This window comes from Hippoglossus stenolepis, chromosome 3, assembly GCF_022539355.2.
Source record: "Hippoglossus stenolepis isolate QCI-W04-F060 chromosome 3, HSTE1.2, whole genome shotgun sequence".
Taxonomy (NCBI): Eukaryota; Metazoa; Chordata; class Actinopteri; order Pleuronectiformes; family Pleuronectidae; genus Hippoglossus; species Hippoglossus stenolepis.
Window position 1 is genome coordinate 8,064,259 of NC_061485.1, and position 144,179 is coordinate 8,208,437.

Sequence of the window (144,179 nt, forward strand, 5' to 3'; positions counted from 1 at the left end):
GAAAACAGCAACTAAGGCTCTGATTGTACAAAGAGGAAGAACAAGGCACTAAATAACACAAGCAGTTTAGTGATTAGCACAGACAGACCTATCACAGTGAGAATAGAGAATAATCTGTCTGTACACATTATCATTCTGCAATCAGTAGATATGTTTACATAGACACCAATATTTAAATATTAACTAGGGGGAAATGAAAGGAACAGTCTTTAATCAACTCATGTAAACATAATAATCAAAGTAATGTCGTTTTCAGAATAAGGTCAATAGTGTGTATGTAACAGTGAATTTAGTCATTGTCATTTAAATTGATAATTCTCTGCGATGAAAATACCACAACAAAGTGTGAAATATATATATATATATATGTGGATTGTGTGTGAAGATCCAAATCTTTGTCTAAACTTGTCATTTCCAGCGTGTAGGTTAGAAGCTCAGTTGTAGTTCTCCATTTGTGTCTCATGGCCAAAGGGATTTTGAAAAAGTTAAAACCCTAGAACCAGAAGGGGAGGAGAGTGGCACATGGGAAAGGCGTCCAATGGCAGGTTTACACCTCCAGTGTTCATCCAGTGAGTCAGATTATAAGCAATTTACAACAAGTACAGTTGATAAAGGGAAACATTCCAAATGAATAGCAGACATAATATCCATGGAAAAGCCTCGGTGGATGTGACAGCAAATTCCTCTGTCAAAATGGGTTCACCCTCCAGCACAAGACTGCTGTGCGGTGGCGCTGAATCGATGCCGCAGGGCATCAGCAGTGGGCAGCGAGCCAACCAGAGATGTAGCTCCTTGTAGACAATCACAAAACCCTTATTGTGGCAGAAAGCCACTTGAACTGACGTACTTCCTCTGGCATCACGATCACAAAGAAATAAACAACTATCTTCAAATTACAGTATCATGGAGGATGCAGGCGTAAACAGAATGCAAGTGTGTTCAATAAAATATAACTGGCAGAAGTTTAACTGTTCATTCTTGTGCTATCTTGAGGTTGATCACTTTTTAATTGAGCAGCTGAAATTGCATTCTCTAGTTAAGAAAATAAGAAGTTTTCAGCAAAATCATTTCAGAATCTCAGAATATATACGGTAACAAATAATAATGAGTGACAAACAGTCCATTGTGAAGGCTTCACTAGAGCATATCCAATTTACCGTTTGGCAACTTGATTTTTATTAGCCTTTTACAGACAAATCAGTTTTGGCATTTACGTTTGCTGATATATATGCAGCAACATGAAAGCTTTTATTTTACAGAACAAACAATGCAGAAAAAGATGTGTATTCATGTTTATGTTTTGCAACAAAAAAAATACTTTCTTAATTCAAGTTCTATGGATTTGTTTGTATGTGTGTTTTGTGTTGTTTTATTAATAATATTTATAATAAAGCTTATGGTTAATCCAAAAATATCAAGCCTCAATTACGTTTCTTTGTTATAAGGCTTCAATGACGAGATCGGAGGAATCATTGCAAAAATTGTAATTAATATAATGGCACTGAGACAAACATACTGGGATGCAAAGGTAATATATGCGAATAATATTGCATATAGCATTAAATGAGGGGGAAAACACAAGAAAAGTAAAAGAAAGAGGTATAAGAATTCAAAACTAATTTGAATTTAAGATGTTTAGCCGTCACAACTGACGAGTGTGAGATATAGTGGTCATTCGACCTTCAGAGAGAAGAAACCAGGAGAGAGAAGTGAAATACTGTCCTGGTGTGATTGTTGGAACCATCAGCACATCCTTCTGACAACTGTGATAAATGAGAGCTCATCTGTCAGCAGTCGGTCCTCAGAGAGCAACGCAACCTCCCACCAACCACACACACTGAAGCCTTTGTAAACAATCGCTAACTAGAGAGACTAGATCCCCCGATCACCATCACACAGCTGTAAACACAGATGTGCTGAGGATCAAGTCATGAAACAGAGACGGACAAGGCAGAACAGGAAGTACTGTAGGTTGTGAGCACGTTATATGTACACATGCAAGAGCTGGTCTAGCATATACAGTCTAAAAACATAAAAACATTATTATTTACTATTAAGAGGAATGGTGGAGAGCTTAGATTTAGTCGTAGATATGGATTTAAGAACCATTAACGTGCCAAGACAGTAGCAACTCAAACAGTCAGACGTGAAATTACATAGAGTGGTTGGGACATTTTTTGAATTCTTCTGTTCTATAAGAAATTTAATCCAATGCAGAAATGGTCTTTTCTGTCACATACAACAAGTCCATTGTCCTCCAGAGTTCGGGGGCCTTATCCTGAAAGGCTATCTGCCTGGTGGCCCCAGGCTAATCTGGGCGGGGTGGAGTGGAGGTCACAGGGCACATGCTTCGCCTGGTTTTGGCCGGTGGTCTGAGCACAGATTCCTTCAGATCACTGCTCAGGTCAGGTGCTCAATTTGCTTGAGACAATCTGACAAAAGAGCTCACATACCTCTGAAAGATTTTCTCTAATTTGGAACTTTTGTCTCAGGTCATAAAGACTATTTGTCGACCTGAGGCCACATGTCAAACTTAGAGTCTGCTCACATGCACCCTGATACTGGAGTAGAGTTGTATTTTATTCTTCAAAAATTGTGTTAAAATTAACTCCAACAAAGAAACATTTTAATCAATTCACATGCAACCTATGTAGCCCATTCTACAATACATTTCGGCTGCGTTAAAACTGTCTTCTTATTAATTTAATAAAACGACAATACATACAGTCCTGCTCACCATTATTGGCACCCAAGAAGTTTAAGTACATAATGTGGAATATCACCCTTTGCTGTAAATCAGTATGGAAACACATTATGACTCACCTGTGGTAAATCACAAATGAGAATCACCTGATAAATTGTCTGTGCCCATGTGACATTAATTAGCCAATGAATGATGACTTCCGTGTTTTAAAAAGCCACCTGTTATTCCCTGTTCCTTTGTCACAATGGTGAAGACAAAGGAGCTGTCTGAGGACATCAGAAGGGCTATTATTAGCATACATAAGACCTCCAAAGGGTATAAGGCCATCTCCAAAGACCTTGGTATCCCTGTTTCAACAGTGCGTAATGTTATTAAGAAGTTTGCCAAGCATGGAACTGTCAAGAACCTCCCTGGACGTGGGGGGAAGAGAAAAATTGATGAGAGAAGTCTTCGAAGGTTGGTGCGAATGGTGGAAAATACACCACGTCAAACATCCAAAGACCTGAAGGCCAACCTGGAACAGTCTGGGGTCATGGTTTCAACAAGTACCATACACCGCACACTAAACCAAACAGGGCTTTATGGGCGAAGGCCAAGGAAGACACCATTGCTGAGGAAAAGACATAAAAAGGAACGACTGATCTTTGCCAAAGAGTACCTTGACAAACCGCAGTCCTTCTGGGAAAATGTTCTGTGGACAGATGAAACAAAAATAGAGCTTTTTGGCAATGCACACCAACAGTTTGTTTACAGACGGCGCAATGAAGCCTACAAGGAAAAGAACACCCATCATGCTGTGGGTCTGCTTTGCTGCATCTGGTACTGGAGGCCTTGACCGTATCACAGGAATCATGAAATCAGAGAATTATCAAGAGATTTTAGAGCGAAATGTCCTACCCAGTGTAAGAAAACTTGGTTTGAGTTGAAGATCATGGGTCCTCCAGCAAGACAAAGACCCAAAGCACACATCCAAAAGCACGCAGGAATGGTTGAAAAGGAAAAAATGGACTGTTTTAAAATGGCCAGCAATCAGTCCTGATCTCAATCCGATTGAAAATCTTTGGGGTGAGCTGAAATCTGCTATTGGGGAAAAGAACCCTGCAAACGTTCAAGAGCTTGAACAAATTGCAAAGGAAGAGTGGGAGAAAATACCAGCTGAGAAGTGCAAGAAGCTTATAGATGGCTACAAGAAACGTTTGGAGGCTGTCATCACTGCCAAAGGGTGTGCAACCAAATATTAAAGAGGGGTGCCGTTATTGCTGCACATGATGTTTTTTCTGTTTCTTCTTTGAAATTACAATATGCAAGTTGAAAAAACAATTTTCTTTGTTAAATTACTTTGGACCTCCAATTAAAAGATCCTGATGATATAAATTTGGTACATTTCCATTTATTTCTGAAGATATTGTACAGGTTATGCAAAAAATTAAGGGGTGCCAATAATGGTGAGCAGGACTGTATATTTGTTGCCATTTACATCACAAAAAGTGCAATACTGATTGGTAGTGGAAGAAAAACAACAGTTTGGGAAATGGAAATGCACCTTCCAAAACTGGGGAGATAGCTTGGATCTGTCCTAATATTACTGTAGAGGAGATGTTTGGTAGAACTCTTACTTTAAATTGTGTGTTAAGCTGTTGTTAGCAGATCTAACAATTGCTGTCAGCTCCAAAAAGCTAGTGTGGAAGGGGTATCATATATAGCATTTAATACAGCAACTTGTATTTTACCAGCACAGCCAATACTGAATTTTGCCCCCTACATGGATACCGATAAGGGAGAAAAGAATTCTGCCGTAAATTTAGCAGACGATGTAACAACTTGAAGTCCTGAGAGCCAAATAGTGTGGGTGAAATGAACATAAAGTATTTTTCAGCCTATTACCATCCAGCCATTATTTGCCCTTATTCAGAGATGTGTTGTGGTGGCAGAAGGTAAATCATGGTAGTAAAGACGTCCTTGAGATAATGTCCCAGTAAAAACCTCCAATGGAAGGCAAATTGAAATGCAAATCAACAGGTAAATCAAAGATTTTGCCTTCTGGCTCAGTTCTCCACAACAGTACAGTATCTTGCCCACATTACTGCTGATGATGCACCAATTTGCCTGACGATCTCGCGTCCGATTTACTTTAACTCCTTCACTTGAGGCAGCAAGGCTTGAGGTGCATCTAACCAGCTTCTCACCCTAAATATCATCATCACTAAAGTAATCTATACATCACTATATAATAATATGATATATTTCAAGGCAATATTACCCAGACCAACCCAAACCAACCTTCTGTTATTCACTGGGTATTTGTTGCTGCACTTGAGTGACAAGATAACAATACAAAGCAGTAAAAGGTTAGCAAATAGACTGTGGATTTTAGGAACATCCCTCCACACTTACATAAATAGTTCAAGCTGATTATTACCAGTTGAACATTTAATCGACTCTTTGTTAAAACTCTTCTTTGAATAATAAAAGATGACATCCCTAACATTATCTAGAATGTTCTTTGATGTTCACACCCAGGACAACAAAGTAAATAGAAAAAGATGGCATGAATAATGTGCCAGTTGTCTGGAGTCGCAACTTTTCAGAATCCAACATTGAACATTTTACCAATGACAATTCGATGTTGATTCATAAGCAAAAGGACAAAGTTTCCATATAATTAGCATATTTGAATACGACCTCATATCAAGTGTGCATCTTAAAATAATGTGCAACATAACCACTGTTGACCAGGAATGCTACAGCCGGCAGAGAAACATGACCTGCGCTGCATCTTGCTCTGCTATGTCTTTGTGGTAATCAAATCTGAATGTTTCATAGAATTAAGATTGAGCCCTTGCTTCCTGCTTGGTTCCACGAAGTCAGCTGTCTCTTCAAACGCCGGGTCTGAGTTGATGTGGCTGATGAAGGCCAGATGTGGATCGCCACACAGCGCACACATTTTCTTTTCTTCAGAAAAATTGAGAGTTACAGTGTCGCTCTGCAAAGACACACACAAACTGATCTGTGGTCCCTCGCCAAATACCGTTCATGTCACTGGGCGATCACGCTGAGTTAAGTGACATCTTGGTTTTCGTTTTGGAAGGGATGTGTTAGTTTAATGTGGCATGCATGTATTATTATTTCATATCTTTTCTTTTTATTTCTTTGGCAAGAAGTTGACTTTAACAAAAACATCTTTGTCAGTTTGGTTTTGCAGCCAGGGGGAAAAATATAGAAAATATAGCTCAAGTTGTCAAAAGAATGTTTTCTCACTGTGATGTTAGACTACATTCAACTTTACAAAGCTTTAAATAAGAGAATGATCATTTCAAATGTAAAAATGTCCTCAATGGAACTACTGAAAAACATTTACTGGACCCTCTCAATAAGAGTGTACTTGTAGTATTTGCATGATCAACCTGCATCCCATTATATAGGAGCAGACCTGGATTCTCCAATTACCATGATTAAAAGATGAGTAATGTTCAGTACGTCCCATCCTGACCTTCAGACAACAGTGCAATTACTGAAATAAACTGTAAACACATAGTTTCCCATAGCCAAGGACTGGCAGCTGGCAAATGCCAAATCATTAAAAACCATTTTGTGCACACTTGAACGAGGAGACATTTCCCAAATTACATCTGTGACATGTCACATATTTTCTGGACTTTTAACCTTCATTCAACGGGGCACAATTAAGTGTGGAAGAGGAAGACATGCAGCAAAGAGGCAGACCTGAACCTGCGGCTGCTGCAGGAGGACTCGAGCCTCCATGCACGAGCACCCGCCCAGAACCACTTTTACTTTCGGCCATGCCTCCTTCTCTGTTACGTTTATTCCAGGCAATGTATAAAGATGTCCAAAGTCTGTGATAAACAGCAGAGGAGTCTGGTCTGGCCTTAGTGACTAAATGGGCTCTGGCAAATGGGTTTTACAGGATATCAGTGGGAGGCCAGCTTTTCAAATCCCCAAAGCCCCGAAGCAGGAAGAAACCACTGATGCAACTTGTCTTTCCCGGGTGTCTGGTTATTCAGATTGTAACTGTAACGTTCATCATCGAGAAATTGGATCTAATCAATTATGTAGGACAGAAAAGCGACGGAGAAATTCCCACTTAAAAATATAAAAAGAAACTAGAGACGGCAGCTTTTCAAAACACAACCATGACCAGTCTTAAAAATACCAGCTGTGCCATGAAGACTTCAGAGCAATAATCAAAGCCAGGGTGTAATACACATATAATACGATAAGCAGATTTTGCTTCCACATGTTCATATTAGGATCCAGATGTTGGAGGTTGGTAGTGACATAAATATGGACACAGTGAAGCCCTTATTCAAAAGAAAAAGAAAAAACCTCAACCATTAACTAATTTACGAGGAGAGGGCAAGAAAATAAAATAAAAACTAAAACACAGACTATCAAGTGACCTTGAGTTAAACTTGTTGTGAGGGTGAGAGCCACACGTGTAATTTCTCCACACCTGGATTAGTTTATGCTGTCGCACTTTTAAGCTGAAAATCTTTTCTTGAAACATTAGGACTATTCACTCCACCGCACTCGCTGTGTAACTCGATCCTGGTGTCGACAATTACATCGGGTTTGAAAAAAGTTAAAACTATTTCACACGTTTGGCATCTGGAAGAATTCTCACACCTGCAACACCTCTGAGGAGAAATGCAAATTGTTGAATGAATGAATGAATAAAATTCTGGATGCAAGATGTTTTGCATCTCTATAGGATCATAAATTGCAAAGTCGCAGAAAATAATCTGCCTTTTGGGGTTTTTCCATCCTCTGAGAATAGCTACATAAACTAACGCTTCCATAGATGGATAATGATGTAGATTTGAAATGTTTAACTCATTTCAATTCAAAGCGTGTTTGAACTAGACAGAAAATAAAGCTTTGGTTCGCAACAGCTGTATGAAGAAGAAAAAGATTTATACTTAAAAAATTACTTTGCAATCCCAAACTTTATTCATACGGAGAGAATTTTCTTCCAAAGAAGTTTAGAGTTAGTATGAATGGAAATAAATGTAGTGTATTAAGTGTATTAAGGATTTATTCACACTCCAAGCAGTAGAAAACGAGACTAGCGTATAACTAATACTATAGGCACTCCAGTGCTTTGAGCTAAATGCTAAAGCCAGCATGCTAACATGCTCACAATGATAATGCTAACAGGCTAATGACATTTTCCAATTAGCAGTAAATATAGCATTTATTTTGCAGATCTGTAGTTGTTTTATAATTATTCAGAAGAATGACCTGAAGATGCCGCTAGATGAAGCAGTGAATTACTACAATTCATCCTGAGGGGAACATGAATGTCTACAGGTATCAAATAACACTACAATCAGTCCAACAGCTACTGAGGCTTCTCATCCAAAACAACAAACATGAACCTCATGGTGGTGCTAGAGGACAAGTCGGGGATCACAGAAGTCAGTATAGGACTAATCTTCTGGGAGCAATGAATGTGTGAGCAAAACTCTGTAGATTTTTTAAATATGTCCCAGGTTTAGTGAAAGCACTCTGGGTACCAATGAAATCCAGATTTCATGGAAAATTCATCCGATGGTTCTTTCACGATCTTTCAGGAGAAACAGTCAACTTTGAGGAATCATCAATATCTGTAGAAAATCGCATGGAGCCACAACACAACTATGGCTTAATATAGTAGAAACAGAAGATAACTGCACTGGATTGAGTTTGACAGAAAATTTAAATTGAAACTCATTTTTTTCTGGTCTGTTTATTGTGACAGTTGTTATAACGGACTATTATAATAGCAGTAGTTCTTATTTCTGTGATAGAAGTTTCTCTGAACTAACGTATTCAATGATACAATCAGGTAAATGATCTACCCTCACTGGTGGAGAGACAGGCACTAGGACCTGCAGCGCTCCACAGTCAGTCAGAGCCTGCAGCCTGTTGGAGGCTCCTCACTTACTTTCAGAACAATTTTCAAACAAGTGTAAGACTCACAAAGGACTGTTTGAGGGTAATTTGCAAGGAAGTTTCTTCTTCCCCTCCCTGGCATCTTGTGGAGTTGGACACACACTGGAATATATTTCAGTAATCTTCACCAGGAGTCTCACATCAGTGGAGAGAAGAGAGAGCTTCTGCAGAGGTAGAATATTTAACCTTCACATGTACACTGCATGGATCACCACACTAAATTACACGGACTACTGAATAAAATGCAAAGCATCTTATTGGATCGGCATGATTTGAATTACAACTAAACAAATGCACAGACAAATTTGCATGTTTCTTTCCTTTTTGAATAATGAATAGTTTTACATGTGCAGTGATCCCAGTTAAATACTGTAAAATATCTTTAACAGTTTAAGAAAATCTTAACTTTCACGTGCAGCACTTTTTTACATTTCCTCTCTCGGTGTGTTGTGATATTTACCTGCCGAGTATCGTTTAATAAAAACTGTGATGTATTAAAGTGCTTGTGAGGGCTTAGGGTTGAAGCTCAGCCTCAACTGGGAGCTGATCATCTCCTCCATCCTCTCAGAAACTGCTGAAGCTTAGCCTCGGGCTCATCAGGTTACAATGGCACCGATCAGACCTGCACTCCTCGTCTCCCGAGGGCTAGGTACCGCTCTCACAATGTTCCAGCAGAGTAGTTTCTTGTATTTGTATGGTATGTTGGGTTGGAAACAAGAAGCTAGCTGCAGGGTAGATTTCTCAAATTATGTGCGCCACGGAGTTGAAACAAATTATTGCATTCTTGACATAATAGCAGGTGATTATACTGGAGAAGACTTGCTATGCTGTTTTGATAGAGGTACTAAGTAGACCTTGAAATATGCATAGGATTTATTTTGGATACTTTCTTGTTCGCTCTCTTGTTTGGTGACTTTAAACACTCTGGAAATTGGCTGGAGTACAGTGTTCCAAGTATTTACCGACAGAGTGGGTCTGCATTTCTACTACACGTCAAATACGAGAACAGAGCAGCTACTTTTCTCATAAAACCATATGGTTTTGTTCAGCTGTCGTGAGAGTAAACCACAAAATCAAGAGGTTTCTCTGAACCTAGACAGTAAAGTCAGTTGTCAGTTTTCAATGACAATGAAGTGATGAAGTCAGGGCGGTGAAGTCAGAGGGGGGTGGGCTGTAGGTAGGATGTTGGCCTCTGTGGTTAATTAAGGCACTTTTGATTCGTAAAGAACAGGAAATAACAAAAGCACAACTTTTCGAAAAAAATCTCTCTGATGGTATCTGCGGTTGGTCCAAAGTTGTTCTGTTCAGCTTCATGAATGGCAGCTTCGTTTAGCTCTCCGCAGCGAGGGGGTGGAGTCCGTCATCCAGTCTTTGAACCAGTGGCCGACACTAAGCGCCGCCCTCCAAGGGGAACTTGCGGCCCTGTTTTGTGACATGGGACATTGAGCACACAGTGTGTTTGGCAGCTGTGTGGTTAAACGCGACACTGGCTTGGCAAATAAACAGTGGACGCTACACGACTCCTACTGCATTCAAACCGAGGACAAGGAAAAATGCAGATGATGAAGCTTACCATCCTCTACAGGCTGCAAAAAAAAAAAATTCTGTCAATATCTTCATCTTAATGGACAAATGGTACAACAGTGGGTCGTCCACATAGTCTCTTGAGCACCGTAAACTCATTTGATGGTGATATAGTTTCAATCGCTCATTCTGAAACTATAAACTTCAACTTCAGGAAGCTAAGTTTTGTGAGACACCCCCGTGAGAAACATATCTTTAATATAAGATATACTACATAATTTTGTGTATGTGCCTCAAAGCATGTCTCCATATGTGCTTGACTACAGGTTGCTGATGACTTAAACATGGAGTAATTCAGTCTGAATGTCTGAACCTCCCTAGCTTAAGGTGCTAATTAAAGTGGGGGATCTACAGAAGGTGTTTTCCTGTGGCTTGTCCTGGTCTGGCCCATATTTCTGAATCGGAATCTTCTGCAATATATCATTATTTTCATTTTAAGTTTATTATTATTACAAGTCCTCAGACTGCTTGTTCAAAAGCAGTTCAAAGCTATTTATTTTACGACATCACCGCATTTAACAAGCTGACACCAAGGAATGTTTATGACAGAAAATTAATCTGCAAAAGATGCTAAAGTCTTTTCATTTGTGAGAAAACAATCATCTGATCGATCACCTAATTAATCAACTCAAATCTTTTAGCAATAACCCAAACATCGCTCTCCTTGATCCAGTCATAGTCGAACAGCTGCCTGGCAAAAATACATAATTTATAACAATTCTGAACTATTCCTAAAAATCAAAAACACTTTAGTCGGCCTGTATGTTGCCAAAACTCGTATAGATCTGAGAGAAAAGTTTAAAAAGCAACGGAGCAAGTGTCCAATGGAAATACTGCACGAATACCATTGGTCCTTCAACCTAAAACTAAACTACACTCCAATTTTGCAGATCTGTTATCATTTGAATATTTTTTCATTTTTGTGAGAAGGTGTGTTGCAGTGGCAGATGGTGAAAACGTGGACTTGAGCTTTCTTCTTGTGCTCTCTCAGTTTCCATCTCTTCTGGTATGCAGTCAGTAAAGCTTTTCTGCACACCAGCTGTAATTCCTCATTTCTGGACAATCTGTTCCACAGGTGGATGAGGACGGTCTGGCAGTCCAGGCTCAGACCCGTCATACAGGTTACAGATGCTCTTTGGTCCATCTGGGTCGAACCAGGGGTCAAAGCTTATGTATACCTAGAATCAAACATGTTCAGGCAAAAGAAACATCCATCTACAGTGGACAGTCACTGATGCTTTTATCCCAAAGTAGCTAAAAATTCAGATTCGAGGATGAAATGTCCATTGTATCAAGGCGTTGCGATAGACGTACACATGTATTATGAGGTCCAGTTCTACCGAGCAATGTTTCAAAGCAATCTATTCACAAAAAAAGTCAGCTCTAGAGTTTAATCAAGCAAAACATTTGCATTTGTTGTTGTTTTAATGGATAGTTAGTGACACCAGGACAGACTTTGACACCAGGACAGACTTTGTCAAGTGTCAGGTGGACATATTTCCATCATCGTCCCTGCTGCTTACACAGTCAACCAACCTCATCAAGACAGCAACAGATATTCAGTGTCCAACATTCAAAATTAGAGCCCCACCGATATATCGCTGAGCTCATCAACAATATTGGCCTGGCATATATGTTGTTTTATAGAGGATAATGCAGAAAAACATGTGGGGGGTAATTTAGAAAAGGTGTTATCACAGTTTTCCAGCAGAGCGCAGTCCGACTCCAGTGTTTACACTACACTTACTGCAGCACAGCAGGGTTTCTACGGCAAGAAACAAGTTCAATCCAAGACTTCAGAGACCTTTTGGATACCACCTGAAATGAATTTAAGATCAAACTTCTGATGGAAATACAAACCAAAAGTGAGAACTTGTTCCAAGTAAACACATTTATGATCGTTAGATTCCACCGCCTTGATCTCCACTGTCCTAAGTTTCAAAGACTTTCGATTGACAGCACAATGTAAAAATAAACCTGAAGTCACATCAGCAAACTACTGATCGATTGATCGTTTGGAAGCAAACAGGGTGTTTTATAACTTAAGGGAATTCAGGGACATAAGATCTACTTTTCCTCCTCTTGTCAATGCTGCACATTTTAAGGAATGTAGTTCGATTCGGTTTAAATTTTGACAGCAAAGCCTCGTGGAAATTCAGGTTAGTTCCAGTCCCTGTGGTTCTAGACCTGTGATGGTTCCTTTACATTTCATGACTTTTATTAGAACCCTCCCCCTGCTGGATTCCTGGTGCATCAAAACTATGGTAATTTATGGTTTCAGCTTCCTCTCAAAGGACAAAGACAGCAAATCAGAAAACATTAAGGCTTCCATGGGATGTGAGGTAAAGCTTGTGTTTAATAACAGTAATTCCTGGACTACAGAGGTGCCAATAAATAATGAAAAATACAAACAGTTTTTTTCCTGACAGCTTTATAGAGAGCAGATGAGGAGTGAAGAGTACATTGGGATACGTAGCTATGAGAGGAATGAGTGAAGGAATTCACAGACTACTGTCTGCCTTGTCTCACATCCAGAACTGCTGGTCAGTCGATATAAATCTGAAACTATATGCTAGTGGTGAAATGATTTATCAATCTAAATTGATCCATTAAATTCATAGATCAATGATCCAATACAATCATTGCAAGATAAAAACAACGATCCACATCAGCACCTGAATTTAATCAGTGAAACTGTTTTGTGACAGCAAATATGTTGTTGTCCAAAGGAGTCGACATATCGTGATGAAACATGTGCACAGACTTCTTACTGCCTCACTGCTTACAGATTTATTATGTACTCTTCTGATGTGATAACGCATATTTGGATAATTGCTTTTCTCCTGTCCCCCTAATAAGCAGGACTGTAATTACCAACAATTACTCCAGTTTGCGTTATTTCTTCCCTTTGCTGGCATTAAACCTGATTAAACCTTCATATATAATTGCATTAGCATCTATGCTTCCATGCAGACATGTTCCATCATCTCATGCAGCCTCAGGCACAGAGCGAGAAACATAGTACTCACTTACAAAACATGTAAAGAAAAACATACCACTGTTAAACCTACTGTTGTGCAACAGCGGACGATGTTATCCCTGACTTTGTTTCTGCTGTGTCACTTTTGACATGAATGCAGTTGAAGTTTCATATTTATAGTAAATAAGAGTATATCAAGGTGGCTAAAAGCAGTGTAACAGTGAAGATGTGTGGGGCCGAGCAGCAGAGATACAACAGGCCTGTGGCTGAGAGAGAGCTGCCTCACTCAAGTGAAGTGTCCCTGCAAGCAGGAGCACCTCACTGCTCTGGAAACGAGTTACAATACGGCCACACACATGCAGAGTGAGCGGTGTCTCACTCACCCAGCACGCCAGCTACACCTTTACCCTGTAGCCCCACAATCCCCAAGTACTGTCTGTTCTTTCACACATTCAGGTCAACAGGGACACCGTTTAAATGACTGATCTTTAAGCTACGTTCACTTTTTCATTCCAATAAGTTTTTCAATCTATTCTTGGTACTAATGATAATTGTTTTCCGACTAATTGTAGTAGGCAAACTGGTCAGTCAAAGGACAAAATTTAAAAATGATGGTAGAAAAACATCTCACTGCAAATAATATGGTGAGAAAGACAAAACGTCAAGTGAACATGAAATTATTCCTCTTCATATGAACACAAATACGAAAAGCCCATATTATCATTGGAAGTGGTCACTCAAATTGGCGGGAGAGAGCAAACGTCAAACACAGGACCACCGCTTGTGTGATGTCTCTTTATTTATCCTCCATAGCAGCAGGGGACCTTATTTGAACACAGCGTGAGCATAAAGTGGGAGACGAAAGCAATGGCTGCAGGAGAAGAGACACAAAGACGTGGAGGAGCTTTGATTGACCATAATGGATGCAGATATGACAAGACTAAAATAAACAATCAAGATGTCACAGCAAAGGTTGAAACAAAAGCCAGAAAGGAAAATTGAATCACGTTTACCCCAAGGTGTCAAAACCACACTGATACTTGAGACCAACGTCATACCGCCTCAAAATATGAGTATTTTCTTCTGTAAACATTCGCTATGAGCCATTGTGGCCCCTCCGCATCCTGGTTTTCATTTGGGGAAAATGAAAACAATTGTTTTCGAGACATTTCAGTGACACACAGAAGAAACGTCACCGCAAACAAAACAAGCCGCAATTCAATTTAATGCAAAAAAAACAAAAAACACATGGACTTCTAAAAAGGTTGAATACCAGGATATATTTTTGACAATATCTTCAGAATAGCTGCTAAACCAAGATGTAATCTGAGAGTGTGTGAACTCGTGCTCCACAGTAATACTGCTGATAGACACAAACAGCAATAACCACAGCCACAGGAGTAAATACACAGAACAGTTTGACTGTGTCTGGATGTTTTTCAGAAGAATTCCTCAAATGTGAACGATGTGTCTGCAGGACACATGTGATTGTTATTAGTAGGATTTAGGAGTAATAGACTTAACACCAGTCAAGTGTGGACCCTGGGGAATATGAACGTCTGGCCAAACAACTTCCTTCAGCGAATGGAGAAATCAAAGCAGCTCCTCCGTCCAAGTGTTGAAAACCATATCTGATCTGGAAATCTGTCCGTAATCCTGAAGACCAGGAAAAAAAATCTGATTACAATCGTTATCAGCCTGAGAACATGAAACAGCTCTGGGTCAATGAGGCTGATTTTTTAAAGCCATACTCATTACGCCTTGTGGTTTTAATATTTCCTTTAGGGAGTCCTACAGTTATTGCAAGTGTAAAAAGGTCGGCTAAGTCCACAGCGAAAAAATACTACACCTGAAGTACCTGAAAAACGTCATTTGCATTTCTGAGTTTTATCCTTAACAATTCTTTCTTAATAATAATATTACATAAGACATGTAAAAGAAGTGAAATGTCCTACTCCAGCCTTGTTAGCCAGAGTGTTTGGCCTCTATCGTTTGCTTCATACCAACCTTCAATATATCCAATTGTTACGCTAGGACCAATGCTACTGTTACCATGGCTACACTGGTGTTTACAGCTGATCAGGAAGCCTCTGGATAAAGCCGGGAATACACTGTGCAACTTTAGATAGGTTATTGAATATCAGCTCACACTGTTAAAGTAAATCGTCTGTGATGGGAAAGCCAAAGCTCCCGATTTATGTGCTCACCGCTCACACTCTGCAGTCGGGCGCTGACATTTCTTTCTGGTTTGCCAGTTGTGACGAGAGGAGAGAACGAACAAGTGGGTATAGTGTTGCCTCAGATCGACCAGTCATACGGTGTGCCACATGATACGCCGTGTCCTTGTTTCATGTGTCCAACTGTGTCTTGCCATTTCACGCAGGCTTGGTGAGACCATAATAATAATAATGCTGAGTAGTTCCATGGTTAGGCTTCAGCTATATAGGAGCCTGGAGATGGATGACTGATCGCTCCTTGCCATGCATACCTTACAACAAAGCTATAATTCATTCAAACGGAGAAATCGGGTCAAAATCAGGCTCAAATCACACAGTGTAGGCCCAACTTTAAGGCCATGACTTTTCAAACGGTCAGTTGTCTGGACAGGGAGCGTGTGTGGTATGAGACAAACAAGGAATCTTTTGAACCTTATCGCACATAAACCTCGTGGAATCCAAAGTTTAAATTGTGAACCTACAAATGGCCACTTTCAGGTCTGAACTGAGCCAAAGTTCGTTCTGAAGTAGACTTGATGATAAATGACTGTACAGTTCATCTCAGGCGATCAAGGTCTGTTAAGATTTGATCAAACAGCACAAACCAAACTTCCGCTGCATTGTTGAGCGTGTGCCACTGGGTGATGAAAACCAAGAACAACACACACACACACTCTCTCACCCCCTCGAGTCATTCTTGTGAGAGTTTATTTAACTAATTTTAAATACTGGAGCAGAGTCTGTTGTGTTTTGTTTCACTGTGTATAGAGACTGGGGTCAGCTGCGTTTCCTCAGCGCACTGAGACCTAACACAACCATCAGTGAGTAATGAAACTGTCCTTGTTAAATCTGCCATTTACCGTCCTCCTGTGGTCGTTTCTGTCCCAGTCTGTGATTATATTTCACGCTGTTGGGTTTTTTTGCAATGTAAAGAAAGATATTTTACACATTCTTTCTGAATCTGTTTTCACTTCTCTTTGACATCATGAGGTTTGTTGGATTTTGGTTTGTCTGCGAAGAACTGAGTTCTCTAAATACCTCTACCAATGGTTATATTCTCGCAGCTTATGGTGATTGTGTGTAAGTTGGTGTGGCTTGATTGAATTTCAGGGGACTGTTGGGCCTTGGCGGAGGTATTAGTGCTACTGAGTGTCCATCTAGGTCTAATCTTTAAAAGTCATTTGCTGGCTGGCCCTCTCTGATACACCCTTTGCTTTGACTCCATTCAGTCTGGGTTTGGACCTGATGTGGTCTCCAGGTCTGAGTGAGATGCAGACTCTCACACATCTGCCTTAAATCACAACCAACTGCCAGCAGAGGCCCTGTTTTTCTTAACCAAAGTCCATTTTGTGATTGAAACGATTTCCCACATAGTTGTCTGATAAAAAAAATAAAAATTGCCCCAACTAGATGCAACAGGACAACAATGTCGGGGAATGTGGGCAATTATGAGCTTCAATTGAACGTCATTATCCTTCTCAACCTGTATCCTCGTTGCCAAAGGACAAATTAAGACATTTCACTCTCCTGCAACTCAAGGACAAGCTGAGGCAGGAATCAAATTTGCGAGCTTTAAATGTAACTTTGAACGCGTTGCATATGTGTCACTGAACACTGTAATGTTCTGTGTTTGCATTTGTGTTGAAGCCAGCCATCCAAATAGCACGTGTAAGCATGTCTGTGGTTGTAACTGCAGTAGAAATGTGTATTGTGTTGCATGTAGAGTCTCTAATGTTCAGCAAATTCAATCCAGGCCTTTAAGACATTTTACATACAATACAAGTTATTGCCTTTTCACTATCATTGTGTTGAATGATAGACAGGACAGTACTCACAATTATTCACATGGCTTTTATATCTTTTTAACTTTTGGGTTTTCATTTTGTGGTCAGTTATTTTTACTGAAAAAAAAACATTAACACGCCGGAAAAGAAAATCCAAACTCATTGTCCAAAAACAACGACAAAAATCATCTTAATGTGAAGTGAGAGAATGTTTTTACAGGAAATTTCCAAAGAATTCATCAGAGAAAAATATTTTACTTTCTCTCAGGATTTCTTTGGTCAAGATGACGAACAAAGGCACGACTATCCATCATTCACATAAAACCCATTGTAGTATTTTACTGTCTTTAGCCCACTGCCAGCACTCACCTGCTGCTGTAGTTGCTGTGCTGTGTGTTGATGTGTGGGTGGGTTCAGGCCTTTTGTCCAACAGACTCCAATTTGAAGTGTCTGCATTCTGCCAGAACATAATTTGTGTCCAAGGGGAGGATCAATGAGAGGGCAAGAGCTGAACTATAATTCACCTTCTTCTGCTATAGACCACAGTCAGGAAGCAAATATATTAATCAGGAACAGGCCCCTTTGTGTGTTTTGGGACGTTCCTCGGTTTTGTAATAAATCGGAGAATAAAGCTGCATAAGCTGTGCAACTCTCTGGTTCCATTACGTGTCTCTTTTGCATGCCTCACAGTGCTTTCCCCCCATTTCACCTCCTTCCGTGTACTAATTTACGTCACTCGTAAAAAAGTAGCCTCAGGAGGAAATATAGTAGTTTCATAGCCACTTGATAGAAAATACTATTCAAGTCAGAAGATGTTGAGGCACCGTCCTTCCTGTGATTTCCTGCTTCTCTGTGTAACTCGTGTGAAAACACCACATCAGAGCTGCATGCAAATTCTAATCCGTTAATTATGATGTGAATGGCACAAGAGACAGGACACGCTGTACAATTGCAGCTGAGGCTGAAATCCTTTACCAGTAATTTTATAGTGACGGTCTTGCAATTTAATAATATTTATTAATTTTCATGTTGAAGGTTTTTGAAGACAAACAAATATACATTTAAATGTCTGATCAGTGATGGCTGCCATCATCAGTAAAAAAAAAAGCATTTCCACACTTTGGTCTGCAGCCTGAACCTTTCTGCAAAGGTGTACTTTTTCAAGCAGAATATTGCTATAACTTACTTTGTACTCCAACTATTTCAATACAACTTATTTTATGTAATAGGAATTAAGTAAAAGGCGGCATTTATAGACATGTTTGTGAGTTAGAGTCTTCTATTTTGATCAAATTCTGACACATAAAATCTAATATAATAGTTGACTCAAACTTATGGATCAGGTTTCTGTTCATTGCTGGTTGCTATTAGTATTTTTAAATGAACTTTCAAAGTTTGAATATTTGCTATAGCACCATCACCTGTAAGTAACAATCCATTAATTCATTGCATGTTTCTTAAAGTCCAGACTACAAGATTTTGTAAAAGTTTAATAAAGAAAAAGGAGAACTAGTTTCTATCATCGTAAAAGTAAAGATAATCATATTCATGAACTTTACACAGTAGATTCCCAGGTTTTTACTGTGACTACACTGTCATTCCAGGAACTTTTGAGTTCGAGGACTCAAACTCAGCACAAAGCTACACTTCAACCAGGCCGACAGGTTTGCATGAATGACCACGGCAACATAATGAGCAGCATGTCATTCAAAGCCCAGTGGTGGCTTTCAGATAAAGTCACCTGCACCTCCCTCGCTCTTTGAATGAGAGCCAGCCTCAGTGGATCAGGTTACCGGAGGGACTGTGTGACTTTTACCATATGAATGCAGCCCCTGCCAGAGGGAGGTGGATCGTTCCCTGGGCCGCAGACTGGATTGTGTGCCACACCGGGCTGCATGTCACTCTACCCAGACGGGTTCATTAAACGCCTCCATTAGGCCTAATGAGTTGTAGGTCAGTGGCTGTGGGTGGCCTCTCCTTTCAGAACCAGCAGACCACATAACTTACTGGTTTGCTGAGTCAGTAAATTCACCCAAACAGGAAAGGAACTGTTTTGTTTCTCTTCAGTGCATCTAAATCCGCTGCAGGGTCATAGTTCAGTCAGTCAGATCACATATTGACTGTGTAAATATATACACTGATTATGTAGACTTCATTAACCTCCACAAGCAAACAACAGAGATAAGACTGTGACAACAACACCTCCACACGGTTCCTCAGGGGGAACTCCGAGCCTAAAGGTGGATGCTGGGGTTGAAGTGAAGCCTCATTAAATTGTATATGAGCAACAGCAGTGGTGTTATAGCAGATTTAGATGTTTGTGTAATTTCCCATAGAATATCCCAGGGGGAGGACCTCTAACTGATCTTTCACACAAAAAGAGCGCAAAAACAGTGAGGTTGTGAGCTATATTCAGCTGATTAGTAATTGTGTTGTTGCTTTGCAGGTATTTTTACAGTACATAGACTAAGCTCTACTCATGTCTGTTGCTGTATTATTACACTAGCAGAAACAAGACATTGCCTGGTAGAGAATACAAGTATTTGAATGATAATAAATAACAAATTGTAACACTAACACACGTTAAAAGATATTTGTAACCCAACAAAACTGCAGCAGCGAGTTCAGGAGTAAATCCAAACTTCCAATCAGCATCTTCGGCTTTCTGCACTTTTCAGCATGTATGAGAAATGTCAAGGGCAGCAAGTCAGGTCGAGTATATGGTCATAATGTCTAACACCAAACCTGACGATTTTCAGAATAATGCCATAAAAGCCAAAGAAAACCAGTGAATCTTCCCATTTGAGATTATTTAAACTGAAAACTTGGAATTACTGCTAGTCAACTGGGAAATAAATGTTTTGCCAGTCAACTATAGATGAAATGATTGAACAATAATGTCAGCTCTGCGTTGTGTACGTATGTTGAAGCAAGTATAGTCACAAGTACAACACCAGCTATAGCACACAAGCTTTGCCACATTTCACACACAAAACAGATGTAGGTTCTGATCTCATTCGGGCCGACAAGCATAGACCAAGCTCAGCGAGGAACTTCAGCTCCCAAAACCTCATTACACACAAACATCAATTATTATGTGAAGTCTACGATGGGGAAATACGACCAGCGCTTATATATAGGATCCATTACCATACAGAACTCCTCATCAAAGCATTATGCAGCTACTGTAAAGGAATACAGTGCCTCAAAGACGGAAATCTGTAACAGACCATTTTGGGGTTAAATATGTCGCAGCCAGGGCAGCACATGTTCCTAATAACAATCAATGGCGGCATAATGCACATTTCACTGGACATTTACATGGAACATAAACACAATTAATGTTATTATAGTGTGCACTTGTGTGTTTGTGCTGCAGAGGAACAAACTGATGGAAAACAGCAGGCTGAGACACATGTTACTGCAATCACAGAAAATATAAAAAATATGAACTGTGCATTGTTCTCCCTTCGGACACAATGTAGCTGAAGATAAATGAACAACTTCTTGATATAAAATCTCCCCTTTGCATATTCTACCATTACTGACAATAACTCCTCAATTCATTTGTCATTGCTGCTCCCTTCATCTCTATCAGACATTTTCTTATGTACAAATACTTTAGGCATTGACACACTTTTCCATTATTTAACAAACTTCTAAATCAATGTTGTAAATATTGTTATTTTGCAGATGTGTTCAGTTACATGTGACATCTATATCACTTCCTGAGAGAGGGATCCTCACATGTGACTCTCTCTGAGGTCTCTACGTGTTTTCCCCCTGTTGATAGTGTTAATTTCGTAGTTTTTCTTCACTCTTGTTGTGGGTTAAGAACAGAGAAAGTCGCACCTTGTTAAACCCTATGAGACAAATTGTGATTTGTGAATATGAGCTGTACAAATTAAATGTGATTGATTGATTGAAATAAGCAACAATTTTAAGCTTCAGGCTTGACACTAAACACAAGAGCAGAAACATGAGGAGTTCATTAGAGTAATTATGATGAGGAGAAATATGCAGGTTACACCTAAAGTAGCTAAATATAAAGTGTGTTGAGATAATATGAAGGATTCCCCAGCAAGTAATCATATGTCTGACACACGGCCATTTCTTTTTACACCCATAGAACAACAACCAGCTGTGCACACCTGGTTTACAACAGCACAACAAGGAAGTCAACAACAGACAACAACACTGTAAATTCAGCTCAGCCACCAAAAGACAAGAATAACCAGCTGTCAAACACGTCAACAGACACACAATCTTTCTCATGAGCGTTAGCAAACATTAGCAGCTACTTAGCTTGAGGTGAGAAGTTGTCCTCAGTGATGGAGAAGGTCCCAAAGCTCAGCTCATACCAAACAACGACCCAACATGGCGTCAAACACACGCAGAGACAGTGGCTAACTCCAAACTTCAGGTGAACTAGCTTGAACATGTTAGCAGCTGTGTTTTCTGTTAGCTGAAGCAAAGTGAAGATTGAGGGTGACGGTTTAAATAACTCACCCCAGTGGAATAGGGTGCGTTTGATATGTTGGTCAGGTGTGTGTGGAGCTGCTGAACCTGTGTAAAATCAGATATGAACGTTTTTTTCCCTTCAAGTGAGAATCTTGAATGTTTTAGCGATGCTTTGCGTTTTTTTTTAAGTCCATTAGGTTTTTTAAATTTCCACTTAAACTCAAACTGTGGAAGTAAATCGATCTGTGGTTGTGATTTTTTTTTATGTTTACAATCGATTTAGTTGAGATCAATGAGGGAAAGTAACTAAGTACTCAAGTAATTTACTTTTTGGCACCTTGACTTGTGTATTTTAGATTTTATTTACTACTTAGAAACTCTTCATTACATCTAATAGGGAAATAATTTCCTGCAGATTTTTTTATTAAAAACAAATGGTATTTGTAATCGTATAAATTATACTGCTGAGAACTAATGATTCACAACCTTTTGGGCTTGTGACGTCTTACATAAAAAACAGCAGGGCGTCATTGTCCTGCTTCATATGTCGGGGGGGTCATATGTCATATATCGGGGACTTTTCCCCTGTAAACCTCCCAGATGGTTTCATTTAGATATAAGGCTCAGCACATTTCACAGCAGAAATCAGAAGAAGATCCCAAAACCTGAATATGGTCGTGTGTCACTAAGAAATGTGTTTTTCCTTCCTCCTTTGGTTTTTAATCCTCATCTTCCTATACAATGATGCCTCAGCATGAACAATGTAATGTTAATGATGTCAAACAGAATCAGAAATCAGTCATTTTACTGCGGAAAGTATATTTTTCCCTGAAAGTTTATATTATATTATATTATCTCTGCTATGAAGTATATAAATCTTTGTTGATCCCCCATTATTAACTGTCAAATCATTAAAAAGAAGCTTGAGCCAAATCAATCCATCAATCAATTAAACTTTATTTACATAGCACCCTTCAAACAAATAAAATGCAATTTAAAGCGCTTTACAAGTGACAAAACATTGGAGGTTAAAAATGAATTTAAGAAGAGTCAAACATTCAGATTAGAGACGGAAAGTTAAAAAGATATATAAAAAACAACCAGTAAAATAAAAAGGTACTGCATACAATAAATTACACTAAGATAGTAAAAGGTTGATGAAGTTAGATATAGTCAAATAAACAATAATAAACAGATCCACAGTATAAACAAGAAACCTAAAACAATTACAATAGGCTACATACCGTCATTCATGAATAATAATCAGTAAGTTACATTACCACACAATCACAAATATATCACTTTTTGCTTCTCATATTCTGTCCCGATGGGAGAACATGACCCCAGCACTGCTCGAGGGTCATGTGTTGTGTTTTTTTAACACAGTTTTGGGAGATGTTCCACAGGAATCTTGTTCATCCTGATTCAACAGCATCTCCTGAAGTGTTACCATTGGCACATTGAGCTGTAAACATCCTGCTCAACATCCTTCCAACCGTGTTTTATTGGGCAAGGCCTGAACTGTTAAGGTCTTCTTTTTCCAACGGAAGCTTAAGTTACATCTAAACTGACCTGGCACGGTGACAGCACATTATCCAGCTTGATAATTGCCCACACAGGGGCCGCTGGTGTGCCAAGAAATACCATCTCCTTCACTGGGGCACCACCGCCACCATCATCTGACCGAGCAGCACATATTTCCACTCTCCAGTCGCCAGGTGGACGTGTGCTGCTGCCGCCCATCTGCTTCAAGGCTCGATGAGTGGTGCGACGCGAGATGCCCCAGTGCACACTAATGTTGTACAGCGCGGTTGTGTGCATATTTGTGGCCCACCTAGCATGAATGAATGTTGCCATTCTCCTCTCACCGCAGGACGAGACTGCTGACTGCATGGTTCTTAACCACGGAGTAGCTGCTGCTGCTGCTGCCGCTTTCCAAAGATCTAATTTTCACAGTAACCGAGACATTTGTTTTCTATTAACGGGAATGTTTTTTTCGGGATATACAGGAATAACGTCCATGTTGTACAGCATCAAAATAATAGGACAGAGAAAATTTGTAGGTTTTTGATTTAAAGCGCAGATATTCAGTCATTGCTTGATGAGCATTAAAATTGCTCAGCTGCCAGTCGTCTAAAGTTACCGGATTTTGAATCATAAGGAAACTAATTGATTCAGACTAATATGATTTGGCTTTATTTTTCTATTTCTATTTTCTATTTGGCTCTTGGTCGTGATTTACTCGAAATCTCATGTATATCGTCAGCTCAGTACAACGGAAAGTCACATTAAGCATCACACTTCCAGTCAATGTTAACATTTAAATCAAACTCTAATAGAACCATACAATCTTTCCTTTTTTCGTACTCGACCAGCCTCATATGAAATGTGCAATAGTTGCACGTTACCAAACTAAGCTAAACAATCTCAACTCAAGGTTTACTTAAATCACAAATCCACGTGTGTTGTGAATTCTTTGAACTTTTGTTCCTGGCCTGTGGCGTTTAAACTAATATCAAGGCAGAGACTAGAGCATATTACTCAATGTTCACTTACATGCTTTTCTCCCAGAGCTTTCAACCATTTCAGCTTCAGCTTAGTGGCGCTTTCAACCTGACAAATGAAGTTTGCTCGGTTGATGTGTGATCAGGAGACGTTTTAAATGGAGGAATTCATTAAAATATGAGATGTTTTTTAATGAAATCAAACTATTGATAGGTCAATTGATCCAATGTCAAATAAACTTTCATTCTTAAAATAAACAGTATTCTATTTACATGCAAATAATTGTCGAAGTATACACAGATCTGTATACATAGAGATTATCCAACAGGAAAACACAGCTGCAGTGGATTTTCTGTTCGCACAAAACTGTTTTTTTAATCTAATCATCAGCCATTTGGTAAATATTCAGCCTCTATGTCCAGCGGCTGATTTATTTTCTGTCTGCAGAGAAGAAGAACATGTTACAGATATGGACTTCGTGACGGACACGTGCTGAGGTGGAGGACAGTGGAGCTCACAGACAAAAAGTAGAACAAAGTCAAGGTGACTTGTACATTATACAGTCCATTCTGCAGGTGAAAGGTCACAGGTTTGAATCCTCCGTTTGCCAGAGACCACCGCTGTTGAGAAGCTATAAATCAAGAACACCTCCTGTGCCAGCGTAGATTCTTTACAGGAGTACACTGGTGTCATTTAGATTTACAGCCCATTACCTCTGTTTATGTGGAGCTTACATTCCTGTTAGTTTGCTGTACATTCCTGTAAGTGTGTCGAGTCCGATTGACTGTTCCTAACGTTCTCTGCTTTACCTGAATATAACTGTAAAGATATCTGAATTTCATTTACATTTGGCAGACGAGGTGTTTGTAGGTTTTATTTGGGATCTTTTTCAGCGTTTGGACACTTTACTCATGTGGGTTTCCGGTGACTGACACTGAGTAAGATGTAACCCAACACGTCGGCCGCTGACATGAACACACTTGAGCACATGTGACACAACAGTCGGACAAAATGACAAAACAAAATTAGAGGCTCCTGCTTTGCGGTGAATGACTGTCCAGCTCGAATAGAGGCTCGTGTCACAAAAACAAACGGTGGTCCCGCGTGGAATAATTGTTGTGATGGAAAATATTGTGTTAGCGTTGACCTGGTTTCCATTGGTCTATAAAAGATTTCTAAACTTTGAATGTCTTACTATATATATATCTGTCTTTTAAAGGTATCAGTGTGTTTAACCCTCTGTCAAACCTCACATGTAAAGGAATGCTGACAGAATTTACAACGTTATCATTAAACTATCCTGTCTGTTTCTTTTGCTTCAACAAATTTAAGTTTGTAAGTTAATTTTTTCAGGATTAAAATGATAATTTACGCATTTATTGCTCAAAATTAGCTTTTTACACACACACACATACATACATTTTACCACAAAAGATAATCTACATGATGCAGGTCTGCTTTTTTTTATTTGGGTATGTTCAGTATGTGAGGATCCGGTGAGCGGGAATAACACATTAACTTTCTCTTCCTGTATCAGCCTCACAAAGAATGTGTTTACAGTGGGTTTATGAGCCGGCCGAGACACTTTTCTCTGCTCGCCTCTCAACAGCGCTGCTTCCCGGAGACAGACGAGGGCAGAGGGTGCGCTGGATGGGGGCCACAGCCGGGCCTGATGGCAGGAGCCCAGAACGCAGCGAGCTCTAACCACGTCCTCTAGGGGGCTCCGAGGTGCTACAGTTCACGTGGAGACACTGAGAAGGTAAGAAGATGGATGGATGATGGTCTCTAAGGGAATAAAATGATTTGATGCTGGGTCACACCACAGATGTGTGTATACAGATGGATGACATATCTCCACTTCCATCCAGAAATGAAGCCAAAATATCCTGGATGCGAACTCTGCCATCATGCCACACTTTTGGCTTCACTTTTTGGGATCTTTCATGTCGTCCATATTCAGTCACACAAACACAACATTTAACAAGCGGCTCTCTACATGACACAAGCACAATAATAATAATACGCCTTAATAATAAGCAGCTTTATTACTTGTCAAAACATCAAAGAGGATTTCACAAAATCTATAGTTTGGCTTAAAAGAAGGAAATCGCTGCTGTAGGAAATCAAAGCTGCCTCGTTTCCCCATCTTTAATAAATCAAGTAGAAAAAACGAAGCCCAAAATACTCGAATGAAATCCTCATTAGTCACATATCTACCGTGAAAAAGGACTAAGATGTTGTTGTTGCTGAACCAAACTGATCCATGTCCTGTAGATTATAAATAAAAATGCCTCGGGTGGTATTTTTTAAGCATTACTGCATTTAATTGTTGTAACTCGATAAAAGAGTCCATGGGAAAATGAAATCCATCCTTTGTGTCACATCAGTGGTGTTGTTGCGTCTTGGAATCCTGACCCTTTAACTTCCTCTTGCAATAGACACGTTGCCACTGGGGAGAGACTGTGCTAATTTAAAAGTTTTGATTTCCTTTTCTTCCGCCTTCGTTTTCCTCTCTCTCCTGCTTCCTGCTGTAAAACAACCTTCCTGTGTGTCCCATGGCCATCGCGCAAATTGGCACGCAGCGTAAAAATAATAAGAGAGGCCGTACCCTCCTCTTTCTGTTTAGCAATAAAAATTAATGCAGTAATGTGTTGTCCAAATGTTGTACCACACATGGTAAGACCGAGCTAAGTGGTGAGGTGTGCAAAAAAAAAAAACCACCAGCTGAATTGGACAGAACTAAAAAGTATTTATTGGTGCAATCATGGCCGGTGTTATGTACTTTTGCAGAGGCGGTGGTTTTCTTTTGATTTGTTGTGCCAACACTGTGGATCCAGGAGCGCTCACCCTCACACCTCAGGCAAACATAGCATATAATAAACCAGCCTGACAGAGCCTGCCAGCAGCGCCATCACAGGTGTTAACACGCCTGCGACTCCTCTTGTGCTGTGTTAAATACAGTTCACACACTGTCAATTTATGCAAGCCAATAAAGCACAGAGAGTGTGATGAAAGGAAAATCTCTTCAAACTGATGAGATGATTTATTCCCCGTGGGTAATGTTTCCAGGAATCTTCTCTTCTATAAAACAGAAAGAATTCTGCTCTTTCTGGGAGAATGATTCTCTTTTTTTTTTTTTTCTGCTCAACTAGAGACAAACTCATGGATTAATTTCCCATGTCCGTCAACATTATCATATCAAAGTGAGAGCTTGTAGAGCCAAGATTAAATCATGGAAGTTTTGGAATTACGAGGAAAATGTTTCTCAAACTTGGATTTTCAAGGTTTAGTTTATTTATTTATTTATCAAAAAGAACATGAGAAATAAGTATTGGCTATATACTAAAAGCAATATGATAAAAACTAAAAGTTAAAGTTTATGTTGCGTGTACAGATTTCTGATTGTACTGTCACATCCGTGTAAAACAGAGAAGACACCATTTAGTGTGTGTGACACGTTGTCCTATATGATCTCATACTGAAGATCCTTAATAACACAACATTGTAGACAGCAGCACATAATACACACAGAAATGAATGGAATTCAATTCTTGATAAACGACTTCCAGTTTAAATACACAAATTCAAGTCGTCTCCATTCATTTGTGGACTACTTGTTTTAAAAGAGCTCTAAAGCTTAAAAGTTAAAACCCAGATGATCGGACCTTTAACCATCTCAAGCCTGAATCTAAAAATACTAATTTGGTATTTGGACCCTGTGCCGTCAGGATGCAGCCTTGATGAGGTGCAGCAGACAAAGTCATGTTACACCACAGATGTGCAGTACTTGAGACATCTCTTAAAGCTCCGACTTTAGTGTTAGGAAAAGTGTGCTGTCCTACTTTAAAGAAGAGCTGCTTCACACATTCAGTCATTATCCACACACTGAATTAAAGCTCTCAAACTGTCAGAGGAATGATATTCAATTATTTTTTAGATATTTGAGGCTATAATACCAGTGTTCCGATACTCTCCACTAATCCTGTACAGTTTTTGTACCTTGAAACTGCACCAGATTTATAGAAAATTAAAATGACACTAAGTAGAGCGTATACTTCAGTCAAGTCAACAACAACAAACCAACAAATAACAGGAGCACAGTGAAAACCTGTCCCTGTGATGGAGGTAAAATTGAATGAACGGAATTGGCAACTTTACAAATATGTTTTATCGAATAATCTAAAAAGGTATCTCAGTGTTTCCACGGCCCTCAAGTACCAAATAAATCAGTGATTACAGGTTTAAGGCAACGTGTGAGAAATACAATGTAAATATTCTTTATATCTATAATAACACTGTGTTTTGTGTGTCTGTTGACCCCCTCAGGTCGTGTGCCCATGAGGTCGTCCATGCTGGTCCTGTTCCTCTTCTTCAGTGCCCGGGCTGTGGCCTCCATCGGAGGGGACTCGTGTCCCACCACGACGGCACAGCAGCAGCATCCAGGTGACAACTCCATCCCCACGGTGGACCCCAAACTCTTCACCAAGCGCCACTACCTCTCACCCAGGGTGCACTTCAGCTCCCAGCCCCCCGATGCAGAGCCGGCAGCGTCACAGGGTCGGCCCGGCAGTAGGCCCCGCAGGCGAGCGGGGCAGCCTCAGCACCGCGGGGTGTACTCGGTGTGTGAGAGCATCAGCATCTGGGTGGGCAACAAAACCAAGGCCACGGACATCTCAGGTAACGAGGTGACGGTGCTGCCGGACGTCAACATCAACAATGTCAACAAGAAGCAGTACTTCTTCGAGACCATGTGCCACAGCTCTCGCCCCGGCAGCTCGGGCTGTTTGGGAATCGACGCAAGACACTGGAACTCCTACTGCACCAACTCACACACTTTCGTACGAGCGCTGACCACCTTTAAAAACCTGGTGGCGTGGAGGCTCATACGCATCGACGTGGCCTGCGTGTGCGTGCTCAGCCGCAAGTCGTGGCGGCAGTGAAGACTTGACCTGCACCTCACACACACACGTATACACTCACACCCTCAGTCAGACACATATGTACTCATGCTAACATGCAGACATTTGTGACTCTCTCTTATCACGAAAGACTTCTCACTCGGCACAAAGTAAATTATTGGTCAAAGTATCAGGACTGCATGTACATACACAAGACCTGGGTCAAACCGTATCCACAGTGGTTTGTAGCCGGGGATCCTGGGTAAGATCTAGCCCTCAGTTGTATTTCAGTGGGTGGGACGACATAGTCAACACATTGATAGATTTAGTTTTTTTTCTCTACATGAAAACCACTTTATCGCTCAAACACGGAATCCAACAGAATTATTCACCATGTATGGCTGCAGAGGGCGCTGTTGCCCGGTCAAAGTTACACAGTGTTGCTTTAAGCCTTGGTTATGGGGCCCTCTAGTGGCTAATAGATGATTTGAACAAGACAACCTTATTTGCAGTGTGAGTTGCAGCTTCAGGGGACAGTGTGTGGGGGGAGGCTTTTTAAAGTTTTAACACAACAACACGGTAATTATGGGATTTTTCTGCCACTAATCATGTTTTCCTTTAACACAACCCACTCCCTCTAAGCAGCTTACGGCAACCCACAACTATTTGAGATACAATTTGACCCAGGTCTGATATAAGTGAAACCTTTTGTTCAAATGTTGCTGTTGACATTGTTATTTATTAAACACTCACATACCTGCACTGTGTGCTTGATGAAGTTTATTGTATGAACACTAAAGCCTGTTGTTTCCCCCCGCGAGTCTTGACGTGAGAAGACATTTTGGCCTGGATGAAGAAAAGAAGAGAAAACCCATATGGCTTCAGTTTGCCGCCAGTAATTTGGTGTGTTGGCTTTGCTTTGTGTTTTTCCTGCTGCTCTTCATTCGACAGTAGATATGAAAATGCATAAACACAAAAAGGCATTGACCATGATTCATCAGTCTGACTCTTTTGGCTGATAATATCAGGGCCCGTCCTTTTCTTTGAATTGGCAGTGACATTTCCGTGTGGTGAGTGCTCTGCAGAGAGTACTCAAGGCAGACAGTGGCTGTACAAGTTGTCGGTCTTCAGGCACGTAGCCCATTTCTTTAGCATCACAGCTGACATTTCAGATGTCTGATGTCAGCTCTGTGAGCTTAGAGTAAAAACTTGAAACAGAGACAAAGAGCAGCTGCGGACATGATGTGTCGGAGAAATATCCCCACAGAGCCGTCTTACCTGTCACCTGTAAATATGAACTCTATGAATATTAATAAACACTTTGTTAGTTTACTGCTGCCTGTGTTTACCTCACGTCGCTGCACTGCCTGGAAAACAACAAAACACTGACCTCTAGAGGATAAATGATGGCACATGTCTAATATGTCCTCAAATAAAACTGATACCGATTAAAAAGGCTGCTGCTAATCGTGGTGGAGGGAGAATTCGATATACTTCACTTATGTAAAAGTACTAATGCCACATTGTTGATATGTACAAACATGCTCTGTTACAAGTAATTAAATTTTACTTAGATGTAACAAAAGTATATTCAGGAAAATGTACTTTCTACTACACCGTGTAGAAAAAGTGTCAGACCATTATATATTGAAGTCAGAATCATCTTAAACAGCAACTGTAAATTATTTTTATTATTGAATTAGCTGTTAATCATTTTCTCGATCCATTGATGTGGTTTGTTGAAAAAAATCATAGACTGCACATGAGTTGTGTTGCTTTCGTTGTTTAGTCAATCTATGCTGACAAAAGACACCTTCTTTGTTTTTTATGTCTATTTTTAATAATATAGAATATAGCCTGGTGAATCTGTGGTGAATGCATGAAAAACCTCATCGTTACAAAACTGCCACAAAATATTATCTTACTGTTTTATCTGAAAACAGTTTATTTGTTTTAATAGATTTCTGATTACACAGCAAAAAGTCCAGTGTTGAATTAACACTTTTTAAGGGTTTATATAAAAATCTGACAGTCCTGCGATCAACAAACAAACAAGAAAAACACTTTAAGGGATAAACAACAAACAAACAAATCAGTTCAAATCGTTCTATTTCTCAGACTTTGAGCAGAGTGAACCCTCTTTCAAATACAAAACAATAGAGGATCTCAGCTCATGTTGCACTTATGTTCAGTTCAGCTTTTCCTCCACTAGTGAAGCATCTCATGCAACACATGTAAAGAAGAAGTAAAGTGAGGATCTGTGCTGGACTCACCTCATGTTTCTGCTGTGTGACACACTTCTCTCCGCAGGGGGGCGCCATCATGAAGTTTACTCTTCCGTATTCAAAAGTGGGATGGCGGGATCGGTCCAGAGCGGGACACAATCTGATTGGCTGAACAGAACCAGGTGGCGAGGCTTGGGGGCGGGGCTTACATTTGAATGTTATTGCTTTGCAAAAAACTCAGAGTAAGTAATAATAATATACTTCTGTGTAAGTAGTATAAGTGAAAAAACTGCAACAGTTAAATATTCATAAAAACACATATTTTGTTCATGTTAGATAAAAAAAAAACACAATTTGTGTACTTTAATCACGTCATATAGCAAATGCTACTAACAATAATAACAATAATGTATTTCTTTAAAGAAAAATGTAGTAAAGAACAAGAATGGAATTAGTAAAGAAACATAAAAGCATCCTTACAGCCAACAGACTGTGGATTTCTATATCTGTCCACTAGATGGAGACAGCCTCATGACGTGTATCTTATTCAGTTCTTTTCTTTCCAAAGGTCTTCACTCTGCTTTGGCCTCTTGGTGAATACACGCAAACATATGAATTTACTTTAGTTTGTCAGGATTCAAACAAAAAAATGTAAAAATGTTTTGCTGTCTTTCTCCAATGTCCCACAATGCTCTTTGACAATTTATAGTTAATTCACAAATAAACAGACGGGTACGACCTGACCTCATAAACATATCCAGGTCAATTATATTTTTTGGAGCCTTCTTCCCCTCTGGTATGTTTTTTATGGATCATGAGGATGAGTCACAGTTGCACCAGATGGAGATCAGGTTACGTTCTCGCACCAGATTTACATACGAAGCAGAGGAGAGGAGGGTGAGGAGAGGGTGAAGAAATTGGATTTTGACTCCATTATACTCAGAGGATATATAGTTTCAGCCTGGCTCTGCGATAATTACAGCCCTCAAAGGTCATGACAGGATTGAATGACCAATGAGATAAAGTTAAGATCTATCTATCTATCTATCTATCTATCTATCTATCTATCTATCTATCTATCTATCTATCTATCTATCTATCTATTGTATTTGTCTGACACTCTTTCAGCTGTTATCCTGGTAGAAAATAGCAGGAGTGGGCCGAGATGTGTCCCATGATCCTCTCTGGCTGATCCTCCTCACTGATAGTCTGGCAGACACACAGGGGGTCTCTGGCTGCTTCCTCCCACATCAGTGCAGCAAACAAAGGCGGCACAAACACGAGAAGCTTGAAAGTGAGAGCGTCTGAACCCAGACTGACCCTCTCGTGCCCACAGAGAAGACACAGAGGGGCTTTGGTGACGCTCCAGCGTGCACGAAGATGCATTCACAGGAACTTGGTGTGAATTCAGTGGGCAGAAGCAACATGTGCAGAAACACTACGACACTTGTTTATACATACTGTATACACGTTCACATCATGCAGATAATGGTGAATGCACAGTTGTTAAGGGAATGAACAGATATGAACGGCTTTGAATATGATAAGAACATGACAGCAGTGACGATTTATCTATAGTCTATTGACAGAAAATCCATCAGCTGCTGTTTCGATAATTATTACAATTTTAGTCAATCGAGACAATGTCTGTGGTTCCAGCTTCTCAAATATGAGACTTACTTTGAAAATGATCATGATTTGCCAAACATGAAACGAAGATAAAAGAAACATGATACTAAAGAATAGGCTACATTTCTGTGTCCTATTAAGGACACTAGTCACGTCCTTGGTTTTGGTTCCTGAGGGGAGTTTCCAGTCAGTGACAGAGCTTCGGTTACTGTGACTCAGGTGGAGACAAGATCCCATATTTTCATAATAAACATGGATATCAGTCGCACAATATACGGATGAAAGACAGATTTAAAAGCTCCTGTGTGAGAAACTAACAATGACTGAGATGATAAACTCTTGTTCTACAGTATATCCCCACAGACCCCTGGTATCTGAGTGTCCTCAGCGAATTGAACAAGTCTTAAAATTCACTATATTTACTCAAACATAGAAATATGTTCCGCTAACAGAGGACCGTTTAATCTCCCACATGCATAGATTATAATTTAGTTTTTATTCATATAAAGAAGACCACAGGTGACAGGGCCTTTGCTGTCAGGGCACAAAACCTATGTGATCATTTTCACTGTCTGTTTTTAAATCATCTCGGATTTTACTTGATTATTTTCAGCTACTTCCTATGTTTCTTTTATCTTTTTACTCTGCCACTACTTTTAAATGATTGTGTATTATTTTATTCGTTGTTGTTGATGGTAGATTTTGTATTATATCATCTGTTGTCTTAGATGTTAAATTATATTTTATAATTTTTGCTTATTGACTTTACAATGGCTATTTTTAAAGGTGCAATAAAAACAAAGTTGTTATTATTATTATTAATGTTGTTGTTGCTGTTGTTGTTGTTATTAGTATCATATCTTTAAGTTTCCTTCCTTCCAAGCAGTTTGAAGATCACACAGCAATCGACCACAGATACAGAAAATGTTACAGATGAGAAAAGTGTAAAAATAAAAAAATGAAATGATTAAAATAGATCACACTTATAAAAATGAGTTTTAAACAGAGAAGCCAAACAAACTGCTAAACCTCTTGTAGTGATATTACACCGATTATTAACCTGATCCTTATTTCGTCGAGGGACACCCCCACCTCCTCCTCTTCCTCCCTCGAGGGTCCCTCACGGTCCCTGATCACCCTCCTTGGATACCTCACCGTGCACACGCATGCACGCACGCGCACGCAAGGAGGGGCGGGGCCAAGCGGCGTGCAAACAACAGCCCATCATCCCGTGCGTGCAGCGGCGTGTGCGCATGTGTTTGTTTGTTGGGATGTTGTAGCTCCCTCGCATCAGTGCATGGGTTTTGATGTGCAGCTGCACGAAGAAGAAACAGAAGAAGAAGAAGAAGAAATAGAGGATTTTCATAATAAGAGCTGCAGATTGGAGAAATCCGACGACACCAGGTGACATCATGAGCAAAGTGCAGGGCGGGATGAAATGCGTGAAATATCTGCTCTTCGTTTTCAACTTCATCTTCTGGGTAAGTCCCCCCGCACGGACCGTTTGCATGGAAACAACGGTGATGTTATAAATAGATCCAAGTCATCCTCATGGTGAAATGTGCAGATCAGCAGTATTTGCTGTTTCCTTGGTCAGAGGAGCTGAATTTGGTTTTTGGTAAAAAGCTGTTTACATGTGTTTTCATGCTGATTGCTCCACCTCGTAGTGTTTCCTGCTCCACACACTCAGACTCACACAGTGTCCAGCCTACTGATGCTGCTATGTTTTTAATGTTAACTAACCTGGGTTCATTATTCACTGGAGCACTGGGGGGAGTGGTGCTGATGGTGTGTAGTCGTGCAGATTCCCTCCATCCACCTGCTCCACTCACATCACTCTCTCTCTCTCTGACACTGTGCTCAACCCTGAGTTCATCCATCAACCATCTATCATCTGCCATTTCATTTCAACTCCGTTAATACCTCAGCACAGCTCTGGAAACATCCTCCATCTATGAAATGCCCTTAATAATTAATGAGAACATCAGATAAGAGCCTGTCAGCCGCTGATGATGATGATCTGTGTGGTTTGTAATGTGGCACTGCAGCACATGCACGGCTGCAGACTGCTGCTACTTTTCCAACACACCCACTGTTCAGATCCTGTCTCGTGATTTTACGTCGTGCTGTGACTTTCCTGCTGCAGGTCTGGGAGTGTGATGCCTGTTCTTTGGCAGACTGGGCTGATCTTGTTTTGGGTACACCCTGGAAGCTTTTGTTTTGGTGCTGCATCAGATCTGCTCAGATAGGGTTACCTGTGGTTCCACCTGCAGCTCAGGACACTTCATTTTCCATGTAGCTGCTCAGTGACTCGTCTTAGTTGACTTGTGTTACTCGCTCGGTGAAGATGGGTGCACACATTTGGAGAAACATGGTTTAGAGCAGTGGTTTTGAAGCTTTTGGAAGGTTTGAAACCCATTTAAACAAAGCTACTGTTTGTCGAGTTGTGACCAACTCAGCACAGGATGTCGTTGAGGTTTGGATACACGCAAATGAGGGCCCAACAGTCACACGCTCAAAGATATCAACTGTCTTAACATTTCTTGATCAAGATCCTTCAATTATTCCCTGGGAAACAAACGAAATGTCAAAATCTGGTCCAGATCCACAGCAAATTTAAAGAGTTCTTTCCTGACCTATACCAAATCCTTCCACCAAGTTTAGTGGAAATCCATTCTGTTGTTATTGTGTAATCTTGTTCACAAACAAACACACAAACTGAAAAACACAACATCTTTGATGGGGGTAAAAAAAAAAGTCTGAAAATGTTCTTTCAGCAAATCTTGCAACTCCCACGTTGGGATCCACTGATTTAGATTCATCAGTGCAAAATTAATTTGTTTAAGCTCCACCTAATATTGTGAATTCTTTATAGGTTGACATGTTTTTTTTTTCAAAATGAAGTCAGAACCCAGAAATGTTTTTTAAATCTGTTCCTAAAACACACTTCTATCAGAAATCCTTCACTGATTTTATATCTTTATTTATTTTTGTCCATTTAATTGCTTATTGTAAAGTGCTTTGTAACTGTATTATTATTAGTAGTATTCATATTATTATTATTATTATTATTATTATTATTATTATTATTATTATTATTATATGACATGTTAATTCAGTATTAGTTTAGAGGTACATCTAATTTCACAGCATGTGATGGGTTAAAATTAATAGATTACACACATATTATACACCCAGTGAATTAAAGATGTTATGAGAGTTGCACCTATTTTATTTTCATCACAGATTATGACAATTATTGGTTGTTATTTCTGTGATTAATCTTTTAGGCCACAAAACACCAGAAACGATTTGAAGCCTAATTTTCCATAAAACAAAGAAAAGCAGCAAATCTTCCTAACTGACGAGCTGGAGCTAAATATTGTTTGGTTATATAAGGTTGACTTAAGTACGTGGTGTATTAAATTTGTGTGGATCACGTGGTGCTCTGAGGTCTCTCTGTCAGACGAACGCTTGTGTCACCCAAACAAACAGCGGCCTCTTTGTTGAGCAGTTTTGGGAGTGAGAGCGGAGCCGTTGTGGCCGGAGCCAATCGGGGGGTGTACAGTACACTACGCTGTCATTTTGGGGTTCGGAGCCAAACGAGCAGCCGATGCCAGTGTGAGTTACATCATCCAGGCTCTGTGAGGCTGGCACAGCCTGTGGCTGAAATGCACCATGGGAGATGGACCAGCGATGCTGACAGAGATGCTGGCGTTCAGATTTGATACTTTGATGAGCCATATGGGAAAAAGAAGAACTGCTGCTACAAAATGTTCTGTTCCTGTTTCAGACATCTTTTGTTCTTGTTGTCTCCTGACAGCAGATTATTTCTGTTCTTGGAGCTGAATGAGTGATTTGGTTATAGATGTGGTTTTATATTTTTCTTCCTGATCAGCAAAGCTCATTTCACTGGAACTAAAGACAAAGATAAAGAAATATGGATAGTTTTAGTTTTTAACTTTTACATTTTTTGAAAATGTTATAAAACAGAGCTTGTGTTTTTTTATTTATTAAAATCTTATTATCCTTAAGCATTACACACTAACACAACCTTACACATGCTGTTTCAAAGGGTATGTATTTGCATTGCTGTATCATCCCCCTCAACAAGATTCCACAATGTATATGTCAGTAAGACGGAAGTTTGTGGATAACGTAGTACTGTAGTGTTATTTTATGTCCGTGTCAAAAAACAAAAATAGAAAAATACAAATGTTCATCTTAAGTGACAGTGGTATTTGGAGCCAAACAGTGTTTTCTAGATGTGTCTAGAATCCAGAAGGACCACAATCTTCTCTGGGCGACACCTTGGTCTCAATTGAATGGTTTATTTCAAGATTTCCCAGGGACCAATGACGTCTCCTCTGTGCTGTGACAAACTCATCACACCTTACGTCATTTCTTTATCCTCATAAACATGCAACCATGACAAATTATATAATTACATGGGATATTAGTTTACACAGAGAAGGTGGTCAACTGTAACTCTGTAGAGATTCAAAAGAAACATTCAGCCGAGCAGTTTTCCAGCCTGTGATGTGTTTGTGAGTCTGAACAAGCCTCCAGCTGATATTTCAGTCCCTCAAGAGGTGAAACATTAGCATTTCTGGTTTGTTGAGAGCAAACGGAAGCAGTGATCATCAGAAGCCACTTCACTGACGAGACAATAACAAAGACACAACCTGTTGAATCTTAATCGACCGAGGATCCAAAGACAAAAAAACACGTCGGGCCTCAGTTTTGAAGTGATTTCTGGGCTTCGCACCAAACATGTCACTCAAAGACTAAAAAACAATAACCTCGTTTCGAGCTGTTTCTTGTTCAGTGAAAAGTCTCTTATCTCTCCTCAGCTGTCAGGGCTGTTGGTGCTGGCTGTGGGACTCTGGCTCAGGTTTGACCCAGAAACAGTGGAGCTCCTGACGGGCGATGAAGCCCCCGACACCTTCTTTATAGGTACGTGACAAGTTCTGCACCTCACCTCACATCTGCAGATCATAAAGTTAAATCTGTTTGGTTTATTTGTCTGTTTGTTTGTTGGTTTATTTGTTAGCAGGAGTACATGAAAACAGCTAAACTGATTTCCACCCAACTTGGTGGTGGGATGGGGGCGGGGTCAGGGAAGAGAATGTTTCATTTTTGGGTCAGACCCAAGATTTGTGTTTTCACTTTCTTTCTTCCTTCAGGTTATCAGACCACTTCCTGTTTTCTTTGTATGAACTAGACAATCGTGTGTAGGATTGTTCAGCCTGGGAGGTTCACGCTCTCCATTCTAGTTAATATCCGAGATAAGAACGCTGCCATCTTGCCCATTTGGATCCAGAGTCTGCACACAACTGATAAGGGGATGGAGCCGCACGATACAGGCTCCTAACCAATCAGAAGGCAGTCTCAGCTGTCAATCATGACATTTCACCCCACGTTAAATAAGTAATTAAAACCAAACTTGAACAAACTGGAACAAACATCATCGTGATAAAAAATATCTAAAATCACAGAAACCATCTTTGAGAAAAACGTAATTGTCGTCCACTTTTACTTTTTAGTTTGGCCCGTGTCCCATCCACCAACATGGAGGAGGTGCAATTTGTGACCTTTACTGCAGCGAGGTGTCGTCCATCCTTTATATACAGTCTATGGTGTCAACTGACAGTTTGACATCCAGATGTTTATATGAATCAATATCCGTCTTCTCCACGAGGTCACACCAGACCTGCTGACATCAGGTTGAATGGCGCGACCATTTTAACTGAAGAACGTTTCAACGATGAACGTTTAACAGCCACATTTCACTGTTCAGTGCGTTTTTTTTATTTTTTATCACACCCTCGGTTATTAAGCCAATTTAAGACGAAAGACTTTTCTATCTCAACTCCGCAGACGTGTTGCTTTGCCCTGTGGTTTGCCCTCATGTGGGGAAACGAACATGTCAAATGAGGGTTGGATCACATCAGTGTCAGCGCTCTGGTTTATGGGTTATGTAGAGAACCACTTGTCTTTACAAACACTGATTGGATTCTCCCTCTTCTGGAATAACACACACACACACACACATGGTGACAAATGGACTTTAGCTGATTAATGAACAGTTGTGTCTCTTCTGTGAAATATCTCTGAAGCTTCTGACTGAGCTCCCATTAAAACTCACAGTGGATGAGTAAAACATACAGTAGACCGGACAAACAGCCTCAGTAGTGTCCATACAATAGGCCCTCTCTCTCTCTCTCTCTCTCTCTCTCTCTCTCTCTCTCTCTCTCTCTCTCTCTCTCTCTCTCTCTCTCCCTCTCTCCCTCTCTCTCTCTCTGTGTGTGTAGGAGCTGATGATTAGAATGAAGCCTATTCTTGTTCCTTGTATTTACACCATGACCTAAAATGGTGACTTCACTTCATCAGCTCTCTGCCGGGCTTTCATGGAACCGTCTCCCTCAGGACATGAGCAGCAGGTGAAGACTCCTTTAGGAGCGGTCGTTACATCACGTAGAGCATCACCGTGATAAAAGGAAAAGAAGAGTTGACTGTGCCAGTTTTTTGTATCCAGCTAAAATGCACCCAAGTTATCACAGTTATCTATATATATGCAAAGTACAGTATGTGAGATAGCTTCTTTTTCAAATTGCTTTACATTTTCATGCAAATATCAACTTCTCCGTTTAACGTTCCAACTTGTCTCACATTTCTTTCCACGTGCACATTCACTCACGTTCTCACGTTGTTGAATATGACTTTAATTTTGCCATTTTCTTTTTAACTTGTTCTTCTCCTCTTCTATACCTCCGGGGGGAAATAGTGTTCTTTTGTCTCAGGTGTGACGTTACTCCCTGGAGAAGGTTCACCAGAAGTTGAGAAAGTTAGTTCACCCGGCCAGGAAATAGTTTGGAACATAAATTCCCTGTAAAAAAAACACAATTATTACAGTTTCTGTACTTATTGAACAAATTATTTTAATTGCGTTCACCTTCAGCGAGGAGACTAAACAGACCATAAGAAGGGAAAGTGGCAGAATTCCCTGTGGGGGGCTTCACCTTTGTGGCCCTGCATGCGTTTCAGCAAGTACACAACCAGTGTGTGACACAGTGTAAATAAAGAGACGTGTACACTCACTCATTTACTACCTACAAAGTGAAAGTACAGTTGTCTGTTATTTCAGAGGTCCCACTCAGAGGAAGTGGTAAAGAGGACATATTAAAGTGATGGAAAACACCCTCAGCAGCAGCAGACACTTTGTGGATTTGGTCTCATTATATTTTCTTCCGCTCACCCTCCCTCGCTCCCTTCTGCGTCTTTACCTCCTCTTTTGTTCAACAGCAGCAAAAACAACAGCTTGCATTCCCCCCCATGTGGATTAATTAAATTGCTGCAGTGGTTGCTGTCTATGTCACTGATTAGGCTCTTACCATGGACCTCGGGGACCGGGCCCCAGCATCTGGTTACAGTCGTGAGGGCTGGGAGCAAGGGGGGGAGCAGACCGGCGGAAGGTGACGACATCCAGGCTCACAGAGGATGGCGGAGGGGGGGTCTGGGAGTGTGTGCGTGGGGAGTAGTGTAATTCTGAAGCAATCAAACCCATGAAAATTTGATTTGCCTCTTTTTAACCAGACAGATGGCATCTGTGCTACTGCTCCGTCCTGCAGGACCACGACTGCACCAAGTCCTTGTAATTGGAAGAAACACTAATGTATGAAATGGTAAAGCGGAAGTCGACTCCCCAGCTCCATTGTCTTTAACTCAGATTGATCGTGGTGCTACTCAGACTCTGCCCCGGCCTCTGAGACGTGTATAGACGGTGGGTCGTGTGTCCACTCATTTGTAAGCTCGATGGTGCAGGGATCCATCTTGAAATTAGCATTTATCAGGGTTTGTGCTTATTTATCTCGTAAAAGAGGAAATAACTAAACGATACAACTTAAAAGTGACCAAAGTAGCAATAAGCCAAACATGTGGGTTGTGTGAAGAGGTTTTTTTTGAGTCTCAGTCTTCTTTCATCTCAGTTTAAGGATTTAAGAATCTTAAGTAGCTGCACTGGAGGAGTCGTGTGATAACCAGAGTAAAACTGTAGGAGGCGATTCGGAGGCTTTAGGCTCCTTAAGCAGTTTCTACCTACTCCTCTCCTCCAACAAGAGTCTTTTCATGAGCTGTGCTTCAGTAGAGACAGGAGAGGAGCTGGATCATGCTGCCATCCTCAGTTGAAACCCTGAACTGCAGTCATGTGACTGTACCAACCGGCATGGTGATTAGGTTCCTCTCGTCTGTTATGGCTGAGAATTCTCATATTAGTGACATTAAACATCTGGTAGTTTGATTTCCTGATTTATTTGTGTACTGTTGTCTCTTTCCAGCTGTGTACATCCTTCTCTGTGCCGGAGGGTTGATGATGGTCGTTGGGTTCTTTGGATGTTTTGGGGCCGTGCGTGAGTCTCAGTGTCTTCTGGCATCGGTGAGTTTAAGTCCTGCAAGGGTGGCACTACAGTGTTTTTGTTTCAGTGTTCCTTTTACTGGCATTTCAAAGATAAAGGAATTATAAATTCTGTGCATTCTTAGTGGGAACTCTTTATTTTGTCTGTGAGGTTTTAGTTCTTTATATTATATATTGTATAATTGGGTGCTTATTACAGGGGAAATAGAGTTTGACTGTTACATTAACGCTTATTCATAACCAAGAGTTTTTCATCAGGGCCCAGCAGGTGAAATAATGTGAAATCTTACTTAAATTACTTGAATGAGGACACCTGCATAAATAGAACCTGTTTTCAAGGACTTTCCTGTTTTATCTATGAGCAGGACCAAATTATTTTCTCTGCAGGAAACCAAATAGTTTGATAAACTTCTGTTTCCAAGACAAAGAATGAAAAATCAATGTCATTTACAACAATCCTCTGCTGTGTTGTGCAGTTCTTCGCTTGCCTCCTGATAATCTTTGGTGCCGAGATCGCCGCTGGTGTGTTTGGATTCATAAACAAGGAACAGGTACACACTTAAATGACTTGTTTTTATTCAACCAGATTGTGAAACATGTTCAGAAACATAATCAGCTGAGTGTGTTGTTATCTTTTCTCATGGACAGATTGTTGAGGAGGTGCAGAAGTTCTACAGCAGCTCCATTACTGACACCACCAACGTGAACGGCACGGCCATCGCACTGATCTACCACAACACTGTGAGTGAGACTTTGATTGTGTTCATCCACCTCCTTCGTGTCGTTGCCACTCGTGTGACACTTCTGTTCTGTTTTGATTTCCAGTTAAACTGCTGTGGAGGTTCCGTGTCAGACGTGTCTAATGACCTGTGTGCAGACGCTCCAAGTGACACCCAGGTAAAACTTTCATGTCTGCTATTACACCTTTTACCCAGAAGGTGGCAGTGCAATGCTGCTGTAGGATTTGCTGTAACATGCTGTTTGATGGTGCAGGTATCAGCAGGTTGTCTGTATCTGTGACGGTTTGTTTGTTGCTTTCAGGACTGTCTGACTGCAATCACAGACTTCTTCAATGACAAGCTGCACATCATCGGATACATCGGGATCGGTGTCGCGGGCGTAATGGTGAGGATTTACTAAATCTTCAACTTATTAAACAGAAATATACGTTTTCTGGAGTTTTGGATCATTGAACCTCAAGTTGCAAGAGTCAGGTTCTTTCTCTATAGAGCAGTGGTTTCAGAACTAGGGGTTGGGAATTACACAGTGTTTTTTTCTATTATTGAAATCTTGCTTTAATACTTTTTTCAAACATTTCATACTTTTAACATCTTTTCCGATCTTAATATTTTTTGTTTGTAAGCTTTTATTGTTTTGTTCTATGTAAAATACCTTGAGCTGCTTTTTAAGCGATAAAAAGTGCCATTTAAATTAACTTTATTGTTATTATTATTGTTATTCACAATTCAAATATCTTTATTGACATCATACTTCATCATAAAATAAAATTGTACGAGGCTTATCTCTCTTGTGTATATATATATATGTAATAAAGTGTAAATTTATAGAGAAATATAAGCATGATAAACAACAATACTAGCAACAAATAACTGTTTACAAAACAGGGTACAGGAATGTTTTTTACCAGTTGCAGTCTCTGAGGGTGGAGTGTGTGTTGTGCGTGTGTGTAAGTCACAGTCCTTGATGTGTGTGTCATGTGTATTCAACAGTCTCAAAAGTTTATTGTTATTATTATTATTACACTAGTTTGTGACACATTACTTTAAATCCCATAAATCCTTTAACAATATCCCCCCAAACTGTGTGTGGTTTCAGATCATAGGGATGATCTTCAGCATGGTTCTGTGTTGTGCCATCAGGAACAGCAGGGAGGTTATATAGATGGTGAGTTACCCCCCCCCCCCCCACCGGCCAGACTCACAGCGTGCTCCCTGAACCAACGATCAACACACGTGCATATAAGAGGGGAAAAAACACCAAAGTCACATTCAAATGTCATGTCTCATAGTCCATCCTGATCTGGTCGGGAGGGTTTTCCTGTATATTCACAAATTCAAGTCCAGCACATCCCAGCTGTCCCAGTTCCTACCGGGTCACGTTCAACACGACACACGCTGGATCGTCACCTTCACACCGTCCTTCTCTTCCTCAGCTTCACCGATTTTTTTTTCACTTCTCCGTTTTCTCTTCCGTAACACACGCTCTGCTTTCGGCACGACTCTGTGACATTCCCTGGTTACTACACTGCTGCTGCCCCACAGCCACAGCGCAGCACACAAAAGACACCGACTCTGACAGGAATGTTGTGTATTTGCTGTAAATATGGACACCGGTTTTGTGCACCTGCTGTTAACATGATATATTCTGTGCCCTTTGTATGTTTTTACGTCATTTAAAGGCCTCTAATGCCAGTCATACGTTTGTGTGCTTAAATGTTTGGAGGACGAGCCGCCCTTGATGATTCAATGTCCATCACGTGCCTATTGACTCACACACACACACACAAGCCTCCAGTGACTGTACTATTTACCTGTTCCATGTGATCTGTGAACATAACGACTTGTGCTTGCTCCCTGCCGCAGATCTGTTGCTATACTTAAAAAGCACAATAGTGGAAGTGTAGAGGTGATGTATCAACCCAAAGGGTTCGGAAAGGTCTGATGATAAACTGACTGTAAATGTCCAAATTCACGTGTAAGGTCATTGATTAACGCCTCATCCTGTGTGAACTGTAACAGTGAGCTAGTTTGCATTCTGTGTGTGAATTCTTGTGGATCTCCATCTTGTTGGTGTGCCAATAAGACGTGAACTGTAGAGTAATATAGTCGAAGTCGCACTGTTTAACTGAATAAAACAACACCTGGGTGCTTTTATTCTCGTGTCTTTCTGTTTCCTAGATTCAAAGTGTGTGACTCACATGCAGCAGGGCAGCCCCCCCCTGGTCCATCATGCAAATTGTGGTGGTTTCAGGTTCATGAACGTGTGTGTGCAGGTTCCCACGAAATGGCAGCCACATGTTTTACCGGAGACACGTAGGGCCAACGACGGCAGGAAGTTAAATGTATAATGTGACATTTGAACCATGAGGTCAGAAACAGCCCAGTAACTCTGGATTCTTTACAACAACGTTGCATTGGTTTAGTTGATGTTGAAAAGTCTGTTCAAGATCAAGTATGAACTTGTCCAATATTAGACTTCAGTATTGTTTTGTTATTCTCCAACTGTAACTCCAACATAATCAATCATTTCCATTACTTAACCTATTAAGTAAACTACTGGCTAGTGTTGGCACTTTGCTATTTGTTTTTGAGCCTGTTATGGAAAATACAGGGTCATTATCTCGCCTGTAGTTTCAATAATATATTTTAATTATAGCTTTCTTTTTAGCTTTTCTTTGCTTTACAATGAATGAGAATTAAACAAAGGAACATGAGCAGAGAAAATTGAATATAATAGAATTATATCAAATAGGAATTGTCAGTATTTTAAGGATTAAAACAAAGTGTCATATTTGTCCACATATGTAGAGAACATGTCATAAGTCACGTTTGTGTATTTTAAGTATGATTTCCTTTATAGTTGTTGAATCAAGAAAACATGCAGCTGTAGTTATTGAGTCAATGATTCATGAACACAGGACGAGTGGTTTGCAGGTTTTAATGAATTATATATATATATAAATATATACACGTTATGTACAAAAAGCCATCAATCAAAAAGTAAGGTAACAGTCATTTGTCACACGGTCACAATAACAATAATAATAATAATGCTGTTTTTTGGCCAAGAGCATTGTTTCTTCAGAGAGAAATGCCAACTTCCACTGTTAAGGCATAAAACACAGTAACCAGTGATTGAGATGGTAGGTCTGCATATGCAAGTCTCTAAACTGAGGGTATGTGAACAAACACAATAGAATGTGCATGAATGCATCAAGTTTTTGCAGATATTAAGATACAAACACTGTTTACAAACTACTAAACAACAGAAGCGCTAATGTCAAGTATCGAGCAGGACACTATTCATGGTTTCAAACCGTCTGGTCCCATGTCACTAGGAAGGTTCGCGATCAGTTCAATTTTACATGTATATCACAGAACTGCTGTATATTCAAGTAAAAAAAATTATTAAAAGATCCCTTTAAATGAAATGAATGTAAATAGGTTCCATTGTTTCCCCCATTTGAAGCCTCGTGTTCCAAAGTGAAACATGAGACAACAATGGAAAAGGAAGAAAGACTCACAAACAGAAAATACTGCAAGCTACTGCATTCAGCAACTCAATAAATCTCAAGCTCACACACACGTACAAAAACAACAATATGAAATGTGATAACTTTGATGGAGCGAGCTCCGCGCCCTCACAGAGGGGAACACAATAGGACAGTCTCGGGACAAAGAAAGAATAACACTGCGACTCCGAGTCCCTCAACTCAGTAAGGCTAACAGCTCGAGCTAACGGTGGCCACAGCCTCACTGAACACGTCTGAAAAGTGTTTGAAGTGCAACACAGCATACAAAAGATGAAATATACGTCTTCACAACTCGAAGCCTTTTTGACTTTGTCAAACAAGCTTTGTGTAGTTTTTTTCCCCCCTTCTGCTGTAAACTGGTGGTATGTAGCTGCCAGTTGTTACATCATTTGCGCCCAAAAGGTCGTATGCATAGACAGGAAACTGATGTGGTTTCACGCCGACAGGAGGCTCAGGGACGAGTTGTCCAGGATGTATTCTCCAACGCCAACAAAGTACATAACTTGGACAATTCCAAAGAGAGGAGCGATGACCAGAGCCCGACAGGCGGCTCCTTTTAGGAAACCGGACGGCCCCTCCTTCCTCATGATTTTACTGCAAAGACAGAGCGGTGGATTAATTCACGCGCGAGCACGAGAGAGAAAAATCAGTTAGTTGTGCAACGATTAGTGACTCCGCTGTCTTACCTCACACAGTCCACAACACCAGAGTATGTCTCCTCACTGGACCCTTTGTTCAGTGACTGCAACCTGGTCTTCACCACTGGGAGAGAGAAAATAAAACATTAGATAACATTCCAGGAACATTCCAGAGCTTTGACTATCGACAGGTTGACATTTTCTCTCAAATCTCACCATCACAGGGGTTGACAATCACTGCAGCAGTGGATCCTGCTGCGCAGCCTGAGAAGAAGGCCCAGTAGAACGGTGACGATCCCTCGGGGGAGGGCTTGCCGAGGCGATTCAGGTTTGCGAACAATGGGAAGTAGACAATAGAGAAGGGAACATCCCTGAAAGAAATATTACAAAACACAGTTTCAGTCTGAAACCCTAAAAAAAAGTAACTGGTCCAACAAGCTCCCATGTGCTTCCGTGTCTTTACCTCATTAGTGTTGCCCCCAGTCCCCTGTAGAGTCCCCGGATGCCCTGAGTCTGAAGCAGCTCCTTTGCAATCTGAGTGGCCGACACAGCTCGTGGTGCCGAGGCCACCGAGTTGTAGGAGCGGCTGAGCACCGTGTTAGTGGCCACGAGCTTTGCGGGAGACATCATGACTGGTTTTTGCTGCTGGGCCACTGAAAAAGAAAAAGACCAAAAGATAAATATATTCATTCAGTGACAATGGGGTTCAAATTTAAAATGGATAACATTAAATTTGAAACTTACCGAGTCTGCCTGCGTCCTGCAGCTGTATCTTGAGCATTTCCATGGGTGTGGTGACAACGACCTGACACATTCCTGCACCACAACCTGCCAGCATCTCTTTAAACACTGTCAGCCCCTTTCTGTTCACAGATAAGAGAAGTAATGAGTCACACAGTGATGGGACGTTTTTTTACTGAACGATCTTTTCAAGAGAATTTTACTTACCCATCCTTGGAAAGATGGTGGCGAAACAAGTCATTCGCAGCCAGCTTGATGGCCTTCTCCGGGGTGACCAGTGTCAAGTTTACTGCAGCGCCTGAGGAGAAAACACACAATTAGCACTGGAGCCACGATCGTGTTTTTAATTTAGCACCAAAACAAACACAAAAAAAATTCCCTGCCACTCATTTTAACATCACAGTGATTATTTCATTTCAGAGCTAATCTATAAAAAGACAAATGTACAATTTACAGTAGCTTCAGTAATAACTATAGAAGAGAAATCACAAAAAAGTTTCAGGAGGAAAATGAGAAACGAGCAAAACACAAGACAGGAGAAGAAATGAGGAGGTTGGTGAATATCAGAGGAAGAGGCAAACATCAAATTAATAAAGAAGAGTGAGTCGGTTTATTTACAGCACTCACTGTGTGTGGAGAGGAATATATATGTGTACAGAAAGACTACAAGTCAGTAAAGATGTTAATGAAAACAGAAATGCAGAGATGTTAGTGAAAGAACAGACTGAATTCCAGACTATGTAATGTGCATGTAAAGTAAAACTGATCTGTGGGACAATCTCAAAACAAACATGACATTAGTTTGTCATAGATACATTAGCAAGATCTACCAAAGTCTTTAAAAAGTGGACAGACTGGAGAATGAGGATTCATGACAAACTTGACAGGACAGTGAGGAGACAGCCAAGAGGTTATTGACAGAATTTGTCGAATCACAAAACAAATAGATGGCAAAACAAAAACTTGTGCCTATAGTTTTAAGTAGAGCAATATTGTAAGAACCATTTAATGATTTGCCTCCAGCGTGGCTGCGCCATAATCGGCTAGCCTTCAATAGCCCAGGGGACCCACGTCTGCAATATGAAAAACACAGATGCAGACAAACAGCATTCCTCACACAGGCTGAGACCCAGACTAAAAGGTCTCCATTTTCCTCACATGAGCTATGTCCACATTTTCTTGTTCTACATCAAAAGTCAGTGAACTGATCATTAATTAAACAGGACTGGTCTGATTTGCTACTGACGGCATGTAAACAAACACCGGAGTCTACAAAACCACTTAGCATGAGAACAGCTTTTTGCAACTTCTGTTTTTACAACTAATTCAAAAATCATAACTAGAGCCCGACTGACATCATTTGGTCGATATGAACCTTGCAGCGCTTAATTCAAATTGAATATGTTTAATTGTATTAGCATTACTTTTAGTTATATATAATAAAGTTTGTGGTTAAATTGTAAAAGATAAAATATATTTCTTTGTTATAAAAAGGTTTGATGACATCTTAGGAATCATTCTCTGAATATAAACATCGGATATTTATTTACCTACTAACATCGGCCCACAAAAATCCATCAGTCAGACTCTACTCACAACCACAGTATGTCATTTAAATGTAAAGTATCCCATGCACTGAACATCAACTGTATCTGAACCCGTAGTGTAAAGATTAAAAGTACCGAGTAGTACATGTGTCAATGCTAAACCTCTACTACAAATTATCTACGTGTACATGTTCTGACCTTCTGGTTCTTAATATTCAGATGTGCATTAATCTTACCTCTGTACATGCCAAAGTAGCCTTCTGATTTTACTGTTTTCACAAGGCAGTCCATCCTATAAAAACAAGAAAGCATGGGAAATACCATTAGCATGGACCGTTTATTATAGCAGCTGAGTCAGAGGAAAACATTTAATGATTATGACTGAATTCAAAGCAGATATATTTATCCAAATGTTTAACAAGCCTCAGGGTAAAGGATCAGTGGCTCTAAAGGAAACATAGATGCTGAGAGGTGGAGCTGTAAATTTCCACCCTCCAAAAGGGATATGGATGACATCATCAGAAAGGAATGAAAGGGATGAATAGTCACCATCCAGGGGGGATGTGGGTAATTATATACATTCAGTTCTATACATTCACTGTGTTGCGATGTGGGTTTAGGGATTAGTAGGAATAATACATGGATGAAGCAGGTACAACAAGAGCGTTGGCAAACAGCCATGTATGCTGGGTTAGTCATGTATGACCAATACGCCTAAAAATACTCACATGCTCTTGTAGACCTGCTGACCGTGTCTCTGATTCTGCAACCTGGTCTTTGCCAAGTCGATGGGGAAGACACACGTGACCCCGACGATGCCAGCAATGCCTCCATTAATGAGCTTGGCTGGAAGGCTGAAGGGAGACAACAGAGAAAGGTCGACAGGGAGTTAATGGAGAAATTAACGGTAAGATTGTGGACAATTTGATGAAGGTCAGGGACTGAAATCAAATTTAATCACCAACTATTAGCGCTGGATGACGTGGTCAAAAATAACCATGAAGGTCATATTATCATTTCTATTAAATTGTAATCCTGAGTGAAGGTTGTTGTTTGAAACTAAACAAATACTTTTTAAACTAAAAGAAAAACAAAATTGTAGATCACCAAGCACAAAATAAGACAAGAAAATTAGACCTTCTACTGATGAAATATATGTGCAATAATTATTTATTATATTATGGCCCAGTCTTAATTGTATTAAATAAAAGTAGCAATATCAATAAAGTATCAGTATAATCAAATGTGCGATATGAATATATATTAATTAAATCTACTTTACAATAACTACTTAAAAAGGTTTTATTACCCAGCCTTAGTAGTAACTCTGATCAATTGTCAAGTAGTTTTGCCAATTCTTCAGTGGGTTTCGTTGTTTTCTTTTTAAAAACCAACGTCAATTCAACGTACTTAGGCTTGGATCTTTATTATTCACTAAAAGTAATGATTATAAAGAAAATCTTACTTTTAATTAGTGAAAATAACTGTTAGTTGTCACCTTCACCTCTTAGTGTTATGTTAGTACAACAGTAAAACAAACCCTCACCTGATGTGCTGCTGAGACATGACGACCTTGAGATCGTTGACGACGAAGTGAAGATGTAGAAACCGAGAGATGTGGATTCACTTGTGAGTTTCAGTGGAACCGACGAGCAGAGTCCTGGGCAGAGAGATAAAGACACAAGTCTGTGAACTCAGGATGAATGAGCAGGTTTTCAGTTTAAATAAACTTAAGATCCCTCCCACTGAGAGGCCCCTCGCAGTCACGTGACCGCGACTCATCAGCTCAATGCAACATGAGTAGCAGAACCAGGCGTGGGCGTGTCCTGCTGCACATACCGGAACACCGTACATGGGCAGGACCGCCTCCCATACATTCTTGATACCGCTTAATTTCTCCTGTAGCTGCACGTTACGAAAGCGAATTTGTTACGAAAAACAATGAGAAAAGACGCATCGGTTCATTTAATCATTGAACTGTTTGATCCTCTGCAGACATTGCGCCTCGTTGCAGGAGAAGCTTTAATAACATTGAACTTCTGAATAGTCTCGATTCAGTCATTTTATCACGTTAACTGCGCTTTCACGTCAAAACTGCAAGATTTTCACTTTCTTAAAAGTCACGCGAGTTCACTTCATTGCGAACAACAGCGGGTTCGGAAAGAAACTTGCGCTTGTTGGAAATAAAAACGTTCTTCCGCGTCACGGTTTGTAAAAAAGTTTGAAGTTAGCGCACATACATCTAACGGCCGGCAGCGCGTAGCAGGCCGCTAGCACACAGACCCATTCAAACAACAGCGCTGCTAAAAAGGGGAGAACAAGCTAGCTGCCGTGGAAAACTTCGCGACGCTACGAAGAAACAGCGTCTTCGGTGTTAATTGCAAAGCCTGAACTCACCGAGAGGATTAGGTGATAGGTAGAGATTGTCCGGAGGCGTCGCGCTGACTGGAGTCGTGTGAATGACAGAGATGTGAGCGGAGGACGGAAATTTCCACTGAGCTTTATCAAAGAAAAGGGGGCGGGGTGGAAATCTCTCTCACGCGCACACACACACACACAGTCTACAATGGCCGGCGAGTCCTCGACCAATCAGCGTTCAGGCGGTGTGCATCTGGACTCACCTCCTCGTGCCACTGGAGGAGAGACGCGTCAGTCAAGCGGCTCCACCAATCACGTGTATCCAAACACGGCGAGGGGTGGACCACGGAAGATACCATTGTTCTCTCATTATTTTAAGTATTCAAATGAAAAGTATTTTTAAAGTTAGATATTTTGAAGTCAGGTTTTTTTTGTTTACTAGTGGAGGCGTCAGGACTGTTTACTACCGGGATCTAATGCGATCATCTCGGTGCCAGTGTAAGTCCATAAGAGCATCATGGCATTAAGACCCTGTGTAAGCTCTGTGGCTCCATGACATCATTCTGGTGTCTAGTGTTCTGGTGGCTTTTCTATTTGGCCCAGATGTCTCCAGGTTATGTCTCATTGGTGGAAAGTTACAGAAAACACACATGACTGTGAGTAATTTGTAGACTGACTCTGCACCGCAATGTTTATTAAGTTAGGGCAGCAACTCACATGTATTCTTAGTAAATGATCTCCTGACTTCCCTTTTCAATCGGTGCTATCAGAAAAATGTCGATAAATAATGAAAACATCCAAACTTGATATTTTAAGCCCAGAGACAAAAGAAAAAGGAAAAATAATGACACATGACCCAAATCCAGAAAATAGAAACTGAAGATTTGGCAAAAAAAAGTTTGTACAACTAAATGGTACGCAGGGCGGGGAATAAAACAGTTTAATGAATTATCGCAATATGAATTTATTTATTTCGTTCTGCAGCTTATCAAGTGTCATTCTCTGCTCATAAAGAAGAGTTTAAAACCACAATCTTCACCCAAGAACAAAAATCTAAAATGAAACTTAAAATAACAATAAGACATTGATTCTGTTATCTATTGTTTATTGAGTGATATGAAATCTCTTTATCTTGATATAATTCTTGGCCCTGTCGTCCAGCCCTAGAGAAAAGTATGTGTGATCTTCTTCCACCTTGGGAGAATAAACATGGGTGTGGAAGCCGAAAAGTTTCATTATGCATCGTTAAGGTCTCCTCAAAGCAAGTCCCTTCTATTTCTGAACTGCTGCAGTGTAACATGCATCTGCTGGAGGACTCGTCTCTCTTTGTCCCACTGTAATACAGCACAGAATCGTACTGAAAAGGAGACGGTCAGTCCACCTTAGACAAATAAAGGTAAACAACATATCTATTGACGTGGGAACACAGACAGTAGCACAGCCTATTGTATTCATGACTCTTGCAACTACAGGTGCTCACACAACCAAGCATCAGCCGAATGGAAAATTACCAGGTGGATGGCAAAAGGTAAGAGGGCACTTGTTGGCATAAAAACTGGTTTATCTCACAAATTTTAAAGGTGCATTCCAAGCGATAAGGATCTGGTGTTTTTATACCAACTCACAGTTGAAGCTGAAAAGTTGCATAACAGTGGTTGCAGGCACGCTGAGGAAAAAAAAGAAAAAGACGACAAGGTTTACTGAGGCAGAAGTAGGTTAAGTTTTGGACGTTTCATGCAACCAAGTGGTCCAATCATTGGCGTCATGTATTATATTAACTTTCTGAGGTTCTATATAGAGTCTGTAGATATGTCTTACAACAGCATCCATTCAAATAGTCTTTGGGTGTCTGAGGCCGTGCTTGCTGCCAGGATTTATAGTTGTCCTGCGAGCTAAATGCTAACACACCTTAGGTTATCAGGTTAGCGTCTTGGCAAGCTATCTATTGCTGATTTGGAGTGAATGTGAACTACGAGTGGACGATGGAAATATTATTAGTTTTGCAGATATTTGGTCATAAAACAAGGAACAGGATAAATTAAAATTTGGAGGACAGATAAAAGTATTTGTAAGTTATTACAGTTCAACCAAAGAGAAACATGATCATTTAAAACCACATTTTCATGGAAATTCATTCAACAGCTGTTGAGCCACCATGCACCTCAGGGTGCTGCTTTAGGAAAAGTCACCAAAGCCATAAGGATTCATTGTGTGGGGCCTATTGAGGTCAGCACTATTTAAAAAATTTGTTACATGTTGATATATTTTAAAATACATTGTCAGGGCACATTGTTCATGGCAATTCACCCAGTAGCCGTCACAGTAAAAAACATCTAGCTGCTGGAAAAGCCAGACGATCAGTCTAGAATGAGGGGGACCGACCGACCGACAGATCGACGCTGGCCTCCCGGCGGCTCTGCCAATAGCATAGCAAAATAATTCCCACATTTTTTCAAGTTGAATGAACACAACGCAAACAAAGCGGTGCGGTGCGTCTGAATGACTGAGAGATTGGTGTCCGCTCCACATGGCGGCTTCTGCCGGAGTGCTGATGGAGGCAAATTCCACTTCATCTGTGGGGGTATTATGGTTTTCAAAACACCTCTGCACGGGGAATTCAAACTATTGTGCCATAACAGTCTCATGATTTTAGTGTCACGCTGGGTCAACTGTTGATAGAAGAGTACAGCATATAAAACCCTCCAGTTATGTGGATTTACAGGTAAAGTCATACCAGACCAGACAGATCAGTTAGAATGAGAACAATATATTGAATAGTCCTGACCTGACATAAAATGATATCATATATTATATACATAAAAACACATTATGTCTCCTGGGCACCTTTAATGGGAAGTTTTCTGGGAACATCCAACTGGCAGAGGAGCCTGGGGTAGACCCAGAATACACGGGAGAGACCATGTATCTCATTTCATTTAGTAGTTTCTCTAACACAGGGACACGAGTATAAGGTTCATTTCCATCTGGAGCTCCCAGGATGAGGGAGGGAGGCAGACATCAGGATGGTTGGATAGATAGTTCTAAGAAACTGTTTAACTGCTGCCACAGACAACGTCTTTGTACGTCATTCTCCTAATTGTTGTATTGCTAGTCTTGTTCTTGTGATGTTAACATTTTCTCAAAGTTCATTTTAGAACATAACTTTTTAAATGAAAACACCAAACAAAATAACTTATTTGGAGCTGACGGCAATGTGGCTTTCTGTACTGCTGGTTGCAGACTGGACTTCAACTGGTGAAATGTACTTGAATGTAGAAGCAAAACAGCAAAGAGTCAGGAAGAAGGTATCCACAAGAATTTCAGCATAAACTGCAGGAATTAGACCACAGTTTGCCCGAAGCTTCCCCCCATTGTCAAACACTTGGAAAGCGAAAAGCGTGGCTCTGAAGAGGGACATCAGGACTATCTTGCTTAACCTGCTGCCACTGTAACCTGAGGGTAACTGGCACAAAATGGATGAAAAAATATACAATCTCTTGTGCATACAGGGGTGTTTTAATTATAATCAAGATGGAACTGGTTGCAGAGAAGTAAAATTACGGTGGCCCTGAGAGCTCAACGCACTGCAACTTAAGAAAACACATGCAAGTGGACAAAACACAAGCAAAGTAAGAAAACATCTTCATCAATTTCACAACACAACACAACACATTACAGAAACGCGCAGCAAATACAGAAACCGAATTTGTATTGGACGTTTTTGTGTCTCCTGTGGCAGCAGTGTCCATCACTTTTAGCTGTCCTCTGGAAACACTTCCATTGTCGTTTTCTCTATTTGCTGCGCGTTTCTCTATTTGCTGTGCGTTTCTCTATTTGCTGTGCGTTTCTGTATTTGCTGTGCGTTTCTGTATTTGCAGCGCGTTTCTGTATTTGCTGCGCGTTTCTGTAATGTGTTGTGTTGTGTTGTGAAATTGATGAAGATGTTTTCTTACTTTGCTTGTGTTTTGTCCACTTGCATGTGTTTTCTTAAGTTGCAGTGCGTTGAGCTCTCAGGGCCACCGTATATAATACTGTTACGTATGACTGTTGTCAAGGTTAATGGTGTCAGGTTGCAAGAAGTTGTACAAGCCTCCTCAAGGCGACAGGATGCACGTGAACCAGTGTCAGCATGTGATGAACTGGTTTACCATCCACGTTTCCCTGCATCTAACCTCTCACACCCAGCCCCGAGGTCGGTTTGAGGATCCTACTTTAGTGAATTGTACCAGGAGTCAGTGGCACAGAGGCCTTTTGTACTGCGGAGCAATGCAGATGGTGACTGATGAAACTGAGACCTTCTCTTTCTGTCAGAGGAAATAAATCAACAGATAAGGCTCAGTTACATCCCATAACTGTCAAAATCAACAGAGACACTGATATAAAATGTCTCTTACAGAAAAGTTATGACCACACATGTGACAGAATATAATATAAAGCCATGAAACAGTGACATCACAGGACGGACTTAACCTACATTCTCCAACTGACCCCCTGAGCTATAAATAAGCTCCAGCTGTCTGCCCAAATTTCCCCTTTGTGAATGGAAAACTACAGATGAACTCTACTGGATGCGACACAACAGTGAACAATCTCACAAATATAGATTTTGGGGAGCTCAGAGACTCTTCTGTACCTGTTGTGCTAAATATCTGTGGTCTGACACGGTCACGATAATCCACTGAACGGCAAGCGGTGTGAAAACAATCATGTGCTTCCCAGAATGATTGTGGAGGCAAATATAGCACCCGGAGGTGCCACCACGGAGGAGTCCTGGCCCGGTGTTTGTTATGTAGTAAACAGAAAGCCACGGCCCGGCACAGGATGTGATTAAGTCAAGCGCAGCTAAGTCCAGGAGCTATTTAGAGACTTCACCTTTAATTGAGTTGCATTCAGAGTATCACTTTCACAGTAAACACAATAAGTCTGGGACTCGCACACAAACAAGAGGGTAAATAATGACGCTGCCAGAAATATGCAGAGCTGCAGCCCAGACACACTGACCTACACAGGCACAATAAAACCAGCTGGTACAATAGGGGAGACAGTAAACACAGTGCAGACATGAGTGTATTCATCCCAGGCTAAAGGATGACGTGGGTTTTTTTCCCAGAACATTCATGGATCATGTGGTTACAGCTTTGTGATTTCAGTGACACATTCAAAGGAAATAAAAGAATCACAAAGGGATCATGTAGTCACTCGGGCCGGGGTATGGGTAGACACGTCTGACTGGTTTGGTGCACCTCGGCCTGTCCGCGCTGGCTCTGCGTGCACACTCGTCGCTGTCGGTCCTGCAGGTGCCGCAGTGGCAGCTGAGGGCCACAGGGTAGGTGAAGAGAGGGTTGGTGTTGACGGGACAGCCAGGCAGCACGACCGTGCGGTACGCCACCTCGTCATAGGTGCAGCCTCTCTGGACGACGCGTGGGCCAAAGCTGTCCTTCAAGTTGCGTTCCTGCTCATCACACACAAACATAGGTTTTCCCCTCTGCACATTAAAAAGTACCGGATGAATAACTATGAAACCCAGTGGAAGGACGCGGTTTGGGTCAAGGAAGAACTCGTTAAATCACAAATTGGATTTTTTCACTTTCTTTAACATTGCACGATCTGGCATTTTTCACTATTTTCCTTCATGGAGCTTGATGAAAGAATACTTTTTATGAGTGTGAGCAATTTGGTGCAGATTCAAGTAATAATTTGTATCTAGTGAATTAAAATGTGGTTTCAGAAGGGGACTGCTGGGCCTTGGTGGAGGAATGCCATTCTAGTTAAGTGTTGATTTGAGATGCAGGTGAGAAAAAATTGTGCGATGAGGGTTTCATTTTAATATGACTTCTTTATCTCATGTAAGAAAAAACGTTTTCAAATAATATATAAAGTTACAACTAGTTTCATGTTACATAACAGTAAATGGAGGGATTGGGACAGGGCTTTTCTTAAAATGGAAAAAAGTGAAATATTCGCTCATGTATCTCATAGTTTGAACTCAAAACCTTAAGTTCAGCAGCTATTTTTCAACATAATTTCCATTCCTTAACACTTAATTACACACATAAATTGCTTAATTACAGGTTAAACATTGACCCAACCCTTCGAGCTGAATAGAAACTAGTATTTTATTCTTGTACACACCCACGACTGGCAGAATCCCATGCAGCTCGTCGTGTTGATGGCCACACAGAAGTCACACTCCGGCTTCTCCACATACAGCGTGAAGTCTGCGGGCAAACACATGGGAACAGCTGGGCTGAACAGCAGAAAGAGGAGCCAGCAGTTGAACACGGCCGTCTCCATGTTAACTTGTGTTCTTTACTCCGATCAGTTTGAAGCTGCAGGGGAAAGAGAGACAAAGAGATGAAATGACAATCACATAACAGAGTTTAATCAAATGATTGGTATTGTATGTTTCTGTTGCTCTGCTCACCTTGATGCGAGATGTGGTCTGCAGGTCTGACGATGCTGTGAGTCTGAACAGGATTTATGTGATATTTATATAATCCACCTTTATGCAAACCGGCCGTTATCGTCCATCGGTGACGAAAAGGAAGGACTAAACTTTCTGTCCATTATGTGAATGACATGAATTAATAATGTCTTGAATGAACACATGTGATGCAGTAACCAAGAAGCGTCTCTGCATCTGATTGTGGAGTCTGAAGCCGTGTCCACTAGATGTCACAACATCCCCCAAACGCTCAGGTTCTGCTTGAAAATAATGGGTTTTTCATGAAGCGGTAAAAGTCAAAGTTTAACCTGAGTCTTACTTCTTTTTCCAAAACAAACCTTTTCTGTCTCTAATTTGAATAAAAATTAACTTCTTTTAACAGAATATTTCCGTGCACGTCTGGTGTGCACGTGAAAACGATAAGGACCGAAAAAAGTGACACTAAAGCACATTCACATTCAGCATGTGCACAAACCTGCACTGAAAATGGGTGGAAAACATTCAGAGAGTGTTTGTCTTTTCTCTTAGTCAGTAGAAAATAATACCAATACCAGATTTTTTAGATAGAGACAACAAAGTTCTATAATTTGACATCCATCTCCTTGAGACTTCAGGGACTTATCTATATATTTGATTAATGATTGTCGAGAAAACCTCTCTCTCCAACCCATTGAGTCACAATTTGCGAAGTAAGCGATTGCTTCTCATCATTCATTAATAGTGGCTCAGATCCCTACAGACAATGAACTTAACGCCGCCTCTGATAAACGTTATCTGTTACGACACACACAGTTAGCGTGTCTTGTTCTTCCCTGGTGTATCAGTGACTAGTAATGCTGTCTGTGCAATTATCAGTGTATCGTGAAAACATGAAGCGCGCTGGGCCAGTTCAGTGTTCCTCTTAGCTGCTCATTATCTGCTCAGCTTTACAAACATTAACAGAACAAGCCGTTTTTATTAACGGCCAGATAGTTTATGGAAACCGTCCTCATTAGGTTGGTAATATTAGAAGGGATCACACTTCAGCAGCAGCTTTAAACCGACTTTCTCTGTCTCCTCTGCAGTCGTCACATTATTTCTTGAGTTTGGGAAACTTCTTTGTGCATCGCAGGAGTGACAAGGATGTGTTGGGTAAAGCTTCAGTAAGGATGACAGCAGGAGAAGTGAGCCAACCCTAAACTTTAAACCTCCCTGGCCGCAGAAATTCCTGATTTAACCGATGACTACTGAGTAACCTTGAGCTTTAGAAGGAAAGGTCCTGGACTTAGAAGGAACGACATCAACGCCCGCTGACACAATCATAAGATCCTCATGTTTTACTATCGTTGAAATTGTGGGTGACTCCAGCCCTATGTGTCCTTGATGGATTATTAACTCCAGTAAAGAATGTTTATAGTGGGACCAACACGTCAGAGAGCACTGGAACAGAAGCAGTGGTGTGTTGTTATCAGCAGGAGAGACTTAACGCTGATACTCTAAACTAGCAGATGACGAAAAACAAAGGAATGGATTTTTCTTTTCTTTCCTAAAAGTTTGAAGAGAAACTTTTAATAAGAATGAAGCTGATTGTTTTCTGGCAGTCGACAGATTCTGAGAGGAGCTGAACAGCTTATTTTTTTTTGCTGTCTACAGGCTGTATTTTTCTTTTGGCTTATGAACAACTGGACTTGAGAGCAATTTCAGGGCAATTTAGAGGGAAGAACATTAAACATTAGCAAGGTTGCATAATAGAGGAATCCTGTTGAATCGACGCTGCACAAGGAAGCTTCTTCTACTGAACTAACCATGGTGGGTACAGGTGGTCCTGTGGCCACCTTCTCAGTGTGGGACTATGTGGTGTTTGCTGCCACTGTCTTGGGGGCGGCCGGCATCGGTCTCTTCCAGGCCATCCGAGGCCGCAAGGACACCAGCACCGCCGAGTTCTTGTTGGGTGGACGGCAAATGACAGCTGTGCCGGTCGCCATGTCCCTCACCGCCAGCTTCATGTCGGGGATCACGGTCATCGGCACACCGGCTGAGGCTTACCGGTTTGGATCTGCCTTCTGGCTCTTCGGCTTCTCCTATGCCATCATGTCTGTCATCACCGCTGAGATCTTTGTGCCGCTTTTCTACCGACTGGGGATAACCAGCACCTACGAGGTGAGACAACACAGACATCTAAATCATTTTAATGGCCCAAAGGCTGGAAGACACTTGCAGCACAAAATAACTTTGAAATAATATATAACACAATAATGCAAGCATGCTCGTTTGGAAAAGCTACACAAACACGACACAGGCTGCAGATGAATCATCTCTTGTTTGCAGTGATAAAAGGCTCATGGGGCCGAACTGAATCCAACTGCTATAAAAGTATTTTCTCCATAAGTGTGGAGTAAAAACATTAAGAAACAAAAAACAAAGAAACAAACAGCTTTAATCTTCTGTAGATATGGATTCAACCAGTAGATGTAAACAACACGATCCATCTTTTTAAAGCTGCTTGATGATCTAATTCCCTCTTGTATTTCTAGTACCTGGGGCTGCGCTTCAGTCGGCCCATCCGGATAATTGGGACGTCAATGTACATCTCACAGACGGTAACTAGCACAAACAAAACCATTCAGATGATTAAAATGGTTAATCTAACATGGTAAACAGCAGCTGCCTCTTTCTGTTTGACTTTATGTAAGATGGATTCTTGAATATGAATCACATGCTTGTTGTGCTTCCGTCTAATCAACTAATGCTGGTATCTTCTTCCAGGCGCTGTACACCGGTTTAGTCATCTACGCTCCAGCTCTTGCACTAAATCAAAGTACGGTGAAGCCAAACAAGAGAGCTCACAAACTGAAAACTTTCACTACTTCTTACTTCTCCCTGTTTCTATAAGGACTACAAATAGGATTTTAGCTTGTAATGTTCTATCCCAAACTTGGTAAATCCACCTTTTTAAACCTGTTAATTAAATCTGCATGATGAAAATGAGAAATACATGGTTGTACATGCATAGAAAAGATTCATATTTGTATTTTTTTCCCACATTATTCACATAAGTTAGAGACAGTGTGGTTGTGATTTTGGGTACATTTATGCAAAATAATCACTCAGAGAGAAAGTTAGAGGCCATGGAAGATCGTTCTTACGTTCTTATTATTATCTTTCTTATTTTAGTCATTTTCACTTAAGAGAATCTTTGTTAAACTCACCACAGAATTCTCTTTCATGTCTTTTCTACAAATTTTGAATTTCTCATGCAGATTTATTTAAGTCCATCTACAACAACAAATCTTACTGACCCTAACCTGAGCCTGTATTTTTCCTTTCTCTCTTATACACATAGTTAAACCTAAAACTGAATGTGTTCTACTTGTGTTCTTGTAATAAAGCAAAGTTATATACATCATTTTAATACATGAATAATGAGTTTTTATTTCCTGAATAGTCACTGGACTGAATCTGTGGGGAGTGCTGGTGGCGACAGGAGCGGTCTGCATCCTCTACTGCACTTTGGTTTGTACTGTACATTTTAAAGAATATTATTTTTAGGATTAAATACATAATCTGTGCACCATGAGTGTTTTCACATCAAGACAACAATCCAGTCCAAGTATGCTTCCATCTCAAAAACATCGAGGTTTTAAACTTTGGCACCATCTTCCACCTGCTGCAGTTTGTTGTTACTGAAACTGAAACCATTTTCTGCATGACGATGTACACTTATACACATGATGTATTTCACGAAAGTGCATGTAAATACTCAACCATCTCTTACATGGATTTATTTTTCAGGGTGGCCTGAAAGCAGTGATCTGGACAGATGTTGTCCAGATGGTGATCATGCTGTCGGGGTTTGTGGCTGTTATAGCCCGAGGAGCCGTACTGCAGGGAGGCCTGACCAAGATCTGGGAAGATGCCGGCCAAGGAGGCCGACTGGAGGCGTTTGAGTAAGTGCACAAGCAGACTCATCTTAGTTATTGGAGTTTGTTTTAAAGTGATTACAATATAAGACGGCTGGGGCTTCATGAATCAGAGTTTTTAGTGTTTAGTGAATTTGCACACACAGGGAAACAAAGTACATCTAACTTTTTTATAATTTCCTGTTACGCAACTGGTCTGCAGTCATTATAATAAATAAAACTGAATATTAACCAGAATGGAGCTCAGTAGAGCGGAAACCTTCACCAAGGCCCAGCGCTCCCCTTTTGAAGCCACATTTAAATTCACTACCCCCGCATTTTTATTTGGATCTGCATGAAATTGATCACAATCATAGATATCAGTCACCCAAAATATGCCAGTTTTTTTTATCAAAACTCATGAATTATTATAGATGCAGAAAGTGAAAGAAATTAAAACCCTGGATCTTCTCCAAAATGTAATGGGTTCTTTCTTGGCCCATGTCCAATCAATCTGCCAAGTTTAGTGGAATTACGTTCTGTAGTTTAGGTGTAATCCTGCTGACAAACAAACCAACAGGCAGGGGTGAAAACCTCTAATTGCATTAAGCGTGACTTCCCACATTATTATAAGTTTATGATTTAATGTCCCTAAGTCTCTTTCCGTGTTCTTTTGTGTTGTTGATCTTCACTACAGCTTTGACCCAGATCCTCTGAAGCGACACACCTTCTGGACCATTGTGGTCGGAGGCAGCGTGATGTGGGTGTCCATCTACGCCATCAACCAGTCCCAGGTGCAGCGCTACATCTCCTGCAAAACCTTGGGCCATGCCAAGATGTGAGCGTTGCATTACACAGTACAGTACAGTATATTACATCGCAGACTGTGAGCGAAGGGTTCGTGCACTGACAGGTTCTTCTTTTTCCTCTCTCAGGTCTTTGTACCTGAACATGGTCGGCTTGTGGGTAACTGTGAGTCTGGCTGTGTTCTCTGGCCTCACCATGTATTCCATTTACAAGAACTGTGACCCTCTCCTAAACGGTGATATAACCACCCCTGACCAGGTAGTCTCTTTACTCCCCATCACACGGCCATCCTGCTGTACGTTGTGTTAACAGTTAACAGTAAAATGCTTTGTGTCTGCAAACCAGCTGCTGCCCTACCTTGTGATGGATATTTTGGAGACCTACCCTGGAATCCCTGGTTTGTTTGTGGCTGCTGCATACAGCGGGACTCTGAGGTGAGGCCCGGAGAGGAACTGTATTATTTCACAACAAAGTCAGGAATGCTGTGTTGAAAAGGAAATACAGTAGAAGTTAAGCTTCAGCTGTAAGGAGATAGTGTGTGAGCAACACCTGAATCATCATTGGTTTGCCGAGTACTGGACAACATGACATTAATCTAATCTACTATTTAAATTCATCTTAAATTAATGCATTTGTTTTCCAGCACCGTGTCTTCCAGTATTAACGCCCTGGTTGCCGTCACTGTGGAAGACTTTATCCTGCCTGTGTGCAAAAACCTCACAGAGAAACAAGTCACCTGGATGAACATGGGTCTCAGTAAGTTGTGTTTTGATGGCCGCCAGAATGAAAGAGTGATCATGTACAATAGAGAAGTAAAAGAGAAAGAGAGTTAACTATTGTTATGAATAAATGCTGTAATCACCTTAAATTGCAACATACACTTCTCAGTAGAGACCAAGATTAAATTACCTCCAAGAAGGTTATGCTTTCGATCTGTCTGTTTGTTCGTGGCTTAGTTGGTCTGTTGGTTTGTTAGTCAGCAGGGTATTGCAAAAACTGCTCAACAGATTTCCACAGAACTTGGTGGAAGGATGGGACATGGGCCACGAAAGAAGGGCATTTTCTCCTGTTTCCCCGGAAATAATTCATGGATCTTGATGAAAAATCAGGCATATTAAGAGGACTGATATCTATTAGTGTTTGCAGTTGGGTGCAGCATGATTGAATTTACAGTGACTGTTGGGCCTTGGTCGAGGGAAGTGCTCTGCTGCCATATAAGTTATCTTATCTTGTTAAAAGATTACCAGATCATTTCCGCTACACAATTTAGAACATAATCAAAGACAAATACAAAATCTAGTTCATTGCAGAAGCGCACATGTGAAGACAAACAGACTTCACAGGAACCAAAGCAGAAACAGTTACTGTTTCAATAATGCGCAGGATTTCATCAGGTAGATTAAAGGGAACGAACATGTGCAGGCAGGAACACAGAAGTTCAATGAACCTGAGATAGGCTGAGACCGAGGGCATGGCTCCACTGCTGCATTTATCTCAGAATACAGCCTCAGGCAAACACTCTTTGTTGTGTTATACAGACATTTGGGTTTGTATGGTGTTAATCCAACAATGTTGTTAGTCTTACACAGGTAATAACTCGAGGAAATATTTGTGTGAAGGAACGTGACAGACTACCAAATGAAATCCAAATAAAAAACGGTTTCATGATCATTCTAGCAAATCTATATGGACCAGAATTGTTTCTGGCACTTCAACTCTACTAAAAAAAGAAAATTAGACAGATTCCTGGACACACAACACGCCTACTTATGGCTAAGAATGTACTGTCTCCTGACAGTACATGTCAGGAGACAGTACATGTCAGGAGTACCTGCAGTTGTTTACATAACTAAGATTACTGCAGATATGCCCAAAGAAAAGAAGAAATATTTAGGGCTTTTGTAAATCAAGACTTATGAATGGGTTTGGATTAAGTTTTTGCAGAATAGTGATTTAAACTGAAAAAAAAAGAAAACTGCTGCAGAATCCACCTGGAAAAACTCAGACCTCGGTTACATTAATCACAAATTATCTCCAAAAGAGAAAATCTAAATATGTATGACCCAGATATAACGTTGTTTTTTTAATTTTCATGTGTAGACATTTGAAGTTGTGATTAGATTGTTCCTTTGATTTCAGTTTTATAATCACGTATAATAATTTACTATTAATAATTTACATCTCCAAAGGTGTGTTCTTTGGAATCCTGTGTATCGGAATGGCTGGAGTTGCCTCTATGATGGGAAGTGTTCTGCAGGTAACACTCATTTACTGCTCTACAGCCCCACCCCAGGGTGAATACAAGGAACTACAATTCTTCACACAACTGTCTATTTTTTAGGCAGCTCTGTCCATATTTGGCATGATCAGCGGGCCTCTCCTCGGTCTGTACCTGCTGGGCATGCTTTTCCGAACAACAAATTCAGTGGTCGGTATCTACTTGAGTATTTACCAGAACATATGCGCCCTCTGACATCACAAAGAAGTTTTTGATTTAAGAAAAATGTGTGTGTTTACCTTTCAGGGAGGCCTACTGGGAATGATCATTGGTCTGGTGTTGACTCTGTGGGTGGGGATCGGAGGCCAGATTTACCCACCGTCAGATGAGAAGACGAATCCTCTCCATGTCACCACTGTGGGCTGCAACAGCACAGGGAGCTTCAACTCTTCAACCGTAGCTCCCTGGACCAGTCCGTCAGCGACCGGACAGCCTGAGTGAGTCATGTTACAGTAAACAAAGGCTCCTCTGATCATATTCAAACTTATGAGATAGTCACAGTTAGTAAGTTGATACTGACTTAATATCCAAACACTAACTGCTGCTTTTCTGGACTGTGTTTCAGAATTAAACTTTTGTCCAAACTTTAAATATACTTCCAGATAAATGCTGAATTTGACATGAACAGCTCCAGAGTGAAAACACATTTACACAAAGAGAAAGTCCAAACACTCTAAATGTATATACAAAAATATATAGTTCATACATGAAAACTGATCAGTCACTGGTCCGGAAATGAATCATCTACTGTTAATGATGATAGTTGAATAAAATTTCATTAAATTATTTGGTTACAGTTTGTCACAAGTGAGGATTAATAGCTTTTTTTTTTTCGAATCACAGATAAACTCAATTTCTTTTCTTCTTTTTTTTTACTGTTGACTCAACAGAACATTTGAAGATGTCACCATGGAATACGTTAACAGCATTTTATAGACTAAAAATAAATAAGCTTCAGTGTATCATCAGAACGTTGATACAAAATCAAATCTCTTCCAATCACTTAAAATCACATAATGTACTCCACCTGTTGTGTTGAATACCAATCCCATAAACACCTTATGTTGCTGTTAGACTTCACATTTAACTATTAAACATGTTTTTGACAGTGTTATCACCACCAGTAATAGTTAAAAAGTTAAAAAGTTAAAGGAATAGTTTGACCTGGAAACTTGAACACTTTCCTCTGTGTATCAGTTTCAGACCAGTTCTGGCCGACTCCTGGTACTCCCTCTCCTACCTCTACCTGTGTCCGGTGGGCACACTGACCACGATGGTGTGTGGTCTGCTGGTGAGCGTGGTCACAGGTGAGATATCCTTCTTTCACCTCCACTTCCACTGCAGAGGAACAGTACAGCTGCCCTCCTGTAAATGTTAAAAGTTATAACCTACTCTATAAGTTATTGGCATATACATCTCTTTTTTTAGGTGGATGTAAACAAGAGAAGCTGAACTCTGATCTGTTTGTGAGGAGCAAGGACCTCATCTGCTTCAGGCTCTTCAATAAATCAAAGGTACGATGTCTCTTATTGTCTCTCACAACTCTACAGCAGAGTCGGTCGTGGTATTGATGTGCTTCTTCATGTTATTAACCCACTACAGGTGTCAGATGTCACAGAGAAGGATTCAATGGAGGACTTCGATGTGAAGAGCAAAGTTGAAAAATCCACCAAGCTGTAACGAAGCTCCGTCAATGTACTGTTCATCATGGAGACATTCTCATTTTTATTTTTCTACATTTATTGTGCTGATAAAGAAAGAAAGAAAATTAACTCCACTACTCGTTTGTTCATATTGATGTTTTCAACATTTTGCTGAATATAGATAATTAATTAGATTTGTACTAAAGAATTTGTCGAAAAACTAGAATTGAACTTGTACAGAATGCAATTAAAATGAAAAAACTTGCACATTTATGCTGCTAACTACCTGAGGTGCTTAAAAACCAAGACATAGCAGAGACATGTTCTGCACTGTTCTTCAAAAACACCATCCATAAAAACAAAGAGTTTTATTATGTTGTAATTGTTATCAGGACAATGGAGAAAAGGGCACTTAAAGTAGCACAGACACGTCACACTGTGATGTGGTTTCATTGCCTTTTCTTCCATTGTTCTACCTGAAAGCTGCATTGCTTCACCTCAAGCTAACTCTGACACACTGGAAAATGATTGTTGCCCGTTTGTTCATTTCCTGGTTATTTTTATCAGGATTCGTCTCAGCACAAATTAACAACCTGTACAAAAAAAGTCACAAATTGTACTTGTTAATAAATATTTTGTACAAATTGTTGACTGTAAACATTTGTATGTATGTGAAAGCTTTGAGAAAGCAGCTCATTCTACTCTGGGTATGCAAAATGTATTTGAAATGAGTGAGAGGGAGCGACAGACGGAGAAAGATTGAGCTTTGATCTAGGTTATAGCCGTGCCCTTTGTCTCCATGGCAACACACAAAAGAGGAAGTTTGCAAAGCACTGACCTGCCCACTTTTACCTGCCACCATGCCAGCAAATCAACTCTTCCGCCGTGGAGGCTGACTCACTGCAGCCAGGGAAGAGAAAGAAGCTACTGTTTTCAGTCAAAGTGACGACACAAGGTGAGACTTAATTCTTTTTAAATCAGTGAATGTGCCAATGTGAAAGTTATTCACTTTTAAACTACAGTTTGTACTTAATACATACTTCACACGAGAGGGAGATTAGAAACGTTTCCGCTAAAGATAAGAGTCGACTGTTGTGTAATTTCTTGGTTTGTACGAGGTCATGTTGTTACAGTTGTTTCCTGCTGCCAATACGTAAAAGTAATTGAGTATGAGATCTTCTTACACAAAGTACCAGGTTTAAATAATTGTTTTCGCTGCGTTATGTCACCAGTGAGCAAAACTCACTCTTTAAACTGAGTGTTGCTACAACAATGTAGAGAGATGTTTTATCAGAGCAGCATTTACAGTGTTTATCTTTGAAGTGTTTTCAGTGCATGTGTTGTTTTTGTTTCCCAGCTCAGGACTCCCTGACATGGATCCCCACTTTGCTGCTCTGACTTGTTGCCTTCTGGCCATTTCTTTTGCTGCGGCGCAAACAGAAAAAGTGGATTTCACAACAATGAAACCTTCTGTCTCAAACAACATGACACAAACAACTGAATTAATTATGTCATCACACACCGCTGGAAACACAACTTCTACTTCAAAAGTGAATGAGAACACAACAACCGCGTTCAGCAGCACAACCTTGGACAATAAAACACCCGACAAAACTACAATCCACCCGCAGACTTCTCAGTCAACAGCCATCATGACTCCTCTGACAAACAGCACCTCCCTGACAAACAGCACGCCTGCCGCTCACACTCCAACATCGACTGTGTTGACAGTGCCTGCGAGTGAGACCACAACAGGTTACACAAGGACACCTGATACTACGGAGATTACAAGCGCAAATTCATCTCGCACTGTTAATACAACTTCACATTCAGTGGACGCGGCCACACAAGGTACATATCAGGTTCCATGCCTTAATCATAAGAGTTTGATTAATCCATGCCTTTATTAACTTCTATCACTTTGTCTGTCACTGTGCTTCCAGGTTTAGGACTAAACATTTCAGAACAGAACTTGACGATTGTCTTCAGCGTCGTACTGGGAGTTTTTGCCTTGTCCCTGGTCGTATTCATGTTTCACAGATGCAGACAAAAAATCCAATACTTGCATCAGCCTTTAAACAACTCTGACTGTCCGGGTAAGGAGCTCCCTGTTCATCGCACGATCAATACAAACTATTCTATGTATCATTAGCAGGTAATAATACCCATTTATTTTCAACAGATGCTTTCGTAGCAGATGATGACACGCTCGTAATCTCTGGAGGACTTTATGACGGCCATCCCATCGACGATAATGCACCTGCAGCCCCAGACGACGAATCTCAGTTTCGCCTCGAGTTCCTTCACTGAGACAGTTAACTACCGTTTGAGACGTCACCCTCACACAACAAGGTTTCCTCATCTACCAATGTGTAGAGAAATTTCTTCATGAGGAAGGAAAAAATGATGAAATCATTCAAACAAGAGCAGAACGGATCAATTTGAACACTTTTACTTATATCACTGTCAAAACGAGAACAGATTAATATATGTTAAGACATTAATACATAACTCCTACACCTTTTCCCATACCAACAATATAAATTAAACATAGAAACATCAGTAACGCATCAGGTAACATCAGAAGTTTAAAGGAGAGAATATGAACACCCAACAACACTGTTTAACCATAACAACACTTTCTGAACATGTAAAGAAATAAACTTATTATTATTACCACCGTCTATTTGATGCCTAACAGAAGTATTTAAGCATATTATACAAAACCTGTGTATATGTTAATACAGTTTATCTGACATGTAACTTGTGTACTTATGCAAAGATCTTCTCGCTGTTCTTCTTCTTCTTCTTGTCACAGCTGGTCACCGCGGTCCAACCAGCATCTCTCATTCTCTTCATTGCAGCCAACTTCAGGAAGTTCCCTGGTGACTTATGAGTGACGGGGCTCTGAATCATTCAAGTGTTCAGATAAAAAACAGAGTTCTTATTTATTTTTTTCATGCATAAAGATCATTTTTAAGTAGCACTACACCGATACGTCAGTGTGTTACCTTTTTGGAGGTGTTGAGTTTGCAGTGTGAAGCAGAAAAAACAGATGCCGATTCGTTTGCAAAGGTCTGTCAAAGAGAAAAAACAGAAACAGGGGAAATAAGCTCCTCTCGTGATCTTGCACAGATAATCTAATATTAATTCATACATTATTGGAAAGATTCTGTAAATTTAAAAAAAACACTCACCAGAAGATCATTATGATCAGAGCTGTCAGACTTAGGGTCGAGCTCGATGGTAGTCTTCCTCCAGTGCGCTCCTTTTTCATCAGAAGGTGGCGTTCTTATTCTGTAGGACTGTAAGGGAATTCACAGAGTAAATGTCAGCAAAGGTCACTGACATTTTTATTCATTTGGGAAAATGTCAGAATAATACGGTATATTACTTTGATCTTTGATATTCCGCCAACCTTGTAGGTCATAGTTCTAGAGGGTTTGGAGTCGTCGTTGTGAAAGTCCTACGATGCAAAGTCAGTATCAGTTTGAAATATCATGTAGAGTATGCTGAAATCGACAGATAAAGATTAAACTAAATCACTCTCTTTACTTTATTAACCCATCGCTGCTGCACAAAGAGCTTGTTAATGAATCGTAATCAAAGTAAAAGTTTGAAATAATCGTGATATTGATTTGAAGTCATATTGCCCGGCCCTAATTGAATGTATCGTGTGTCCAAATCACTCCAAATTCAACACTGTACTTCATTGGGCCCTAATAATACACATTCCAAGTGTGAAGCCGATACAATGAACAGTTCTCAAGCTATACATCCACATACCGACAGATTGACAGAGATTTCTGGAATTACAAGACAGATATTTAACTGGTGTCTACCTTTTTCTTTGGTGTTGTTCCGAATGAGGATCTGAGAGATTCAGTGTCAGGTTCCTTGAAAACAGAAAACATTGATTGTGATGATGGAATGATTATGACTAACAGGTGAGTCAATACACAGTATTTAACTGAAATGTTTTCAGAGCCCGACCATGCCAGTTAAAATCTCAGTGACAGCTGCTTATGAATACAAATTACCTGATATATTTTCCAACCCACGTCAACATTAAAGAATTTACCTGAAATGAGACAAGCGTTTTAGTAAGCTCACCACGCTCTTCAGAACGGCAGCACTTCCATCGTCTCTGCTGCATGAGGGAGTTTTCCTGGTCCTGGAGAAGTCGAACACGTGTCTCTTTGAAGCACTTTCCTTTGGAGTCTCTGAACATCCGTTTTGTTTGCGGTTTGAAGCAGGTGACTAGAATTTTGAACACAACTTGGTTGGTTAAGTGATGACAAACAAACATCCTCAGTAGCATATTTGCAGTTGGACAGACTCTATACCTGCTTGTTCATTGCTTCTGACAGCGGAGTGAATTTCATTGAGGACATTTCTTTCTTCAGATCAATGAGATTCTTCTGTAGGTTTTCCTAATGGCAAGAAAAAGTGTTTCTCAAAAACTTTATCATTTCACATCCTGTAAAAATAAAAAAATTAAATTGATTCAAACCAGGTCATACCGTCTTTGTTATTTCTGTCTTCAGCTCTTTCTTGAGTTCATCATTTTCAGTCTTAAGCTTCAAGAGATCCAACTCCTTATTTTAAGAAATTAATTTTGGAAAATTTTAGGATACAACTGATTCATTATCTAATAGTGACATATATTAATTTAAGTGTTTTACTTCATACCAGGGATTTTGTTTGGGCAACAGCCCCCGACTCTCTCTTCTTGTTGTCCTCGAGCTCTGCATCCTTTTCTTCAACCATGCGCTCGTACTGGCTCTAATTAAGACAAATCTCTTGTTTGGAACTGACAGTCGGGAACCTTTTTCAGACACAACATACGTCACATGATAGCTTTACCTTATGTTTCTCCATAAGTGCGACCATATCTGCTATCTTCTGTTGACACTTGAGTTCTGCTTCCTCTTTGTTCTTGGCAGCCTCTGCTGCTGTTACTTTGAGCTTCTGTACCTGCGAGACAAGATGCCCTTATTCTTCTTTGTTTATTCTAAGCAGCTAAAAATGTTGCACATAACTTAACATTATTCAAGTAACCTCATTCTCAAGCTCTGCTCTGAAGGTTGATTTATTCTCAAGATCCTTGAGCAATTCCTGTTGGTCTTTCTCGTTCTGATTTTTAAAGCTCAGGGACTCTTCCTGAAGATCGCCGATCTAAAGACAAAAGTACGCACGTACATTTAACAAGGCATTGTTCATTAAAATCTTCGATATGAATATTACAAACTGGAAAATTTAAATCATCACCATACCACATTTTCAAGCTGACTGGATTTCGTTATCTCCTTTGCTATTTGTTTCTTAAGTAATTTATTCTGAAAAAATACAAGTGTACAGATAGATACAAACTGTTAAGCTAAATAAATATGAAACTTTTATTAAGTATTATACATCTACAGTTTGACATTTATCACAAACCTCTTTCTGGTATTCCTCCTGGGCTTTGTGTTTAACTTCAATCTTTCTCTTGATATTGAACAACTGAAAAACAAAATATTTCTTGTTGGTTCCAGTAAAAGTTCAAAAATAATAAAAACATTTTAAACATTTTCAGTATTTTGAAAATCACCTTTGCTTCCACAGTTTTGATCAGTTTTTCTTTTTCTGTTACTATCTCCTGCAGAAGTTCACACTAAACACAATAAGCAAAAATCATTGTTTAGTACTTTGAGAACATTTTAACGTTGTTTGTGTATTGATGCTTATTTTAGTTAGCATTCTTACGTTTTCTTCAATTTTCTTCTGAATCGTCTCAGTTTCTTGACATTTCCTTTGGACTCTGGTATTAATGGACTTTACTTCCTCGCTATTTAACAAAATAAGCAATTCTTAATCTTCAAAACTACACATGCTCAAAAAATACTTTTGTTTCTAACCTGTGAACTCACTGTAAAGATAAGTTTTCTTCTTCAAGTCTTTGAATTTCCTTTGTGAGCTTTGCAGCCTTCTCCTCACTCTCCTGATCAATCACAAGTTGTAAGTAACAAATAAATGGAACAATCCAACAATCAACCCAAACATCTACACATGACAATGGACTCATGAAAATCACATTTGAATAGATAATTAATGAAGACTTGCCTCAGTAGCTTTCGCATTACACAATCCACTCTCAAACTGCTGCTGAATGAACATCTTCTCAGACTGAAGCTCATCAAAGTTAGATAATAGCTCTTCATACTTTGCTCTTTAAAATGACAAAAAATAAACATTTGACAGTTTAATTTAATATTCTATGAGCTGACGTTATGGACTGGCTGGATGTTATGAACTCACTGATGGTTTGTGGCTTCTTTCCTCAGTTGCTCCATCTCGTCTTTATTTTTCTTCTTCTCAGTAAACAATTGCCCCTCTAGCTGCTGCACTTTGAGCTGAGGGTATTAGAAAAAACACACAATATTACCAAACACTTTTTTATGATAATTTTTTTTCCCCAGAAGTGGAGCAAGAAAATGAAAATTGCATAAAAACCTCAGTCACAGTGGATTTCTTTTTTAAATCTTCCTGTGCTTTTTCAGCAACTTGACAAGCCTTCTTCAGTAGATGGTTTTCAGCAGAGGCCATCTCCAATTCACCCTGCAGCAGTAAAAGCCATATAATGTACATTATATTAAGGTATCTGTAACGAATCCATATCAGGCTATCAAATAAACATGTTTTTTTCCTGAGATAAAGTATTTATTTTCACCTTAAATAGCTGAACTTCTTCAGTTGTCTTTGAAAGCTCAGCAGACAGTTCCTCCACTCTGACTTCAGTTGCGTTAACCTTATCCTTCATGGACTCAATGGACTTTAACTTTATGTCCTAGGAACAACAACATACATGTTGTCTTTCCAGCAATGTTTATATTACAAGTGCATAAAGAGTAGAGACACTTCCTCAAAAGACTCTTTACCAGTTCATTTTCAAGGATTTGGATCTGCCCATCTTTCTCAGCATTCTGCTCCTTGGACTCACCTGTTGAGTAAAAAAAGGTTTTGTTCAGCTGGACAGAGCATCACATAAAACACATATTTCACACAGTGGGACTTACGTAAAACGACACTCCTTATCTCAAGTTCCTCGTTGTTTGCCATGAGTTTTTCCTCAAGCTCTTGAGCCCTTGGAAATTAGTCAAAACAAAGAATGTAATGACACAAGTAAAACTGTATTTTGTCCAAAAAATATGAAGTTTTCAGAACATACCTCCGCATCTCTAAGGCCAATGAGCTCTGTAGCTCTTCAACAGTTGTCTGAATCTGCTCTAGCTTCTCCGCTTGTTGAATTTTAACTGTGCTCAGCTCCTGCAAGCTTAAGTCTTTGCTTTGGATGATCTGAGCACATTCGTCTTTACTCTGTTTCAGCGCTGCAGCAGTGGCTTCGTGATTTTTCTTTGAGGGAGCAATAATGTGTCAATCAAGGCAGACTGCAGACAGCAGAACAGAGCCAAGTTTCACTAATAATCACAACAATCTCAACCTACTCACCTGAGTTTCTTCACGCTGATGCTCGGCTGTTTGCAGTTTTTGAAGAAGAGATTCCAGTTCGGCTTCTGAGCTTTTGAGAATTTCATTTTGTTGATCTGTAAGAGAAGTAATTACTGGATATGACATAATCTCAACATCACTAATAATCCTCCTAACTGAACTTGACTTAAAAGAACAGTGGAGTTCACGTGGTGTTCAGTGGATTGCTATATTTATTTCTGTAATTTTAATAAGCAGTTAAACAAGGGTACTGAGACACTGCACACAAAATTGTCAACAGCTACAAGAACCTTATCTTATCTCATCCTGATCTTACTTGAGGCCTCCTGAAGTTGTTTGCACTGCTTCTGGGTTTCCTTCAGGTCAAGCAGGATTGTTTGTAGTTCATTTTCCTTATTCCTAAGTTTTGTTTGAAGCTCTGCAACCTGTCAATGCAACATCATCCATCAAGTCTTGTTTCAAAGTTTGTTGTCCAGTTCCAAAATACATTAATCTTTTTTTTTTCACAAACCTCTTCCTCCTTCATGTTGTATTCTTGACAATATTTCTCTTTCAGTTCTTCAAACTGCAGCAAGCCTTCTTTCACTGGGAGAAGATACAATTATTATATAGATTTAGTCTTCGATGTTATTTCGGGATTAAATTATAATATATTTTAAGAATTAAAATGTTTTAAGATTCATACCTTTGTGCAATTCTTGTTGATCAGCTTCTACTCGGATGCAGAGGTTTTCGAATGCTCCAATCAGTTTCTACAGAAAATATAAACATTACTTGCAAACTTGCCGGCAAACCTCGTAAACAACCGCTTTACAAGCTCCTTTCCAACAAACAATCATTAATATGAAATACTTTATCATGACAAATTTAGATGCGTTTTACCTGAACACTTTCACCGTTTTCCAGAAAGAGCTGATGAGTTTCTTCTCTTTCAGATTCAACTACAAAATATAAATGTTGGTATATAATGTCAGTATTCACTGCACCTTAGCAATATGTCTGACATGTATATGGGCAGCTCTTTTTACTTACAGAGATGCACTTTCTCAGTTGACCGCTGAAAGGTGTCCTTCAGTATGTTACACAGGTTCCTGGTTGCGTTGTTTCTGCATTTTAATGAATAAAACACTTCAATTACTTATATTGTCATACATATTTAAAAACCAGACTGTCACATTTATCAAAACCCATACTTGTTCCTCAAATCCTCATTTTCACCGATCTGCTCCTCCAGCTTTAAACTGAGACTTTCATTGCCAAACTGTAAAAACAGGACACACACAACAGATAACACCATACATATTTCAAAAGGGGTTAAAATATGCTGTTAAAAAGATCTGCACGTACGAGAGAAAGACACACACCTGTAATTCCTGAATGGCTTTGCGCTGAGTTTCTATTGTTCTTTTGTTTTCTTGGAGTCGTCTTTCCTTCTGCACCGTGTCAGAATCCACTTTGACCTTCCAGTCCTTGATTTTATCAACTTCATCAAGCAGCTTGGTATAAAGCTGCCCAGGATTACACTTATCCTGAGGAACAATCACAATGATGGGAAGTAAACTGAGGTACTGTAGAATAAAACTTGTTGTACAAGCCGAGTACATATTTTCCTCATATTTATCATTTACGTACAATGAAAATATTACCTCATCTTTTTCCATCGGTGGCACAACTTTCATCTTGTAAAAGTCTTTTGAGGAGAGATAATAATGAATTTACAACATTAACAATAACCAGATATTTGTGTTGAAATTATATTTACAGTACCTTGTTTGGTGGGTTTAGTTGGTGTAACCATACTTGTATCGGGAAAAGCCATATTTTGCCCTTTGTCAAAGCAGATACTGTACTCCTAGAGGAAAAACAACAATTATAGATATAATTAGTCACATCTTTTACGTTCAGCTGTCTCCATACATGAAAGCCTTCAGCTCACAAGTGTAAACACTCTTTCAGACGTGAGCTAGCATCACGTTGCCTTTACTTGATTCATCGATATGATGTCGGTTAAACTATTTGCTAACTGAACTCACCTGCTGTAATGTATTCATGAAATCACTGCACTTCTCCACAGCTTCCTGGGGCCTCACAGCAGACACCTGTCCGGCACTCACCCGGGGCGGCACCAGCAGTTTGAAGTTAAAAGCTCGGTCTCGCTCCATCCTGAAACGACCACACGGTTACATCTAGTAGTTAGCAGAGGTGGAGGAAGTATGCAAATCCATAACTCACAATATACAGTAAATATGAATACAACAATGTGAACATATTCTATTAGAAGTTTGTTTTCGAATTCAAACTCCCAACAAATCACGGTATTAAAAGTACATTTTTCTTGGTATTGAAGGTAAAAGACACCAGATAATTGATGAGAGAGGAAGTTTCTGTGTTTTATAAGCTTCAAATACGTTGTAATGTCAAATCTTCATAAAGTAGCAACATCTGTTGAATAAATGTTGTGCAGCAAGATTAACAACAAGTTTAAAATGGCGTAAAATAGTAAAGACAAGTATCTTAACTACTGTAGTGAAGCTAATTTGTACCACTTCAGTAGTTTAATTAGCTTTAATGCTATCATGGCTAGCTCTCTATCCAAAGGAAAACATATTTGATATAATAAATATAGTGATAATGTCAGAAAGCACAGACAGGATTTGACTTCACCCACTCACCTGACTGGTGTTCAACTTGCTAATGCTAATGTGGTTTAGCAGGCTAGTGTACCGGGGTGTAGCATGCGGAGCTAGCTAACTTCAAAGAATTCCCAATAAAACAAAGATAAAACAACAGAGGGACAAATTAAAACACCGGGCTTCAGCTGTGGCGACGTTATTCTCCCGGTAAACGACAGCGGGACCCACCTGCGGTGCGTGAAAACGGGAGGTTTTACCGGTAGAAAACGGGAGGACGTGACGGACGTTAACCGTTAGACTGCGGTTAACCGTTAGGCTGCGGTGACGTGTGGCAGGTGAGCAGCGCGAGAGCTCGGGTCATTCTGTTGTAACGGTCGTCGCGGTGACTGCGTCCATTATCGGACAGGGTATAAATAAAGTTACATTCACACTCACATGGGAGAGATGACAGTTAATAGTTTTTATAATAATGATTTTTATTAGTTACAAAACACAGAGGATGCCATTAAAATACTCACACAGAGGTGGAAAGTAACTTATGTCATGTGTCCAAGCAATTATAAGCCTGTCTATTATATTATATTTTATTATATATTATGTTTTTCAAATAATATTCGGGTTATTGTAATTTAATTCGTTGAATTGAAAGGCAATACGTGTTATGTTCTGTTTGCCTGATGTGTATTGTTATTGTGGGAGATAATTCATTAGTATATATTTTATTGTATTGCATTTAGACTTTTTATATAAAGCTCTTTCTACCTTGCTTTTATTTTAATTTAATTATTGCACTGCTGAGCTGAGCTGGTTCTTCTTGTCCAACGTCTTCATTGTAGTGTTGACCCTGTGTTAACTTAAACATGACAAATACAACTTGAAACTAATGTTAATAAACAACTTGTTACTGTTGAAACTGTGTTGCTGCTATTTTTCCTTTGTAAAAAGAGATTTTAAATCTCAATGGCACTAACCTGGTTAATAATAGATAATAATATTTACTTTTGTTATTTTAATTGAACTTTCATACTACTATTTTGTTCTTTTACTCAAGTAAAACTTTAAAAGCAGGATAATTATTTGTGTTATGGTTATTTTGAGGGTTTTGTTATTTTACCAAAGCAAAAGATGGTACTTCTTTCACCCCTGCTTGTAATAATATATATATATATATCATAATATAGTATTTAAGTGGGAAGGCATATACAGTACATGTCCCCCCAGATAGACAGAGACCAAGAAATAGTCTGTTTGTCCAATAGCAGACCTGTGGGCCACATAATAAACAGCTGTCCATCAAAAAGCCTCATGCCCAGACTTTAAGAGCTGAGACTCTGGTCACTGTGATGAAATATGTGGGATATTGTTACCCCAACACATCATTTAATAAGACCTATGGGACAAATAGAAGTAAAAGATATTGCATTTGCCTCTGCCAGGCCAGGCCAAGACTTTTAGACCATCAGTTGAGGATTCGGTGAGGTTTGCAGGTTCATTGAGGGAATCGTACGTTCAGAAAAGCAGTGGGAGACAATTCATACAAGTAGAAACTGATCAATGAAGCCTTGAATCAATTTGACAGGGATAAAAAAAGAAGAAAAGCTTCCAGAGTCTTTAGATGGTCTCATTTAACTCCTCGGCACCTTAACAAAACATGAATTATGCAGAATGAATGAAATGAAAACTTGTGAAACTGTGTCTATGTCCTGAAATTCCCTATAATCTTTGAACATTTCTCTACAAGAGAAAGCACAAGTGAAAAAGCAGTTTTGTACAGAATAGTCCAGCATGAATAGCAGGTCCTGTTTACAACACTTCTGACTACAGCTACTGCTACCTGTCTAAAAGTATCCTGATAATATAATAAGAATATATACAGAGGATACAGGGGACATGTTGTTAATCTTGTCAAATGACAGTTTATTCAATTTTGTGACACATTTACATTAACTTGTAGTCAGTGGCACATTTTCCTACCGTGTTTTTTTCCCGAATATTAATATACTAAACTAGTTAATATAATATGTTGCAGTAAAGTTAGAGTGATACAATCTGAGATAAAAAAACAACAACATATTAATAATATAGTGACATAATAGGCAAAGTAAAATGTAATAGTCTGCCAAACACATTATACCAGTCCATAGAAGAATATCAGAGGTATTATATGTGAATTGTTTATACAAGTTTAAAGGGCTTTAATAGGTGTGTAAATATTTTACATGGTTTTGCAAATGAAGCTATGATTTCTATGGTGGTCCTCAAATACAATGCATTATGAAACAGAACATTGTTTCCCTGTACTGCTATTTTAATGAATATGATATATAATAAACATATCACAGACAATATTAAATTGGAGAAACTGTAACCTAACGTGGTGCAGAACGTTAGACGGTGTCGTCTGTCTTCCTCGCATCCTCCACTTCCTTGGCGGCATTGTCCCTGTTGGACTCCTGCTCTCCACCTCCCCCCCTGGCCCTCTTCTCCTCCTCTCCTTTCTCTTTGTCCAGCAGCCGGTAGTTGAGTCCCATCCCTGCAAACAGGAAGACGCTGGAGACGATGAGGATGATCCCGCAGCTCTGGTAAGTGTACTTGTAATCATGATAGATGTCTTTGAACCTTCCTGTGAAGACAATAAGAGTCAGGTTTCTTTCCACTGTGCCTAACATCACACATATGTGTTCATTACAATGTCTGTCATCTTCATATATTGGGTGATGTACTTACCAAGCAAAGGGGGGCCCAGCAACACTGGTCCACACTCCACAATAGTGACCAGGCCGACAGCGCTGGAGAAGCGCTGAGCTCCCACCAGGTCCATCAAGGTCTCAAAAAGCACTGAGCTCAGCCAGCCAAACGCGAACCCAAAGAAGATGGCGTAAATGACAAAGCCTTTGTAGTCCACTGACATGGGAGCTAGGACGTGGCACACACCGTTGTACAGCACAGAGGCAGCAAAGAAGTACTGTATCCTGGGCCGCACCCATTTGGTGTTTGCCACTATGCCCATTGAGGGCCGGGCGACCATGTCGACAAAGGCCAGCACAGACAATAAGAAGGCTGCTTTTTCTTTAGGGATCTCTTTACTCTTGGCATAGTTGCTGAGGAACACCAGAGGAGCAAAGAGGCCGAAGAACATGATGATGTTGCCCATGATATAAAGCAAAAACCCACGGTGCTTGAACAAAGAGAGGTCAATGAAGCTGTTGATGGTCTGGATAACAGTCTTATTCTCTGTGGACTCCTCCACTGGTTTGGGTTTGGGTCCGATTGGTCGCATGAGGGACCCGGCAACGCAGCAGTTGAAGAGCAGGCCGCCGAGGATCAGGAAACTTCCTCTCCAGCCGAACCGGTCGAAGAACCAGGTGTTTAAAGGAGCCAGGGTGGAGAGGAACACAGGACTGCCGGCCATGGCAATGCCATTAGCAATAGGACGCTTATTGTAGAAGTATTTTCCAATCATGGTGAGGGCTGGGTTGAGGTTGAAGGCCAAACCCAAACCTAAAAGATTTTAAATGATTAATGTAAATATATGAGCTTAAATAAAACATTATTTTCTTTTTTTTGTGTGTGTGCTATTATTTTTCAAGAACACAAGAGGGCAACGGTGCGCAGGGAAGAAAATAGGTGAGTCGTGACTAAATTAAAAAATATAGAAAAAGTAAAAATAGGTACCTCCCACCACTCCAATACAAAAGTACAGTCCTTCAACAGAATTGCAGAACGAGGCAGCGACGAGGCCCAATCCAGACAGACATCCTCCGGCCATCATAACAGGACGACTCCCATATTTATTCACCAGGATGCTGCTGATGGGACCTTGACAGGAAAAAAAAAAAAAGCAAACAGACAAACATACATATTAAAAACTGAGAGATGCTGATATCTATTCCATCATCAATGCACAGTTCAATATTTAACCACCAGAGGGCTCTGGTGCCACATCTGTGGGTCCACGCATTCAAACAACTCCTGCAATCGCTTTTTTGTCAGTGCTGCACTGCAGTGGATGTGTTCTCCTGTCATTAATAATGCAATCTGTCAGAAAAACCATGAAAGCTGTAATGAAATAATCATTTATTAGGTCCAGAGATTCATATAAATTGACAGAGGAAAGATTTGTTTGTGAAATCTTCCTAAATGGACTTTAAACACATTTGAAATGAGTATTGGAAGCAACTCAGTGGGTGGGAGTATTCAAGAGTGTGTGTGTGTGTGTGTGTGTGTGTGTGTGTGTGTGTGTGTGTGTGTGTGTGTGTGTGTGTGTGTGTGTGTGTGTGTGTGTCAGGCAACAGTAAACCAACTCATTAATATGCATGCACCTCGGATTCAACACCAATTCAACAAAATCCCAATAACTTGTAAACAAATGCCTGAAAATCCAAAGCAGGGTTCAGGTCACCGAACACCACCTCCATCTACGGCTTATAACAACTGGCCTAAATGAGTGTGAGGATCCATGCAGGAGACACTTCTGCCTCTCTGCCAAATCCCTGCACTACCCAATGAACCCAAATGGAAACTGACAGTTTTTGTTTAGAGGTTGTCCAGTCTCATTTGCCAGCACGGTGCAAGACAAAGGGTTTTTAAATTGTAATACAGAGAGACCGCACTCCCAACAATGAGTTTTTTCCTTCCGCCTTGCAGGGAGAGTAGCTTCGGATAAAAAAAAAAGAAGAGACAAACCAATGTAGAATATTATTGTAATGAATCCCAAATTGAAGGAGTGCGGAGGTATGCAACAGTGACTTGTTAATGAACTTCCGCTGGTGTGCTCGGAATGTTGAACAAACAGCAACAACGTCAGCTGTCATCCACTCACGGCTCCGAGAAACAACTTGTCACTTACTTTCAATTATCATGCATAGCTTCCTTTTCATCAGTGTGTATATTATGTACAACGACAACATTTGCATTAACTGGCAAAGTTACATGGGAACTTTGCGAGACACCGAGTCAACTGAGGCTCATAACTTGTGAGGAAAGGTGCAAATATCACCTTTACAGCGGTGAAAGTAGATGGTAAACCCACAGGAGCTTAAATTAATTATGTGTTACTTCTGATAACAGATATTACACAATGTCTGCATGGTGGTGCAGGGGTTGGCACAGCAAGAAGTTTCCTGGTTCAAACCCTAACTCGGATGGGGCCTTTCCGTGTGGAGTTTACATGTTCTCCCTGTGTTTGTGTGGGTTTTCCGGCTTCCTCCCACAGTCCAGAAACATGCAGAGTGGGGTCAGGTTGATTGGAGATGCTAAATTGATTGTAGGTGTGAGTGTGAATGGTTGTTTGTCTATGTGTATTGGCCCTGTGATACACTGGAGACTTGTCCAGGGTGAACCTCTCCAGCTGCCCCTGTGACCCTCCAAGAAAAGCGATAAAGATAGATGGATACGTGGACAATGAAAAATGAAAGACAAATCAACAGTGTCACTCAGAAAGCAGCCTTCAGTCATTGTCCAGCACAGACCGCCCCCGTCCATTGCAGCGTTTATATTCAGATTAAAAAAACTAAACTCTTTTACAAAATCTAAGGTCATACAATAATTTATTTCATTTTATTTTATACATTTCTCTCTTTTTTATTCGTGCTATTTTAATCCTTTAACATATGTTTTTACATTTCTATACAGGTTTTTATCCTTTTTATGTCTTTTACATGTTTTAATCTCTTCACCTACCTATTTCTCTTATTTTGCTTGAAATGTGCCTTTTGATTTCATGTAATTGTGTATCTGTGTTGTTTTTAGTGTCCCTGTACAGCACCTTGACTCTACCTCCGTGTATGAAATGTGCTTCGCAGATAAAGCTGCCTGGCCTCTTCTATTGCTTGCATGTCACCCTGCAGCTACTTGCATAAGCGGCACCAACTCCTTTAACTGCAGATATGTGGAAACTTGCCTTAATAGAAAATATGTAGTAAAAATACAATATAAATCTTTATCTTAAACATTCGATATGCAATGGTAGCAGTTCCAGCTTAGCAAGAAAATGCGGTCTACTTTTATTTGATTGCTTGCAGATCTTGCAAATAAATTTTAGCCTCATGCCAGAAAAAGAAGATTGGATATAAAGTGTTTTATATGCTGGTATATTATAGAGTTTCCACTTCAAATCAGTTTGGCACGCTGAGGCAACTTTCCAGAAACTTTCCTGAGATTAGAGAAAGTTGCCTGTGTCATCATTTTCCCCAGTTTATCACACATTAGGGTAAAGAGAGCCGCAGTGTTTTGACTTCAGAGCCGGACCGTCTTCAGGGACGAGGGGAGCTACTTTGAACTTTGTTCTCTCAAGAACGAGGCCTGATCATCACGGGACCGGCCAGACCTGTGTGACATCACCCAGAGAACCGCTCATCTTATTAGTGAAGGATTACAACCAAACTTTCACTCTAAAAGCACAGGGGGGAACAACATGGCTACAAACCCATCCCCATGCCCCAGAGAGCAGATAGAGTGTTATTTAATCTCAGTGTGAGATGTTTGATTTAAGCTGCATCGTAATTCTGTGGTCTCTTTGTGGACAAACCAAGGCTGAGAGGTGACAGTGCTCAAAGTAATGGATCGCCTCTTCACCGGACACAGCCTGAATAAATCTGCCACGTGTCAAACGCTAACAGAGCCACGTTCGGCAGGTTGTGTTTTCCGGTCATAGCTCACCTCCGCCATACATCACGGCCAACATGATGGAGGAGATCCAGGACACCTGGCTGCTGGTCACGTCGAAGATCACCTCGATCTCTTTGAAGAAGACTGTGATGGACTTGGGGAATGCATAAGAGAAGCCGATTGATATGAAAGCCCCGATCACCACCATCCACCCCCAGCCGCCTTCGGGTGGCGTGTAGCCTTGAGGACCACCGACGGCGGGCGCCATTTTTGCGCGAATGTAACTGCCTCTTCAAACTGAACACGGTTTTTAAATATGAGGACCTGTTCAGGAGAGAGCAAAGCAATTAGTTTTTATTTTAGATTAATTCAAGTTTCTCTTAATCATATATTCATTTATGTTATTGTTTAAGATAATTCACACACTGAAAGATAAAATAGTTTAGTTCAGTAACTTCAATAAAACTAAACACTTCACATAAAATCATATAACAAATCATGAATGAATGAATGAGCCGTTTTCAATACCTAAATATTACCAACTAAATTACTGACTGAGCAATAAAAGTTTTTTCTAACAGTAAATAAGTAATAAAAGTAAATCGGTGATATGACTATTTAAACATTTAATCATTTTATACAGATTAAAAAAAGAAACTAAACAATGTTTTTAGTTTGTAAGTTTCCTCGGGTTGTTCTGTTTGTTTCCTCTGTATCATGAGTGTTCACCTTTGAACTTTCAACGATCATTCCAATAGAAGTGAATTAGATGTGGTGCTGTGCGGTTAATAGATGTGACTCACGTCCGCCACAATTCACCTGTTAAGTTTCTCCTTTCAAAACTGTTTGTCGGTCTGACTTTCTAATTCCGCTTTCTATGCAGGTTTCACTTCATTTCAATGGAACCATTAATGATGGTGGGGGTGCGGGGAGGGGACGTGGGTGCAGTGTAACTCTCGACGAAGGTTTTCATGTGCCAATCTGATAGAAAGTTGTTCAGAGGCGTCGGTGTCAAATGTTTCAAAGCTGAAGAAAAAAACAAAAAAACAGTATTCATGATAAACAGACAATGGAAGAGGTAAAACATAACATTGCTCCCAGAGTTATGCAAACGCTTTTACCCTTTAATTACACAGTTATGTTTATTTTCTTTGTAACCACCAGTAAGTGCTTGTCACATCTGAACTGGAAAAGATATTTTACCTTCATTATGTAGAAGATATTCCTGTTGACAGCTTGACAGTGTTGATCTTTATGCCCCCTGACGCTGGTTTTGTCTCATCCACAATACTGACTGGACTTTTGATTCCAGCCATTGTGCACATTTAGCATCAAGGTGTACAGCGCAGGGTGCGGTACAGTACACCCTCGGCACACTGACCTTTAAGCACCACTCAGCACCACTGGTTTGCTGATACCTTGCACGTACTCCAAAAGATCAGATTTGTCAAAAAACATTTCCCTAACTTGACAACAGAGTTTAAGATTCAGGATGCCATTCGTGGCCTGGCATTGCTTTGAATTGCTCTCTGCGTGATATTGACTGAGCTCCCACCCACTGATCCTCCACAGTCTCACTTTAGAGGTGATGAATAAGAGTCCATCTGCAGAGTCAAGCGGTTTTACTGTATTGTTTACACAGAGGAGACTATTCGAGGAGAACATCGATCAGGCCGTGAATACAGGTTGAATTTACACTGCTCAATAGCCCGCTGCGATCCTCGGGAGTGGGTGATGATATAGTGTTTTTCAGCCAAGGAGGGCTTGATTTGGTTGATGAATTAGTTTAGCGCTCTGGAAACTTATTGGGTAAGCCAGTTGTGTGCAGCGAGTGGTGAATATTTAATGTGTTAAAGAACTTTTGTTATTGAGCTGGGATTTTAGCTGCTGCTATGCAGCTGTAAAAGCGCCTGCTGCATTATTCTACAGATACATTAGGTAATGGAGGAGACGCAGGAATTTGTGTCACTTGGGGGTAACAAATTAAAGTTGCATACAGGCAACACATAAAGTTAAAATAGTGTAATAAAAAGTGTTTTGTATATATTGGATGATTAGGGATTTGTCGGCATCCTGTTAGTTGAACAGAGACAGAGGGATGTCTGCAGGGGACGGTACACGTATCAGGAATAACACATGTCGCTAAGTGTTGGTGTAACAGGTGATTTTTGAAAAAGCTCATGAAATAACTACTTTGTTTGGTTTCTTGAGAAGCTCAGTATTTATCTGTGCAGGGCTGGTGTAGCTGATCTTAGCTTAGCATAACGACTGGAGGAACGGTGGAACAGCTAACCTGGCTCTGTCCAAAATTAAAAGAGAACAGCATACAACTATAATTTTCTGTTTTTCATTTATCAAACCAGTACAAACAAAAGCGGTTTGATGAACAGAGATGGATGTTTTGGATCCACAGCCGTCAGCTTTTCCTCTTTCACAACAGAAGTTCTGCACAATTACAAGAAAGTCAGCAGAAAAGATTTTCACCGTCTTAAAATAGACGCACCACACATCCACGAGGCCTCTCAAATAGGACAGTGTGCTGGGGAAATGCTCCGCGCTGGCAGCACCGAGACGACACTGACGCTGTTTTTTAAAAAAGTGAAAAAAAAGGCTCAATCGTCAAAATTAGATGATGAATAGAGGGACAAGTTGAGACAGACGGGACAATGGAATGGCAGGAAGTGCAGGAATAATGAATAAAACTGATAATTTCATACAAAGGACGGATCGTCTTGGCTCTAAAACGCAGAGGAAGATGTAGGCTATCAAACATTTCTCTGAGTTGATTCATTTAAGGCCGGCAGCAGAGTGATGTAAGCAGACGAATGGGCTGGGGCATCACTGGTAACCCCCAACCTCCTCCTCCTCCTGCTGCTGCTGCTGTTGCTCAGGTCTAAATAAAGCAGTTAAAGTAGGCAGCCTCAAAGTGCCACTTGACAACATACAGATATGAGCACAAAGCAGGGTCAGCTCTGCAGAGGACACTAACACAACAGGATTGAAAGTCAATGCATAAAGAGATTTTAACAGAAATATCATCCATCGCTGCATCAAACTCCACAGACCCTGAGTGGATTGTCTCAATTTCCCCTCTTGAGATATTTAATCAGTTACATGTTTAATAGGTTTGTGTGAATCACAGTAAATGTACCCTGAGTTGTGTTAAATGAACATTAAATTCTACTTCTTTTGCTGGATTTTCTTTTTCCCTTTGAGCTTCTGGCAAACATATTTTGCATTCACCCCGCGGGCCTCCTGTAACCTGCAGGTTTCTAATACCACTCATTAGATCTACTGAATTTGTCTGATTAATGATAGATGAAGAACAATGTGTTGAATATTTGTTCAGGGAAAATCTGGTGCACTCACATATTGTTGTAGCACTGACAAAGAAATACATTTTTCGTGGATATCCACGCTGAAAATAGAATACTCAAATGCGGGTAATTACTTTTAAAGCAACGTCTGGCAAATGCTGGATGGTGCACGTCGTCTTTGTCAGGCGTCTTCTTACCTTGGCAGGAGCTCTCCAACTAGGCCAGATGAGCTCTGCTGATAAACAGCGGTCTCTGAGGCACGTTAACACGCCGCAGACGTCATTGAATGGGACTCAGTGTCTCTGAATATGTATGAAAGGAAAAAGAAATATCTCTGCATATGTTTCACAAATACTCCAGACGTGATCTGTGGCTCCGTATCCACTGTGACAGTCCTGACGTTGCCCGTGGCACCTCGGCCTCAGAGTCCATCTGCTTCCTCCAGTGACTCAAGTTGAAAAGTTGAGTGCGTTCAGTGTCCGGATCAAACAGCTGGACAATCTGGACACGACGGTGCTAAACGCTAAGGTCGGTCAACTTCTTATAGGCAGCGGGAGGCTTAGTGCCGTGCCCCTGCCAGACTTTCTCCACCCCTCTGTCATGTGCCGGGCTCGCACACACAAGGTAAGAGTAGTTCACGCCGCGGCCGTACAGCATGTGTGACCTAAGAGGATATCGAATCATGTCTGCACTCTGAGAGATAAGATGCTTTCTGGGACACTGTTTTCCTGCATTTGCTGATTTATCAGCGTCATGTCAATTTAGACATTGTTTCAGTCAGCCACCTGAAAGAAAGATTTCTGAAACTTTCAGGGGTCAGTGCTGGTCGAGCCTTTATGCTGAACCCCCCGAGGAGCCATTAATGACTCTGTGAAAGGAAAGGGCCAGCAAAGTGCCCTCACATTTTTTGACATCCTTGATACATGATTTCTCTTTGTTACGCTGTTTTATGTTGTTCCTCTCGATCTTTCACTGCAATAAGAACTTTCTTTTTTATTGCTTTTCAACCTGAGGATTCAATAGAGCACCGCCAACAATTCATAGTTTTCTCCCGGGGCCGGTATTTATTCACAAGTTGGTGGAATGGAAAAGAATTTGGGACAAAAAACGTTCATATGTGGCCAAACAGTCACTCAAACGCACGCACATGCACACGCACACGCACACACACACACACACACACACACACACACACACACACACACACACACACACACACAATTTGTACTTCTATCTTAGTGAGGACACTAATACACACAATAATACATTCCCTATTCCTTTATCAAAACCATCCAAACTAAATGCCTAACCCTTACCTAAACATAATTCTTATCCCTCAATGCCCCATTGAAAGAGTGAGGGCCTGGTCAAAATGTCCTCACTTTACAAAAATGTTGGTCCTATGCTTAAAAAGGTCCTCAGACCTACCTGTTCTAATTTTTATATAAATTTATTGCCAGTTAATGTTCTGATGGATGTGTAATTACTGCTCTCTCAGGGATAATAAAGATAATCTTGATCCTTGATCCGTAATCCATTTTGGATCAGACCAAGATAATTGGTAGTAAAAGTTTAGCATGATTAGGATACAGACATGGTTCATGCTCCCCAGAGGATGAATCCTGATGACATGTTATATACTGTAGATTAGCATGTTGCAGATCTAGATGGTAAATCCTCTGACTTTTCCTCTAAACATTTTAGATTTTGACTCTTAAAAATATCTCTGTCGGTTGGATTGCGATGGAATTTGGTACAGACATTCACGGCGGTTCCCTCGAGGATGAATTGGAACGACTCTGATCTATTTATACAGCAACTTCCTTGTTCAGACATCACAAAGTGCTCCACAGTAACCGATTAAAGAAAGAGAGGGAAAACAGAGACACGGTAAAAAAAAAAAAATTAATAAAATAAGTAAAACTGGAATAAGATGGGTTTACATTTGCTTTTGAAGGTGCAGATGGTGTCCACAGATATTAAATACATCCTCACAAAGACACGAGTGTGGATGCAGACTCTGAGTCTTTTTTCTGCATGCAAAGAAACTGTTAGCTGCCATATCTGCTTTAAATCTGAAGAGGACTCCTGTGTTTCTGTCAGATTAAACCACATCACCACAGCACGCCTTTCTCTGATTGTATCTTGTGTGTGAACTGCGAGAGGTTCGTACAGTCTGAGCCTCGCTGTTTATATCTTTGTCTTCCTTTTGGAATCCCTCAGAACAAATAATTACATTTTCGCTGATCAGTAGAGGAGCAGGAATCTGTCCACTTTATCAGTGTAGTGACTCCTAGTGCAGCAGATCTCAACTCAAAGGCTCAGGGACCATGATACCATCCTCTCTCACATCACATCCAATCACGTCTGGGTGTCTGTGGGCTACGTGTCAGAGCTGTCGGTGCCCTGGGAGTTAATTGTGCTAATCCTCTTGTATGAGCGGTCAGGACCAGAGAAGTGGTGGACAGGGGGGGGGCATGCTTAGTCAGGGGTTATGGGTAGTAAACAGGCTGCAGGTGCTACAGCTTTCTACAGCAGTCATGTAAAAAGGATTTTAAAGTTGCAACTCTGTGAAATGAGTTTCTGCAGCGAAAAAAGTTACAACCAGACCAAACGTCTTCGTATCTGCAGCAAACAGAAACCACCTGTTGAGACTGTATGTTAGAGCTTATTGTTTAAAATTTTTTTATATTTATGTTTTATATTTGATCCAAAAATAATGGATCAAATGCAACAAAGACTTTAACCTTGGTGAGAAAACCTCCTAAATGATTGAACCAATGTCCATGTAATAATGAACTGTGACTTTAGCCCCAAAATAACTGCTCTGCTCTTGTAAGTATAACCAAGGGTTTGATGATGAGTAAAAACAGAAGCCTTTAAAATTACAGAATTATTTTCAGCTTTTTAAAAAAAATCATAATATTTCCTTTCTGTCTGGTAGCAAATGTTTCAAGGCCGAGCACTGGCCTGCAGCTCAGTGGTTCGGAAGCACTGCAGTAAAACACCTTACAGCATTCGTCAGAGGGATTAAAATTGATTAGCTCAGCTATGTGAAACACAGCCCCTGTACAGTATAAACAGCTATAGTAAGAGCGCTATGCATTCCCAATCAAGCTGAGGCGTTCTCTGTCACAGCACCACTGTTCTTTGTTCATTACTGTGACTGATCTGCCTTGTGTTCACATGCAGTAATCCCACCCCACATAACGTGTACAGTACGTACCTCTTCTTTTCACAGCCATATAATAAGAACACGGGATAATTCTCTTTTTTTTTAAACAACAACACTAGCAGCGGAGCCCGGAACCTAACAAAGTACCTAAATGTAATTGGCTCACAGAGCTGACACTCACAGGTCAAATGTCAGTGGAAATGACCTTTTCGCTGAGGCAGGGTGGTGGAGATGAGAGCGGAGTAAATCCTGGTTAGCTGAACCGAGAGCGAGAGCCGGCTTCATAAAGGGTCAGTGTGAGGGCAGGGTGTTAAAGAAAAACCAATTAGCTCACACATACCAGTAGGAAAACATCTGTTTCATTTAGTGGCTGCAGTGACAGCCGAGCTTTCACCTGGTACAATGTACAAAAAGGCCCCAGCGCGCCTCCCTCCACCGACTCAATCACACAAACTGTTTGTGTGTTTGTTGCGGGTCCTCTCAGGACAGAGAAGCCGGCGCTAGCAGACATTTTCTCTGTGGAACAAAGCCAGGCAACACAGTCACTGAGACACTGAGCCTGAAAGTGACTGAAGGTCCGTCCGGCTCCGGCAGCAATGCATCATTTGCTTGAGAAAGCCGTTCAGGGAACATTAGTCTCTTGAATGGCTTACTAAAGGATATAATGCTCTTATTAGATCAATGAGACCTGAGGCAGCGCATTTATCACATGAGGATTAATGGACTTTTTGGATCCTCAAAGTACAGTCTGTTTTATCTCAGGCGACGTAGACTGGAGTGGTGTCGAGAACAGGGACTGTGGATCAAACTTTAGTTTCAGAGTTTCTGCGTTAATAGACCTGTGTCCGTCACTGTAAGTTAAAGACAGAGAACCTGTGTCTCAGAGGCTGCGTTTGAAACCTGATTGTAGCACAGCGGCGCGACCACGCTGTCCCATTTTGAATGCGGCCGACAAATGCATCCTTCCATTCCCGAGCAAGGAAGGAACCAACGGATGGATACATTCTTGCACCAACTATCCCAGGATTCATTGCACACTGGTCACAAAGCTAATGAGCTAGCTAAGTGGATGGTTAGTTTATATGGTATATAAAAAAGGAATGTAATTGAGGCTTGATATTTTACAGTATAACCGTAAACTTTATCATAAACTACGAATAAAAGGAAATCATCTTCTTTTAGTTACCACTGGTATATTGGGGGCGTGAGTTACTTAGCAAGCGAGAGTGAGGGAGTGGCGGTGTAGCAGCTCCGAGCTGATCATGTATATTCTGAATCATGGTACCAATCCTGCACTCGTGTTTTCAGTGTTCCGCCAAATCAGATTTTGAGAGTACATTTTTGTTATCAGCCAATCAGAGCTTTTGCTGATGGATAGTGGGTGGTTATGTCCGCCTAACAGCAAAATCTGACCACGTGTGAAAGAGAGAGCGTTACAAACCAACATCATTAGCATCACTGCAGAAGCATTTATTAGTCATACATTGATAATAAGGATAAGTGCAGAACCTGTTTTTCCATTTTTTAAATCCTAATCTTCAAATATAAAATTCTACATTTATTAAAAACCTTGGGTCCGTTGTAATTCTTAAAATAAGCCTGATCATGTATCATAGCTTCCAGCGGTGTCTGCATTTAATAGGGGCATGTCCTGGATAATAATTACACCAGCAACAACACGGTTCTTTTCTAGATACACCTGAGTGCAATAATAACATTACAGAACCTAATCTTTCTAATTTGTCGTCGTGCTGTGTGGCTAAACACGCGGGCGACTGTGAATCCTAATGTGCTCGGACAGACCAGAGCATGCAGGTCCGGGCCAGAGCTTCAGCGTCACGCGCAAATGTATTTTATTAAATCACAAATGATTCATGAGGTATTGTTACACGTCAGTGCACATTTCAATGTTATCACACAGAGTTTGAGACAGAGCGACACACACACACACCACCGTGCGCCGCACAAAGTGTCGGTGAAAGGTTCGGAAACTGCAACTTTTAAGGTTTCTGATAAATACCTCAGTCGCACACGCTTTGTTTTGATCTCCTGTTTGTTTACAAGCCTCCTAAGCTTCCATCAGTCACACACACACGTACACACATGCACACACACACACACACACAGTCCACCCTCTCTGCTCCTTTGTGCTGACAGACATCCGGCTCCACATACTTCCTGCCATAAAGGCTTTAATCTTGGGGAGCGCTATACGTTGTGTTGAACTGAGGCCACAGGCTGGACCCATGTGCGACCATTGACCTTCATGTTTTCTTCTCCATTCTCGGTGCACCTGCCTCGCTTGCACAGTTTTCCAATAAGGAGCTGGTATTGAAACTTGAGTATGTGAAGGGTTTTCCATCTTAAAACACAATCAGACAAAGCACTTTTGCATGTTAGCCACACAAAATCACTTTTTTTGGTTGACATTTATAGTTTCTCACCAAGATACACTGTGTTTATAGAGTTAAACAAAACCCAAACTCCCTTCTTGTTTGGGTACAAGTGGATTTATCTTATTTCTTTGTGGTTATTCGCCTCATTATCTTTAATAGTATCTGGTCTTGCTTATCAATGTGACGTGAAGAAACTTTAAACCTAAATAGAGGTTTCTGTTTTACTTTCTTGAAACATTTACATTTTGAAGCACTTTTCTAACAGCTACATTTCCCCTGGAAGAGCAACTCGCACTAAAGATCAAATGTGCTCTGCATCATAAAATACAAATATTTGCATCAAAGAAAAAATCCTCCAGCAGCAGAGGTCTGGAAGTTTATTTGTGTTCTTTCATTATACACAAGAGAGAGTTTTTCTGATGCAAACACTTTTATAGCTTTTAATATTTAATGTTATCATTTTTAAATAAATAAAATCCAACCTCTTTCAAATGTAATTTAAAAACACACTGTTCACAAAGCACATATTTGTCCGGTGGAAAAACAAAGAAATACAAAAAATGAATCCAACAACGTTTTTCTTAATCTCTGGAGAGTGAACAGCCTGGTGGTGATTCATCACACAGTAAACACCGAGCAGAGCAGTTTACTGTGTGCACACATAAAGCATGTATGGTCGGGGCATGTGCCGCTATCACAGGGATCCCAGTGTTTGATATCAGAGCATTTTAGATGAAGTGAGGACCTTGACGCTGACATGTGGCGGCCGCGCCTGTCGTCAACTAGAGATACATAGATTTGCTCTAGAGGGAACAAAAAGACAGGGGACACAGTCGTCAGTAGTAAAACATGACTGTAGTTCCCCTAAACGGACCGGATTTTTCAATCAAGATTCATGAATTATTCTCTGGGAAAATGTTTTAAAAGGCCTATTGCAATGTTGAAGTGAAAACAATTCCTGCATCTGCACCAAAGTGTAAATAGTTGTCCCCTGATATATAAACCAAGTTCAGTTTTTGTGTAATCTTGCTTATAACGAACTAATAACTGGCTTAAATTCAATCAGGCTGCACCAATATGTAATGGGCTCTTCCCTGACCTATACCACATCGTTCCACCAGGTTTCGTGGAAATCAGTGAGCTAATTCCGGACAGGGGTGAAAACATAACCCCCAAGGCAGAGATAATTTAAAAACCAAACTTATGACAAGTGACAAGAAACTGAATCTTTGACCGTAGTCGGCCCAGGGTCCATCCACTAACATGGAGGAGGTGGGGCTTACGGCCTATAGTGCAGTCATCCAGTCTATGAATCAAACACTGACACCAATTTGGGAATATCTCACAGTTTTTCCTGAAAAATCACTGAAGACTAGAAGCTGATTAATTCTCTGTTGAACGATCATTTATTCCCTAGTTGTAATAAATCTCTTTGGTCTGTCTGTGGATTATCATCAGGTAAATGTGAGATAAACTACAAACTAACGACATGTCACCGATGTCATCAATCTTATCTCGTCCCTTGTTCTTTTCTCCTTTTCACAAGTTGTTTCTTTATGTTTCAGATCTTGATGTATAGATCAGAACCGACGCCTACAAAGGTGAATTAGATGTAAGATATTCACTTTGCCATGGTTCTGTCTGATGTGTTTGGGCTTCACAGGAAGATACTGAAGTCAGCGAGAGAAAACGGTGCAGTATTGAATCTTAATAAAAATAAAGCCTCTGAAAACAACCTTTGTTTTCCTCTCCGGCTGAGTGAGGGGTGTCGTCTCTCAGGTGCAAAGGTGGCGGTGCAGTAGCATGATGTTCAAATGACAGTGTGTAACCTCACAGTCAAGGTGGATGGGCAAGTGTCGGTCAACATTGTCTCTTTTTCTATTTAAACAATCACCACAATCCTGCTCCGTAACCTTGAACAAATAGCTGTCACCGTCTGAACGTAACCAAGCCTGGAAATCAGAAAACTCTCAGATGAATGAATTTTTGAAACAGACATGCTGTGTGCATTTCAGGAGGCTGTGATAAACAACTTGTTTTGTCACTTAAGCCGTGTTCAGACACGCACTGAGCTCTGGACACTTTACTGAAACTCCTGCAAGGGGCTGCATGCGAGAACGAAAATGTCGACGGCAGGGGCTCAGGACATTTTCGGGAATTATTCCTGCCAGGCCCCTGGTAGGATGTCCGAAAAATGTCAGAGTGAGGCCGTGTAAGAATAAAGTAGGAAAACGCACAATGGGTGAGTGGGTGTGTTGACATTTCTAAACACAAGACCGAATCAAAACTGAAAAATAAAAAAACAAAATGAATACAAATATCTTTAGGATGAAAAAGAACAAGTACAAGACATTGACAAAGAGGTTTCTAAAGCTTTTGGCATTTTATACGTCATGTCCTCCCTCCTGCATTCTACAGCCAGATCCTAAACCCCCCACCTGAACGCTCCAGAGCTTCTCCTATTGTTGTGAGGCCAACTACCTCCTGCTGATTTCTCTTACGTCTGAAAACTGTTGCAATAAATCATTTAAGAAATCAGAACCCAATATCTTCTGGTTGTGGCGTCTCGTTCAGGTCTTCCTTTTTAAACATTTGATTAAATAACTCAGAAAGTAATTAAAAAGTAAAATTGAAAGTAGATAGTTGACCTCCAGCATGGCCCAACAGTCCCCTAATGAAACCACATTTAAATTCACTAGATCAGGATTTTTATCTGGATCTGCACCAAACTGCACAAACTCATAAATATCAGTCCCCTAAACATGTCTGATTTAAAAAACAAGATCCATTAATTACTCTCTGAGATATCAACAAAAATCTTTAAAAAAACTTTTTTTGTCGCAATGTTAAAGAAAGAGACACAAACTTCCAGGTTCTTCCCTGACTTACGCTGCCTCATTCCACCAAGTTTCATGGTAATTCGTTTTAACATCATCGTGCTTGCAAACAAACGAACCTGGGTGAAAACATAACCTCTTTAGCGGAGCTAATAATTGCTTCTAGTCCTACAAGTGAAATGATAAAGTGAATTTAGCTTTTGTTGGAGGCTAATATGATCAACACACCTCTGAGGCATCACAGGCTTTTTAGAGCCGAGTGCCTCTAAGCTTTAACAGTTTATCTAAACCTTGTATCTCCTTGATTTGGAGCCATTTTGTGCTGTCAACACGTTCGTCCCCCTCTAACCCCCCGTGGCGCTGCAGGAGGGTGGTGGTAGTCATCAAAGTATCTGTAATGTGATTGGAGCAGAGGGGCGGAGGGGGCGGCGGCACGGCGAGCCGGGTGTGAGGTAGGCAGGCAATAACGGGAGAGCTGTTCTGCTACTTTGTCCAACAGCATGGAGAGCTGACCTTGAGGGGAAGGGAAAATTGACAGAGGGGGGAGAGCAGTAACAAGGGCCCGCTATATATCAGGGAGGCAATTTGGAGCGGTTTATCCGATGAGGGTCAATTCCTGCTGCAGCACCATAGATCAGAGTTTTCAAGCCTTCACGGGGAGAGAGGTTAGGATGGATCCATTTTTGAATGACTGAGCCGCTGATTGAGCCCCAGAAAAATCATTCACACAAAGCACAGAAGAGCGGGGTAATCATGAGGATTTGTTATGCAGGAAAACGTGCATCAGCAGATTTATCTCCTGCTATTTGCGGCCTTGGCACTTTGGCTCCGATCCAACTCAAATCTTTTTTAAGAGGCAATTTCACACTGTTCCCTTCAATTATTTTACACATCAAGGACATGGAACAGGTTATTATCTGGAGGATACAGGCATTAATGTTATTATTACCGGTGATAAAAATGAATATCCTCATTTGTGGCCAAAGCATATTCCTCCTCACTGTAGAGAAGACATCAAAGATCTACGCTGGATACGTCACTGCTTTTCGGAGCGATGCCAAGAAAGAGTGATTTTACGGATTGCCTCTATTCTGTCTGACCTTTTCTACTACTGCTTCTATTTTGGATCTCCATCTCCCTGCACCTACGAGCGCGGCCAGATGGCACGTCTATTGAGTGATAAAATTTGAGAGACAAGTGCACTGTTACGCCACGAGACTCTTTGGCTCAGGCCCCGGCTCCAGTCGAGGCTGCAACGAGCACATAACTCGGGCACAACATTTGAATTCCACTCATTATCTGTGCCTCCCGCGTGGCCGACAGACTGAGCTGCGGTTTTCACAGGGTGGCAGGACATCATAATGAAGATGGTGAGTTATGCAGGACGACCACATGCAAGCTGTTTCAGATTAAATGGTGTGATAGATGTTGTGCAGAAGCTGAGATGTTCCTGAAAATAAAACCCTCTTTGTGAGGCAAATAATGTGACTCATAATATGTTAATGGATGGGGACACCTTGTGGACAAGGCGTATTTTGCATTGTTTTGATCTGCCACATTAGAACAGAGGCCTCTGAAGCATTAGATGGAATCTCAATATTTATACTCCTTTTTATTTGTTTTCTACTTTGAATTACAAGCAGAAAAAACATGCTTGATGTTGATGAGCAGAAAGACTAGAATTGCTCCATTGAATCCTTTGCAAACTGCAAATGAAAAGTGTAAAATCTTTACAAATGTTTAATAAAACATAAACACTTATGTTCTTTCAACCTTTCAAACAGCTTCCATGCTGGTGTGATGCTGCGGCCTCCTGAACAAACCACATCAGATATATGTTACATTTATTCTACAGATTCTACTGTTATACCTTCAGACAATTATTTGAAATGAATTATACTTAATGCCCTTATTGTTCATTTTGTTCTCATGGCAAGTCAAGAAAATATATGAAATAGTTCTAGTTTTAATGTCCAACCTGGAAAAGAATTTGTGAGACCGACCCACTCATCCATCCTCCTCTTAACATAACTCTGGATCGTAATAAGCTGCTTGCACAAACCAGCCGTGGTCATTCTTTTTATTTACAGGAGGACGGTTTGTATTCTATGTGTCTGCATGTATTGATTTGTGTTCTTACTGCTCCTCCTGCACAAGCTGTGAACAAACACAGGAGGTGTTACATATTGGGAAGGATGCATCATTGGTCTGGATGTGTGCTGTGGAGGATCAACAACAAGTCGTGCCTCTGATCCAGGTTTCCTGTTAGTTCTGAGATACAAGAGAAAAGACCAAAAGTCTACAGTCACCGTACTGAGACACGTACTGAGATAAATGCTAACATGCTGTTGTTAAGCAGACATAATGTTCACTGTCTGAGTTTCCATTTTGTGATTGATGCTAAACACAAAGCACAGCTGAATTTTGCAGGTATTTGTTCATAAACCGAAATATTTGAAACTAGAATGACGCCAAGTAGAATCCGTACCTCCAATTTTTATTTGAATCTGCACCAAATTGCACACACTCATAAATATCAGTCCCCTAAACATGTCTGATGTCTGAGAACTGGAATGCTTCTGCTTCTTCTGCTGCTTGAGAGACTAATGAGAAGTATTTACAAAATACTTAAATAATGGTAGTGGCAATCAGTAGAGTGCATACCTCAGCCAATAGTCCCCATCATTTCAATCAAGCTGCTTCAAATTGCACACACTCATTAATATAAATCCTCTAAATGTGTCGCATTGTTTCCATCAAGATCCATTCATTATTCTCAGAGAAATCAATGAAATATTTTTAAAGATAAGGACACGTCGCTACAAATCAAAAAAAGGCAACCCGTAAATATAAGGACAGTCCATCAAAGCAACTTTCTCAGACTTGCTGATCGCACATTTATACAAATAAAAGAAAATTCTGAAGATGTTTTATACGACTACGCTTTTATTCCCTATAAGTGCTGTACAGTTTTAAATATTTTTCTATCCCTTTATAATTCAATTCTCCTCAAGTGTGACTGCTCGGGTCAATGACTCATTCACTGTAGTTATGTGTTGGCTTTTAACTGCATTCATTAGTGTCTCCGCGATGCCATGGCTGCATCGCAAGCATTTACCCGAGCTTTTAGTAAATCCATTTATCCGTGAATTCATAGCTTCATGGCTTTGTCAGCTTGAGGAGTGAAGTGTATATACCGGCTAACACCTAATGAAAGCATAACAAAACAAAAATCTGAGCCAGAAATGGTCGGATGAGCTGTCTACATTACCGTGGAGATGATGGGGGGGAATATTTATGCAACGTGATTTGAGTTACAGTTGCTTCCCTGCTGATAGTCTACAGGATTTCCACTGTATGCTGTCATAAAGCAGATATACTACACACCCGCCAATGCACGCTCCCATCTTATCTGTGCTCTGCTTATTTTCCGCTTGAGGAAGTTAGGAAAATTGACTTTCCCCATGCAAAGTAGCTGCACCTTCCACTCTCACGCTTAGACACAGGGCACCGGAGTGTGGCGCAGGTATATGCATGGGGGTTTTTCAGCAGCTCCAGAGACCTTGAGCGTCCATGCTGCAAATAAAAACCATCAGCACTTGCATTCTCATTAATACGCCGAGGTGTGGAGAGGAATTTAGGATGCGGCTTCCTCCCCGTGGAGGCTCGTAAAAGGAAAAAGGCAGCGTATGCTTGAGTCAAATAATGGATCATGCAGCCGTAGCTCAACCTTGGTCTCTTTTCCCGAAATTTAATTTGACCATTTAGAAAGGATGTAATAACTATTCACACACACACACATTTTGTGAGTTTTTGCTTCACACTGCACCTTTGAATGTATATAGCTTTAGTTTTGTATTTGACTTATTTATGGTAAGCTCTTTCTACCTTGCTTTTTATTTTAATTAAATTATTGTACTGCTGAGCTGAGTGGTTTCTTCTTGTCCAACAGATTTCATTGTACCGTCGACCCGGTGTTAACTTAACCATGACAAATACAACTTGAAACTTGAACTTGAGGATGACATTCATGTCCTTTTCTTGTACATGTAGTTCTTTTGATACAAAAACTAATTTAGATATAGTCAAATAATTCATAACTAATCATTATATTGCATTTTATTTGAAGAGCCTATAGTCTTTTTTATCCTTGATGACATCCGACATGACATGATTTCCTTAAAACCCTTTGATGCATCAATATATTACAGGATCACTATGCCGAGACAAATATGGATTTTCGGTCTCTGATGCAGATATTTGAAAGTAAAAATAAATCTGATATGGATCTGTACAGTATTCATGAATATATATACTTATGAGTATATTAGCTATCAAACCCTTATGACAGAAAATATAATTGACACTTGATATTTTACCATTTAACCTTTAAACTTTATTAAAAATAACAACATATAATAGTAAAACACAAATGTATATCACTTGAAATAAAAAAAAAAGCATTTTAATATAAACGAAAATGCACATCTTTTCTAAATTGTAAACATTTGATTTATTACTTAAAAAAACTACACAAACAAAATATACAATGACATCATTTCTTACAGTGTGTTTTCTGAATTTTGTTAAGTTTGTTCATTTCAGCTGTAATAACATAAATACCGATATCAATAGATATGTATGTATATGGTTGTTAAGCCATGTTCTGTATACGTGTCCGTCCTCTCCAGCTAAAGAGTGGCTGAGTGCAATACAGCCACATCCATTATGATAATCTCACAGTTTTCAGTGAATAAAAACAGTAAATTCTAAGACAAACACGGGGTAAACAAAGTTCTGAGGAAGTGAAAAAGCCTGTAATACAATTCCATTTGCATTTCATACATCTGTTTCCATGACAGGTACACACACAATCCTTTATTTCTGCCGCACAGAACTTTCTGTGAATGCTAATTCAGCCTGGCCATCGGATGCTTTGTCAGTATGTAGACCTGGACTGTTTGAAAAGCCAATGAATAATTAATTGGTGCCGACGCAGTTAGAGCATAATTTACCTCACCATTTCACAGTGATTTTATTAAGGACCGGCCCGGACTGGCCAGTCAAGCAGGAATCCAATGCAATATTCATCACTGCAAAGATGCATGAGACAACCGCTCGCAGCCCGTGGATTTATTCTGCAAAAAAACAATAATGACATCAACAAATCCCGACCTGTTGTAAAAGCCTGGTTTGCTTCGCAGCTTCTTTCTGAACGTGGATTTGTGGCAGCCGCTCTGCAGGAGGGCAAACGGCCTGAGAGGAGCTTTCCTCATACCTCATGATGCCGTTCGGTGGCCTCCAGGGAGCGAGGCAGCGGAAAGCTGGAGCAGGACAGAGGAGCAGCGAACACATTACCATGCTGTCCTGTATGTGCAGCACATATTGTACGAGCCAAAGTTAACAGTTACCCTGGATATCTTTTACATATTCAGCAGTGGAATGCAACTTCTGCTTCTACTGTATTATACTTTAAAAAAATAACTAGAATGTGACTCAGTGGAGCACATTCCTCCTCCAAGGCCCAACAGTCCCCTTTAATTCAAACAGGCTCCATCAAATGTCACATAAATATCTTTCCCCTGAATGTTTTTCATTAAGATACATGAAATATACTCTATCTTACAATTGTAAATCAAGAGATGAAAAATTCCTGGATTCGCCCCCTGTTCTGGAGCCGCACCCAGATTTAATGGCTTCCTCCCTGAGCCACAGGACATCCTCCCACAGAGTTGAGTGGTAATCCGTCCAGTAGTTTTTGTGTAATCCTGCTTAGAAACAAACGGACAGAGGTGAAAATAAAACCTCCTTTGCACAGCAACTCTCACATACATGCAATGCAGCTCAAGGTATTTCCCACAGATTCACATTGAACATCTGAGTACTTAGCAACTCCAATATTTCAGATGAACTAGAGTAAAATATGAAATAACACACACACACACACACACACACATATATATATATATATATCAAAACGTTTAAACAGCATCCCCAAATGTAAGATTAAAGATTAAAGGATGAGTCTTAAGATATGTTTCCACAGGATTTCACAGAAGTTGAATGTTTGATATTTATGGGATGTTTTTTCTGCCCTTTTGGTCGATGACAGAAAGTTGCCTCTCCATGTTTTTTTTGGTTTCCACTCTTTTGTGTACTGAATTGAAATAGGTCCCCAGAACTTATTTTCTCAAAATTATCTACCAAAGTTTTTTCAAGGGTTAAGGTTTAAAGAAAAGTTTTGTCTTTTTTCTTTTCAAACAAAATCTAAATGAAGTTGTGGAGCAGTTTTTTTAACACTAACCCCTTTTTTGGCCCTTAGGGGGCAGCAAAAAGAAAAAAAACGGTAAATTTATGGAACAATGGGCTGAAACTCACTTTAAAGTCTCGGATGATCTTTGAACAATAGCAGAGATTCACCTGCTCTTTCACACGTGCAGCAGATTGTCAACGTCATATGAGCTCCCCCCAACTCAAAGTACAAAAATACGTATATATATATAGTACGCTATTCTCTGTGTAGAGAGGAAGGATGACACTTGGGTAGAACGTGCAGGAGGAAGGAGAGAAATGTCAACACTCAGTGTGAGCTCTCCTGACAGTGACCTGCTACAGGCCGTTCTCATGGCAGACATGTTCACATGTCAGACCGTGAAAAGCACTGGTTTAATTAATGTTGGCTCCAAGTGGATGAAGGTGAAGCAGTTTCAGGGTCTGCCATTGTTCACGCTGTCTCACTGGACTGTGTGTTGGTTCATCAGTGACCAGGATTACACAAAAACAGCTCCACTGATTTCAACCAAACTCAGTGCGGGGATGGAGCCTGAATCCATTCCATTTTGGAGATGCTGCGAATTAAGGGGAATTTTAATTTGCATTTGTTTTAACTATGTTTTATGACAAATAAATTACTTGGATTGTCAGACGGCTTCATTTCAACACGTGGCTGTAACTGATGTTTCACTCTATAATGTTTTCAATTTTAACTTTGATTGATTCTTTTTCTTTATTTACATCATTTCATGTTGTGGAGAAACATTTCAGATTTGAATCAGATTTGTACGTGAGCCATTACAGCTGTTCTCAGTTTTAACATCTTGGCTCTGCTAAAATATCAACTACATTCAAACTAATGCTGCTTAAATAAAACTGAATCGATAACTAAATGTCATGTTGCTTTGTCTACGCAAAATAACTTAAAAAATTTGTTTACAAAATCTCCTGTGATGGAGCGATAAACAAGTGTCTTTTAAATGAAAATGCAGATTATTATTTTATGAAGAGACAAAAGGACCAAATGCAGCTTTATGACTGACTTGCACAGTTTAACAATCCAAACCCTCTAACACAGGAAGCTCCACGGGCCACAACAAGGTTTTAATGCTGCGAACATCTGTGAGCAGCGAGCAGCGGTTCGTAGGCAGGAGAGATGAAATATTAATCAGCTGCTGTCTTTTGACAATGAGGCTACATGACAATGATCTCACTTCCAAATGTCTCAGGTGCACAAATCCAAGCAGGAATTTAGCTTACATAATTCCTGCTTGTTTGGATCAGAGCTCAGGCGCGACAGACACTCGGTATTCAACGGTACAATTAAAAGGACAGGTTAGTGAATCACCGTGATGAAAACACCTACAGAGGGAAAACACGTATGTAAATATGAAGGAAGCGGCCCATGAATATTTAATCTTCTGGCAACTTAGCACAGAAGATAAAAATAATGCTTCCTTCAAGTGAGGACCTCTTTATGAAATGGGGAGTAAAAGCTATTCCGTGTTATCAGATTTTCTATGAAGCCTGGCGTTTCTTTTGAATTGCATCATCTTTTATTTAAATGTCAGGATCTCTCAGCCGCTGGTGTTGGATGATGATGATGCTTTTCACAGCTCGCCGAGATCAGGTGGGTGCGGAGCTGAGCATCGGATTTGGTTGAACTTGAAACGCAAAAAGGTCACGGTTAAAAAAGGCAGATTTGACATGTTTGCTGTATTAAGAATCGTTTCCTTACAGATAAAAAAAATGTATCTGTGCTTTAATCCGAATATCTAAATACACAAGCTTTAAATTGATTTAATATCTGATGTCAGCAAACAACAGGATTAATCTAAATGTTTATTTCAGCTTCACCATCCTGACTCACTGTTACTATATTCCTAATTTAAGGTTGGGTTAATATATCCAATTTACACCATAGAGTGTATATAAAGATTAACAACACATTTCCTCCAACTGTAGAAAAATGAAGCCAAACTATCCTGGATAACGGTGGCGCCATCTTGCTTGTGACATAATTTGGAAGCAAAGTCTGCGCAGCAGTGAGTCTAATGGTTTTGAGGTTCCCGCTGATGCACATGCTCGACCAACCACAAGCAAGTCTTAGCTGTCAGTCATGACGTGGAGGAGTTGTGGTTTATGACCTGTACTTCAGCCAGCCACCAGGGGGTCAATATGCTTTGGCTTCACTTTCAGGGAGCCGTATACTCTGATAAAAGTATGTGAGTGACTGTCAGTTTGTGTAACTTACCAATAAATTCCTAACGTAACCTCTTTAATCTTGAATTTTTTTTCTCTTAGTTGAATTTCTATCAATCAAATAAAATTTGTATTATTATTATTTGCCTCTGAAAACACACTGAATTGCCTCGATTAAACTTTTATATTTGAATGCATTCTTAATGTCTTATTGTTAATTTAAGGCAGTGTCTGAATGGGGCTATTTTAAGAAGAAAACTTGCCTGGCTTTGCTTTATTAATCAGTTTCATGTTTTGAGGTGAAAATAAACAAGACAAAAAACCCTGAAAACAATGTGTAATGAAATAAAGCTGAAAGCTCTGGAAGAAGGTAAAGGAGTTAATGGATTAACCTTGGACAGGAAACATTTGATTGTAGTGAAACCTCACGAGCTTGTTTCACCTTTCGTGGATTGTGTGTATTTGAAGCGTCCTACTTTCCTCATCGGTGTCTCTTATTAGATCCAATGTTTTATTTATTTATTCATTATTTGTTGGATTTATTTTGCAGCTCGACTCATGAACGGGAGCCAGAACTCTCTTTAAGATTTTCTTGTGTCAAAAATGTGATTTCTCCTTGAATATCTGGATTGTTAACAAGAAGGACTTAGCGGGACAGTATTAGTAGGAGTGGGACTGGGTGAGTAATAATCAAATCTGTATGACGGGATTACAGGTCTATTTATATTTGGGTCACAGTTTTAATTTCCTTCAACTGAAACATGGGAGAGAAAAATCCTCCAAATGAAACAACAAAATACGATGTTACGAGGATCAGGTGACAACACAACAACACAGGGAGGGTTTGCTGATATGAAGCCAGTGTCGGGGGGGATGACACCGTCAGTCATGGTTATTGAGATTATAGAGAGAGCTGGAATAATGAAGAGAGTCAGATACAAGTCATGATAAAGCCCACTGATTTTTATAAAGGGATCCTGAACTGGTCTGTTCACATACAAAAAATACCACAATTTCTTAATAGAATAGAGAAAAGTAAAAAGTAATTTTTGCGATATGTATATATTCAGACTTCCTTCATAATACAAAAGGTTCAAAACCAGGTACAGATTGAATTTGGTGTCTGCGCTAATAATTGTCAGAATTAATCAATAACTCAATTTCATTTATCTGACCACTTTGAATTGTGTTTTTTGAACATGAAGATGATGGCAGTCTTTCTTTCCTAATAATCAGAAACCATAGATATTCAGAAGTAAACTCGGAAAAATATCAGATTTCTGGACTTTGCCTTCACATATGAAAGACGCAGCAGTAGAATGTCTGTCTAAGACGTTTTTACAACAGCAGGAATTCGCCAGAACATTCCAATGACATACATGACGTGTAGAATTTGGGAAACCACAGTGTTTTTATTTACAGCACATTGACACAGGCGACGGCCCTTATCTCCAAAAAGCTCTCAAATCTGGTCGTCTTTGTCTGCATCTTCTACATGAGCCTCTTCTTCACGTCTGTCGCGTTCATCAATAATATCCAGACCAACTGACTCTGACTTTTGCATTCTCACAAACAGCCCCACTGGAGAATTTCTGAAAAATGTCTGCACTTCAGCCCATGTCTGAGAGCAGCTTTCCTTTTTAAGACCCTTGAAATAATTGTAACTTAATCTACGGACCATCTTTTACTTCATGGCTTTGTTTTAGGAGCAAAGATGCTTCAATTAAAAAGGTCATGTGCTGTTGACTACAAGTACTGATGCAAAACTCCCATCACGTCCGACCACTGCACCGAGGAGAAGTAAAGTTCCTCGCTGTTGACAAGCGTACACCAGTTGTGGCTTTGTTTTAATAAGGGCTACAGTCAGGAGCATATATTTGGTGGTTTATGGACTGCAAAAATAAATGGGTCCACCACAGAAAATGGAATGTTAATGTTGTGCTCATTATAAAAGGCCAATATCAGGCGGTGATCTCCAGTATATGCACACAAGCATAACAACTCAACACAGTCAAAACTATTTGAGTTTAAGCAGATTTTGACATAAACAGTAAATCACTGACAACTCTGACACCATCGAATATATTTGTACTGTGAATGAAGTGGAGGCGTTCTAAAGTTTTTCTCTCTGCTGGATGTGTAGGAATTTTTATAGTCAACGCTTCAGTCAGCTTATATATGATTTCGTAGTTTGAAATAGAGCCAGTATGATTGGTGGGTTGGTGCTGATAATAACAATATTAAGGAGCAAAAACTCCCCCATTGTGATATTTGTCAATCATTCCTAAGATTTCATTATCAAACCGTTATGACAAAGAAATGTAATTGAGGCTTGATATTTTACAGTTTAATCATAAACTTTGTTAAAAAATAAAAAGTAATGAAAAGAAAACATACACAATTAAATACATAGAACTTTTAATCAAAAAAAGTGTTATATTTTAGTAAACATTGTATTGATCATTGTGAACATCGAAAAAATAACTACAATTTGTTGTGGACAACCGACTAAAAGACACATTTCAACAGCCAATGTGTTTTCTTGCTTTGTTTATTCTGTAAAATAAAAGTTATCTCAGAACACGTCAGGAAACATTAACACAGAGACTGATATGTCTGTGAAGGTTCCAGCCAACCGATAAATTGTTCAGCCTCTAGTTTACAGTTCCGTCAGTTAGTTTGAAGGATTGCACGATAAGTACTGGATAGACTTCCAGGAAACTTGGTGAAAGGATGGAGTGTAGGTCAGGGAAGGACCTTGTCTTTTTGTTTGGATCCTGATCAGGGGGCAGATCCAAGAAATCTTTTTTGTCACTTTCTTGAGCATTGTGTTTTTCAACATTTTCAACTAAGAATAATTCATGGATCTTGATGGGGGGAAAAAACAGGCATAATTAGGAGACTGATATTAACGAATGTGTGAAATTGGGTGCAGATCAAAATTAAAATCCAGGTGTAGTGAATTTAAATCTGGTTTCATGTGGAGCCTTAGTGGAGATATCCTCTCTCCTGCCATTTAATGTGGTGTTGAACTGGACTGTAAAATCTATTAAAATGTGCTTCTAATATTCTCCCCTCCTCAGTGGTGAATGTAAAAAATATTATAAACACCTCTCAATAAAATATAGTCCAGGTCAACACCAGCACTATAACTAACATTAAGTTAAATTAATGCTCCTCTGACAAGATTATTATCCGTGTAAAGCTTGTATTTATGGCTGAGCTGTTGTATTAGACTTCATTAGATTTTATAGTGACAGACTACCTAATAAAGTGGCCAGTGAATGTATTTGACAGTAATATGAGCAGTTTTACAGGCGGGGGGACGATGATGACAGCGGCGGTGAAGGTGGAGACGTTGGCACGAGCTGTCGTTGTCATAGAGACGTCTCATTAAGTCACAGGCGGCGGCAGACAAAGGCAGTGGAGGTGAGACCGATTTTTAGGACAAGTGATTCGGTCTGTGAGGTGGTTATTGGCGAAAGGCATTGTAGTCTGAATTGGATATTGATCCTTTCGGGCAACAGTGTGGAGCAGCGAGCAAAGTGCCGACCTGCGCCTCATTTCATTGAGAGCGAGTACAAGGGCAGCCATGGTGAGATTCACACACGTTTGAGTACCTAAACTGGTCACCGCTCAAATCCCAGCGCGCCGCCACAGAACAGCAGGTTTATACCGACTTTTAAATAACCCACAGACTCCTGATCAAAATTCTATCGCATCAAGCTGAGCGGTTTATAAAGCAATAAATCAACGATACATGATTCATTTAAAAAGGATTGTGGATCATCAATATCTCACCTGATGATCTTGGGCTGTAATTTGTCAACCAGGGGATAATAAATGCTTCAGGTTGATTTATGACTCATAATAGTTAATGAAGTAACTTCAAACAAAAAGTGATTTACATATGATAATAAATTGAAAAGATACTTTTTCTGTAACTTCAGCTCAAACAAACAAAATAATTAAATAAATAAAATCTGACTTCCTATTAAATACAAAAATGAAAACTATCTTTGGTGTCATTTATGTTTTTTTTATATAAAGTAGCTGTATAGGACTGCAACTAATTTTTATATCAATATTATTATTATACAGATTTTATAATTATATTCTAACCTGCTGTTTATTTTCCAAATAAATACATTTTCTGTAAGATAATATCAAATAATAAAAAAAAATATCCTATTAGCCCAAATTTACATTAACAGTCATAAGCAAAGCACCTGTTCATCCAAATTTAATGGGTTCTTCTTTGGGCCCCACACCTCTACAAAATCAGTTCAGTAGCTTTGGTGAAATTTTCTGCTCATTGAATAAATACTGCATCTGCTACTTATTGTACGTTGTTTGTTGAAACCATCAATGTACCTGGATTCGAACCTGCACCACAGAGGGAGCTTCACCAAATGAACACTGGGTCATTGGTGTTAACTCATTTTCTGTCAAGTAAAAAACGCAGCAATCACCTGAATCAAAGGCAGTGAGATGAGATGAAGAGCTGCTGAAATAGAGCAACCCTCAACCACTGGCAGCCAGTCGTGGATCATTAGTGGGTTTATGGGTTTTTGGCTCTAAAGTCGGCTTGATCAGAAAAACTGAGAGACAAGCTGTTGTTATTCGTTAAAGCAGATCCTTTAGGGGAGTTACGTTCTCTGAAACCTGAGATAACAGATCTTTGTCAACGGCTCAGAAAGGCTTGTAATTGTGCACAGAAATCACCAATACATGTTCAGCACGCCTGTATTTAAGTGTCTTGTCGGCATAATTCATCAACCACAACCTATAAAAATGTAATGTGGGTTTTGTGTGGTATTGTAATGTTTCTGTAAGTTCTATGAAATATACAGCAGAGGGCTGAACATACACACATGAACAGCACAGGACATACTTCCTCTTCCCAAACACTCCAGCTGATATATTATGAATGAGTCGAGGAACAAAACAAGTTTCAGTATTGGATATTTATGAGTGTAAGACTATGACAAATGTTAGGGGCAATACTCACAATATGAGTTCAACAGTGAAAAGTAAAACAAAATCTAATATATGAGAGCAACAACATTAACTTTGCGAGAATTTAATACTATTTGAAAATTGTAAAAGTATTATTTGGGTAAATGTCTTCAGAATAAGCATTGTATGTCAGACCTAATTCATATCACAAGGATTCATGATGTGTGTATGATATGTTTAAGATTGACTACATGTGTGGTAGTATACGTTTGTTAGTGTAAGCATAGGAGGCAGTAGAGATTTAAACTACATTCACATTACATTCATTGTTTTTTGTTGAGAAAACGTGGGAGAAATGCAGTTTTTACTTTTTTAATATGAAGCATCTAGAATATGTTTAGTTCTAGTTCAGTTTAAACGTTGTCAGGACAATTCATTTCTGTTGAACACTGTCTAACCCTATCATGTTAGCATGGCGCACTATGCTAATTAGCACCGAACACAACAAAGTGTTCGGTCATTAGCCAAGGAACTGAACTGAAGTTAGAATCTGACCTGCTGGTGGCGCTACATGAAAACAAATTGGATTACCATAATTATTACAATTAAAACTGTGGAAAAAAACGTAAATTTGTTTACAACATTTCCAGACGATCCATCCAATAACAGATGAGTCACTTCTCTCAGAAGCACAAACCTCAACCTCATGGAGGTGAAACGTCTGAAGATCAACAAAGACAATAGAAAACATTGCCTGAGCATCAAGGAGCAAAGTGCCGGGATAATATATATTTTTTAATTATTGAGATATTTGAGTTTGGAGCAAAAAGTTGGACTGACTGAGATGCAAACACTGCCATACTTACAGTCAAGTTACTGCTGTGTCAAAAATATAATGAGAATCATGTAATCACCTATAAAATAAGAGCACAGCTTGGCAATGTCAGCCGCTCTGTAACAATTGTTTGTTTTTCTTTTATTTGGAATAGATTGAAAATCCCGGGGGTGCAGAGGGTCTATCAAGGAGTTCTTTCATGGGCTGTCACACAGGACTTTCTGAACAGATCTGTGTGACTGAGATACAGCACAACACCACGGCTCCTCGGCCCTGGTAAGTTTATAAGACACGCTGCCAACAGATAGAGATTGATGATAGCATCTGATGCAATTTGCTCCATGTCCAGGGTTGCTGGTTCACATTCTGTGGTTAATGGTGAAAGCACAGGTTACAAAGAAAATCTCCTCTGAATCTGTCAGCTCGAATTGAACTCTGGTCTTAAACAGCAAAGTCTGTGGATTGGATTTTTTTTTTTTGGTTTATCTGCAAATGCAGATGGGAAAGAGTCATTGGATTTGTGTGGTGTGTAAATGACAAGTCTACAGGGTTCAGATAATTGTATTCACTGGTTGGCAAACACTGAATAGAAAAACACAGTATTTGAATAAGTGCATGTAGAAAACTTTCAGAATTACCTTTTTATAAATAAAATAAAAAATTCACATCTTGAAATGTTGCTGTTTTTCTCACTAAAACAGGAAAAGGAACAATTTCTATTCCTCTACCGTCAGTGTGGCGGCTCTCTCTTTATTTTAGGAGTTTCCTCAGACAGGACTCCGTTGAGGAAATCGTTAAAATCTGAAAAATTACCGTGTTATCTAGATTAGGCAGGCCAACTTATCAAGTAATCTCCTGATAGGGCGTCTGAGCGCTGTGATGGATTGGGTGCTTTCTTTTTCTCCATGATGTGTTTTCTTAATTGCTCGTTGCAATTAGGTATTGTCACAGAAAAGACATATTGGTGGATATTCTGTTTCCCCAAAGATATATATTTTTTTTATTTGTTGAAAGGTGTGAGCTGCTCTTTATTCATATCACATGTGGGATTGATGTTTCTTTAAATCTAACAAGAAGATCCTGAAAGTGTATTTCATGGTTAATATCTGAAACATCTTTACTATAAATAAAACGGATAAATCATCCAGGGCCATGTATATCAGCGGAAATTGGCTAAATGCAAATATATAGGATTGTTAGGGTGTATATATCAGACTCTAAATAACAAGAAATTCCATTTCCTTAGCATAAATGTTTATGTTATTATGGAAACGAGAATTTTAGATGATAGATTTCTGGTAGATTGTCTTTTTCTCAAATTTCAAATGTTGAAATTAGCCACAAATACCAGAACACTAGAATCGTGCCATGTATATAGATTAGAATGAAAATATAAGCTGCTAACTTTTTAAAATAAAACTGAATATGTCCACTGCTGGAGATTGGATTTGATGTAAATGCCAAAGGTTGTGTTAGAGCGGTCAGGACACGTCTTTGAGGAGAAACAAGTGGAAAATCAAGAGAGATCTCCCACAAGACGCTGCCCCAGTGTGGACGTGTGTGTCGGACAGAGACAGAAGCTTTGTTCTGAGGGAAGATTAGATTTCAATCAGAAATTGAGAGAGCCACAGGTTCAAACAGAAGATAGAGAGAGAGAGTGTGTCTGTGTGTGTAGGGACTGAGTAAAAGAATGAAATTGTTCAGAGATAATCGTGTGTGTGCGCCTGTCACTGCCCCTGTGACTGGAGGACTCTGCTTCTTAAATGCCACTTATTTTAGGTGCATTAATTTAATGTCAGTCCTAGTTTCTGAAAATGAGAATGAATTACAATGACCTCCCCCTGAGTGAATTAACATGGCCGATTGTGGATGTAATTGCTAATTAGCATGACTCGCTGATTCGGTGGACTCACAGGTGGAGCCACTTTCGCTCTCAGGGGGTTTTTAAAAATGAGGAAATCTTCCTGGACGAAGACTGAGATGAAAACCAAATTTTCCTAAATGCGAGAGCCACCACAGTTTTTTTTTTCAATGGAATTAGAAGTGACTTGTGATGTCACGCCACGCATGCAGGTAGAGCAAGTCTGCACCACGCCGAGCAAAAGATTGACTTCATATCACAAAAGGTTAAGGGAATCATTCTTCTTCTGACGGCGTGGCCTGTAACCCTACCTTTCTTAATATTTGGCAGCACGCAGCATCTGCCCGGCCATCAAATACTTCAGAGACAATATCATAATGGGAGACACAAACAACCCTCTTGCCCCCCCGACCTCATGATCTCATAAAAAAAAGCCAAGAAGCTCCATCGCCGGTCCATCTGGGGGTTGAAAAGGGTGACCACCTTTGTTTGCTTAAATCAAAATCCAATACACTGCCCTGGCACTTTCTCTCCTGTCTCCTCCTTTCTGCTTCCCAAGCACTGAGCTGTGGCGCGGCTCAAACAGATGCCCTTGACTTTTCATTAGGTTATTAACCTTTTGGGAGATGAGCTATGATTCCGAGTCCCTGAAGGCAACAGCGTCAGAAAAAAGAAAAAAGAGAGAACAGAGGAGATGCAACAGGAGATAGATGGAGGGGAGGTGGAGGGCAGGTGTTTCTTTTCTGACAAATGGAAAACAACAGATGTTTAAAAAGTCTTGTTTTGCTGAATCCCCGGTATCTCCGCCTGAATGCGTAAAACGATGGCTCAGAGCAATAAAAAAAACAACAAATGTGCCATTTTGTCTGGATAGATACTTGTGTCTTATATCACTGGTTGGATTTCAATCTTGTAGGAGGAGCTGCAGCCCGGCCTCAGTAACTCAGCCGAGGGCTTGTACAGTTTAGCTGTGCTGTGTCGAGTCTCCATCCCATGTTGCACCCCTGTGTTATACACAAATTCTCAAAAGGGCCCGATGACTATACAACAGGTTTTTGCTCTCCGTCAGATTTTTCATCACAAAGCTACAGAACATGCACTGAGAGACTGAGAATGAAGCTGCTGTTGTTTCATATTCTTCTTATTGTCAATAATAGATCAGTACAATCTTTTCTCTGCAGCTTTACCGTCTCCGTCCACGCTCCAACCCCCCATTAGTTCATACTCAAGAAGAATGGATTGAATATATAAAGTTTAAAATGTCTTTCCTGAAACCAGTTTTGAGCAAATGTCCCAAAGACGGGCCGAGCAAAATGGATTTTAGGGGGGACGATGCCAAAACAATAAAAAACTTATATCTATGCATATTTTAAACAATTGGCAATGATTCCTTAAATTGAATTATGTGCAGATACAGATCAGGGGATGGAATCAGGACTTTTTCCCTAGTTTCTTTAATGTATGGATCTTGATGAAGAAAATCTGGTATGTTTAGGCAACTGAGTTTTATGAGTCTGTGTAATTTGGTGCAGATGTAAATAAAGATCCGGATTTAGTGAATTTAAATGTGATTGCACAACGGGACAGTTGGGTGCAGAGGTCTGCGCTCTACTGACTTCTACTGTGCATTGTTTATTCTGTAAAATAAAAGCAGCAGCAAACACAGTCGATACCAAAATATGTCTGCGAAAGGCTCATATTGGTCCATTGTTATCCGATAAATCCGTCAGGCTCTAGAGAAAAAAATTGTACATTTGCTGGGAGGCTTCTTTCAACTGTGGACTAATACGCATTTACTCTTCTGTGTGTCACTATATCGCAATACTCTTACATCATGTATATTTGGCAACACCTCTGCCTCTTGCAAAGTCGGATTCCAAGCGGGCAAAGATGCAGCAGTTTAAAGTCACCCATTGCACCAGCGAGATCATGTACCCAGCAAATTCAGTTAACCTCAAGTGACCGTACCTCTCGAGTCCCTATGGGCTAAACTGGCAGTGTGAGTAAGTGGATGTGACCAGTTTTGAATGTGTGAGAAGACGAGGGAAAACTGCACTCCACATTTTGTGTGTGTGTGTGTGTATATATACACACAATGGCATGACTCAATTATACCCTGAGGTACCTTTGTCAATCCCGAAGTGAAAATGAGATTTGAAACGCAGCCCAAACTCTTTACAAAAGCCTGCTTTACAGATTCAGCGTGTGAAGACAAACAACAAGCCAGCAGTGATCCATAAATCCACAACAAAAGGATACTCATAATCATTTAACCTTCACGCCCAGTTTCATGCATGTGTAAAATAAGAACTTGACTCCCTTCTTTTGACTCTACACCTGTATTATGTGCACACAGGCTCCTGTGGAGCTTCGGGGAGCAACAAAGGAGAGTTCCACATTAAATAAAAAATGAGCAAAGCGAGAGGAGTTTCATTATTCATCTCACACTGGCATGCCCAACTCCCCAGCTTCCCGAAGGGAACACTATGAAATTTCAATTGGCATCATTCTATGTGTTGAGTTTTAATGTCAATATCGCAGACAGTCTTCAACAGCCTCGCAGCCTCCCTTCTGACTCCTACAAGAAACTTCAAAGGAGCACTTCTCTGAATCCCTCAGTCTTGCATTAAAAATGTTAACCTTGGAGACATGCTAACTACCCGGCCATGAACGTTGCTGAATTCCAATGAAGATTCTGATCATTCAAGACAAGGAAGAAAAGAGGAGTCAACCGGGCCTTCTGACGGGTTGCTCTGTCCATCTGTCCGCTGACCATCAATCTGCGTCTCTCCTTGAATCTACAACTCACCTCCTGATCGCTTTAATCTTAGGAAGCCTGCTGAAACAAGGGAGACTCTAAAAAAGTGAAAGACGACTGACATTTACAGGACGAAATCAGCAGTGACGTACATACAGTACACACTGAGCTTTCTTGTTCTGTAAAACTCATGTTTACTCATTTTGGCGCGCACGAGCAAACAGCGAGTCCTGGAATGAGAAAGAGTCCCTCATTCAATGTGGTCTGAAGGTGGTAAAAAAAAAAAAAGCAAACATAACAACACTGCAAAGCCGAGCTGGTTCTCTTGTGGTTTGTGTTACTGCTGCTCACTTAGCCTCAGGTGTGGAGCTCTAATGGTTGGCAGCAGGTACTCCACCCGAGTGCCAGTGTGCCCGTAGTGTTGCCAGAGCTTTGGAGGCAGAATCAGAGGTGCACTGGCAGGGATATTTGTGCAGGTGCGGTAGTTACACTTTGGTGTGTTACAGAGAAAATGGCATTCTATCCTCAAGCTATACTGTGTGAAATGACATGAAATCCCAGAAGATGGACAGAAGCCTTCTGTAGGTTCAGTATTTGCAGGATTAAAAAAAAATAAAAATCATCCCCAATATGTTTAGTCCAATACACCCGTCACGTTGATGCTGCTCTGATTGTGGCCTGAGGAGACAGTAGTCAGGCCATACCTGTGATTAGCAATTGCACAATACACAAGTTGCTTTGATTTACATATTACAGACACCAGCACACAAAGCGTGGTCAATAGACACAATGCACAAAATGATTTGCAATCTCTGCAGTAGCTGATCCCAGTATGATCCCCGTAAAGGAAGCTTTCCAGGTTCTAATTATCCGTGTGATGCCTGCAGGGCTCTGAAATAGAGGCTTCACTGAGCTGTATGGATGAATTGTGGAATTATTCATCACTTAAAAGATATTCAAGAGAAAAAGCAATTTTTTTAGGTACAAAAAAAATACAAGGACACTGGTTGGAAGTGCTGACTCTGTGGAAAAGTTTAGCTTTGTTGCAGTAGCACCCAGGAGTGTATCAAGGGACTTCAGGGGCCCTGGCAAAAGAGACCTGGGGGGCCCTATAAAGAACCAAACAAATTATTTTACCATCACAACTATATTAAGATATTACACACACATCCCAGGCACATCATGGTTACACATTTAGACGTTCTAATATCCAACAAAACTGTAAAATTATGAATCTTTTGGAAGATCGCTAGTGGCATGAGGCATCATTAGGGTGCAACACATTCTCTGCATGGCTCTGGCAGCACGTACCGTTAGCCTATAGTTAGCTAGCAGCTACCTCGAGTCGACACAACTGCAAAAGGCTTAAAGCTACATGGTAGAAAGTGCGGCTGGATTCCGTCACCGGGATGTGCAACAATTCTGTGTAAAGGGAGGAACACGACAAACTTAATAAGACAAAACCAAACGATAACCAACCCCAGTGCTGTTGCAGTCACCTGTAGCCGATCATAAAACTTAGATTCTCATAAAATTGTCTTTGCTGTGGAGTAATGTAATCAGCTGTTCTTAGGGGGCCGCCTTTCAGCTCAGGGCCCCAGATAATTTCCTGCTTTGGCTACCCTGAGGACACCATAATATAAAATATATAATAGGGGCTGGTTATACAACCCACAATTCAGCTTTTTAAAAAAACAGGTTGTATGTACAGACACATTTTTATGAGACTGAAAGGACTTGAACCAGTAGTTGTCTGAATGTCCACCTCCTTTTATTTCAATTGAATCAAACTGAGCAAAAGATGTTTTCCTCTGTTACTTTTTTATATATAAAGAAGTTTGAATAATCCTTGAAAAGTGAATTGCATTCACCTGGGAATCTCAAGACAAGTATTTATACATAATGCCAGCTGTCCGTCTGATAGACCTGTAAGGAAGAGATGGGCATCACCATCCCTGCAGCCACTCAGCCTCTCAATCATCTCATTTAGAGAGGGCATGAATGGGAAGGAAAAAAGTCATTAGTGAGATAGGTAATCTGTTTCTGGAGAGGAATCACAGATCATAATTGGATTTTCTTCAAGGCAGCTCAGAGCTTTTCAGAGTGTCAGCCCACTATCACATTACCGACTGTGAGCCGACTGAGCTTGAGAGTGAGCTCGGTGCAAGATTGGCCTCCTCTACAGGTATCCGCCTACAACTTAAGTCGGACCGCGGCGACTGTGCTTTCATAGAAAACCTTCCAAGAGCCTGTACAATTGAGATTGATTCGCAGTATGTAGGTACATTGTGTGGACGTGAGAGGGCAGAAAAAGAAGGAATTTGAGGAGGAGGAGGAATTTAATATAAGGGGAAAAATCTGTAACATAACAGGCTTCTTCAATAAGTGCGCCTGTATTATGCTTTTCAGGTTTTTCCCCTTCCTGTTATGTGTCAAACTGATTTGTGTGAATGTAAAAGGTCTGCCCAGTATATAAGAGTACTTTGTGTCTTCTGTAACATTGTTAAGAAAAGTGCGGTTTGATTTAACCGTAGGAAACATTGCTCCTGAGCCTGACACATCTCTTCTTTTGCATTCCTGGGTTTTTCCCCCCTTGAGCATAGACGTAGTACCATGTAACTTCTCCACTGACCAGTTAGTTTGACTCAGATTGGTACGGTCAAGCCAATGCCATTGCTACCATGGTTACAGCAGTGGTATCAGCTGGTCAGCAAGTCTTTGAAGGAGGTATACGAAACATTTTCAACACACATTATAAGCGGTTGAACAGTCACAAAACAGTGGACCAGCTGAAGTGTACGGTACCAGACAAATAATGAGTGTTTTGAGAGTGTAAATCATTTTAGTGCAAACCCATATGAACCTGTAAATGGCCCAAAGTTGGATGCTTTATGTAAATGGTACGAAGATATGCATTTTCACATCATTTTGGACCATTACCAATACAATATTTCTACTTTGATAATATCATTACAGTATTTACAAAAATACAATTAGCTTGACATAAAGTGAAACTTCGATAATTAGCATAACAGCAAATTAACTTGATACAGTAACCAATGACAAGGAGAACGCCGTTAACTTTTCATTTGTGGGGCTATAGGTTACATTATAAAATAGTCTTTACTACATCAAAATAATATTAAAAATGAAATGATAAGAACTGAAGAGGATGGAGATTTGTTTTTCATTCGCCTGTGACTTGCAGCCTTAGTCGTTTAGCACCATGAACACAAGCAACTAACCATCAAGTGTTTACTAAAGACTCCTTCACATTTCAATGGCTCGAGCTCGAGAAGCCTGCTTTTGTCTTATTTGAAATCAAGGACATATCATAAGAAAAAAAATTACAAAAAGGATTTCAAGTATTCAATCAACCATTGTTGTCACAGTCAACATCTGCTCCTGACGACCGCCACACAGTTCCACGAGAAAAGAAAAACGAGTACAGTAAAGAACGGCGGCGCGTCCCAAGGTTTCTCAAACATACCCTGAGAAGTTCACACCTATGGTATATAGGAAGCTGACACTTCTCTCCTCTGGATCCACTCCATCCTGCGTAATGAGCTCCCCTTCACTCCTAACGTGTGTTGAAAGGCTCACAGCTGGAGCACTTCACAGAACATCCAGTTTTACTATAAAGAATAATTCAGTAATCTGGTTACACGCTGACACTGACAGCCGTTTTAATCAAGCTGCTGGATGACACGCAGCAGCATTAGTCAGATCAGACAGATTTTAGGAATAAATGTCTTCCCGTGCAATCTACACTTTTCACAGATTGTGCCTCATTTCTTTGTGGAGGATTTCTATTTCCCCCCCGTTTGCTGTAACGCATTAATGACAAGGGGAACACGTTGCTCAACACTTATGATTAATAATTCATTACAGAACTCGTTTTCTGCATTGTAACACGGAAGTAGAATTGCTGAATTTCCAAATACGTAACGGCATTACAAGGATCATAGAAATGATCAGAAATGTTGGTGCATAAACGTAAAAAACATATATAATATGTGACAATTCCTTATTAAAATGTACAAAAACATCCCACAAACCTCAGGTGAAGCGGTATTTTAACATTTAAACAATGCTCCAGTTCCCTAAATATCACTGTCTGGACATTTACACCAAATTCACCATTCAAAGTTTTGCAAAGGTTTGACGTACTTTTGTACATGAAGATATTTCAAGCCGCTTCATATCTTTGACATATCTTATGTAGCTGATCTGTAAACAGATGGTGCTTCTACAGCTACGGAAGATGATAGCTGTGATCTGAAGTGCTGCCAAATTGGGTGCTTTGGAAATTGCAAGACATTGGAGCACCTATTACTGCCATGTCGTTATCCACACAGTTGTGGCCTCTCAATCGTATGTTTTTTTTATTTATAGACTGAGCTTCTGAGCGTGTTTTTCATCCCTCTGTTTTTCCTTCTGAATAAAACCAACGTGAAGAGTGGAGCAGGATGTGGTGCACTCTCTCTATTGATGTGAAATTTTCTAAGTGGGAAGTTGTTAAAAATGACTTTTCTTCCAGTTCACTGTCTTTTTCTCCCACTTGAGCTCAACTCCCGTTGGCTGTTGGCAGGACAGCTCTTCGATTTCACTCTTGCCAAATCTTGGAAAGCTTCACCTTACGCAAGCCTGCATTGGCAGACTTGGACCTGACGAAATCAAACGTGTCTGAAAAGTTGTAGTTTGTGCTGAGACTGGTGTCATCGAGCCAAAGAGCTCGGGGGAGAAGTCATGGTCTAAAAGAGAAGCTAAGAGGAGGATGTAGCATGTGACAGGGAGGAAGAAAAAAAAAAAAGGAGATTCAAGAAATGTCCTCTTCGCTGTGATGGGCAGATCTGTGGCACAGCGGCCAGAAGCCCCAGTCTGCAGCTAGTGTCGCTTAAATTTCTAAAAGATATTAAAATCTTATAAAAGCTAAACTACACTAAAAGATGTAATGAGAAGAAACTGCGATGATCTTTTCCTGTACAGCTTAATCTCTGAGACAACCCCTCCAGGAATTTAAAATTGAAATCCATGGCTTAATACAAGAATACCACAAATTATGAGCTAGTAACATGAAAATCTGGTCAAAAATCTGAGGATAACGGAGAATCAAACAGTATCATGTGTTTGACTTTCTCACAACCTGCATATTGATTAGTTAAACGACTAGTTTAGGAAGTTGATACCACTCTTACATCTGTGGATGGAATTATGAAGCTGGGGGGAAGATTAGGTTAAAAAGACTGGAAACAGGGGAACCATCTTCCCTGGCTGTCACTAATTAACACGTTATATCTCAACATTAGTGCAAAAACAACATCTTACCGGGATTAAACAAATGAGATTAGTGAAATGAAATGTTTTCGATTTCGCAGCTTCTTTAAGACTGCTGTACACAGTAATTGGCCGACCTGTTAACAGTGTGGGTGTATCACCATGTCTGTGCATGTGCCTGAAGCTGGAGCGGCTCCCACAGCTGGCGTGATATGGCCACAGGACCACCAACACAGTCTAATGCCTCGGAGGGATTGCTCTGTCAGGTTGCATTTCTGTTGCATCACGTCTCTCTTCCCTCTCTGGTGACGGGCGGCTTGTGCTGACCCGTCCTGTCTCCTGCATTACAGCTCGATAAATAGACATAATTAACTATTTCTAAACCGATGAAGAGTGAGGAGACATTAAAAAAAAACCTGTGCTCTCAGTGGAGCGTTGTTTAAAATGTGCATAGCGAGGTGTTTGCTGTGTGGCCGATGTTCAACGACCCTGCAAGTGAGCACCAGTGAACCTGCAGTTTTACTTTAGTTAATTCTACACCTCCAGATGAGAGGAGGGAAGGTAAGCTGTTGGGTGTAAATTGAGGGTGAAGCTCTCAGCAGTTAATTTCATTTTTGGAGGATTCAACTCTTCAAGATTTATGTCAACTCTCAACGCCGTGCCCCCAACTGTGTAGTATGTGGTGAAGCCCGACTGATGTGGATTTTTGATCAATGATAAAACAGTACAAAGAATCATTGGCTGTCCCCTTCCCCGACTCCAAGACATTGCAAACGCCAGCTTACCTCTCTAGAGCCCGAACGATTTTAAAGGACTGCTCTCACCCTGGCCTCTGTTTGTTTGAGCTGCTGGCCTCAGGAAGGCGTTACAGGTCACTAACAACTCAAACCTCCACACTCATGAAGTGTTTCTTTCCTAAGGCCATTCAAACGATAAATCAACAAACAAAATCAAAACTGCCTAGTACGCCCCAACCTTCTGAACTACGGGAACTGTGCACTAACTTCTGTGGACTGTGCAATAATCATATGCGATCCACGCACTTTATACTCCTACTTTATACATATTCGAATATGTTCCTGTGCACCTTATGGAGTGGCACTGTAAATATCACCATACAATGACAATAAAGGCTTTCTATTATATTATATTCTTTATATATTTAAAACAAACTAGAAGATATTGTTGTTAAACCTGTATGAGAAAGACATTAGATTGATGTGGAGGTGGATTTGGCTTGTTTGCATAGTTTACAGAAACTACAGCTGCCGAACCATGACCATACCTTATACATTTTCTTTTAGTCAGAGCTACAACCTTTCCCAAATTATTCCCATATTGTAGTTACCATGCACATATATTTATATACATACATACATACATACATACATACATACATACATATATATATATATATATGAGAATTTCTAAAAACGTTGCCATTAAATTACATTTTGGGTTTCGCAGATTCATCCAAAGACATTTAGGTCTGACGATGAGGTTGAAGATGACGTTCCAAATATCTGCATTCCTAAATTTCATATAAAGATGTAAATTAAAAAAACCCAGAGCTGAGGCCACAGTTAAGCCCCTGAGTCTTCAAGCTTATTCTCCATATTTTATGGCCATTGTATTTACACAGAGGGGGGGGGTGGATGCTAATTCCTCCTCTAAGATCTCAAACAGAGCAGCATTGGCTCGGCTCTTTAATCACGTCCAGGTAGACACAATCACCTGTAGTGGTGGATTTGCCGGGGCCATTTATATTCAAGGTTGATTACTGGTGGGGTGTCATTTGCATTATCAGAGACTCAGCACTAATGAGACTCCTGGTTTTAGGCCTTAATTGGATTGCTTCACCACAGTCCCTTATTGATATTTGCATGCCACAGTTCATCATGATAAGTAATGAGAAGATTATTCACTGGAGGTATCCAATTGCAAACTCCATCTGTGAAGTAGTGCCCATGCTGCGGCTCCCACGGGAGCTGAGAGGGCACAGTGGCACGCAGGGACACACACACAGGGCCATTCACACAGTACAGTAAAGTAAACGTGTGCTGCCGACTACACATCCACCTTTAGACGCTTTATCGGCTCATGTTTACCACATCACTAACAGCCAGTTGTTGTTGTTGTTGTTTACCTGCTCTGTGGCATTACAGCTTCTACAAAAAGTAAATTACTACCATGCAAAGCCAAAATTAAGCAAACATCTGCCAGGGAGCAAGGTAAGGGGATTAAAAAAGAATGCAGCGACTTTAGAGGAACATAATCCGAAAAGAAGCATTTGAAAAAGAAAAGGAGCCGGGATTGGGGAGGCTTGGGTTTCTGCGTAGCTATACTTTCTTTCGGCGGATAAAGAAAAAACCCCGCTCCGTCACCAGATGATGTAAAACACTAGCAAAGGCATCAATCGAGTCACAGGAGGCCTCAAAGCGTTATTGTAATTTATATTTTTGTCTCACTCCAAAACAAAACAAACAGCTCCCCCCCGCCACCCACCCCCATCAACATGTCAATAAAGCCGTGGGACCAAAACCTTTGACTCATTAAGGCAGATAATCAAACAAAACCTGCTCGTCAAATATGCATTTGTCTAAAAATGAAAATGGAAAAAAACCCGTTTATGGACGGCTGTACAGATGGTGCGTTTCCTGTGGGCACCAGAGCTCGGAAGCGCTTGTCAATTAGCTGGGAGATAGCGTCGCATCTGCGTGGCCAATGTTGCTGCGAGTTCCATCGAGAGGGTTTTTTTTTTTTCCCCCTGAAAGATAATTAACCTTATGCAACGACAGCAGTGCAGCGACGACCGGGAAAAAAAGGGAGAGGAAAATGGTTTTCGTATCAAAGATTACGATGACATCATTATTACGATATAATAAAGTTAGCATTGCCTGATACACAGCGAGCGCAGGTACGTTGTCGTTCCCACTCTTTCCATAAGCTCGACTACTCATTTGTAGCTGCAACACAAGTGGGGACTTTGCATACATCTGGCTTCTGACGCCGCACATTGACAGAGCTGCGATATTTTTCTGAATTAGTCACATGGCCGTCTTCAAAGATTAGAACTAAAACCATCTGACTGAGATGACAGGAATCCTGGCGAGTGCTGAATCATCCCAGACATCATGAATCCCCTGAGCGTCTGCTATGGACAACTCTGACTCCACACTGTCTGCCGGTTTGGTGCAGTGTGAATCCCATTCAACAACATTCCTCTTCGCTCGATAGTCAGCGCTCAGGAAAAAAATAATAAACCAGGGCTCGCGACGGGGACCACATGTTGTTGTTGTTGTATCACGGATTTTCACATTTTTTCCCCAAATGCATTTCAGCACCTGGGGGTTTGATTTAATGGACGGATAAATAACATGGCTGTAATGGATTCATGTGCATATTAAAGCCCGTCTCATTCAAATCAGATGCCATTTTCAGATTGTCTTGCATCCTGGTATTAAAAAGGGACATCCTATTTGTGTAGGAAAATGCCAAAGTGTTTTGCTGCAGCATTTTCAAACCCTCACTGTCATGTCAGACATGATTCGGCTACATCTGCAACTGTCGGAGCGTTGGTCTCTTCTGACCTGAACTGGGAGATGGGAATACGCCCAGAGCAGTATTTGACACCTCAGTGAATTTCATTACCATAGAGCAGGGCAGGGAAAGAGCCACACTTACGCTGCATGAAATATATAACAGTGTTCCCCAGCCAACTGTGCTGTCATAGCTCATGGTCAAGGCATGACAAATGCACAAATGAGCGAAAATATTTTTGCTCTGGAAAATTAATCAGCTCTGAAACTGTTTACACAAATCAACATGGTCGCTCGCAGCGCTGAAGGTGCTGTGCGTGAATAAAAAAGGTGACAGCCTCCTGTCGCGCGGCTGATGTGGCGCCGGTCGCAGAGTGGCCACTGCAGCAGAAACTTGGCTACGGCGCCTACCGCTTGGCCTCTCCTGCTTTATCTAATCACTCAGACATGGCCGGGCCTCAGGCATGCTGCCCTAACTCTACACTAGCTCCGGGCAAGGTTGATGCAGAGGGCACATTGGCTAAATGCGTCCACGATCATATCCCGAAGATTATCTACAGTAACAGGAAGACATCCTCTGCACCTCTCATCCCTGTTTCCAGAGGTTACTTTTAAATTCGAGTGAAGTGGACAATTTTGTTGGAGATAAAATTGAACAAAAAATGAAATGTGAGATATCCAAGCAGAACAGAAGAAGAAAGGTTCAGGATGAAGGACATATGAGGTGAATATCTGATAATGCTGCTCATAACAATGCTAAATAATTGTAACAAACAGAATCAACACTCTGCAGCCTCCCTCCAGGTGTGAATAACGTATTGCATCCAGAATAACCTGAAGCCACACTGACGTTGAGCTTTTACCTTCCAAATCTAATCAGTGTTAAGAGAGTAAACACTTGTGACTAATCCCTCGAAGGATTCTCGAGGCGTTCACAAGGCAAAATAAAGTTTTTTTTGTGAGGTCACCATGACCTTGACCGTTACCTCCAAAATCGAATCAATTCAACCTCGACTCGAACATTTGTACCAAATTTGAAAGGATTCCCTCAAGGGGTTCTTGAGATATCGCGTTCACAGGGAACGGAATTTGTGTTTGTTGTAAGATCACAGCGTTCTTGACCTTTGACCCCCAAATTCTAATCGGCTCATCCTTGAGACAACATTTGTACCAAATCCCCTCAAAGTGCTAACAACGTTCTAGTTTTGTTGTAATATATTTTTAAATGGAAGGTAAATTATTCGTCATTAACAGCCAAAAAACATCTCCCCATTATGTGGAGAGTGATTATATGAATGTAAACATATAATCTATGCATACAGCTGTACATGTGATACAACCACAAACTTGTTGTATCTGCAAGTTCTCCTCGGTGCGAGCGTCTGACTTTCCTCCTGTGCCCCGGAGTGCCTCATCCAGCTATAAACTCAGATATGTTGCATCAGTAATCTCTCCACCTCTCTTTGTGTCTTATTGGCTGCAGGTCTATTGAGGCATCAAAGCAGCCGGGGATCTCAGAGAGGAGCGGCCTCTACGGCACGTTTTCCTCTGATGGTCTGGCAGATGCAGCACTTTTAAAGCATAAAGAAGTGGGCATGGATCAACGATGGTTGAAGGCTTCGAAAAGTGAGCAGGCTGCCAACTGCAACTTACTGCTCTCCTCTAAAGTTAATAGGGAAAATATTTTTGCGAGTAAAACTATGCGATACTTTGTGAGGTGTAAGATCTGCAGTGACAGTTCCTTGCAGTCCATTTCTTTCTTTTTTTCTGCCACAGCAATCTGACCTTGGCAGACTGTCCTCATTAGAACAGTACTTGGTATAATTGTTGTCAGACCACAAACTTATTCAGAGTTTCAGTTGCCATGGTAATCGACAAATCAGATGCTGCTTTTTGAATTATTTGGAAATTATTGCTGTTTATGAATAACCAAAAATCCAAATAGCCCATGAAATAAGAAAGAGGAATCAATTTCATTTTCCATCCATATCAATGTCACCCGATCCATCCATTATCTCTACCACTTATCCTTAATGGGTCGTGGGGGAGTAGGAGTCATTCACACTACGGTCAATTCAAAGTAACCAATCAACCTAAGCCAGAGGACCCGGACAAAACTTATTAGTTTTTCTCACGGACAAATTTAAGTGATAGTTATGTGCATCACGTGACTTTCTGACATTTAACAGCACCGACACTGAGACAGTGACACGTGACAACACAACAAGATACTGTGCTATAAAGATCATTAAGATCAACATCTGGAATCGGTTCCAAACTCATGAAGATGATCCTGAAAAACTCACAAATTGAACCCTAACAAATGATTTCACATTTTGAAACTGCTAATAATGCTGTCCTACCCCATGACGAACCTTTGAATATTTAGGGGAAACGTTTTTTATTCTTCAAGTATTGGATCTTACAAAGTTGGTATTTGGGAATACAGCACCCAGGTAAGTAAGGATAAACTACTGATATACACATATACATGGTTGAAGTCATATTTAGTTACCCTTGAACAGAGCACTAGCTGCCACAGCCAGTTTTTATCAGTTCTCCAGGTATAGCACTGGTATCGATCTTCTCATTTATCTGACAAACACAAAGACAAACTTGCCAAAATGTTGATGTATTCCTCTCAATTTCACTCTAAACTATCATCATCACTCATGTGCCAGTTAAACATACAATCATCTGGACAAATAATCAATTTAGTGCTTGTGATCCGCATCAATATTTTAGTTTAACACATGAGGGATGAAGCCGAAAGCTCCACCATTATTTCAGTACCCAAAGCAGAGGCTGTAATTAAACCCACACAGAAATATTTCTATAATTTCCGGTCCCTGCAGACGGCACAAACTCCTGTGGCAAATTGCGAGCTGCCAACTACAGTATGTGGGGTCAGTCTCTCAGGCGTGTTTAGCTGGGCTGCCTTATCCTCCTGTTCAATCGTGCCTTTTGTTTTCCTTCATGCAAATAAATGAAACGGTGCAGTCATCTGCAGAGGCGAGCAGAGCCCTCTTGACTGAGGAGGCCTTCGGGCTTCGTCAGGCTTTTCCAGCGCGTTGTCATGGCAGTTCAGAGAGAGTGAGGGAGAACACTGCAGCCCAGCGCTGCCGCGGAATGACAATAGGAAAGGGGCAGGGGAGGGGATTGCTAATGCAGAATGCCAATCATAGCAATGTTCTTCTAATGTGCCGCGTGAAAGACAGGTAATGGAAGCCCGAGACCACAATCCTCCTGAAGGACAAGGAAGTTATTAGAGAGGCCGACAGGGTGTCAGAGAAAATATGGATTAAAAACATCAAAACTTGTCAAACTTTTACAATAACATCTGAAGAATTATATACCAAGCTCTTATATACCAGTTCTCATGTAGACTTGTATAAATATATTTCCCTGATATGTTCAAGACCTGAACCATATAACCTAAAACATTATGACTTGAAATAAAAACCTTTCCTGTATGGCTGTTAATCTATACTGCCCTGGTTGGGAATAACGCTGCTGATTAGAAAGCAAAGCCACGGGCATAATGACGCTTAATGATGCAGTTCAAATGTGCTGCCCTCAAGTTGAATTCAAGCTGTTAGATCTGAAAGTTTTACAGAGTTTGCGGGTGTCTTATAGTTCAACCGTCTTATATGGCTTTATTTGCTCAAAGGCTGCAAGTTTAGATGGATGAGGAACCTACCCAGGAGAGAGCAGTGCGGTCTTAATGAGTTACGTAACTTCCCCCGCACCGCACATCCTCTGATGTAGCACCAGCCCAAGATTTTGGAGGACTTAAATCTAATCCGCAGATGGAGGGAGATTTGCAGGTAGAGAGGCTGGAATCCTTATTTGATGGCTTTCTTTTTTTTTTTCCAGGCAGAGAAAGATGTCAGCAGCAGCCTCACTCTGCACAGTGACAGATGAAGAAACCTGCTTCTGTCTTTGTTTTTGACCTCAACCGTTAGCGGAAAAATATAGAGAGGATCTGTTATTATACGTCAACACGTTCAAAAAGGCTTCACAGAGCCTCTGTGGAGTTCTGGGAAGGGTCTTGAAAGGGCTGTGAAAATACACAGATCCAAATTTAGGAAAGTTGAGCTTTTGTGTGCAGTTTTATCGTCATTACACAGAATTGGGTTTTCAGAGTTTTTATCCACAAAAAAAAGGAGCTGGGAGTCTATATTATTGAGATTATATTGTATTGTTTATATTGGTGACCATTTACACGTGTCTAATGAGCAGCGACAGTAGCTGATGTGTAACAGTCGGGTTAAAATACAATCTAGGCATCTAGAAGTGATTGAAAAATAAAACAATATTATTGTGGGGTTTATTAATGCAAAAACTGATATGATATGATTAGAGTTCCTACTTCAATCTGTGGTTAGACCTGCCACCTCAAAGCAGAGGGTTCTGGGTTTGAATCTCATGGCCGACGGGGGGGCCTGTCCGTGTGGAGTTTGCATGTTCTCTGCGTGACTTCTCTCCGGGTACTATGGCTTCCTCCCCCAGTCCACAGACATGTAGCTTAGGTTGATTGGAAACTTTGAATAAAAGGTTTTGAACATGGATGTTTCTTTGGCTCTGTGATGGAGTTGTAACCTGTCCAGGGCGTCAGCTCTTGCCTGAACATCCCCAGCTTGGATTGACTCCAACCATTAAAGGATAAGTGGTTTAAATGATGGATGGATAGATCTCCAAAGACCAAAGGTACAGTATGCATCCATTTTAGTGACATCCTCATGTGTTTAAGGGTTAAACCAACAGTCAACCTAAAGTCTAAAACCTGAAGTTTGTGAAACTAATTATAATTAAAAACTTCATGCAGTTATTTCTCAATTTTCTCCATTTGCTTGTTTTTTTTAAATGGGAGACACAGAGGGTTGCTTCTTTGAAATCAGTTCAAATATTTCAGCAAATGCACTAATGTGAGCCCACTTGGGAGAGGTGCGGTTCTGAGGTAAAGCAATTACTGATTAATCTTGAAATGAATTTGGATTATTCCATTCCCACTGGATGCAGATAAACGTGTGCCCGACTAGCCTTAAAATAGCCTTCTCTCACACACACACACACACACACACACACACACACACACACACACACACACACACACACACACACACACACACACACACACACACACACACACACACACACACACACACACACACACACACACACACACACACACACAGGGCAGATGGACAGATTGGCACAATTCTTTCATTTGCAATTTCCCTGACAATTTCTGCAAAAGCTAAATCCTATTAAATACTCTGTGTCGTGGAATAAAATATGCAGACTTTAGGATAAGTGAGGTGTTCAGGTGATATTCAGTCTTCTGAGATACTGGAGCTTAGTGCCCTGGAAAAAGAGCATGGAGGAGAATCTTTTAAGCTTCTATTTAGGCTGCCACTAAAACTGTCCAAAGGTGTTTCTTTTTTCATTTTCATTTTCACAAGGTGTTACAGGAAGTCCATCCTCAAATTTAAAAAATCATAACCCCTCACGGATTATTCATACAGGGGGGATGTGGTGTTAATGGAGGAGATGGAGAAGTGTGTCTGAGGCAGGGGCGGGCCCGCGAATGGCCAGCGAGCTGAAGCATGCACCGCACGTTTGGCCTGCCAGGGAAAATAAAGTTCACCAGATCAGAGTTCACTCTGGCTCTGTATGTAATCAGTCAGTGGTGGGGGCCTGTCTGTCAACTCGCTGACAGCTGCCCGTGACGTTAAATGTGCAGAGATCAGTGGTCGTCAGAGCCCTTCGTGTGACAGCCTCTAAACGAGGACTTTAAATTAGTTCCATGGGTGGTGGAGCGTTTTGCTTGAAGTCCGCTTTCTCTCTCCCCACACACACACGTACACACACATGCAGACACACACATACACACACACACACACACACACACACACACACACACACACACACACACACACACACACACACACACACACACACACACACACACACACACACACACACACACACACACACACACACACACACACACAGATAGACAGACATGCACACACAAATTAAAAAAACTCTATTTCCATGACCACGTCCCGTTCCTCTACTCCGACTTCCACAGCCAACCAGACTGTGATTACTTTTCATTAATGACTGGCTTCACCTGATTTTGCAGTCTGTCTGTCACAGTGCTCCTCCGTGTCCCACTGTGGACACCAGGACACAACACACTCTGCTCACAGTGTCCACAACTATGCTCAGTATCAACACAACAACTGAACACAAATAAGAATGATTTGGTATCATCGTCACATCCCGTCTAAACTTCACAATCATTGTGAGGGACCTATGTAGCACTGGTTAACAGTATATAGTGCAGTATACAGAGAGGTGTTTTTTGTATAAAATATACATTTATGTTCAATAGAGATACAATTGAACAGAACCATAAACAAACACCAGTTTAACCTCCATGAAGGAACTGTTGGTGTTGGTCTCTATTACTCTCAGCTAGGTGTACCTAATAAACTGGTGAGAGGAAATATTACATTGGAAAGGTCATGGATTACATTTTAAATCACTGAAACTCCTTATGGAACATACTGAATGTGCATATAGTTCATTTATTTCATATCATATAAAAAAGTAAATATGACAAACTACACCTTTAACCTCAGAGATCCAGAAAATGTAAAAGTTTTACAATCTGATGTTCTTTTAATTTCCTCTCTGATTGCTTTTAATTATTCTGTTTTCTATTCTATCAGTTGATAGTCGTCTCTTTTAGTCATGGTCTTATAAGCTAGTTGTGTGCTTGTTGGTTATGATGGTTTCACTGGTTTCTCTTGGAAAAGGCATTTAAACAAATTACATGTTCTATAGAATTTAAAAAGACAAATGAAAACATCACTTTCTAGATCCGATCCCGTAGTTTAGACACAATTCACGTGTCGGACTTGAATTGCAGCATGACAACCTCAAAGAGCATCTTTTTTCTGTGCCAACCCAGAGAGGCAATTTTAAGAATGGACGCCCCCCCTTCACCATTAATCCTGTGCAAATTTCTTTAAAATCTAACTCCAAGTGGTCTCCATAATCTAGGATTACATCACGTAGAAAAAGGAAAAAAGAGGCAATCAATCTTCTTTAGAGGTTTTAATCCTTTATGAAATAGACTGGATTATTTCCTTGGGTTAGGCTTTATGACCGGGATTTATTCCCTTGGAGTTTCAGTGGCAGCTCTATACATTTCCCCCCCCTCTCTCTCTGGCTCCCGCTCACTCTCCGCCAGGGGATCCTTGATTTATAGATATCATTTGACCTGTTAAGGCAACAGTCTGCCAAAAGTCCAAGATTAAGTGCCAATGTCTGGGCTGACAGGGGTTCCTGCTGCTAATTCTACATGATCTATGGGGCTAATACCTGTTCTCCATCCACGCCTCTATGTTCTGTAGGGGGGCCGGTGAGAAACTGCGTGTACCTCGAACCGTCAAGAAATTATTAGACCTGGTTTTGGCACTCAACTCAAAAAACCTAGACAGAGAATTTCAGTGTACGTTACAGATGCCCTCCAAGAAAGACTCTGCTGTTCGTCCTGCACGGATTCAAAGTAAATCCTGGGAGCACATTCTTCAAACTGTCCCCGCTCATGTCTGCAGAATACTACTACATGTATGTGGTGTCACAGAAATACAGTGAACATTTGTGAGTAAAGGACCAAACTTCATCCTGATGTTAGAGCCGTCTCCTTCAAAATCTACACGTGAGGAGACATGACGCTGTCATGAGTCGACAGGGTCGTCCCCTTTTAAATGATCCTTCACATATTATGTTAATATTGTTGTAATATTTCTTAGTAGTTATGCACAAGTCGGATTTAGTGCCATGATGCCGTCAACACAGGATTGCGATGTTATAATTAGCTTGAACCAGTCATAATGAAAAAATTTGGATTTAGCTGCTTATAGGTGACATCCCTCCATGGCGTCATCCACTGGTTTGTGAACTGAGGTTCTGAAGCCTCGAGTTTGGGATTTTGTCCAGCGCTATCTTGGTTTTAGCTATCAAGTTTTTTTAAGCCATATTGTAGCTGTCAATCACACAGTATCTGCAGACCCGGGGTCTACCTTCATTTTGAAATAACAGTTTAAAACATCAAAACAGTTTAGGCTCCTGGACAAAGATGGAGGGGCAATGTCAGGACTGGACCAGATTCTAACTAATACACTGTAAAAAAAATAAAAATACCTCCAGCTGAATCTATTGACAATAAATGCTATTTCCTGAACAATATTTTGGCTTCTGGTTTATTTCACACTGCGTATGACCATAACCTGAAATCTCTCATGTAAAGGATGTAATCTAAATATGGAAAATGTTCAAATTCACTAAATAATGTTGTGAAAATTGAAAAAATAAATTGTCATGTAGAAATTGCACTGACTTGGACAAACAACCTTTATTGTCAAGTAAATCTGAGAAGTTGTTGGAAGAATGGGACGGAACAAGTTGAATAAAACTGAATTCTGAATAACACCAGAGTCCTTTTCTGATAAAATGACTACAACTTCTACAACTAACACAAATAACACGTAATGCTTGCTGGAGTTTAAAGTAACTCCCATACATACAGCAGATATTAGTAATTAATATCAAGTGCAGAACCAGAAGAGCTGTACTGCTGCAATGGGAACCTGCAGAGAAATGTAAAACCTTAACTCTGATCAAATTTATCCCTAAAAGGTTGAAAACCCACAAGCACTTTGAAGAAGAAGAGAGGATTTTCTTTTAGCGAGACTTCTAAGGCGTATTACAGAGAGGCGATTAGCATTTCTTTTTTATTACACGTGTAGGCAGGTATCACTTCCAAAGTCTGTTTTAATCACTGCACCACGCTGCAGTATCAGAAAAACGACTGTAGAATAGTGTTGGTCAAAATATGAAAAAACATGTGTAATATTTCCCTGATGTCTCATCTCCAGAGATATTGCTCCCGCCTACGTCTAAAAGTCAGCTGTAATAATCATGAAGCAAATTAAACACCAAAAGAAAACTCAGTCAATTACATAATAGTTTCGCTCGATAACAACTTCCTCTGCTGCTGTGGACCGACACATAACCTTTTCTGAAATCTGTGGGCAGGCCGATGGGAGTAAACATGATCATACTTCTTCATCATCAGTGAAAATCCACTCTTCAAACGAGGATTTGATTTTCATGTTTTCAGAATATTCACCTATTTTCACAATCATCTCTTTAATAAAATAAAATCAGATTTTGTGCATTGTTACTTTCTCAACTTTGAAAGACAACCTTTTGAAACTCAAATCTAGATAAGAAACTTTATCAGATCCATAAAAAACAATATTTACAGGTCTGATGGTTCTGGTTCCTGAAAAAGACCAAAAACCCAGGAGGATAGTTTTGATTTCTGGAAACTTCTGACCCAAAGCTTGTTTGAAGGCTGAGGTTGACAATGTTCTTCTCCTCCATTTCTCTTTGTCAACAAACCAAAACCAACATGGAATTGATCCCACTGACACGATGACCTGCGGAGCCAAAGCTTGATGTGCTTTGGCATATTCTTCTGTGAGCGACACCACTCTGGTCCAGTGCCAGCCCCACATACACAGTCCTGGTGCCACAAAAAGTGGTGCACAAAATGTGAACAAATCCTTCAGTCATCATTGAATCTCTTCAGTCAGTACAACCAAAGCTAAAAGATTTTGTAAACCATAATAAATTATGAAAGTGCAACAAAAAAATTCAGAATCTGACATATTTAATTATATTTGGCTAAATAACCACATAAAACAAACAGATCTAAAATATTTTTAATATATAGAAACATGACGATAATATTTCATGACTATAATAACACCTCATAATTTATTTGAACGTTTATTTCCATTTTTCTCTGCTTGTGTGCTGCCACTCTCTGGCGCCACCACACATTATCAACAGGTTTTTCACTGCACATAACACAACTTCTTTATGTCATCATGTGCGTAAGAAGTGATGAGGTAGAAGAAAGAGGTCTTGGCCTTCTACTGCAAAAAGAATGAATGTTCTAGATATTACAGCTTTTATTTTAGAATGATTTAAACAGGATCATGTGAACAACCATCTCCTGAGGTCACTTAGGGGTCGCCTGCAGTTTTCAGAGGGTTAATCCATGGTTGAAAATATGGATATTGAGTCTCTATACGCCAACGTCACTGAACCAGAGGACCGAGGGCAGCTGAGTTCTTTCTTCACCCAGAAGAACTAAACTCTGCTAAACAAAGTTCACTGAACACAGCAGCTATTTCAGAGCTCATTCAGATTGTGCTGACCACAAACTCCTTCATGTTTGACAAGGATTTCTTTCTGCAGGTGTCCAGAGTCAGCACGGGCTCGGCGATGCCCGGACAAAGGGAACTGGCGTGCTCACCTCAAATGTCTTCAGAGCGTTCTGCTGACCAGAAAGTACGGGAACGGCACAAAAAAAAAATAACGTCAGCACTCGCAGATAGAATTAGAAATCTTTTGATAGGAGGCAGCAGCAAAAAGAAAGAAATGTGTTTCTAGTTGGATTTAAAAGAATCATCTCAGTACAGTCGACTCGTTACAGCTTAATGTCTCACACTGTTTTGGTCTCTACTCTGATTGGCTGGTTGTTTTTTGAGTGACCCCTGGCCAGGCCAACCACAGGTAGTTGATTATAGTCTAATACTCGGTAAAACTGTCAGTCAGCAATGAAATGAGCTAAACAGACTGTAACAGATCAGTAGAGCGTCTACCACCACCAAGGCCCGACAGTCTCCTTAAGTTCAATCGAGCTGCACCAGATCGCACACACTCATGCACACAGATATCAGTCCCCTTAACATGACACTTTTTTTTTCCATCAAGACCCATGAAATATTCGCAGGGGAAATTGGAGAAAAGGATCCAAGTCAATGGGTTCTTCCCTATCTGTCCAATATTTGTTTTCATAAGCTTGAAAACATAGAAACAAAAGCAGACGAAACCATAACTTCTTTGGCGGTAATAATAAACTTCAGCCACTGGTCCTAGGAGGGCCGTCCAGTCATATACTGACTTTCTGACAAGCACTGATTGTGCAGTGTTTTCTTAACAGCATGTCCCTGTAGTGTTGCTTAGTGGCTGTTCATTTAAAACAACAACAACTGGGTCTGTGTCTGTGTGGGACAAACTGAGGGCACGACTGAGGGCAAAGATGTGATATCACAAAATGACTGAAAAGCTCAGGGCTTGTTTACAGACACAGTATCTGAATGGAGGCTGTGTGCACTTCTTCTAAGATTGAGCATTTCTATAATTTCACAATATTTATATAGTGAGCAGGTTTGTTTCATAATAAAAAAGACATAGAAATCTTGTTTTTTGCAGTATGAGACCTTTAAGCTCTGGTCTTAATTGGTCAGTATATGCAGCATTTATGAGGAATCATCATTAATTTAGAATGAAACATAGGATAAAAATACACATTTCTGTGCAACAAGATGATAAATAAGTAAGATTTTCAACATTATCTATTCTGTAGACGTCCCATGACACCACACCGCGTCACAGCCTCGAAAACACTGAAGCGCAATGTTAATGACTCGCTGTAAATCCATTAAAATCTTGTCATAACAACTGGGCTCGCTTATTTTTATGAAAATTTTGGCCTATCTCTAAAGAGCATATTGGAGAGAAGCTGTCACACAGGGGGACCACAGGGAGAGGCAGCAAAGTGTTTAAGTAGCTCCATATTATGCTGCCGTACCCAATTTATAAGGACGGCTCCAGGACAGCAGATTCATCTCTGCCACAACAATTCCCTTCTGTCTAAAACACACACACAGAAAAACACATTTTCTTTACACCAGCACACACACACACACAAAGATCTTCTGACACGACGTCAGCTGTGTTACGTCACGTTAAAGTGCTGACTTTCACTTTAAATCGATATCGGACAAACAGTGTCGAACTTCCACAAGTTATCAGAGGATTTGGCTGCATGTGAACAGAGTGGGGCTGAAACGATTCCTCGAGTAACTCCAGTGAATGGATTAGTAAAATAATCGATAGCTGCAGCCCAAGAAAAGAGCTGAACAGTAAGAGAGACACATACTGTTCACATGACTGACACGTCTCAACTTCCTTCCAGTAACCAGACATTTCAATTAATCCAAAAAATGTTGCTGCATTCGAATGACGTCATTTGGAGCCTGTGTCTGCACAGTAGTGAAAAACATCAGAACTACCTAAAATGGCAGAAACAATCTTTTGAGGGAAATGTATTTGGCGTGTACTTTGACATTTTAAGTTTGGACCATGTCCCATCCACAGACCTGGAGGTCAAGATACTTTGGTTTCGCCTGGGGAGCCATCATTTCATCCATCTTTATCAACAGTCTATGGTTAAAACAGGTAAAACAGGATGAGTGTGATGAGGTTGTAAAATCTGAATATACCAACATCAGAGACGCAGCCAAAATAATAAACATTATGAAATCAGGTGTTTATAAGAAGCTGAGCTCAGCAACTGGGCTTGTATTGTGACTGATACAGTTTCCTATAGACAAACAACTGTAGACTGAAAAAGAGGCAGAGGCACAAGACGCCAGCTCCAGTTAGTGTCAAGAACAGGAAGACAAAAATAAACTGCTTCAAAAAAGGAAAAGGAAAAAGAAACTAAATAGAAACTTGTAGGTTTTTTTAAAAACAACTTTGGGGAACAGATTTGACAACGATCAAACTGTCCCAAAATGAAGAAAAAGAGACCAGCTTGTGTTTGGAGGCGAACTAAGTGACCAGGTCAGACTTTGTGGCCGTGGGGTTTTGTTCTTGGTCAGTGGAACCTGTTCACTCATGTTTATTGATTCCATCACTACTGACAGCAGCAGGGGAATGTGAACATAGAGAAAGACATCTTTTTTCTTAAAACTCTGAAGCATGAAGAGAAGAGCATCTCCAGGGTTGATATCAAGTGTCGGCTGATGTTTATGGCTTGAGACTTCAGTAAGTGACGGTGTCACATGTTTAATCAACAAAGGGCTATGATTCCTACATGGTTGGTTCTCTAGGTTCTGCACCAACTTGTGAGAAGGTAGAGCTGAAGCTATATTATTTAATTAATCCATTAGTAGTCAACAAAAATTATCTTTATTTCATGATTCATCATTTAAGGAAATTTGTATTTGTCCAAGAGACGATTCACGGCAAGAAGGAGAGCAAAAGAAAGAGCACAAACAAATCCATCGACACACAGAAAAGACAAGACTCAGAACTGACAAATCTACAAATACTAACAAATCTAGTTTTTTGAGTGAAGGGTTATTTTTAACTCTGCATAAAGATATATTTTAACTTTGGGATGTTGCTCTAACAAAACAAGCTATCTAGTAAGTGATAGGTCTATTTATAATTAATAAGTAAGTCTATCAGTTAAATGAGAAAGTAATCTGCAAAATTACCAGTTGATAATAAAAGCTTCTTTAAACTCCTTAAGGAAACACGCAGCTCTGTAAGATACAATATTTTTGTTTGAAACAGGAACCGGCTCCACTGAAAAAGAAGAAACTGAGAACTGTGCAAACTAACAACCATCTGTTGTTATTTCAAACAGCAGCAGCAGTTTGACTTTTCAAACCTTTACAGCTCAAGTGTTTGCAACGCATTGAATTTTTTTGCTTTATACAATAAAACTCTGAAATATGATCCAAATCAGAGAAAACGATGTCAATAGTCAACTTTCATCCGCAGTGTAATGGGTTATAGTGTTAACGGAGTGAAAGTGAGTGTGTATATGTGTGAGGAGAGAGTGTGAGAGAAGATCAAGAGCCCAGCTAACCTGCGCTTGGACCCAATATCTCTGCAGTGGAGACAGATTTCCATACAAAATCCATATTGAGCCTCACTGGCTGGGGATCTCTTTGATATGAGAACAGGGCTAATCCCTCTAGTTCAGCCTGCTGCCATGTCTTCATCCTCCCAACCAAGTGCCCTTTCATTAACCTTTGACTCATACTGCCACTGTGTTTGAAGAAGCTGGTCTTAAACTGGCTTATCCCAGATTGCTGCAGCAGCAGCAGCAGCAGCAGCGAGAAGACTCGCTGTGTTTCTCCGAGGTCTTTTAAGGTGCTGAATCATACAACAGTAACATTATGTAACACTCAGTTACCAGCTGGGCTGCACTCCACCGCAGCCTGTGTGTGTGTGTGGCAGGGCAACACACTGTTAAACAACATGCAGCGTGTTGTTATGCTGCCAGAGTAACTTCAAACAGGTCAACAACATTAATACAATACAATATAAAAGTATGAAACATATCAAATGTAGCAAGAACACTTAAATATTGATTCCAACAATGGACCACGCAGATGATTTAGCAAACATGACAATATACAAGAGCGTCTCAAGGGACTTTGGGGGCCCCGGGCAAAAGGGACCCTGGGGGCCCCAGATCGAATAAAACAAACCATCCCCAAAATACACCAAAGCCGGTAAAAGCCGTCTCAGATAGAAAATGATTTGTGCTATGCTGACCGCTGGGTTCAGAGCAAACTAGGTTTTGCTAAATCTTTAGTAGAAACTATACGTCGATAAAAACTATGACGTATTTCCTCAATTAAGAAACATTAGGTCTGTAGAGCAATTTAACAAAACTAACCGCACCTATGTTTACAGATTTTCCCACAAGCTACATGACTGTTAAAAGACACCAACATGTGTTTCCATGATGCAACTTTCCTCCCAAGGTTTCGATATACACGTAAAGTAGTGTCATATAATTTAGAGAAAACAGATACACACAACATTCCTCCACTGTGCATTCCATGTCAGGCTGGAGGCTTTGTTTCTATTGGATGTGTGAGTGGGTGTCACAGGTACAAGTTCAGCTACACATGCAGTGCTGTGCAGGCGTGGATTTCAAAGTGCAGCAGTGTTGTTGTCGTGTTGTATCTGAAAGGGCCTAAAGTCTGACTTTATCAACTAGTGTACTGAGCCCAGAAAGAAACACATGATCAAAAAACCACAACATTACAATCTTACAAAAATGTATTATTATTATTTATTATAAATAAAGTTGATACTGCGTTTACATGTAAATATAGCAAAGTAGTGAGCTATAAGTGCAAAACCGCACCACCATCCGACACACATCACACACACATATTTAGACATTTCAATCTTCAACTAAACCCAACATTAAAAAGCTTTGGCAGAAAGTTAGTGGCATGCAGTCTTCTGTATATAGAATTTAACAGTGTTCTCACAAAATTGGCGTTCTCAGCCTTTCTCAGGGGCCCCCTCTCAGCTCGGTACCCCAGGCCCTGACACTATATTCTTCTATACAGCATGCAAGTATCCAACTCTTTAATATGTCTGAATGCAAATCAATTAACAGGATTACTTTATGGAGACATTGCATTACGTTATAATGCCGGATTAACCAAAAATAGATATATTTTCTCGGCGGTTATTTCATCCGTGAAAACAGTTTATCTATGCATCTCGTCGACTCCTACACAGAACAATGCAGCAGACAAGAGAGGAAGCAGAGCACAGTCCATTTAGAGCTCAGATTGAAATGTCTCTGATTACTCCAGATGTCTGTGGCGTTTTACAGCAGCGTTACCCTCTGTGTAACCCCACACATTCAAGCAAAAGCATGCTTTTTTTTATCTTAGGTCCCTGCTGTCTGCAGAAAGAACTTATTGTTATTACAGACCATAGATTAAGGACATTTACTCGAGGCATTAAATCTCAGAGTGGATATTTTCGATTCAAACCCTGAATGTCTCTTTGAATCTGTCCTGGGACCCTGATGGACATCAACAGATTTTGTCTCGTACGATACAGGTTTTTTAATATCCCAGGAGAAACTTAAAACTATTCTAGATAGCTCAAACTTTCTCATCCATGCTTGGATGATGTAAATACCAGGAAATATGCATTGTATATTATATTTTAATATGATTTTTTTCCCAGCTTGGTCTGTTGGGTGGTTGCAAAATGTCCATTTCATTTCCAAATGCAGCACAAACATCAACAAAGTCTGATGTTGTGGCAGGATGTGATAACAGGATAACCCCTTTTTTATGTGACGCACCACGGTGCCTCATTTTGTTTTTTTATTCTTTTGGATGCTCGTGATTTTAGGCTCACACTAAGAGGATAAAAGAGATCTGCACTTGTGATTTGCACTTGAATGGATTTGAAATAATGAGAAAAATGAGTTGCAGCAAATCACCCCCCCCAAAAAAAAGCCGAAAATAAACCTTCAAAGAAAAATTGTCATGATCCTTTCTCTTTGAGTTTCATTATTTTAGGGTCTTTTTTTGTTTCGTTGTTGTTGTTGTTGCAGAGCGGCAGAGCAGCAGAGGATGTACCTGCAGAGTAAGTCGCAGTGTGCAGAAAACGTCATTAACCTCCAGTGTTAATTCGTTCTATCCGGTTTTCATCTGCCGCAGTTCTTTGAGAATCATTTCAAACTTGACAAAGAGTCGGACAGTAATGTGAAACCACAGCAGATGTGTATAATCAGCCGCTCACTCTGAAGAGGGAACAGGGTGGACATTGAGCACTGGTCCCTGAAATTACAATTTTGTTGTTCAATTATCCATGTTGCCACAGAATGATACGTCTTGGCCACAGGCCCGCGTGGTCAGCGGCCTCCCGCGGAAGCCGCCTCCCCTTCACTTCTCCGCTGCCGGGGGTCGTTCTGTATAATTGAGTGTAAGTGCCTCGTGAATGACACACATCTGAGAATGTTTACTGCGATACAACATGTGCGATGATGACCGGGGTTTGGATAAACGTCCTGCCTGGTCCAATGATTTACCAAAGGGAGGAAATCATCAGCTCAGCGTTAGCAACCGGCTATGCATGAAATTATGGACATTAAGATAATAAGATCATTAATTTTGTTGCGCTGTGTGTCGTGCATTTTGAAAAGGGCAGGACCTGATTGTCTGGTGGCATTTCTGAGACTCTGAAATTGAAGGTGTGTTTGTTTTTTAAAAAGGGAGTGGTCAGCAGTTTCTTATTTTTTGGGGGCATTTGTCTGGACAGTGTGAGCATGAAATGAGGAGAGAGAGAGAGAGAGAGAGAGAGAGAGAGAGAGAGAGAGAGAGAGAGAGTTCACAGAAAAATGAAAATGCACTCATTATAAACTCACCACTATGCCGATGGAGGGGTGGGTGAAGTGTTTGAATCCACAAAACACTTTTGGAGTTTCAGGGGTAAACAGCGTTCCAATACAATTGAAGTAACTGGTGACGTAATTAAAACCATGTTTTTTGCCTAAACGTCCTCTGACTTCCTCCTCTGGTGCATCTCACATTACTAGTTGGACTCTAGACGTCGCGTGGCGAACAGGAGACAGAGAGTTAATTTCAAATGTTCAAACTATGAGCGTTTATGATGAGCACAGATGTGCGTGTGCAGAACCACTGGATGTGTGAAACTGATGCTGAAAAAGCTGCGGAACAGGATCACAATGAGTCTGTCTACACGTTATAAGACTCTGCCTTTCTCACAGATAGATGATCTCCTCTTTTCACAGCGGAGAAAAGGCAGATCCAGCCAGAGGCGATGCTGTCCTCATCAAGTCAACAGAGTCTCCCTCCCTCTCTCTCTGTGTGACACACAAGTGGATCCACTGCTCAAGTGTTTACTGAAAACACTGATGTGTCATTTCTCCACATTCAGATAGATGAAAACAATTATGCCGCATGTAAATTGGGCAATTGAGGTAAATATTCTATTAAAAAACATGTTTCCCCCGGGTGCTTTTCCTAATTATATTTCATGAGCCGTGTGATGAATTTCAAACACAGTTCTCAAGAACTAGCGAGTGACTGAATTATCACTCAAGCTAAATTAAACAAAAGGTCAAAACATCCAAACAGAGATTTCGATTGAAGATATTTAAGTTTAGCCTCTTTGACGCAGGCTGGGAAGTTGGACCGTTACTCTGCCTTGGTCTGTATGTGAGGCACGGACACAGAACACAAACACTGAACAACAGGGGAGTAGTGCTGCTGAATCGATGACTGTGTAAAAGGGAGAGTCAACATGGCGGGACAGACGCCAAGAAGCTTGTAAAAAAATAAAATAAAAAGGGGCTAATTTCTAGATGTTCAAAGGGCAACATTAAGTTGGCAAATCAGCCAGTGAAAAACAAAGGAAATAGTATTTTTTTTATGTAATTCAGCATGTTTTTTTGAAATATCTGTGGTGCTGTCAACACATTGACATACATTTTTAACATTTATCCAATTCATCCATGCTGCTTCTCCTTACAGGGTCATGGGGGCGAGAGGCAGGTGGACACCCTGAACAGGTCACCTGTGTATTGCAGCACTAACACACAGAGACAAACAACCAATCACACTCTTATTCACCAAAGTCCATTGACAGTCAGTAGTTGACAGTTGTTTTAAACCTGAAATGCAAATAACCAACAAATGAATACATGCTGTTCGGTCTTTGGAGATCCATCATTCATTATCTATACTGTTTATCATTTGAGTGTCACGATGGAGCCGGAGCCAATCCCAGCTACCGGTTATTGGGCGGGGAGACAGGGTACATCCATCACATGTGCATCTGCATGTGTCTGGACTGTGGGAGGAAGCTGGATCATACCCGGAGAAGGGTCAACACAGAGAGCAGAGCACTTGTAAGGATGACGCATGATGCGATGACAACCAAACTGAGGTGGTTGTGGACAAAAGGTCAAACACTTGAACGGTCGCAGCAGGAAGGGGCTGAAACTGGAGCCAATCACTAAGCAATCAGAACTGAAATTGGTCATGGATTTAATGTAGATAAAAAAGGAATCCTGCCACACTGACTCTGGTCATACCCTGACGAAAGGCGAAGATACATCATTTTGGAGACATGAAAACCTCCAGCCTCTTCCCTCATCCACGCTCCCTGTGTCTCTGTCTGCTGCTCTCTCCTCTCCTGTGGCATCGGTGGCCACAGCGGTGCGGTGGCAGCTTGTGAGTAACACCTGCACCTGTCCATCACCGCTCCACTTCTGGAAGTCGGCTTCAGGCTACTGGCCAAAGGCTACGTCCACCCATGGCTGCTTTTCAGTCCCACTATAAGAAACTGAGAGTTTTTAATAAATAAACTGTTGAAGGTATTCTTTTCTTTGCCAACTGTGAAAGAATGATGAGGATCCGGAGAGACTACACTTTGCTAGTGTTCGGCTCGCTGAAAGTTTTTTTTAGGAGTATTTACAGTATCTTTTCATGGAGTTTACCGTCAGTCAGTCGTGTATGGAAGTACACTTGTGTCAAAAAATGTTCTTACATTTTTGTCTTCTTTGGCAAAGTTGAAGTGTGCAAGGGATTGAAAGTTCAACAATGTATAAAACGAGGTGCTTTTAATGTATGATAAAGAAATATTTTATATTCTTAGTTACTTGCTTTTGTTTTTACCTATGTTAAGTGTCTTTAAGCATTATTAACATCGCTATGTAAATTAAATGTATTATTTTTTTATTATTAGAGACATTATTGTTACAAAGATTTCATTTGCTCAAATTAAATTTTTATTGGTGCGACAATAACTAGTTTTTTTCTGGGCTGAAAATGTCCAATGGTGAATCTGAAATAAAAACACATTTAATATCACGCAGGTGAGCTGGGTTGTGGCTAGAAGAAGGAAGAACAGAGCAATAGCAACAACAAGGCGTAACGGGAACAAGATAAAAATGCTAAACGGAGAAGTCACTTTGTTTTTCTGTAATAAAACCTAAACAAGACGAGTGAAGGATTTTTCTTCACATTATTGCACATCAGTGAATGACATGATTATCTTTAAATATTCCAGGAATGTAATAACTTAACTACAGCAAGCAGTTATTGCTTTGCACCGTGGGACCGAACAGCATCTGCACTTTCACATAGGTTCTGCCTGCCATCTGCTCCTTCATCTCCTGTGATCAGTTTTATTTTTTCTCTGCTACGCCTCAGGCTGCGTGTTTCACTGTTGACTCCTCATCAGGACAGAGTTCAGGGGAATGTACTAATTCAGCTGAGGTGAATGAGCAGGGGGGTGAGGAGTAAACCATGCTGACTACAGGCAAAAACCTGGCGTTATGGCCGGACTGATGCAGAGCTAGAGAAGTGTCTGTTTTCAACACAGTTCATTTTTATTTTTGTAATTGGATCCTTTTTGTTTTTTCATCTCTGTTTTCTTTTATGGCACCTTTGAGCTTCTTGAAGGGAAAAATAATAATTTCTTCAGCCTGTGAATGTGTCTGTCTGTGTCTGTGTGTGTGTGTGTGTGTGTGTGTGTGTGTGTGTGTGTGGCGAAAGGTGAGGTGATAACAAGTGTGAAGAGGTTAGGTTAACGTTAATCAAACGTTGTTTGGTTGAGGGTGGGAGTGGGTGGGTGAGAGGAGTGAGAGCCAACACCCTGGACAGGGTAGGACGCCATGAGAGGACAAGCAAACTTCACACGAAAAGATCAGCTCGGATTCCAACCTTTTTGGATAGAAATTACGGTAAATAATATAAAATTGAAAAAAAACCCTGCACATTTACAATGTAATACTCACAACAACACAATTCATTTGAGATCACTTAGCATCTGCATCTGCGGAGGTTACACGAAAGTATAAGGAAAAATCTAAAATAGCAAAAGTGATTAAAATCTGTGAAGCTCAAAATAGTCAGTTAACTGAACACAGCCAGAGGTTTCCTCCAGATGGACGGATTTAAGAAAGTATTTAAGTTTTATTGATAGTATATTAATAACTTCTCTTGGGCACATACCACCTGTATTATTTTTATTTTTTTCAGCGGTATTGTTTGTCGCAATACAAATTAATTGACTGAAAATGTACAAATTAATATATTTGCAGAAGTTGCAGCAACCACAGTCTTACACCATTTCTAGGAGGCTGTGGGCAAGTCACTGTCAGTGTTCACAATCCCAGGTAAGAACACACAAATAAACAAACCAAATCACACAACATTCAGGGTCATGAAACCAGCCCCTAGATGTCCCAACATGTGTACCTGAGGTTCTATGATCAAATAAATACCATTAAAACTGCAGGAAATGGCTGAAATGTATTGAATGTAGAAAGTTAGAGGGACAATGTGACAGAGATGAATTTGTGAGTGCAGCATTTCCAAACTAAAGTTGTTAAGTTGTTCTTTAAGCGAAGCCACTTAACCGCAACAGAATCTGATTGGAAGGAGCTGCAGATCTGATTCCTCATTAAGACCCCATGAGCTGCGTAGGAGTGAAGATGGAAATACATATATATGTTTGATAGTTTGGCAACTGTCTTGTCAGTTAAAAAAAGAAGTGTATACACCCATTCCCTGAGGATCAATTTGAAAGAAGCAGAGAGTTGCAGTGTGACATGCTGACAGGCTTAATGTCTGCGAAAAGTGACAAACCACATTCGCCCAAGTGCTCCAAGGGACACACAGTTTCTCCGCCTGACATTTCTCCGTCCTGTCTAATTGCTAAGCATTTCAGTGGAGCTCGCACCCTTATTCTATTTCTACACAACAGCTGACATGTCTCTGGGTTGAGACCAATCACGGAACAACCATTTAAACCTCCCAGCGTACGAGTTTGTTCCCGTATGACATGGATGATTTATCAGACTAATTCAGACGTAACAGACACAGTCATAAAGCAGAAAGTAGCCGACACAAGTGAGCGCGCTCCTTTCTGGGGAGAACTCTCAGCTGTACCTGCTGGGTTATAGACTTGGAAGTACAGGAAACCTTTAAAAAGTGAACTGTATTTTAATCTCTTTTGAAAATCTTCTTTCCCTCTGGCACAAAAAATCCTCTCCATGCTCTTTCCCATCGTCTCTGCTTCACTGGGGCATATGATGGGGGGAAGGCTTCAGCAGTGTCCCAAGGTGGCTGATCTTTGAGGGATGACAGGCCACAAGTTCCATTTTTATTATGATTTATTCCAGCCAGCCGGGTTTTTCTGTAATGGAAATTCATTTGAATCAGGACCCCCTTTGGCAGAGCCAGTTGGGGGCCATGCTGGTCATCTGAGAGCCAGGAGACACCAGCACCAACTGGCAGAAT

General features: G+C 40.4%; 8 protein-coding genes across 11 annotated transcripts; 4 read left to right on the forward strand and 4 right to left on the reverse strand.

Annotated features, from left to right (window-relative positions):
* The first annotated feature begins 8,676 nt into the window (after positions 1-8,676).
* ngfb (nerve growth factor b (beta polypeptide)) lies at positions 8,677-30,414 on the forward strand. The gene is made up of 3 exons (XM_035151866.2): positions 8,677-8,828; positions 25,796-25,945; positions 28,513-30,414. Exon 3 carries the CDS (start codon positions 28,524-28,526, stop codon positions 29,124-29,126), a length of 603 nt encoding a protein of 200 aa, XP_035007757.1. The 5' UTR covers positions 8,677-8,828; positions 25,796-25,945; positions 28,513-28,523; the 3' UTR covers positions 29,127-30,414.
* A 3,728-nt stretch (positions 30,415-34,142) lies between these two features.
* tspan2a (tetraspanin 2a) lies at positions 34,143-44,245 on the forward strand. Its single transcript, XM_035151865.2, has 8 exons — positions 34,143-34,419; positions 37,792-37,894; positions 41,275-41,372; positions 41,828-41,902; positions 42,000-42,092; positions 42,177-42,248; positions 42,393-42,476; positions 43,188-44,245. Exons 1-8 carry the CDS (start codon positions 34,351-34,353, stop codon positions 43,251-43,253), a joined length of 660 nt encoding a protein of 219 aa, XP_035007756.1. The 5' UTR covers positions 34,143-34,350; the 3' UTR covers positions 43,254-44,245.
* Positions 44,246-45,013: 768 nt separating this feature from the next.
* Positions 45,014-51,099, reverse strand: slc25a55a (solute carrier family 25 member 55a). Its single transcript, XM_035151864.1, has 10 exons — positions 50,948-51,099; positions 50,097-50,210; positions 49,279-49,404; positions 48,787-48,842; positions 47,211-47,301; positions 47,007-47,125; positions 46,726-46,915; positions 46,479-46,633; positions 46,311-46,386; positions 45,014-46,218 (listed from the first exon to the last, which is right to left on the reverse strand). Exons 2-10 carry the CDS (start codon positions 50,114-50,116, stop codon positions 46,059-46,061), a joined length of 993 nt encoding a protein of 330 aa, XP_035007755.1. The 5' UTR covers positions 50,117-50,210; positions 50,948-51,099; the 3' UTR covers positions 45,014-46,058.
* Positions 51,100-55,762: 4,663 nt separating this feature from the next.
* On the reverse strand, positions 55,763-57,466 carry tshba (thyroid stimulating hormone subunit beta a). Its single transcript, XM_035148063.2, has 3 exons — positions 57,333-57,466; positions 57,041-57,237; positions 55,763-56,360 (listed from the first exon to the last, which is right to left on the reverse strand). Exons 2-3 carry the CDS (start codon positions 57,200-57,202, stop codon positions 56,085-56,087), a joined length of 438 nt encoding a protein of 145 aa, XP_035003954.1. The 5' UTR covers positions 57,203-57,237; positions 57,333-57,466; the 3' UTR covers positions 55,763-56,084.
* Positions 57,467-58,345: 879 nt separating this feature from the next.
* On the forward strand, positions 58,346-66,543 carry slc5a8l (solute carrier family 5 member 8, like). Its single transcript, XM_035148052.2, has 15 exons — positions 58,346-59,492; positions 59,867-59,932; positions 60,099-60,150; positions 60,778-60,845; positions 61,125-61,279; positions 61,929-62,069; positions 62,167-62,296; positions 62,384-62,472; positions 62,682-62,794; positions 64,228-64,295; positions 64,380-64,466; positions 64,563-64,753; positions 65,514-65,623; positions 65,745-65,830; positions 65,919-66,543. The coding sequence occupies exons 1-15, from the start codon at positions 59,139-59,141 to the stop codon at positions 65,994-65,996; spliced, it is 1,788 nt and encodes a 595-aa protein (XP_035003943.1). The 5' UTR covers positions 58,346-59,138; the 3' UTR covers positions 65,997-66,543.
* A 291-nt stretch (positions 66,544-66,834) lies between these two features.
* si:ch211-105j21.9 (sialomucin core protein 24-like) lies at positions 66,835-68,635 on the forward strand. The gene is made up of 4 exons (XM_035153409.2): positions 66,835-66,914; positions 67,322-67,810; positions 67,903-68,055; positions 68,142-68,635. The coding sequence occupies exons 2-4, from the start codon at positions 67,333-67,335 to the stop codon at positions 68,267-68,269; spliced, it is 759 nt and encodes a 252-aa protein (XP_035009300.1). The 5' UTR covers positions 66,835-66,914; positions 67,322-67,332; the 3' UTR covers positions 68,270-68,635.
* Positions 68,396-76,198, reverse strand: sycp1 (synaptonemal complex protein 1). 2 transcript variants are annotated; one of them, XM_035153405.2, is made up of 35 exons: positions 76,123-76,198; positions 75,484-75,613; positions 75,218-75,302; positions 75,097-75,140; positions 74,815-74,979; positions 74,644-74,711; positions 74,483-74,556; positions 74,333-74,391; positions 74,136-74,202; positions 73,962-74,035; positions 73,767-73,875; positions 73,451-73,545; positions 73,170-73,354; positions 73,018-73,085; positions 72,880-72,941; positions 72,672-72,788; positions 72,455-72,559; positions 72,260-72,354; positions 72,065-72,170; positions 71,872-71,942; positions 71,708-71,789; positions 71,553-71,615; positions 71,402-71,464; positions 71,236-71,298; positions 71,021-71,137; positions 70,826-70,936; positions 70,652-70,744; positions 70,483-70,557; positions 70,306-70,392; positions 70,073-70,219; positions 69,802-69,855; positions 69,354-69,425; positions 69,157-69,264; positions 68,971-69,036; positions 68,396-68,866 (listed from the first exon to the last, which is right to left on the reverse strand). In XM_035153405.2, the coding sequence occupies exons 2-35, from the start codon at positions 75,610-75,612 to the stop codon at positions 68,732-68,734; spliced, it is 3,114 nt and encodes a 1,037-aa protein (XP_035009296.2). In that variant the 5' UTR covers position 75,613; positions 76,123-76,198; the 3' UTR covers positions 68,396-68,731. The 2 variants fall into 2 exon arrangements, with proteins under 2 accessions (XP_035009296.2, XP_035009299.2); XM_035153408.2 differs by lacking the exon at positions 69,354-69,425.
* A 1,776-nt stretch (positions 76,199-77,974) lies between these two features.
* Positions 77,975-86,601, reverse strand: slc16a1a (solute carrier family 16 member 1a). 3 transcript variants are annotated; one of them, XM_035148299.2, is made up of 6 exons: positions 86,144-86,601; positions 83,512-83,718; positions 82,744-83,016; positions 79,759-79,902; positions 78,811-79,584; positions 77,975-78,706 (listed from the first exon to the last, which is right to left on the reverse strand). In XM_035148299.2, the coding sequence occupies exons 3-6, from the start codon at positions 82,958-82,960 to the stop codon at positions 78,471-78,473; spliced, it is 1,371 nt and encodes a 456-aa protein (XP_035004190.2). In that variant the 5' UTR covers positions 82,961-83,016; positions 83,512-83,718; positions 86,144-86,601; the 3' UTR covers positions 77,975-78,470. The 3 variants fall into 3 exon arrangements, with proteins under 3 accessions (XP_035004190.2, XP_035004181.2, XP_035004195.2); XM_035148290.2 differs by having other exon boundaries at positions 86,207-86,600; XM_035148304.2 differs by lacking the exon at positions 83,512-83,718 and having other exon boundaries at positions 86,207-86,601.
* Positions 86,602-144,179: the final 57,578 nt, after the last annotated feature.

What these genes read in the sequence shown, in the direction of transcription:
- sycp1 (XM_035153405.2), bottom strand. Translation starts at nt 75,612, where the DNA reads ATGGAGCGAGACCGAGCTTTTAACTTCAAACTGCTGGTGCCGCCCCGG. An exon ending in AAGCCATTCAGGAATTACAG is followed by an intron (nt 74,712 to 74,814) that starts GTGTGTGTCTTT and finishes CTGTTTTTACAG; the next exon opens with TTTGGCAATGAAAGTCTCAG. An exon ending in TCAACAAGAATTGCACAAAG is followed by an intron (nt 74,036 to 74,135) that starts GTATGAATCTTA and finishes ATCTTCTCCCAG; the next exon opens with TGAAAGAAGGCTTGCTGCAG.
- slc25a55a (XM_035151864.1), bottom strand. Translation starts at nt 50,116, where the DNA reads ATGTCTCAGCAGCACATCAG. An exon ending in CACCATCTTTCCAAGGATGG is followed by an intron (nt 47,126 to 47,210) that starts GTAAGTAAAATT and finishes ATCTGTGAACAG; the next exon opens with AAAGGGGCTGACAGTGTTTA. An exon ending in GCAGGACGCAGGCAGACTCG is followed by an intron (nt 46,916 to 47,006) that starts GTAAGTTTCAAA and finishes TTTCTTTTTCAG; the next exon opens with TGGCCCAGCAGCAAAAACCA.
- slc5a8l (XM_035148052.2), top strand. Translation starts at nt 59,139, where the DNA reads ATGGTGGGTACAGGTGGTCCTGTGGCCACCTTCTCAGTGTGGGACTAT. An exon ending in AGCTCTTGCACTAAATCAAA is followed by an intron (nt 60,151 to 60,777) that starts GTACGGTGAAGC and finishes TTTCCTGAATAG; the next exon opens with TCACTGGACTGAATCTGTGG. An exon ending in GCATACAGCGGGACTCTGAG is followed by an intron (nt 62,473 to 62,681) that starts GTGAGGCCCGGA and finishes TTTGTTTTCCAG; the next exon opens with CACCGTGTCTTCCAGTATTA.
- ngfb (XM_035151866.2), top strand. Translation starts at nt 28,524, where the DNA reads ATGAGGTCGTCCATGCTGGTCCTGTTCCTCTTCTTCAGTGCCCGGGCT.
- tspan2a (XM_035151865.2), top strand. Translation starts at nt 34,351, where the DNA reads ATGAGCAAAGTGCAGGGCGGGATGAAATGCGTGAAATATCTGCTCTTC. An exon ending in ACGCTCCAAGTGACACCCAG is followed by an intron (nt 42,249 to 42,392) that starts GTAAAACTTTCA and finishes TGTTGCTTTCAG; the next exon opens with GACTGTCTGACTGCAATCAC. An exon ending in TCGGTGTCGCGGGCGTAATG is followed by an intron (nt 42,477 to 43,187) that starts GTGAGGATTTAC and finishes GTGTGGTTTCAG; the next exon opens with ATCATAGGGATGATCTTCAG.
- tshba (XM_035148063.2), bottom strand. Translation starts at nt 57,202, where the DNA reads ATGGAGACGGCCGTGTTCAACTGCTGGCTCCTCTTTCTGCTGTTCAGC. An exon ending in TGGGATTCTGCCAGTCGTGG is followed by an intron (nt 56,361 to 57,040) that starts GTGTGTACAAGA and finishes TGTGATGAGCAG; the next exon opens with GAACGCAACTTGAAGGACAG.
- si:ch211-105j21.9 (XM_035153409.2), top strand. Translation starts at nt 67,333, where the DNA reads ATGGATCCCCACTTTGCTGCTCTGACTTGTTGCCTTCTGGCCATTTCT. An exon ending in AGTGGACGCGGCCACACAAG is followed by an intron (nt 67,811 to 67,902) that starts GTACATATCAGG and finishes CTGTGCTTCCAG; the next exon opens with GTTTAGGACTAAACATTTCA. An exon ending in AAACAACTCTGACTGTCCGG is followed by an intron (nt 68,056 to 68,141) that starts GTAAGGAGCTCC and finishes TATTTTCAACAG; the next exon opens with ATGCTTTCGTAGCAGATGAT.
- slc16a1a (XM_035148304.2), bottom strand. Translation starts at nt 82,960, where the DNA reads ATGGCGCCCGCCGTCGGTGGTCCTCAAGGCTACACGCCACCCGAAGGC. An exon ending in GGCCGTGATGTATGGCGGAG is followed by an intron (nt 79,903 to 82,743) that starts GTGAGCTATGAC and finishes TTTCCTGTCAAG; the next exon opens with GTCCCATCAGCAGCATCCTG. An exon ending in GCTGGGCCCCCCTTTGCTTG is followed by an intron (nt 78,707 to 78,810) that starts GTAAGTACATCA and finishes TTGTCTTCACAG; the next exon opens with GAAGGTTCAAAGACATCTAT.